The sequence below is a fragment of the Odocoileus virginianus genome, chromosome 30 (genome assembly GCF_023699985.2).
Source record: "Odocoileus virginianus isolate 20LAN1187 ecotype Illinois chromosome 30, Ovbor_1.2, whole genome shotgun sequence".
Classification (NCBI taxonomy): domain Eukaryota; kingdom Metazoa; phylum Chordata; class Mammalia; order Artiodactyla; family Cervidae; genus Odocoileus; species Odocoileus virginianus.
This window is the reverse complement of record NC_069703.1, coordinates 11,758,224-11,902,402: the sequence shown is the minus strand read 5'-3', so window position 1 is coordinate 11,902,402 and position 144,179 is coordinate 11,758,224. Positions and strand designations below refer to the sequence as shown.

At 41.5% G+C, this 144,179-nt stretch overlaps 1 protein-coding gene and 1 long non-coding RNA gene across 7 annotated transcripts; one reads left to right on the top strand and one right to left on the bottom strand.

The window, feature by feature from the left end:
* The first annotated feature begins 35,439 nt into the window (after positions 1-35,439).
* On the top strand, positions 35,440-136,582 carry KLF7 (KLF transcription factor 7). Of its 6 annotated transcripts, none has more exons than XM_020913891.2 (5): positions 35,440-35,481; positions 36,624-36,863; positions 76,991-77,624; positions 122,386-122,509; positions 130,365-136,582. In XM_020913891.2, the coding sequence occupies exons 2-5, from the start codon at positions 36,762-36,764 to the stop codon at positions 130,414-130,416; spliced, it is 912 nt and encodes a 303-aa protein (XP_020769550.1). In that variant the 5' UTR covers positions 35,440-35,481; positions 36,624-36,761; the 3' UTR covers positions 130,417-136,582. The 6 variants fall into 6 exon arrangements, with proteins under 6 accessions (XP_020769550.1, XP_020769553.1, XP_020769549.1 ...); XM_020913890.2 differs by lacking the exon at positions 35,440-35,481 and adding an exon at positions 36,282-36,411; XM_020913895.2 differs by lacking the exon at positions 35,440-35,481 and having other exon boundaries at positions 36,282-36,863; positions 76,991-77,419.
* Positions 54,286-56,228, bottom strand: LOC139032133 (uncharacterized). Its single transcript, XR_011484657.1, has 2 exons — positions 56,047-56,228; positions 54,286-55,716 (listed from the first exon to the last, which is right to left on the bottom strand). It is a non-coding gene; the product is annotated as an uncharacterized lncRNA (long non-coding RNA).
* Positions 136,583-144,179: the final 7,597 nt, after the last annotated feature.

Here is a 144,179-nt window from a genome sequence, read left to right as displayed (position 1 = left end):
TGGTGTTAGCCTTGACATTATTTCTGCAGGGCTGGGATGGAGGAGGATACTTGCCTCAGGGAAGACCAAAAGCTGAAAACTGTGAGCAGGAAACAATTTAAGCTAAAACAATATGAGGAAACTCCACTTAAAGCTCTGTGGTGACCTGAATTGGAAGGAAGTCCAGAGAGGAGGGGCTATATGTCTATGTATGACTGATTCATTTGGCTATACAGTAGAAACCAATACAACATTATAAAGCAACTATTTGTTGTTATTTAGTGACTAAGTCGTGTCTGATTCTTTTGCGACCCTATGGACTGTGACCCGCCAGGCTCCTCTGTACATGGGATTTCCCAGGCCAGAATAGTAGAGTGGGTTGCCATTTCCTTCTCCGGGGATCTTCCTGACTCTGGAATCGAACCCTGCATTGACAGGCGGATTCTTTACCACTGAAACACCAGGAAAACCCAAAGCAACTATACTTGAATAAAAATTAATTTTTAAAAAAGGTACAGGAAAAACTTATGCTCAAGTCCCAGAATCACCATATCCCAACAACCAGTTCTGAGGTCAGAGAGCCAGGGTAACACATCTGAGAGCTGCGAGGCAAAAGTCAGTCAGCAGCAAAGAGTCCCTGGGAGCTGCTGGCTCTTTCAGTGGTGGTGATGGGGCGAGGGTGGCAGGTGTGTGGTGTGGGAGAGTCCCCTTGCCCTTCCCAAGGGCAGTGAGAGGGACCACAATGATGGGAGGTTCTCTTCACTCCCTTGGCCTCTGGGGAGCGACTGCTCCCTTGGCAGAGACCAACCTTTAGTTGGCTAGGTAACCACTTATGGCAGAGATTGCTACATCTACCTTATAAGGAGCTTAGCTCTATGAGAGCAAGGGCCAGATCTGTCTTGTTCACCACCATGGCCCCAGAGTCTAGCAGGCTGCCTGGTACCATTTCTAGTCAATTTGTTGCTGTTGAGTAGGCAAGGTTTATGCATCTTCAGAATTCATGTGTTGAAATTCTAATTCCCAATGTGATGGCATTTGAAGATGGAGCCTTTGGGAGCTGATTAGGTTTGGTTAAGGTCATGGGAGTGGAGTTTCCATGATGGAACTTGTAAGGGGAAGGGGACCAGATGTCTGTCAATCTGTCTCTCCTTGCTGTGTGAGGGTACAGTAAGAGTGCAGCTGTCTTCAAACCAGGATTCGGGCTCTCACCAGATAGCAGATCTGCTGGTAGCTTGATCTTGAACTTCTGAGCCTCTAGAACATGAGAAAGAAGTGTTTGTTCTTCGAGCAACTCAGTCCATAGTATTTTTATTACAGCAATGTAAACTGACTAAGAACAAAGGGTTTAGTTGAAAGAGAATCACTTATATTGAAAGGTTAGTTTAATGATACTAATTAGTGAACAGATCTAGCTTGAAATCTCACATCCATATCTCAACAATGGGTCATATTTTTGCTATAATGTGATGTACATATTCCTAGAGAAGAACTTGTGTTCTGCAAAAGCTTGTGCCAAAAATAGAACCCCTTTTGGGAAAAACTAAGATGAGGCAGACCAACTAACACTGAGGCAAAATTGTAAACAAAATACCAATAAAACAGTAATTTCAATTAGATTCTAGTATTTTATAAATCAGAGTCATACCAGTTTCTTAATAAATATACTAGCTCAGTGGTAAAGAATGCATCTGCCACTGCAGGAGACACAGGTTCAATCCCTGGGTTTGGAAGATCCCCTGGAGCAGAAAATGGCATCTCACTTCAGTATTCTTGCCTGGGAAATCCCATGGGCAGAGAAGCCTGGTGGGCCACAGCCCAAGGGTTGCAAAGAGTCAGATACAACTTAGCGACTAAACAACAACAACAGCACATATGAGACTTTAAAAACGAAGGTGGCTTGATAAAAGAGATGTTCAAAGAAGTATTGAGCCTGCAGAGAATGGTACAAGGCCAAAATACAAAAAAGATTGGGGAAAGCTGTAAATAACCATTTCTATGACAAAACAGGGTGAATGAAGCAATACCCTATTCCTCTGTGACTTACTGCATTGAGCTAGGCTAATGTACTTTGCATCCAGCTGCCGTTACTGTGTGATGCAAGACATTAATGTGCTGGCAGAAAACACTGAAAAACTGGTGTGTCGGTTATGTTCTATGACCATCATCCCCTTATTTACCACTCACAGAGCAGCTCTTTTACATTCTGGAAGCATGTTTAGAGGCACAGACTAGATTTACACATTTTCAATAACAGTGGACTGGAGAATTCTTTCTCTTAAACATCATGAGTTTTACATTGAAGAAGGTTCATAATGGTTTACAGAAATCTTCTGTGTGAACTACAAAGTATTTTTTAAAGTTTTGAATTGGTGTGTGTCCAATATTCAAACACTCAGGGATTTTATATACAGAAGTGGATTTGCTGCCCCATATACGGCAATAATTCGGTGGCCTGGACGGAGGCTGCTTCCACTTACAGAGTGGCTCTAGGACTTCCTCGGTGGCTCAGTGGTAAAGAATTTGGCTGCCGGTGGACACGGGTTTGATACCTGGCCTGGAAAGATTCCATATGCTGTGGAGCAGCTGAGGCTGTTGCCACAACTTCTGAGCCTGTGCTCTAGAGCCCAGGACTACATGGACTGAGCCTGTGCATTGCAACTACTGAGCCCAAGTGCCCAGAGCCTGTGCTCCGCAACTACTGAGCCCAAGTGCCCAGAGCCTGTGCTCCGCAACGACAGAAGTCGCTGCAATGAGAGGCCTGTGTACCACAATGAAGAGTAGCTCCCACTTGCCGCAACTAGAGAAAGCCCACGTGCAGGAACAAAGACCCAGCACAGCCAAAAACAGTGGCTCTGTTCATGTGTATTTTACCTACCTGATGCTGTAGGCATTGGGTGTGTGTGTACTAGTTGCTCAGCTGTGTCCGAATCTACGACCCCATGGACTTTGTAGCCCGCCAGGCTCCTCTGTCCTTGGAATTCTCCAGAAAAGAATATTGGAGTGGGTTGCCATTTCCTACTCCAGGGGATCTTCCCAACCCAGGGATCGAACAAGGGGCTCCCTCATCGCAGGCCTGTTCTTTACTATCTATGCCACCAGGGATGCTGTAAGCATTGGGGTTGGCAAAACTGGTTATACTTTTTATTCTCCAGGCCTTTGTTCACATGGATGTGTGTTCATAGCTAGATATTTGTAATTTAGGAAATGCCTGCATTTTATTTATATCCACAGTCCTTTTGTGGCATTTTCATTACCCTAGGACGTATATTCTTTAATTTAAAAGTGACCCAGATCCATACTAAACAGGTCACAAGTAAGTGAGATAAATGAATCCCAGAAATAGAAAAAGAAATAATGAGTTTTATGGGCAAATCAAGCATTATCTTCCTAATTATCACAGTTAGATGCTTAAGAAAGAACTGTTGATCACCTTTGAGCAGTGAGTATTTTAGTGTATTCTTTTAAATTTAATTTGACTTGATTGCTGTGATTCTTATGGAAAGACAAGTATATATAATGTCAATGTAATTTTATTAGTTGCCTCCCACACAATTGCTCTAAAATAAGCTAATTCTTCATTGCTAAACCTTGAAGTTCTATTATTATTATTATAAACACAAACAGCATAAAACCTTTAATTTTGTGTGATGACTAATTATTATTTTTACTGTTGATCTTGTTATTGAGATGAAATCAATATACATTTACATAATAAGTTTTTATTTTTCAGACAAGATGATGAACACTTCTTTATGTGAATCTAGAAAATAAAAACTGGTACTAGGATACTTCTTAATACAATTCTTAGGTTTAAAAGTTTTGCTTTGGAATTGACATTTCTTTATATCTGATTCCTATGGTATGTAAACTATCCCCCTCCCCAAATAGAGTGAATAATCAAGAGCCCTGTTTCTGTGTTTGACCATGGAAGGTTTTGTATTATGTTTAAGCCTTATTTAAAATAGTTCATACTCTTTGACTTGAATTTAATGGCTATGTGTTCACTGCATTAATTTCACCTTGTTCTATTCCAATAATGATTGACAACTCTGGTTTAAGATCAGTTAAGTTAAAGACAGGTTGTTCAAGGATGGCCACTATGTCCTGTAAAGATGTCAGTGGTCTATAGAAGATACACAGTCCATAACTTTGGTTATAGCTTTTCAAACAAAGATTGGAAATAGAGCACAAAAACATAAATTTATTAAAATGCTAATGTAATAGGTTCTTCTTTCCTTCTTATTTTCTTTGGTTAAAAGATTACTGACAATAATTTGAGCAACCATCTAGCATGAGATAATTAAGTGGATTATAACTGAATTTTTACAAGTCATTATTAATACCTTACCAGACCTGGAAACTCAACTTACTGTTCCTTTCAGTGTCATTGCTAATCAGTTGTGTTTTCAGGGTCAGATATAGTCAATGCACTTTTTTTTTCTGTCTTTCCACCACCTAAGTGTTATATAGATAAATATTTTTATATCATTTAGTTGTTGATTTCATTCAAAGACCTTATGTTTTTCCATCTTCTTGTCTTTCTGATATCATCATGTATTTCCATGAAAAGTAAAGTGATGTCAGAAAAAAAGATCAAGTCTGTTTCCGAGAAGAGAAGAGCTCTCATCTTCTAAGCAGTGTCTGCCCCTACTCCCGTCATTTTACCAAACCATCTTTACAAATGTTTCCTTTTTAGCTTCTATCTCTGAGTGCTTAAGTCAATACAAAATTATGTCATATGACTTTCCCTTCTCCCAAATAGATGCTTATTTGTTACTTTTCAAATCTCCTAATTGCCATGGTTTCTAACAAGGACTTCTTCGTTAAAATAATTTTATTGAAGCATAGTTGATTTACAATTTTGTGTTAATTTCCACTGTACAGCAAAGTGATTCAGTTATATATATATATTCTTTTTCATAATCTTTTCCACTATGGCTTATCACAGGATATTGAATATAGTTCTCTGTGATATACAGTAGGACCTTTCTGTTTATCCATTCTATACATGCTAGTTTGCATCTACTAATCCTGAACTCCCAATCCATCTCTCCTCTTCCCTCTCTGCCCCCCTTGGCAGCCACAGATCTGTTCTCTGTGTCTGTGAGTTTGTTCTAACAAGGATTTCTGCTCTCACCTTTGGTAATTTTATTTGTCATTATTAAATGAGTTTTTGAATAGATACATGAATTGCCTGTAAAACATTAAAAAATCGCTTTCAAGGAATTTCCAACTATGAAGGAAGCCTGTGTATATGTACAGTATGCTGCCCACTGCTGCAAGTCTTCATGGCCTCAGGGACACAGCAGATATTATCAGTGACCGTGCAGTAACAGTGAGCTCCAGGCTTCTGACACGCCAGCCTCTTTGGAGAGAGCACGTGTGTTGGGGGTTAGGAGAGCTGCCCTGGTATAAATAGTCAGTGGTGTAAATATTTAGTCCCCCATCGCTGACAGGTGGTTTGGGACTACTTAAAACAATATTGCAGCAATAATAAAGCCATAAATGGAAGTAATAAGTCAGAACAAATGAAAAGAAAAGAGAACTAGAAATGTGCCAGCCTAAGGTTAGCAGAGTGGCTGTTGTTGAACTTGAAGTGAGTGCAGGGTTACCATCCAGGGTCTGTCTGCATCATGGTGACCTTTGGCAAGATGCTACACCCCTCTGGTTCTGTGACCTTCTCAACTGGAAAGTATAGGGATTACATTGTTAGATGATTTCTTAAATATCAGCCAGCTTTAAACTTCAAGGTTTCTAGGATTTAGGGCTTTCGTGAGTCATTCTGCTGAATATAAAGAAAAAAATGATTTTAGGGCTGAGGGTGTATCTTCTAAGTCTAAACTGTTATCTTGCAGGTGAGGGTATTGGTGATCATGGCCACACTTTCATTTCCATGGGATAGCATGTGTAAAAAGAAAAAAAAACCCACAATGTCTTCCATTGCTCTGATCTACCAAGTCTCTTTTCAATTTTAGGCATAACTGATTTTTCAAATTTTTTATTCATTCACTTAGATATGAATATCTGACTTTTTTTAAAATGAAATTTACTTTATAGTTTTATACAAAATATATTTTTATATTATAAAAGATATTGTAAGCAATATAGAAGAGTAAAGGCAGATTGCTCAGGTAAAGCTGCTCTCAGAATAGATAAATAGAGATTTTTTATAACACTGGGTCATATTATATTTACTGTCTTAAACAGGAAGAATCCATTTTAAGTTAATTCAAATTTAATACAAATAAAAACAAACTGAAGTGAAACAAAAAGAATTATTGAACTTAAAAATGAATGCTTGCTCCCAAATATCTGTTGTGGGGAGACCTCTGCCCTAGTTTATGCCACACATTTATGTTCATTTACAAGGAGCTACTCTGGGAAACAGTGAAGGACAGGGAAGCCTGGCATGCTGCAGTCTATGGGATCTCAAGGAGTCAGAAATGACTGAGAGATTGAACAACAATAAGGACCTACAGAGACCAAAACGTTTCATGCTGACCTCATCCCCATCACTTGATTATTTTCTTCTCCTGTGATATTTAGGTGCAACATGCAACAATACTGGAGAGTGTAATTCCAGTTCAACCAGAGTGTTTGACCACTGGTACCCTTGGGAAAACTACTGCCAAGCCAAAAAGAAAGAAAGTCCATATGTTTGTGTTTAATGTCTTGTCCTCAGGGAGATACTAGTGAGATGATACCGTGACCCTGAGTATAAGCAGTGCCTGGCATGTGCTCCTTTGCACAAACAAAGTTATTTACTTTTGAAAACTGGTGAGAGGCAGAGTGATCAAATAAATATGCTGAAGGGAGCCTAAGGATCTGCCCCCTTACTCCCATACCCCACTCGATAATTCAGTGATTTCCAAAGCAGAGAGAACACATGCTAATCTGTGAGAAGAAAATGAGTGTTAAACTCATCCTTACAAAATCTCTATTTTTAGTGTATGCTTTATAATGTACATAATGTATTACAGTGAAACAAGTATATATCACTTAGAAAGAAATGAATAAAAAGATATACTTCAAGCTTAAAATTTTCTTCAATATAGGAATGCCCAGACAAGACTGCTGCATTAAATGGTGGGAGCAAGGCCAGTCTCTCTTTGAACCTCGTCTTCCTGTTTGTAAAGTGAAGCTTATCTGCTTTTTTTTCTGCCTCCTCCCTTCCAGAGAAGCTGGGATACCCAGGGAGAACATCGTTGCCCTAAAGAGCAAAAATTCCATAAACATTCTGCTATAAGTGGGATGATTTAATTCAGGTTAAAAGATTGTTTTATAGCACTTATTTTAGTTCATATGTTAATAGTCTCCATTTCTTATGTTTAATTCATGTTTGTGGGCATTATCCCAAATATATATTCTGAGTTAAATTAAGGGGCCAAAAAAAATGTCTAGGAGAGGCTTTACACTACACCCAACAGATTCATATTAAATCCTGTGTCTTAATATATGACTGAAGGGGAATAACATAAATGGACTCTGAATTTCTCCCATGTAGCTCATTTACAAGAGTACCTTGGCTTGCTAAGAATTTGCCTCTTGTTGGCCATTAGAACACTTACTAGAATATTTATTGGTTATTAACACAAGAAAGTGTTCGTATGTGTGTGCACGTGTGTGCACATGCTGAGAGAGACATAGCTCTCTAGCTACTTATTGTTGGGGCTAGCTCAGATTGTAATGTGTAATGGGTGAATTAAAATAGATAAATTTAAGAGTGAATTGATGTGAGAGTCAGGAATAGAGCTGATTGGTTGACCAATGGGGGCAAAGCAGAGAGAACCAGTGTGCCTAACGTACCTTGTGTTTCTGGAATTCAGAGATGCAATCCTCCAGAACTATTTATTTATTTATTTAAAATTATTTACTCATTTATTTTTGGCTCTGGTGGGTCTTTGTAGCTGTGTGCAGGCTTTCGCTAGTTGCAGCGAGTAGGGGCTACCCTCTAGTTGCGGTGCACAGGTTTTGCATTGCGGTGGCTTCTCTTGTTTCGGAGCACAGCTTCTAGGGAGCGGGGCCTTCGGTAGTTGCAGCACATGGGCTTATTAGCTGTGGGCCCGTGGGCTCTAGAGTGCAGAGTCCACAGTTGTGGCACATGGGCTTAGTTGTCCCACGCACATGAAAACTTCCCAGACCACAGATCGAACCTGTGTCCCCTGCAGGTGAATTCTTAATTCACTGGACCATGAGGGAAGTCCTGCAGAACTATTTATGTCTGACACTGTGGCTGTGTCAGTCTGCTAGGGCCCCATACAATGCACCACACACTGGGTGGTTCAAACAACAGAAACCATTTTTTCCACAGTTCTGGAGGCTGGAGGTCTGTGATCAAGTTGTTGATAAGTTACTTTTTTCTGATGTCTCTCTCTTGGCTTATAGATGACTACTTTCTTTCTGAGTTTTCACGTGATCTTGTCCTCTGAGTGTGTCTATGTCCTAGCCTCCTCTTCTTTTAAGGGCATATTACATTATAAGGACATATACCATATAAGGACATACAAGTCATATGGGAGTAGGATCTATCTTAGTGCCTTAATTTCAACTCTCAATTTACCTCTTTAAAGACCCTATCTCAAAACATAGTAATTCTGAGACCCTGGAAGCTAGGTATCAATATATAAATTTTGGGAGGAACACAATTCAATTCATAAATAGTGGCCAAGGTCAACCCAACAGCATTCCAGCTATAGCTAAGTTATTCCAGCTATAGCTAAGTTATTCCAGCTATAGCTAAGTTATAGCTATATTCACACTGGACAAAAGCATTTTTGGCCTGGACTATCTTTGTACATTATTGTGAAATGCTTTATTGTATAGCTGTTAAAGTTTGTTGCTTTCCATTTCAGAAGAAGCCATACTCCAGAAATGAATGAAAAGATATGGAGAGAAAAAAAAATTAGGGGCAGTTCTGTCAGTTACTGTTATAAGGTATTTAGGAGTGGAAGTTTTATTTGTAGGCTTCATTTACATGGAAAGAATTTTGATTTCTACATTAACATAAATTTTATTTTCCTCTTGAACTCAAACTCTTTAGAGTATAGAGAAGAGGGTCAAAATGCAATTTGGTTGGCTAAGCTATCACACAAGATTCTCCTGCTAACATTGGTAGTATTTTCCTTGGCTGACCAAGCACTTTTCTCTCTGGAAAGTAAACAGCGAACAACTACCTATGAAATGGACCAGAGCAAATATATTTGGTCAGGTGCAGGATAAATAGATCATAGATTGACTAAAATAGTCTTAAATAAAACACAACAAATCTCTAAACAACACACATCCAATCTGAAGACTTTCAAAGGCAAAAATCTCCCCAAAATATCTAGTATATTCACAACTAGTTCATATTTCTATTAAAGATAAGTTTCTTAAAGTTTTTTTTTTCCACCAACAGTTAGAACTGAACATGAAACAATGAACTGGTTTAAAATTGGGAAAGGAGTACATCAAGGCTATATACTGTCACCCTGCTTATTTAACTTATATGCAGAGTATATCATGCAAAATGCCAGGTTGGATGATGCTCAAGCTGGAATTAAGATTACTAGGAGAAATATCAGTAACCTCAGATATGCAGATGGCACCACCCTTATGGCAGAAAGCAAAGAAGAACTAAAGAGCTTCTTGATGAAAGTGAAAGAGGAGAGTGGAAAAGTTGGCTTAAAATTCAACATTCACAAAACTAAGGCCATAGCATCCAGTCCCATCACTTCATGGAAAATAGATGGGGAAACAACAGAAACAGTGAAAGACTTTATTTTGGGGAGCTCCAAAATCACTGCAGATGGTGACTGAAGCCATGAAATTAAAAGACACTTGCTCCTTAGAAGAAAAGCTATGAAAAACCTATACAGCATATTCAAAGCAGAGACATCACTTTGCTGACAAATGTCCATATAGTCAAACGTATGATTTTTTCAGTAGTCAGGTATGGAGGTGAGAGTTGGGCCATAAAGAAGGTTGAGTGCTGAAGAATTGATGCTTTCAAACTGTGGTGCTGGAGAAGACTCTTGAGAGTCCCTTGGGCAGTAAGGAGATCAAACCAGTCAGTCCTAAAGAAAATCAACCCTGAATATTCTTTGGTTGGACTAATGCTGAAGCTGCAAAGAGCTGACTCAATGGAAAAGCCCCAGATGCTGGGGAAGATTGAAGTCAGGAGGAGAAGGGGGCAACAGAGGATGAGATGGTTGGATGCCATCATTGACTCAATGGACATGAGTTTGAGCAAACTCTGGGATATAGTGGACAGGGAAGCCTGGCATGCTGCAGTCCACAGGGTTGCAAAGAGTTGGACATGACTGAGCAACTGAACAAATTGATAACCAGAGAACCAACCAACCAACCCCAAACTGTGATCCTGACAGAATTCTTACAAACTTTAATATCCCATGATGTCACAGACCAGAGATGTGGTCTGGAGATTTTAGAAACCTCAAAAATCACAAAGAACATAATTAAATGATTGCTGACTCAAGAGACAGGAGAATAGGAGCGGTTGATAACCAAGTCTTGTGTTTCAGATAATGATGAGTGTTCTTTTAATAAGCAGGAAAGAATTTGAGAAAACATATGGACAGAATGTGTAGAGAAAGAAAATATTCAACCAGCTCCACCAAAGATGAAACAAAATTATTCTTTGTTTTGTGCTGGCAAAGACAATTAGACATTAAACGAAACTGTAAGTTATAGACTTCCAAAAACCTTTGAACTTTTCCCTTCCTTATCAGTCTCTTAGCAAAACCTGATATCATCACAACTGTCAACTGGGACCATAGAATTCTAGAGTTCAGTGGGAAGTAAGAAATTATACTTTCTTGAAAGTTCCTTGGCCTTGATGGCATTGGTCTATCTTGGCTTTTCATCCACCTTTCTAGTTGAGTTTTTCTCAGTCTTCTGAGTTTTTTCTCAGCCCCTTCCTTCCCTGTCCATCCTCAGGTATCAGCGTTTCTATCCTTCATGTTCTTCTCACTGTCTCTGGGTGATCTTACTCACGCTCATGTCTTCTGCTGTCATCATTTTGCTGGTGACTCACTGTGCACATCTCTCTTCTGATTGACAATCCAGAAGTCCAGCTCTCTCCTGCTCATTCCCACCTCAATACTGCTTGGTAAGTACTTCCTGTTCAAAACTGAACATTGCAGACTGAAGTTTTCACTAGTAGCCCAGCCACAGGCTGACACCCCCATGACCCCACCTGTTTTTATATGCACTCATACCCCTTCCCACACTGGATAGGGCTGACCAGTGTAACCAAAAGAACATGCAGAGATAATGAAGAGTGCCTTCTGAGGCTTTGACATAAAAGACACTGCGGTTTCTTTCTTGCTCACTCTTGATCATGTGCTCTAGAGGGAGCTTGCTACTATTTCAATGAGGACACTCAACATCCCTATGGAGAGGACTGTGCGGCATGGAAGATGCTCCCTACCCCCAAAGAGCACTAACTTGCCAGACATGTGAGGGAGCCAAGTTGGAAGCAGAGCCTGAGCTCTAGCCAAGTCCTCAGATAACTGCAGCCCCAACCAACATTATGACTGTAATCTCTTACCCTGAATCAGAACCATCTAGCTAAGCCACCCTCAAACCTTGTGTCACAGAAACTGTGTGAAATAATACATGTTTATTGTTGTTTGGAGACACTAAGTCTGGGACCATGCAGCAAATATATAACCAATATATTAAAACTCTTTAAAACTCTTCCTGTGTTGCCTTCCTCAGACATGTACAATACAATGTACATGTCTAATTTCAACAATTCATGTAAGACATAATGAAGACTCTGTTTAATATAGTGGCAATAGATGTGGCAGAGATGAATGGACTAAATAGACATTAAGGAAGTATTTGACAGAGTTGGTGATGGGAGAAGAGTTAAAGAGTGACAGGATTTAGCGTTAGAGACTTGTTGATCAGTTTGTGTTATACTGCACTCAGTTCCAAAAAGAGTGAAAGAAAAATCCAGCCAAATAACTTTTAATGAGCTAGATCTTCATATATCAGTTTGCACAATTTCTTCACAGGAATCAAGCTTTAAATATCATGATTGAAGAGGGAAAATAGGAAGCGAGGGTTACTTGATAGGGTAGATCAAGAATAATGTTTCATGCTTTCATAATTCTGTTTATACTCTTGAAGTATCCCTTCTATGCATTATCTCGTTTTTACATTTTACAATGTTTACAACAGTATTGTGTATTAGTTCAATCAGTTTTTAAGCAAAATAATATTGTGACAGACAACCCAGTTCAAATTGTCTTAAGCTGAAAAGGAATTTTATTACTGACAGTGTAAGAATACGTAGAGCGTTGGGTCGCTATGATTCAGTCCTCAACAAACCTGCCATGAGAACCCTTGACTCTGTGTCCTGGATTCCTCTGGGCTAGCTCACTGTTGGCCTCTATGTGATGTGGCTCAGCTATTTTAGGTTCCTAGCATGACAACACCCAGCGCACGGATTGATCAAGCTAGAGCAATCCTCTACAGGCAGCTTCTAGAGAGGTTTGAGACTTATTCCACATAGTCCAGGGAAATATGAATTCTGAGGGGCCAGGCTCAATTTGCATGCTGTAGCCCTGGATGTGCAGCCCTTTGGCTATAGCCAAAGATGGAGAAACTCCCTACAGTCAGCAAAAACAAGACCGGGAGCTGACTGTGGCTCAGATCATGAACTCCTTATTGCCAAATTCAGACTTAGATGGAAGAAAGTAGGGAAAACCACTAGACCATTCAGGTATAACATAAATCAGATCCTTTATGATTATACAGTGGAAGTGACAAATAGATTCAACGGTTAGATCTGACAGAGTGCCTGAAGAACTATGGATGGGGGTTCGTGACATTGTACAGGACGCAGTGATCAAGACCATCCCCAAGAAAAAGAAATGCAAAAAGGCAAAATCATTGTCTGGGAGGCCTTAAATAGCTATGAAAAGAAGAGAAGCGAAAGGCAAAGAAGAAAAGGAAAAATACACCCATTTGAATGCAGAGTTCCAAAGAATAGAAGGAGAGAAAGAAAGCCTTCCTCAGTGATCAGTGCAAAGAAATAGAGGAAAACAATAGAATGGGGAAGACTAGAGATCTCTTCAAGAAAATTAGAGAAACCAAGGGCACATTTCATGCAAAGCTGGGCTCAAATTAAGGGCAGAGATGGTATGGACCTAAGAGAAGCAGAGGATATTAAGAAGAGGTGGCAAGAATACCAGAAGAACTATACAAACAAGATCTTCACAACCCAGATAATCATGATGGTGTGATCACTAACCTCGATCCAGACATCCTGGAATGTGAAGTCAAGTGGGCCTTAGGAAGCATCACTGCAAACAAAGCTAGTGGAGGTGATGGAATTCCAGTTGAGCTTTTTCAAATCCTAAAGGATGAGCTGTGAAAGCGCTGCACTCAATATGCCAGCAAATTTGGAAAACCTAGCAGTGGCCACAGGACTGGAAAAGGTCCGTTTTCATTCCAGTCCCAAAGAAAAGCAATGCCAAAGAATGCTCAAACTACTGCACAATTGCACTCATCTCACATGCTAGCAAAATGATGCTCAAAATTCTATAAGCCAAGTATCAACAGTACATGAACCATGAACTTCCAGATGTTCAAGTTGGATTTAGAAAAGGCAGAGGAACCAGAGATCAAATTGCCAATATCTGTTGGATCATTGAAAAAGCAAGAGAGTTCCAGAAAAACATCTATTTCTGCTTTATTGACTATGCCAAAGTCTTTGACTGTGTGGATCACAATAAACTATGGAAAATTCTGAAACAGATAGGAATACCCGACCACCTGACTTGCCTCTTGAGAAATCTGTATGCAGGTCAGGAAGCAACAGTTAGAACTGAACATGGAACAACAGTCTGGTTCCAAATAGTGAAAGGAGTACTTCAAAGCTATATGTTGTTACCCTGCTTATTTAACTTATGTGCAGAGTACATCACAAGAAATTCTGGGCTAGGTGAAGCACAAGCTGGAATCAAGATTGCCAGGAGAAATATGAATAACCTCAGATATGCAGATGACATCACCCTTATGGCAGAAAGGAAAGAAAAACTAAAGAGCCTCTTGATGAAAGTGAAAGAGGAGAGTAAAAAAGTTGGCTTAAATCTCAACATTCAGAAAACTAAGATCATGGCACCTGGTCCCATCACTTCGTGGCAAATAGATGGGGAAACACTGGAAACAGTGAGAGACTTAATTTTTTGGGCTCCAAAATCACTGCAGATGATGACTGCAGCCATGAGATTAAAAGACCCTTGCTCTTTGGGAGAAAAATTATGTCCAACCTAGACAGCATAGTAAAAAGCAGAGACATTACTTTGCCAACAAAGGTCCATCTAGTCAGAGCTATGGTTCTTCCAGTTGTCATGTATGTATGTGAGAGCTGGACTATAAACAAAGCTGAGCACTGAAAAATTGGTACTTTTGAACTGTTTTGTTGGAGAAGACTTTTGAGGGTCCCTTGGACTGCAAGGAGATCCAACCAGTCCATCCTAAGGGAAATCAGTCCTGAATGTTCATTGAAAGGACTGATGCTGAAGCTGAAACTCCAATACGTTGGCTACCTGATGCGAAGAACTGACTCATTAGAAAAGACCCTGATGCTGGGAAAGATTGAAGGCAGGAGGAGAAGGGGACGACAGAGGATAAGATGGTTGGATGGCATCACTGACTCAATGGACATGAGTTTGAGTAAACTCCATCAGTTGGTGATGGACAGGGAGGCCTGGCGTGCTGCAGCCCATGGGGTCACAGAGAGTTGGACACGACTGAGTGACTGAACTGAACTGACTGACAGCCCTGGAGTTGAGAGTGAGAAGTTTACCCTGAAGCTCATGGGCTGAGAAGGGAAAAGAGGTAGTTCTCAGAGGAAAATCAGAGTGGGGTTATCAATGGGGATAATTCAGGATACTAGAGGACCAAAAATCAATAGCTATCCACTAGAACTATTTATGTAAAAGCATTGAACATATACTCAAGGCACAGTTGTTTTCAAGAAAAGATGTTGTTAGGTCTAAATGTGAAAACAGCAGCAAAGAAAACACCTAAGCTAGAGTTAAAACGCAGAGAGCCTGCATGTTAGATTGATTCGTGCAGTTTCTACCCTGCCCTTGCTAAGGTGGGAGGTTAACAATCTCATCGGTTGCAGAGTGAATGGTTGCCCTCCCATCTCCACTCTCATCCACCTTCTTGTTTCATGGCTGGGCTGAATCATCCTGCATGCTAAACGCTGACAGTGGAAGTCATGGCCATACCCATATACTTCTGTCTCTGAGCTTCCTGTGACTGCAAAGATCCATGAGATTTGCAGAATAGAAATGAAGTTGAAGGTGGGGAGTTGGCTCCAATGAATCAGGGAGCAACCTGGAGAGAAGAGATACCCCTACCCAAACAAATGGCTAATCAATGGACATGTTGTATATCCTTCATTAGTGCTGAGACCACTTCTAGCTTTAAGTCTCATGGACAGGAAACTTTCCTCTAATCCCAGCGTCAAGCAGGGAGACCACCCTGGAGTAAGGCAAAAACTCTAAAGTAGTGTGGAAGAGTATGTTTCCAAGGAGGGGCCAAAGTGATTCTTCATAAGCAGAGTTCTGGGAAAATATGAGTAAGAGGTGGATGAAGCAGGCAAGGCACGATCACTTAGTCATAGCATCACAAGAATTCTTACTCAGAGTCCTTTCAAGGTTGTCCAGGAAATGTGCTGGCTCAGGTGGGTCAGCTTTGGAAACATCCAAAATCCCTAGTCTTCTGTGCTATGTTTAAAGGAATTTGGAAAGGAAGATCCCCAACTTGGAAATGTGTTCTAAGGCTGAAGCACTCTTTCAATGAAAAATTCTTCCTTACATATTACTCTGCTCCATTTTCTGTCTTTAAAGAGAGCTAAATAATTCAAATATAGGAAGTGTATTGAAGGACCAATTTTTCATGACAGTTTGACCTCACATTTCATCACCTAGCTTTTCAGGTAACTGACTTTTACATCTATAAATCAGAAATGATGTCACCTCCTTTATGGGGAGATAATGAGAAGACAATATGATAAAAATACATTAAGCCAAAAAGGCAAAAAGTACTGTTTAAACAAATGTACTATTATAATCTGCCTTATTACCAATAATCACAGTGGTAGTAATATGCCTATATGCCTGATGAAGAGAATAATTTCCAGTTTGGGTAAAAATGTACATACACACTAATTAAAAATAGATGAGCAGTAACTTAGCTGTCACTTGATTTTGCATTTGTTATAAGGAAACAATGGAAAATTTCTATCTTTGGGAATGTGAATTTGTGTGTGTGTGTGTGTGTGTGTGTGTGTGTGTGTGTGTGTGAAACTGTACAAAGAATTTGAAAAAGAATAGATACATGTACGTGGATAACTGAATCACTTTGCTGTACACCTAAAACTATCACAACCTTGTTAACCAACTATTTGTTGTTGTTGTTATTTAGTTGCTAAGTCGTAACCAGCTCTGTGACCCCATGGACCACAGTCCACCAGGCTCCTCTGTCCATGGGATTTCTCAAGCAAGAATGCTGAGTGGGTTGCCATTTCCTACTCCAGGGGATCTTCCTGATCCATGGATTGAACCCGGGTCTCCTGAACTGGAAGGCAGATACTTTACTGCTGAGCCACCAGGGAAGACCTGACCAACTATACTTCAACATAATATAAAAAGTTTTGTTTTTTTTTTAAGTGAAAGTGAAATTCCCTCAGTTGTGTCCAACTTTTGGGACCCCATTCCAGGCCAGAATACTGGAGTGGGTAGCCATTCCCTTCTCTAGGGGATCTTCCCAACCTAGGGCTCAAACCCAGGTCTCCCACATTGCAGGTGGATTCTTTATTCTCTTTAAAAAAGAATAAGCAATATATTGTATTCAAGTCAAAGCTGGAAATTGGGGTAACTTCAAGTTTTTTCCATTAATTTTTATACCTTTCTAACAATAGCCCCAGGTTATTAAAGATATGTTCAAACTAATCTTTTACTGTCTAGTTTAGTATTTTCTGGCGAGGATGAACATAAATCTCTCAAAAAGAGTACTGCTCACTTCTTTTAAGAATTATTGTCCTAGGAGTCCTAGGTGGGACCAGATAGTCACGCATCACACCCATGAGCATTGGGTTTTTTCTCAGCAGACATGCTCAATAAAAGTCTGGCAACTTTTGTAGTTACCAGAAATTTCATGGTTACGTCTGAAGCAGAAAGGGCATATCATCAAATTCTTCCTTCTAATGCAACCTTGTCTTCCTGGAATTTGTAATATTTTTCTAATATGGATAGGGAATATTTTTTTGAGAGTGCACAGTCATGTTAAAGTAAATACCCTGGAGAAATGCTTCCAATTAAAATTCAGAAGGTTTAAAAATCCAGCCTAGAAAGGATTTCCCTGACCTACAAAGCCTAATAAGATTTTGCCTTTCCATTTCTCCCTCCTCATCCCCTCTATGTGTGTGGAGTTGTCCTGCTTTCTTACCTAGTGGCCCCATTTAGCTCTGCCCTCTAGACATTTAAGTTAAAAACTGGCTTAAAGAATGTTTTGAGAAAACTTGACATACTGATCTACTCTGAAACTCAATGAAAATTTTTTTTAAAGCTGGAAAACAGCAAGAAACCACAATAGCAAAGCAATAGTAAAATCTTTTAGTCAAGAAAGAAAAACCTGATCAGGAGACGAAGAGGTAGAATTTGTGGTGATTATGGGAATTAAAGCAAGAAAAGCTTAGAAAGCAGGGATTTCAAGGCCTGACGAGAGTGTAGGAAGCGAGTGCAGCCAGGATGCTGTTGGAGTGGCCCTGTCTTCTCTGGGGCTGTGAAGGCCAGTCATTTATTCTCTCTGGGACTCATCTATGGACTTTCCAGGTGGCTCCATTGTAAAGTATCTGCCTGCCAGTGCAGGAGAGAGGAGACGAGGGTCCCTGGATCGGGAAGATCCCCTGGAGGAGGAAATGGCAACCCATTCCAGTATTCTTGCCTGGGAAATCCCATGGGCAGAGAGCCTGGCAGGCTACAGTCCATGGGGTTGCATAGAGTCAGACACGATCGAATGACTGAGCACACTAGCTAAGCATGGACTCATCTACCAAGTGGGTTGTGGATGCCTAGACTGCAGAAATTCTCAGTGTCTGTTATATATAATATATGTAAAATAGCTATATAGTTTGGTCACACACTTATTTGGAGTTATTGTAAAAAATTAAATGCTTGGGTAGAAAGAAAATATCTTTATCTGTGATTGTGTCCTTATCAGGATTATGATGAAAAGTATAACTAGTCAACTGAAATTAATAAAAACGTATAGGTTAGAAGCAAAAAGCAGATGTGTAGGAACTGAAATGAATGCAAGGGGAAAACAGCGTCCATTAGAGATCATTCTTACTGATAGGCAGGGCTTGGACGAGGGTAAGGCAGGAGGAACGCCCAGGGCAAACGCGAAGACGTGCTGATCCTATGCTGCCCCATGCTGCGCAGGAGTGCCTCCTTCAATTTTTCTCCCAAGCTTCCCCTCCTGCCTTTTAGTGCCTGTTCCCCTTCAGAGACATCCTTCCTGCCTTGGTAACTGCACCTTGCTCTCGCCCCAGTGTTTTCTTTCACACTTAAGAGTATCTGGACACATGACAGGCACTGCTATCAGACCTCTTTAACTTCCCCAAGAATTCCAAAAGAGATCACTACCAGATGCCCGCCCGTGAAAGGGGACAGAGGTGCATTTAAGACTACATTTTAACTGCAGAGGTGATCTCGTGTTCAGTCATCAAAGAAGTACAAGGAGGGACTTGCTGAAACTTCCACTGTTGAGGGTTACAAGTCGTGACCTCGTTTTCTCACACTGCAGCCTTCGTATCAACGCAAGAATAGCAAGCAGGATCTTTTTTATTGGCTTGTCAAGAACACCAGGAAGACCCCAGTTACCTTCAAGAACTAGCAACAAAAGCCAGTTGGCTGGCAGTGGGTGGACAGCCTCCAACATACATATTTTTCTTAAACATTGTTTTCTAGAATGTCTGCAGAGGTGCGGTACTTTCATTATTCAATTCAGTCCATCTCATTTTCAATCTAAATCATTTGTACACATAGCTTGATAATAACTAGCACTTTTACTCTGGATTAATTGGTATTATTTGATAAAATCACGTAAAGCTAGTTCTTTGAGAGTGTGATATATTAGGATGTGTTTGGCTATAAATAACAGAAAACCTGCTACAAGGACTTTTAGCATAGGGGTTAATTTGTCTCTTAGCCTGTTAAAAGATGAAGAGTCAGGAATTTCCTAATGTTGGTTCAACTCCTTAGTTCTCCTGGCTTTTCCCTGTTTATCCCAATCAGACTGCGCAGCTCCAGCTGCTGAGACTGTATACAAGGCAGAAGGATGGCACACCGTGGCTGTCTTGTTTTATGAGGAAAGCAGTCTCCCCCAGAAGCCCATGGTCGCCCATGGTAGGGTTGAATTGCACACCCCGAAAAGGGTATGTTGGATTTGTTGTTGCTCAGTCGCTAAGTCATGTCTGACTCTTTGCAGCCCCATGGACTGCATCATGCCAGGTTTCTCCGTCTTCCACTATCTTCCGGACTTTGCTCAAATTCATGTCCATTGATTCAGTGATGCTATCTAAACATCTCAACCTCTGCCACCCTCTTCTCCTTTTGCCTTCAATCTTTCCCAGAATCAGGGTCTTTTCTAACACCCCAGAATGTTTCCTGAATATCTCAGAATGTGACCTGATTTGGAGAGGGTCTTTACAGAGGTAATCAAATTAAAATGGGGTCATTAGGGTGGGCCCTAACCCAATGTGACTGATGTCTTTATGAACAGAGCACATTGGGATACCAAGATGTACATACAGGGAGAACACCATGGGAACAGGAAGGCAGCCAGCTCCAAACTGAGGAGAGAAACCTGGAACAGATCCTTCCCTCATAGCCCGTGGAAGGCACCAACCTTGCCAACACCTTCATTTCAGACTTCCAACCTCCAAAGCAGTGAGATGATACACTCCTGTTGTTTGAGCACCCAGTGGGTAGTGCTTTGTTATGGCAGCCCCAGCATACTAATCCATTCCACATGACTTCTGTTTACATCTTCTTGGCCAGAAGAGTATCCCTGGCCACCCCTAACTTCAAGGGAGGCTGGGTAAGTATGTACATGGCTGAACATACTCCACCTGAAGCATTAGGATTCTGGGGGCAAATTTTCAAAGGAAGTTGAGCATTGGGTAGCTAAGCCAGAGCACTTTTCATAGGGGAGAGTGTTCTCTTGGTAGGTGATGCTGGGGTGGGTAGTTCTCCCTCCACCACAGCTAAGAGATATGAGTGAATACTTTGGAGATCTGATTAAGTAGTGGCAAGAATAGAAGGGGTCCACATACTGGCAGTGATGTTGCTGCTACTCACTGTAGGTTTCACACAAGTTGCTTTACCATCTAAGCTTCAGCTCTTTTATCTGACAAATGGGAATAGTAATTTATGCTCTGAGCATTTTAATTTTAGTTACATCATAGAGCAGTTGTGAGGTCCAAATAAAATAGCAGATATGAAAGTGTCTTTGAATGAACATATAGTACATCGTAAATTGTTTGTTCAATATAAAAGGATAATTAAGGAGGAGATATTTCAGCTTCTGTGTCTTGGAAATAAAGGAAAGTTGGAGCAAAAACAGACTTTTCTTAGAAGTTAGAGGACGGGAAAGGGGAATGGCAGTCTCTCTAAATCTCATTCTTACCGAAAAGAAGGCACCATCAGATGAAGTGACACCGCAGGAAACAACCGGATTATCTCAGGGTTAATAGAAGTCAGGCAGGTGGGTACAGCCAGACAGAACCAGCTGTAGCATTCAGGCAGCCATTTTTAACAAGTGCAGAAAAAGGGACGTCAAGAGTCTTTGATGTATAACAGTGCTTCTCAGACTTTACATGCACACAAGTCATCCAGGGATTTGGTTAAAAACCAGGCTGCAAATTTAGTAGGTCTAGGGTGTGGGTTGCCATTCTGCAAGTCTCAGATGCTGTCAGTGCTACTGGTCTAAGGATCACACTTTGAACAGCAATATCTATATCACTTAAAGGAAGGCTGAACCTGAAAGGGAAAGGAATTTTTCAGAACTGAAATTCTGACAACATATTGATGAATGGGCTTCTCAGGTGGCGCAGTTGATAAAGAATCCGATTGCCAGTGCAGGAGACTCAAGGGACGTGGGTTCAATCCCTGGGTTGGGAAGTTCCCTTTGAGTAGGAAATGGCAACCCACTGCATTATTCTTGTCTAGAAAATTGCATGGACAGAGGAGCCTGGCATGCCACAGTCCATGGGGTCACATGACTCCACCAAGGAAAAAACTGTAAGGAATCTAAAGATACTGCTTTGACTGTCCTAGCATAGCTTCAATAAGTTCAGCTTCTAAAAGCAATGTGTAAAAGTTGGAAGAAGCAGCATATAATCAAGGACAATTATAAGCAAATGGTATAGACTTGTCTAGATGGCATTAGGACAGAGTGAACTATTATTTAAAAGTTATTTTAATGTTATTTAAAAATTAGTTAAAATTTACAAAGCAATGTTAGTGTACCCAGGAGCCAAGAATCCTGTTTCCCTTAATACAATGTGTGTCCTGATAACAATCTATTTGGGGGTTTACCAACTCCCCTCCTGGGTCAGACTGTATTTTAAATCTTGACACCATTTCTAAGCAAAATTCTAGAATTAATTATTAAACCAAAAATTTGTGTGGACCCAAAAAGAGAAGCCACAATCCCCAGAATCCAGCATCTATGCCCCAACATGGAGTCAGGCCAAACAGTCCAATGTCCTCATTTAAGTGATGACCTAGCCAGAGGCAGAGGGACTGCAGACATTTATGCAAAGCAGCCAATGAAATTGTTCATGGTATCCTCATGGACAAGATGAGAGGTGTGTGTGATAACCAGTCTACTGACATTATAGGTCCCCTAAGTGGGCTTAACTTAGAGGGTAGTCTTTAAATTGTTCAGCATTCTAATCTTGTCTGTTTTAAATTGCTCTGGGATTTAAAGGGGCAAACCATAGAGTCATGACTAAGCATGCAGACTTTGGGTTCAGATTTGGCCTATCAGTTAGGAGCTGTGTGGCCCAGAGTTCCCTACTTAATCTCCCCGAGCCTCAGTTTTTGTGTGTGTGTGTTTTTTTTTTTTTTGTATAATGGATATACAATTAGTACCTAATTCAGGGTATTATTATGAGGATGAAATAATACAAGTAAAGCACCCAGAACAGTGCTGAGCATAAGGGAAGCTTCATATATGTTAGCTGTTATTATTGGGCCTAACCAATTTGTAGGTGACATGGAATTGAGAGGGACAGCAAATGTGTTAGATTACAAAATCAAGAACATTTTAGATTTAGATTTTTGGATAGAAAGGAAAGTTGAGCTGAATACAACAAAAGTTCCAGTGAGTATTCCATCATTACCATTTTGCTGTATTTGTTTTGTTACATATATATCTAAATATCATCTTTAAGTAGCTCAAGGTACATTAAAATTTTATTGTGATATAGTCTTTAACCTACAGGATGTTTAGTAGCTTATTTCTTAATTTCCAAACACACGGGGTCTTTCAGTTATCTTTAGCTATTGATTTCTGGCTTAATTCCAACTATGGTAAAATACTCTATTCTGCATAGTTTCACTCTTTGGAGTTTGCTGAGATTTGTGTATGGCACAACATATGGCCCATTTTGGTAAATGTTCCACATGCACTTGAAAATATGTTTTCTATAGGCATTAAGTGCCATACTCTCTATTTGACAATTAGGTAGACATCTTGTTGATAAAATTCTTTCTCTCTTTACTTTTTTTTGTCTGTTTGTTCTATCAGTTACCAAACAAAATTAAACTCAAAAATAAAAAAAATTTAAAAATTAAACTCAGTATGATTACAAAATTTTCTACTTTTATTCTTCTATTTTAATTTATCATTTTGAGGCAAAATTAATAGTTTTAGAAGTGTTCTCTCTTTTTGGTGGACTCATAAGCTACCCTTTTTATGTCTAATTTATTAACTTAGAGTCTAATTTGTCTAATAATCTTAGGACTGATTTGTTTTGGTTACATATGTGAGATTCATCATTTTTCTTTCTTTCACACTCAACCTTTCTTTTTCCTTTAAGTATCTCTTTAAGCAGCATATAATTCTGGTTGAAGAATTTCAAATGGTCAATATTATACCACTTCTGATCTACAAAAATAAAAATTTCATCGTACTTGAGTTTTGCTTTTTGTTTGACACTGCCTTTTAATTGGGCATTTTAGCTGTTTTCAGTTACTGAAATAAACTGATGTACTTGGGCCTAAAGTATACTGATATACTTGGGCCTAAAGCTACCATCTTACTATTTGCTTTCTATTTGTACCAACTATTCTATTTTTTTCTCTCCTTTCCTAGATTAATAATTTTACCCTCCTCCTTTATTAGCTTGTTATCTGATATCCTTAAATTACTCTTTTGGCGGTTACCTTAGAAATTACAACATTTCTCTTTGATTTGTTAAAGTCTGATATAATTTGAACTTTTTACATGTCCTGGGACCATGCAAAGATATGAGAATATTTTAACTCTACTTATTTCCCTACTTTTGTGCTATTTTAATTCCACATAATTTAAAATCTCATAGACCTTATTATTATTGTTTTACAGGGTCACTCACCTACAGCCAGACATCCTGGAGTGTGAAGTTAAGTGGGCCTTAGGAAGCATTACTATGAACAAAACTAGTGGAGGTGATGCAATTTCAGCTGAGCTATTTCAAATCCTAAAAGATAATGCTGTGAAAGTGCTGCACTCAATATGCCAGTAAATTTGGAAAACTCAGCAGTGGTCACAGGACTGGAAAAGGTGTTTTCATTTCAATCCCAAAGAAAGGCAATGCCAAAGAATATTCAAATTACCATACAATTGCACTCATTTCACATGCTAGCAAGATTACACTCAAAATCCTTCAAGCTAAGTTTCAGCAGTCTGTGAACCGAGAACTTCCAGATGTTCAAGCTGGATTGAGAAAAGGCAGAGGAACCAGAGATCAACTTGCCAACATGCACTGGATCATAGCAAAAGCAAGGAAATTCCAGAAAAGCATCTACTTCTGCTTCATTGACTATGCTAAAGCCTTTGACTGTGTGGATCACAACAAACTGTGGAAAATTCTTAAAGAGATGGGAATACCAGACCACCTTACCTACCTCCTGAGAAACCTGTATGCAGGGCAAAATGCAACAGTTAGAAGCAGACATGGAACAATGAACTGGTTCCAAATTGGGAAAGGAGTATGTCAAGGCTGCATATTGTCACCCTGCTTGTTTAACTTATATGCAGAAGTACATCATGCAAAATGCCAGGATGGATGAATCACAAGCTGGAATCAAGATTTCCAGGAGAAATATCAACAACCTCAGATATGCAGATGATATCACTTTAATGGCAGAAAGTGAAGAGGAACTAAAGAGCCTCTTGATGAAGGTGAAAGAGGAGAGTGAAAAAGCTGACTTAAAACTCAACATTCAAAAAACAAAGATCAAGGCATCTGGTCCCATTACTTCTTGGCAAATAGATGGGGGGAAAGTGGAAACAGTGACAGATTTTATTTTCTTGGGCTCCAAAATCACTGTGGACAGTGACTGCAGCCATGAAATTAAAAAACGCTTGCTCCTTGGAAGAAAAGCGATGACAAACCTAGACAGCATATTCAAAAGCAGAGACATCACTTTGCTGACAAAGGTTCATATAGTCAAAGCTACAGTTTTTCCAACAGTCATGTATGGATGTGAGAGTTGGACCATAAATAAGGCTGAGTGCTGAAGAACTGATGCGTCCAACCTGTGGTGTTGAAGACTCTTGAGAGTCCCTTGGACAGCAAGGATATAAAACCAGTCAATCCTAAAAGACTGACTAATAGTTGTTGGAAAGACTGATAATGAAGCTAAAGTGTCAATACTTTGGCCACCAGATGTGAAAAGCTGACTCACTGGAAAAGACCCTGATGCTGGGAAAGATCAAAGGCCAGAGGAGAAGGGCACGACAGAGAATGAGATGGATGGATGGATGGCATTGCCGGTCATGAGTTTGAGAAAGCTCCGTGAAATGGTTAAGAACAGGAAAGCTTGGTGTGCTGCAGTTTATTGCAAACAGTCAGACACAACTGAGCAACTGAACAACAACAACAACAATATATGTGTGTGTGTGTGTACATCTTGTCATTTAATTTCTTGATTATATTAATGATAGTTATTTTAAGGTCAAGGGAACTATGAACAAAATGAAAATACAACCCACAGAATGGGAGAAAATATTTGCAACATAAGTGACCAAAAAGGGATTAATCTCTAAAATCTACAAACAACTCAAGCCGCTCTTTGTCAAAAAATAAAAATAAAAAATGAGCAGAAGATCTAAACAGACATTTTCCCAAAGAAGACAGATAGACAGCTAACAGGCAAGTGAAAAGATCCTCAGTATCACTAATTATCAAAGAAATGCAAATCAAAACTACAGTGAGGCATCACCTCATATCAGTCACAATGTCCATCATCAAAAAGTCTACAAATAATAAAAGGTGGAGAGGGTGTGGAGAAAAGGGAACTCTCCTACACTGTTTGTGAGAATGTAAATTGGCCAACCACTATGGAAAACAGCATAGAGGTTCCTTAAAAAACTTCAAATAGAACTACAGCAACCCCAGTCCTGGGCATATATCTGGAGAAAACTACAATTCAAAAAGATACATGCATCCCAATGTTCATTGCAGCACTATTTACAATAGCCAAGACACGGAAGAAACCTAAATGCTCATTGACAGAGGAATAGATAAAGATGATGTGGCACATACATACAATGGAATATTCCTCAGCCATAAAAAGAAAGAAATAATGCCATTTGCAGCAATATGGATGGACTTAGAAATTATCATATTAAGTGAAATAAGTCAGAGAAAGACAAATATATGATATCACTCATAGGTGGGATCTAATGTTAAAAATGAGACAAATGAAGTTATTTACAAAATAGAAACAGACTCACAGGTTTTGAAAATAAACCTAAGGGGAAGTATGGGGTGAAAGGGATAAATTAGGAGCTTTGAATTAACATACACATGCTACTATAAATAAAACAGACAATCAACTAGGACCGACTGTATAGCCCAAGGAGAGCTACTCAATATTCTGTAATAATCTATATGGGTGAAGAATCTGAAAAAGGATGTATACATGTATATGTATAGCTGAACCACTTTACTGTACACCTAACACAGTATTGTAACACAATACTGTCACTCAACTATACTCCAATATAATTAAAAAAATAAAGTGTATGTCTGATAACGATAATGTCTGGATCTCTCATGGGTCTATTTCTACTATCCAATTTTTAAAATCCTGGCTTCAGGGAAATTTTACCTTTTTATACCTCTTTGTTTTTAAATGCTTGCACGTGTGCGTTCTCAGTGGCTAAGTCATGTCCAACTCTTTTGGGATCCCATGTACTATGGCCTGCCAGGCTCCTCTGTCTGGGATTCTCCAAGCAAGAATATTAGAGTGGGTTTCCATTCCTCCTCTAGGGGATCTTCCCAACCCAGGGATCGAAATTGGATGTCCTGTATCTCCTACATTGGCAGGTGGATTCTTTACCACTGAGCCACGTGGGAAGCTGGATATTAAACTTTTTTTTTTTCATGTAGATTGGTTCAAGGTTTTGGATTATCTTTTTGGCAGAGAGGATTTCCTCTTTTCTTCTGAAGGCAGCTTGACTAGGGGCAGACTACTTTACTCCAATCAAATATTGTGATATATCAAAGCCAGACTTCAGTCCTGGTAAAGTATTGTCTTTTTCTGCCCTCTACATCTTCCCCCCCTTAACCTCCTAGTAAACTCTGAACTGTAATATTCATCCTCCCAGCCTTTGGAATTTACTGAATCCTCTGTTCACCTTCCTTTTCAGTTGTGTTTTCTGCTAGCTTCAGAGTCTCTCAGCTTTCTCTCTGGTAATTACTTCCACTGGGATAAAACCATGCTGATTTTTTGGTCTATTGCTTTTTGTTTCCTTTCTCTCCAGGATCTAGGCGTGGTGAGTTATTGCTGCACTGTTACTTCATCATGTAATTTTTACCTTTTGTCTAGATTTTCTAGTTGTTCTCGGGATAGAGAAGGGCTGGGAGATACCAGCTAGTTGACCTTTGCTGGAAACACACATGACAATTTTTAAGCTCTTGCTAATATACAGCCAGTGCTGAGACGACTGAGTTTAGCAGGGCTCACTGCCAACAGCGATGTTGAATCCCACTTTTGGTTAGATTTTAGCTCAATAATTCCTTATTATCTTGTCAGCTCATCAAGACTTATATCCTAGTATTTTGGTTGTTTTTACGTAAAAGGAGTCTGGTCCAATAATCTAGTCTGCCATATTACTCATGTTACTTTTTATTTAAATCTCTTTTCACTTAACATCCTAGTTCCATAAGGATAAGAATCATGTTTCACTTAACCTTTTAGTCCCTTTCCCCAGCCAGTGCTTGACAAAATAGGTGCTCAATAATTGTTGAGTAAATGAAATGATGAAGCTTTAAATGAGACCCTCTGGGCACATCTTAGTGGGTCCACCAGAAGTGAAACATATGAAGTTCAGTTTTGCCAGCTTAAAAACAAAATGACTATGTTCACAGAGACAAGATTCTGTGCATTAGTTCACACTACGCAAATTTATAAGGAACTAGTTTATAAATAAATCTTGATCACCACTTAATAGGAGCTACAGCTGGATTGATAATGAAGTGAAGTGAGGTGAAAGTCGCTCAATCGTTCCTGACTCTTTGTGACCCTATGGACTATATAGTCCATGGAATTCTCCAGGCCAGAATACTGGAGTGGGCAGCCTTTCCCTTCTCCAGGGGGTCCTCCCAACCCAGGGATCAAACCCAGGTCTCCCGCATTGAAGGCAGATTCTTTACCAACTGAGCTATCTCCTTCTTTCCTGATACTTTGGTACTTAACTTCTGTCTTTTCTTTAATTCTAATAGTTTTCTGTATTATGTTTCCTGTGTTTTAATATCTTTATTCATACTTCCCCTCTGGAAGTAGAGGAAATAATAAAAGTAGGTAAATAAATAACATTGATACCACATGTTTACTAAGGGCAATCTTATATAAGTTAGTCCACTCAGAAGACCAAATTACAGATCACAAGGTTGCCACGGTAAAGACAAGTCAGAAAGGGGAAATTCAAGGTTGACAAATCACTTACTTTCAAGCTGCTAAAGTAGATCTCTTTCTATTCTAAGTGATCTTTAAAGGTCATTTAGCATCAAGGCATCCTCTACCCCAGGTCAGTATACAAAAAGCTCAAATTTAACAAATTCCTATTCTCCAGCTTTCTTTGTGCTAACGCTGTTACTAGTTCCCAGAAAAGTCTGTTATTACATCACTTTGTGAAATGTTACAATAGTCAAGATTACAGTCTCTCTTAAAATGTAACAAATGTAACAGTGGCTGTTTCCTGATAGACCAGGTAGCACTTTGTTTTAAAATATACTTTATCTCTGTATACCATATTTTTTTTCTCTTTCTGAGTTACTTCACTCTATATATTAACGTGTATATATGGAATCTAGAAAAATGGTATTGATGAACCTATTTGCAGAGAAAGAATGGAGATGCAGAGGTAGGGAATGGACTTCTGGACACAGCTGGGGAGGGAGAGAGTGGGACAAATGGAGAACACAGCATCAAATATATATACGATCACGTGCAAAGTGGATAGCTAGTGAGAAGTTACTGTATATCACAGGGAGCTCAGCCTGGTACTCTGTGATGACCAAGAGGGGTGGGGTGGGGTGGGGAGAAGGGGAGGGAGGCTCAGGAGGGAGAGGATACATATATAATTACAGCTGATTGGAGTTGTTGTACAGTAGAAACCAACACAAACTGTAAAAATTAAAAAGAAAAAAGTTAAAGGAAACTAGATACCCATCAAAAAATACATTATCTCTGAATCACCCTGTAAAGTGGGTTCTTTGACAACGCATCTCATACACTTTATGCAGATTTTGGTATTTTAATTAGAGAATTTTGCGAGGAGCCTGAGATCTTCCTTTCTCTTTCAACCACATTTGACATCATTTGAGATAATGCCATTTTCTTCTGCTTAGGCCAACCTAACAGAAGCCAGTGCAAACAATACAATGCCCTAAACAATACTGGGGAAAGAGTAATATTGTTCTTAAATTTTACTAAAAGTATTTTGCATGATCTTTTAAAAGTTAGCTTTTTTTTTTTAAAGCTTGTGTTTATTGTAACAGATATTTGATTCTCTATAGGGAGATCAGACAAATGTTCCCTAGGAATTTATAATCTCAAAAGGGTAATAATGCCCATGAACATGGGGAAAGGACAATAACCTTTGAGAGGCGTTTAACATGGACTCCATCAAAGATCAAGAATGGATGCTGCAGAAAAGCAAAGGACACGATAACGCACGGCACAAAGGCGCCAAGATGAATCTCACATTTTAGGCAAATTGGGTGGAGCGAGAGAGTCTCTCTCAATTATACTGAATTTTGGTCTTCATCAAATGGGATTTCCCTAGTTTCCCAGCAAAAAGGAAGAACATGTCATATATGGGACTAGCTTGAGTGAAACCAAAATGTGGTGACCCTGATGACTGCTTAGAAAAATCTTCGAGCACTGCAAAGCCGTAGGGGGAGATGATGAGAGCTGGGAGATGGTTTGTGAAGTGTCCTGAAATGGACACTGAGGTGTTTCCTACACATACCTCCCCCATTCTGGGCTGCATAAATGGATGGTTAGGGTATCTGCCTTCTTGTTGTTCAGTCAACAACAACAGTTGTTGTTGCTAAGTCGGGTCCGACTCTTTGCAAGCCCATGAACTGCAGCATGCCAGGCTTCTCTGTCCATCACTATCTCCTTGAGTTTGCTCAAACTCATGTCCATTGAGTCAGTGGACATGACTTGCTTACTCCTGAGAAAAGCAGTAACCAGTATTAAAAACTGTGACTCAGCTGGTTCTCCTAACCATTCAAATAAGCATCCTTCTGGTAAAGAAAATTCAGTGAAATTCAAATGAGCAACCAGTCAGCAAGAAACTGCTGCTGACATTATTAATCTTCCAAACTACTCAGATCTATCATCCACATAAAAACTCATCATTGGGCACTTGTGGAATAGGTATCCCTCACTTAAAGGAATGGGCATTGTCAGCAAAGTTTGTGGTCCAGACTTTCTATCAAATCAATCTTATTCTCCCATTGATTTCCGTTACTAAATCTGAGATGCATTCTGCTGTTAAATCCCATTAAGTGTATACCAAACCCTTTGGAAATGGCATGTTTAAAAGAAAAATGATAATATCCTGAAAAACACTGACAGTGATATTTATATATTAATAGTAATGCTGGGCTGTATTCACCATGTCACAATAGAAATTGTTCAGGATGAAACATGACACAATCCTATAAATTGCCTCACATACTGCAAAGGGCAATAATCCCTAAAACATGAGCAACTTAATTTTTCACTAGCTTCACAACTGCCTTGGCATTTCTATCATTACATAGCCAAAGAAATCCTTCTTTTCATTATTTAAAATCTTTCCTCATTTTCTATTGGCCTCTTTTCCAAAATCATTGTCCAGAAACCCCTGAATAGCTTGTGACTCTATTCTCAGATGGGGAAAATTAGCCAGACTCGATCGTAGTGGTTTGCCTGCTGGGATTTACCCATCACTGGAGCATCTCCTGGAAGGAATGTTGTTGAGGGAAGTGGTAGCTCTGTGAGAGCAGGACTAGAGACTTCAAATGCTTTTTTCTCATGTCTGAGATACAGTTTAACTATCTGACACTGGTAAAGTATATGTGCTTACCATTCTATTTTCAACCCATGCACTTTGTATAATATATGTTAAATAACCAAATGTTTTACATAAGATATGCTGAACGACTGAATGTTTTGCATAATACATGTTTAACGACTGATTGAATTTAGATGATGATTTTGCTTTTCATTAGAAAATATTGACACTTCTGAGTGCTGGTAGCTCAGGCTGGAAAAGTGGCTGTAGACATTAATCTTCATAGGCATTACGTAGCAAAGGTCATAATGGCATTACATGTCCAACAGTCTAAGGTCTGGACAGGACATTCCTGACGGTGATTTCTTGCTGAATTCTTGAATTCCCTACCTATATCATTATGGTAAGTCAATTTTTATTAAGCAATAAATTGACTACTTGAATCAGAGCAACATGCCCATCACTGGTGATGTACCTCAGGTGTCCCCTTTAATTCCTTTAGTATAATTCTCTGCAGTGCAGATTCAACATTCAGGGCCGACTTTAACATCTGATTAAAAAAAAGAAATGCTTTTATTAAACTATGGCATACCCACAGAATTCTGAAAAGTCAATGGCAAGAGGCTACATGTTAATTTACCAAGAATTTTTTTGTTTGTTTCTGTTGTTTGTTTTTTTACTCATCATATCCAGAAACCTCAACATGTAAGAGTGTCAAAACTGGATACACCCAGGGAATCAGACCCATACTAACTAAACTCACAAAGAACACATGTACAACTAAAAGGACTGTGTGTGGACAAAAACAACCAGAACTGTCACAGTGACCACCAGACTCTTGTGGTTGTAACCAGCACATTCTTTCCCTGGAGGCAGAACAAGTAGGAAGCCAAATTATGAGCTGAGAGTAAGTAAAGAATGAAAACAAGAAGAGATGTGTATTCTCAAGGAATATTTTGTCCAGAACATGAGAGGCCTGATGAAGCTGCCATTTCTTTTTTCAATCATGAAATAACTCTCTGGTTGTATGTATGTATGTCACTGTGTGCATGGCCACATACATTTTCTTTCAGATTCAAACTGCCTCTCACAGAGTCTCTTTGGCACTCTTTGGCATCTCTATTTCTATCTCCTTGGCACTCTTGTTTTCTCTGATACAAGCAAGGCATGCTTCCTAAGTTCACATTTTCTTCCATTATAGTAAGACTGTAAAGAGAAGCAAAAGTCAATACTATATGAAAGTATTATTAATGATACGGCCACTTATACATTACTGCCCCCTTCAAACATCTCTTTTAAACTCCACACTCCTCGCCCCTCCCCCCCTGATGGTAAACATTTATAGTACAATGCAAATACACTCAATTCTATTACAAGTGAAGGGGCAAATCTTGCAAAAGGTACAAGATCAATAAAAGTGAGACCGGTAAAGCTGGCTCATGAGGATTTACAGAGTTAAACAAACAAATGAAGGTAAAATCAACTGGGATGACTACATGGGTGCTTCAGAAGAGAACAGCCTGAATATCAAAGGATTAACTGAGACCCTTGGGAAAACTGAAGAAGCTCTCATACATTTTTACAAATGTTTCTGATTATCCTATTTCTGATTATTCTCTAAAAGTCAAACATGAAATAAAGCATATTGTTAGGTGCTTCATATTGTCCAGGAAAAATTAAGCCAACAATACTCATCTTGATGTACTATTTATTCATTTCACAATTTGCATATAGTTGTACTTATAAATTTTGTCCAATATAGGCTAGAATGTGTTTTAAAAATGTTGAGTTTTATTTTCAAAAAAAGTCTTGGCAAACCTTTTTTCACTAATTGCTCTGAAATTTGGTCTCTGTTTTAAGTAGACTTAAAGGAAGCTTTCTCAGTGCTAATCACACTAGGATAATAAGCACTTCCTGTACTTATGGCACAGAACTTTTCTGGTAGTAACAGTCCAATGTCTTGATTGTTTCTATTTACATATAAAATTTTTACTATTTTGGTCATAAATATCCTCATAATAAAATAAACTTATTATTTACTCTTAGGTGTTTCCTATACGATGATTTTCAAAGGGTGATATTTTTAAAAGTATCATCAGTGTCTTCTAAGGCAACACATGTGGGGGACATAGATTTTGGAGTAAATTTGGAGTCAGACATATTTGAATCAGCTTTTGCCACTGAGACATGTGACAATGGGCAAATTATGTGAACCCTCTGAATACCCTTTGGTATTTTCATCTGTGAAAATGGAGCAATAATAACTCCCTCAAAAGACTGTGGTGAATATCAGACTTGAACACGTTTAAAATGCCAGGTATAGAGAAAGCATTCAGTATGCAATAGTTATAGCAGTGCTACTTATTTTTGTTTTAACACTGCAAAAGTTCCCTTGTGATCTTAATTTGTTGATTATTGTGTACCTTCCGATCCTTTGCATGTGCTTTGCAATGTGAACCAAGTGTCTCTAAGCTATTAAAGTTAGCTAAACATGACTAATTTTGAAAACGTCCCTTTAGGAGAGCCTTGTTGGAAAAAATCTCTTAGAATGAATTCTAGAAACTTTGAAAAAAGTCATAATGAGGGTCTTAGGATTTACACTAAAATTTTGGTTGAATTCTTCTATTAGTATGACAATTTACATGAGAAACACTTCAATGGAAGCCTCCCTTTTCCACACTGAAGAAGTTTTTTATAAACAAATCTTGACTTAAAACCAAGAAACCCAGTCTTTTACCTTGCAGAAAGCCCCATTCAGAACACAATCTTGGAAGTCAGGTGCTCCTAGGTTTGAGCCCCTGTTTGGTCGCTTCCTGGTTGTGTAACCTTGAGCAACTGAGAATTTCCAAGCTTGGGTATCTTCATCCATAAAGTTAGGGATAATAAAAACACTCACCTTGGGATTGTCATGAAGATGAAAGGTGGAATTGCATATAAAATGTTTATGTGCCCATACACATCATGCTTAATAAATATTATTTGCAAAATCTTTGGACTCCTAAATTAACAGGTATGTCATATTTTATTCAAAATGGTAATAGCATAATACAAAAACAAAAATATTTCACTTGAGTTTCCAACATCAAACATTAGGTTCTTTGGTCTTCCCTTGTCTTTTGCCTCCTGAGTTTCCTATATTTGGCTTCCTTTTCTTCCCCTATAACTTTTGAACATATCTTCTGCCCCAGTATTTCTGGGTGGTCTCCTCCCTATCCCCACCCAGTCAGAAGAGCAAGTGGGGGTGGGGGGAGACAGTATTCCAAATAGGCAAGAGGTTTCTATCTTCCTCCTTCCCTAAGACTCTGGTATATCCTCCCATGGAGCCTGATTAGTTCAGATTTATGTACTCAGCTAAAGCCAGGAGATAATAACCGCTAACATTTAGTATTCACCTAATAGCATCAGATACAGTATGTCAGGTGTGTTACAAACATTATTTTAGGACATCTTAACTGTTCATAAGGATCAGGCAAGTAGGTACCACTATTCCTGTTTCTGAGAAAGGTAGCCAGAGGGTCTGAGCCAGTAATTGGCTCAAAGACACACCGTTAGTAAATGGCACTATCAATGGTCATAAGGATCCAATTAATGCATTAATTGGGGTGTGATGGCTCTAAGTGGGTTTCTGCTTACAGGAAAGGCCCACATAGCCTTGCATACTGGCACTTATATGTGCGCTATCATAATATCACCTTATTCATGTAGGACTTTTAACCTTTCTATACCATTTATCTCCAAGCACCACGAATGTGTATACATAACACTAAATGCACCAAGATCCTTGTGCATTTCTTGTGCATACACTTGCAGTAAGTGCACCAATTTTATACACATACACTGGATGCTGTAGATTTGACCAAGAGAATGCAGGACATCAAAAAGTAAATAAACTTTCCTCAACTCAATAATTCCTGTTTAATTTCCTCTCGCAAATATTGAATTTCAAATTGTGTTCGTCCTATAAAGTAGAATCTTTCAAATATTATGATATGGAGTTCCACATTGTCAGAAGGAGACAGTTGAGAAGGGCGATTAAGACGGATGTGTTTCTTCCATTATGAGCTGATTTAAGCTTCTCATTTCTAAGTACCAAATTCTGCAATCATTCCAAAAGTGGAAGTTCAGCTCACAGAGCATTTTGGGGAAGCTTCAGCCACACTAACCATTTAAGGTCAAGCAAATAACTGGTCAACCCTAGCAACTGGCATAGTGTAGGGCTTTCAGCTAAGAGATAATAGGGTCTAGATCTATACATCTCTATATACGTTAGCTGTATCAAAAACACAATCTGGGTTCTCTTCTCACCACCGCAGCTTGGCTGACTGACATTTTCTCTCCAAGTCACAAGGCGGGGGGGGCCTCACGTTTAAGACCCCAAACAAGCTGCCTGCTCCTGCCAGCACCTCACGTCTACCCGGACTCCCTCTCTTGTCTTTAACACACACTTCTTGTACTATGTCCCCTTCCAGTCAACTCTAACTGGGACTCCGACCCTCGCCGGGTCCCCAGCGCGGGGGCTGGGCAGGGGGTGGGGGCGCGGCGGCGCGCTCCGGGGCGCCGGCGGGCTGGGGGCGGGGCCTGACGGGGGGCGGGCCCCGGGCCGCTGTCTGCGCGCCGCTCCCCTTTGTTCTGTTCCATTGTGTGGCACTTCCTCCTCCGGCGCTTCTTCTCTGCACCCCGGTAACTGGTGGGGAATTCGTGAAGGGGTTTTTGGTGACTTTCCCCCACCGCCCCGCTCCGGTTTATTTTTTAGGAACTGTGGAACTCTTCTGCGCTGCCCCTCCCCCGCGGTTCCCCGCCCCCGGGCCTGGGAGGGAGGCGGAGTGGGACGTGGCTGGCCCTCGTCCCCACGCCGGCTTCCTCGTCCTCCCTCCCTGCTCTTCCTCCAGGAGGCATCCTAACCCCGCATTCTGGACTTTCACCTCCTGACCGGCCGCGTCCACGCCAGAATGGCGATACGCGACCCTCTCCCTTCTGAGGGGCGCCGGCTCCGGCCGCCCGGGGCTCCATCTGGCACCAAAGCGGAGGTCGAAGGCCGGCGTGCGGCCCGAACCCAGCCGCCTCGGCGTCCCGGGAGCCGGCGCGAGTGTCGCCGCGACCCTCCCCGTCCCTCGCGCTCACGCTACCAGGCCGCTGTGCGGCCGCCTCAACCCCCTTATATAGCCCTCTAAAAATAGCTCGCCTCGCACCGCCTTGTAAGGCAGCGGGGAGATTCGCAGCTCGCCAATCGGCGCCCGCCGCCAGGGCCGAGCCCCGCCCCAGGTCCCGCTCCGCGCTCCCCATTGGTCCTGAGTGACTTCATGAGCCCCCTGTTTACCTTACATGGTCACACGCGGCCTACTGGACGCCCTCCTCCGAGATCCCACGGCTGCGCGGAGAGCGGGGCGGAGGGAGGGAGTTTGGGGAGGGGGGAAGAGCAGGAGGAGGAGAAAAGGAGGAGGAGGGGGAGAGACTACAAACTAGCAAGGATGGGGTGGGGGGTGGGGAGGGAAGGAGAGCGGGGGGGAGAGAAGCGATCGCGAGAAAAAAAAATGCAACCTCCCAAAATAAAGAGCAAAGATTGCATTAGGAGCGAACAGCGCTGCAGAAATAGATGGCAGCTTCGTATCAGTGAGTTTGCATCCCCCTTCCTGATCCACGAGCTGGAGTGATTAGAGCCCTGGAAGGGAATTGTTACTCCCGTGGAGAAGTCCCCTTTTCCTGGCAGCCGTCTGCACTGTACACGCTGGATGCTTCTCTCCATCCACCCCACTCAGTCTCTCCTCTCTCACCTCCTCTCTCCCTCTCTCCTGCATTGATTTTTTTTTTTTTTTCCTTTTTAGTTGACTGAAACAAAACAAAACAAAAGGGCCACTGGATGTCTGCCTTCTTGGGGGGTGAGCCAGACAGACTGACAAACAAACAGACCCAACTGTGTTCGGGGGAGGGTTTCTCCTCCCGTTTTGCCCGGCAGCAGCAACATGGACGTGTTGGCTAGTTATAGTATATTCCAGGAGCTACAACTTGTCCACGACACCGGCTACTTCTCAGCTTTGCCATCCCTGGAGGAGACCTGGCAGCAGGTGAATGATTTAAATTACTTGTGTAAATCGTGTGGTGGCGGCGGACTCGCAGGGGCTGCGTTGGTGTGGGCTTGGGGGTGAATTTTTTTGTTTGTTTGTTTAATTTTTTACCCCCTTTTTGGCTGTCTGTTGTTGAAAATGTTTTCGGAAACAGTCATATGCTTACCTCTCCACCCACCCCCTAACCTCGTATAGTGTGCCGAGCTGAGCAGCCGGTCCGAGCTGCCTGCGTTTCAGTCACCAACACACATCCTTGTGCACATTTTGTTGGGCTCACTGTCCCCCCAACAGAGACCTGCCTAACTTCTGGGGTTCGGAGGAGCCGGGTGGGAAGGTGGTTTGGGGCTTAACGAGCCATCGCAGACAGTTACCGCGTCCCTACATGCTCTAGCTGTACCTACTTGGTACCTTAAATCAGGTTCATCTCTCTCAACTGGTGCTGACGGCCGTCAGATGCGGGGGGGGGTGGGGGGGGGCGGTAAGAGCGAAGCGGGGTGTTTTCCTAGTAATTAGCGAGTGTCAATAAAGAATAGGAACTTGATTTTGAGATTAGAAGGTGGGCAGGAGGACGAGGAATCCAGTTATAAAAGGTACTCAAGGATATCTTGGAGGAGGACGGGAAGATATATCTATCTAGTGCTGACCATGCATTGTAGGTTTCCCCAGTGCAAGATCCACGGAAAGAGATCACTCTCTGCGTGTGTCCTTGCTTCCCTCTCTCGGTTGGTGTCCCTCTCCACTTAGCACAACCTCCGACAAAGGGTGGTGTGTGCTTCCATGCCTCTGACTTTGTCTTAGAGGACTAGTTAAGAAACTCCTAAGATGCTGAAGGGCACCAATGCCAAGTTAGCTAGATGTCCCAAGGAGGGGGAAGTGGGGCTGGTGACAAGTTCACTGGGCTTTGTGAAGTGGAATAATGAAAGTGCTGGTCAGTGGAAAGTGCTAGATCTGCTGCAGAAACAGTGGTTTTTCTCAGTAAGGATTGGGAGCTGCTGAGGGGACATTCTTCAGGAAAGATGGTGGATGGGGGGAAAGGTGGAGGGACACGAGTATGCTTTAGTATTCTTTCAAAATTCTACAATGTGTATCATGGAAAGTCCAAGAAGACAATTCAAATTTGCACGGTGGAAGTGTGAGTGTTCACAGTCCGTCTTGGAGAAACGTGCTTGCCCTTGGGGAGGGCTGCGAGAGGCTTGATGTGTGGCTGCTCATGTAACTTCTCTGCTTCGTGACAGCAGCTTGTTAAGGCTAATGAACGGCTGGATTTCCTCTGCCAGCATCCAAAGCGGGGTTTGCCGGCTTGAGTCTAAGGATGTAATAGTCGCTGCTTTATCGAGTGAGGTTTGGCTTTCGGTGTAAGGAGGTGATCCTCTGTACCATTGTTACTAATTGCTGTTACTCCCCTGATTCTTCCAGGCTGGAGTTTCTCCGGATACTGGTCTCTGGTGTCTGTGGGTCCACACATGCATTCCTGCCTGAGGATGCTGGCAGATGTGTTTGACTTTGTCTTTCTCTAAAGGCACACACAGCGCACACTTTTTTTTAGCATAAGGCATTTCTCCAGTGCATCCTTTTCCTCCATCCTTGATGAGACTGCCTCATGAAGGGTCTCACTGGAGCTTTTTCCTCCTTTTATTTCACATGCTAATTAAACCAAAAGGTTGCCAGAATTTCATTTTCAGAAATAGTCTTCGTTTCACACTGTCAGCCCACTGGTGTTGAATTGGTTGCCTATTAACAACTGTCTAGACTGGTTAGGGAAGAGAATCTGTTGACTTAGGCAGCCCCTGTTTGTGACTAACTGTTAAGTAGGGTTGGAGGAAAGAAAGTTGGCTTTATTTGTTACAACGTTCCCTCCTGATGAATCACCCAACTTTGTTTTTGTTCAAGTTTTCACAGTAGTAAAGCCTGCTTTTTGGGGAAGGCCTCTCCAGAGGAAACCTGCCTTTCTAGATCTGGTTAGACCATCCATGAGAACATCTAGATCTATGAGGAAACATCTTTGGTTTGATAATTAGAGGATGTATCAGATCTATTGTTTCCTCAGACGCCTTCTCTGCTTTTCTCTCCACCTCCCAACCTCGCTCCTCCTCACTTCATCTCACCGTCTTCAAGGAACCTCTAGCTTAGTTTCTATCTGTAGGCAAAGGAATTTCAGCCCACTGCACCTCCTTCCCTATTTCTTGCCTTAATCCTGTCCTACTGCCTGTTACCCTCACCTTCAGATCGCTTACCATGCTCTTTCAGAAGCATGCTCATCGTCTATACTGAAATGTAACTTGTGAGAACACAGTCCTAAGTGAGCTGTCACTCCAAGGAGCTTGCTTCTCTGGACTCCTTAATCAGAAATGCTTTCTGTAAAGGTGACTGGGACTCCCAAGTTCATACTGCTGACATACCTCCAACTTCTATCTCTTCCTCTCTCCCTACACCCTCCCCTCTGCCGCTTCTGAGTATAAAGGAGGGGAATATGGTTACATGCAACTGTTGGTTCCAAATCAACCATCAGATGGTGAAATTGTAAGTCTCCTTTGCTCAAATCAGCTCAGGAAGGTTGCTGCAAAGAACCCCAGGCCCGAGGAAGTTTCCTGATGCTCTGGGGTAATCAGATTTTAGAGGTCAAATGAGGAGCAATTATTAGATGTACTTCTGAAAGTGAACAGTGTACCTTGAGGAGATGAGCGAAATGCAGAGATTCCAATAATCTGATTTGGTTCGTAAGAAAGACTGGCTTGGATGATAAACCCAAGAACATCTGTGCATTTGAAAATTAAGGATGGAGGTTTTATTTTAAACTCTTGCCTGAGATAATTGTCCTGCTTAACAGTCAGTGAGCTTGTCATAGATCTCCTGTCACAGGGATCATCATTTTGACATTGGGTTTTGGGACAGTCATGTCTTAGCCACATCCAGTGCCAACTCTGAAAATTGTTGCCGGTATAATTTTTAAATCCAGATGGACATCCTACATTAACAGCTCTCCATTCCTGGGCTCTGACTGCATACTTAAGCACTTGGCTCAAGTAACATCATCCCTGCCTGTCATATAACTGTAAATTACGCTGTGCTTATGTGGTCTATTATTTTATGGAATTCAGCTGACGCACAACTCCTAAGGCCACCAGCCTTAAGCCCTTCGGAAACTTGCAGGAAATTTTCCAAGAGCTGTCTGAGCAAAAGTAAAAAAAAGTCAAAGGTAGGACAGAAGCTAGCGTAGTGTATAGGGTCCCACTTGATGATGGATAATGGGGGACCCATTCATGAGTTCTGTCGCCATCAGAAATCATGATTTTTCTGGATGCGCTGATTTGGAAGATGAAGAAGGATTTAATACAATATTGATGGTTATTTTTCTTTGGGAAGCTACAAACACTTTTAGAATTTGGATATATTCTTCACACCTAGACTGCTATTTCATGAGTGCAGGTCAAGTAATGATGTTCTAAGTCTTATTTACATTTAGCCTTGCTTCATGCCATTGAGGAGCATGGTGTGTTTACTGGAAAACTCTTATGGAATTATGTTTGTTGTTAATGCTGATTCATAATTGGCAGATGGGGTCAGTTTCAGGCCTCCCTTGTGCTCAGAGAAAATTTTCCACTGCTACTGGAAACAAATAAATAAATCATAGAACGTTCCTCCCTCCTCCCCCACTCTCCCATTGTTTTAAACTAATGGCATACTTGGCTACTGTAAGAACTGCAGCGTCCCCATAACACTGCAATTTCATCTTGGTGACAGGCACCCTGAACCACTTTTTGCAAGGGCCTTTGGTATGAAGCATCTCTAGGGGACAACCTACAAAAATGGTTGCCTTCCAAGAACAGCCTCGTGGTGCAAGGGATAGGATTTGGTCTGTGAGCTACATTGCTTCTCCTGCACGGGGATCGTGCCTTTGCACTGCCTTCTACAGGCCCGAGCATCCAGGTGCTGGCTCAGCCAGAAAGACAAAGCAAACTGTAGGGTCCCTGCACCCGCAGGTTTGCCTCTGTCCCCAGTTTGCAGAAAACCTTGTCGTGAATTAGAATTTCTTGGCAACAGCACCACCCAGGGAAATTTGTAGACACAAAGGAGCCTTGCTAACCACACTGAAAGGATAAAATAGCTGGCTTTTTATTTATTTATTTATTGTATGTGATTTGTGCGTTCTTTAGTTACCATAAGCCTATTTTTTTAAAAATTTGAAACAGTGACTTGGCAGATGAAAAAAAAAATTGGAACTGCCCCTGTTACCCAGATTTCCTTTATAAGGATGCAGTCACTAAATAAATGTAGCTTTACAAATGAAAGCACATGTGAATGCCATCAATCACACACTTAGCCTTTCTTTAACAGATTTGTTTCCATGTTCTTCTAAATAGATACATCTCTGTGTAGATTTAGGGTCTCTCAAACATGATCATTAAGTCTACCTATTTCAGTTTGGTATTTTAAAGTGAATGAGTGTTACAATGCAGATTTTTTTTTTTTTTAACTACATCTGTCTTTAGTTGCGGGAGAGGGGGTAAAGGAAGTGCTGACTTCTTTGTTCTCCATGGAACCCCCACCCCCACTCCCTACCCTGAGGAGAATGCGATGTTGGGGTCCAGTCCACTTAAAGGGCAGAGCAGAAGATGCACTGTGACACCTCACCCTGAAATGATTTATGTATGGGTATGTCAGAGACCTTCAGTATTCAAAATGCGCTCTTCCTCCCTCTCAGCCCATTCTAAATATAAATGCCAGTGGGGGCTATTTGCCTCTCCACTTAAATGGAAATAGTTTAGAAAGGGTCCTAATGGAGCTTTTAGTTGCCATTCTCTTATAAATCTTCAGATTCTTCTCCCATCAGAGAATTCCCGCATTTTAACTTTCTGAGTAGAAGAAGGCAATGCAGAATTCTTTAATCAGCCTATGCTTATTGGGGAGGGAAGGCAGTTTCCTCCAGCCAGCCCCAAATGACTCATGTTGATAGGGTAGCTGGCCACATGGGGTGGCAGACACCCCCTATCTCTGCAGTTTGGCAGTAGCATGCCAGGAGTTTTCAGTCACCTTCACTGGCCTCCATGATTGGCAAATGCAGAGAATGCCTCTGTGATTCCGGTTCACTCAGTCTATCAGTTAGCATGTATGTTGGGACAGAGATTTGCTGAAAGTTTAGGACAGCTCCCCAGTGTAACCTGAGCAGTGCCAGAAGGGTGAGCGGTGGAGATGTATCTCTCTACAAATAAACCCTTGTTTTCCCAGATCAGTTGAGTGTTTCCTTTGCATGAACAGGTAGAAATATTTTAACCCAGGTGGCCAGATCTTACCAAGAACAGTGATTAGGAAGCTCTACAAGCACTAAAGGTGTTAAAGTCAGTGGAACAAGAAACAGCAGCTAATCATTAATGTTACATGCAACCATCTGCAAGTTAAGAAATACTCCTCTGCCTGGATACATTGTGTGCTTATTTTAGAACATCACACACCCGCAGGAGAGACTCTCCTCATTCAATTTAAGTGTTCCCCAAATCAAGCCCTGCATTACTAGAACTGGTTTTTACCTAAAATTGGTCATCATCTTGTTCCTCTCCCTTCTTGTTTCACTTTGGTTTTCTGCTGGTAATTTGGAGAATCCTTTCTCCTGCCTTGGTACCTTTTTGTTTTCCTCACTTGGTATTGTGCTGTGACCCTGAGAACTTGGTCCTGCTGAGTGTATTGTGTCTGCTGCACTCTGCGTTAGAGCAGCCTCCAGCTGTCCCCGTCCACCACGTGCGTGACATACAGAGGGACAGCTGAGGGTCAGCAGCAGCTTCGAGATCCGTCTAGGATCAGCCTGCTTGACATGGGAGTGACTTATGATTTCATAGTGATTCACACTGCTGACTGAGCTGGTCGAGGTGCTCAGTCACACCTCGTGGGCTTTTCTCTATTTATATGAAAATATGGAAAGTATTTCACAGTCAGTACTTCATTCCTTTACTTTGGTTATGTGCAAAATACTGTTTGGGTGATGTGAATTTGAATTGGCTATAATCTGCCCTGTATGAGCTTGACTCCAGTAGGGGAGAGTGAGCGTGTTCAAAATTAAGTAATGCACTATTAGAACACCATTGCCAAAAAAAGAGATTTTAAGTCTGGTGTTTGAGTACTGACCCATGCCTCTCTATATAGCCTCACCTTGTTACAATCTTGTTTATAGAACATACTTGAAATTTACTAAGTTCTGTTGTGCTTTTTTTTTTTTTTAGCTAATGGGGTAATGGGGCTGGTGGCCCTTTGAGGGCAGATGAGTAGACAGTGTGAATACACATGTCCGTAATGGCCAGGAAACAGCATCCGTGTCTGTGTCATTAGGAAATGATTATAGGTCATTAAAATAATTAATGTAGAGCCGTATGCAATATCTATTTCTGAATATGGGTTTATTGACATTTCCTAAGGGTCATATTGAAAGTCAGGCCCCGGGCCTGGTATCAAAGCTAGATGCAGATAATCTTAGAATTTCAAATCCTGAAAGGCTCTTGGTTTCTTTAAAACACTAGGCTAGGACCAAGTGATTATTGAAGCCAAATGAAACGCTGAACCTTCCAAGGTCCCCCAGCTGTTGTTAACATGGATGGCGGTCCTAGGCCCCAGACTCTTTCAGATGTCCACATGATCCATTTGTTTGCTTTTCATCATGTTGTTCTGAATATATTTTGAGTTACTTCTCATCTTTCCTCCTCTTTCCTTCCCTGTCTCCCCTTAAAAGGAGGCAAGAAAATCCCATTTTTACTTTGAACAGTACTTGTACATGGAATTTGGGGATTGTCTGGGCCCTAAACCAAGCTATTGAATATCTTGGAGACAGCTTACGTGTGTCATTTTATCTCTTTTCCACTTTTAATAATGTGTGGTAACCTGGAAAATGTACACTGTATTAAAAAGACAAAACAAAAGCCCCCAATTACAACTCCAGCCCTATGACAAAAAGTGCTGTCACTTAAATGATAACAAATGGAGTGAGAGTAAGGAGGTGCATTGAGATGGATGTGGTAGGGAGCTGGATGGATGGTGGAACTGGGGTTTTATGTGGAAAGCGTCAAGTGCAAAATGGTGAAATGCTTTGTCTCTGAGAACTTGCCAACTAAGAGACTGCGTGAAACTGTAGCAGTTATCATGTGCCAATTCAGGAAAAGCTTTTCTGAAGTGTTTTAAGATTTCTTGAGAGGGTTGGATGGGCAGTGAAGTTGTAATGTTTTACAAATTTAAACAAAAAAATATTGCACATTGTGATAGCAGTTGGGAAGAGAGTCAACTTCTTTGTGTTTTTAAAAAAGTCCTGTGGGGCTGGAAGGATGAAGCTGGCCTGATTTTCAGTGACTCTAGTGAGGAAAGGAAACTCGGGGTGCTCTTCACTCTACTTCCCTGCAACTTTTGGCCCTTCTCCACCCAATCTCTGGTAGTGATGATGGTGAAAATTCTCTGTTGGAACTTGTCTCACAGACTGGCTTCACCTCTAAGATCTTAGAAACTGAAGTTTGCTTCCCAAATGGACACTTCTTTATTTCGTCAAAGCTGTAATCTACATGTCCAACTCCGGTTATCTTCCTGAGTTCAGGCTCAGAGTTTGGAATTGGAAACATGGGGCTGACACTAAACACTTTTGGGATTGTCCCATGATGACCTCAGCTGAATATATTCCCAAAGTGTGAGCTCATCCAGTCTGTCCTCCTTTTCCTGGCTTCCCTGTTTCTTTTACTAATCTCCTCTCTTCTGGGATCCAGGTTTGAAGGTTCTGTCGTCTTTGGCTCCTCTCTTTGCCTTGACTGTAATTGCTTGAAAAATCCCCTTGATTTGGTTCTCACAGTACTGCACCCAGTCTCCTTTCTTCTTGCTCTGCCATTGCCCCAGGGCAGCCTGGCCACCTCGCCTGGATTGACTTTGGACCTCAATCACCATGTTTGAAATTGTCAGTGTTTCCCTGTTTTGCGTATGATGAAGCCAAGCTCTCAGAGTCACAATAGTCCTAGACTGAGTCTAGGTAGTAGTCACAAGTCTCCCCCTGTTACCATGTGCGCTGCCATACAAATTGGATGATTGTACTTCTCCTGCTTCTGTCTTCATTTATGTCATTTCCTCCAGCCTTTTCCCTTCGTTTTCCTTTTCCCCCGTGAGTCTCTTTGTCCAAATTCTACTCATCCTTTGACTTTCAGATGGTTGCCACATTGTCCAGGAAACTCCCTCCCTTTCCCTTTGCCAACAGTAATTGCTACTGTTTCTACACTCTTGTGTAGAACTTTCTACTTCCTCATGATGCTTTTCAGTTTTGTCCTGTAATATAGTTTTTCTTTTTTCCCCATTGCCCTGTTTTTCCAGTTAGATTGTATGATTTGGAGCAAAGTCCATGCCTTGGTTATAATTCTGAGAATAAACTTTTAATACATAACCCTTCAGGTTCTTAGAAAGCCATGCACATGGTAGATATTCAGTGGATATTTAGGACTTAAGATATGACTGTGACTTAAGATTTGACTATGTGTGCAGTAATGATTCACAACTGTGGTTGTACCCCAGAATACCAATTATATCAGTAGTCCTTTGGGTGGAACCCAGGCATCCATTTTTTTTGTTTTTTTTTATAATCTTCTGGGTGATTCCAATATGCAGCCAAGGCTTTGAGCTATTAATCTATGGAAGGTTGATATCAGATATATCAGAGTTGTAGTTGGCTACTCCTTATACGGAAATATTTTTTTTTCTTGTATAACTTGGAAGCTACGTGTAAAAGAGGTTTATAATAAAGCAGGGTAGTGGTGGGTATACTTCATCCAGCTCCTTGGTTAATAGCAACTGTCCAAGTGTTGTTTGATCTTTCTTGTTTTGCTTTCCCTTACCCTAAAGTGTTGAGTACAGTCTCATTTAGCTTACATTTCCTCTGACCCACTAGAGGTTTGCTTAACCTGGTCAAATTCCACTTCTGGTACCTTTGTGGTGGTGGGCACTAAAATCCAGCCGTGCCGTGCTTCAAATAATTCATTCTCGGCAGGCTCTCGACCATGATTTTCCACTTACCTCAGCCCGCTCTGTGGTTTTGAAGGGATGGATGCATGCATGAACATCTGTTGGATGATGCCAGATAGGTATTAGGTAGCAGTTCAACAGATTTCTTCCTGACTTTACTGTTTGCAAGTCGACTCTGTTTATAAAGAATTTCAAAGGACCTATGTTTCTAGTAAGAGGAGCAAAAATAAACTGTAGGAGAATTGCCATGAGGACATTCAGGCAAGGAGGCCGCCTCCTCGTCCATAGAAGGCTTTAGCTCTTGCGGTAATGACTGTGGGCATGTGGTGATGTTCACAAAGAAACCTTAGAAAGGCCTCGATTTCAAACTGTGATGTTTGCAAAAATGTATGTACTGTAGCTGCATCCTTTCATCTATAAACTGTCTTTGATGGGGGTATGGTTGGCAAGAGAGAACATCAGGAGAGGAGCGCAGAGCTCAGGGTTGAAGGATATCTTTTGGAAAGCTCAACCCAGCTGTGAAAACGGCAATTAGCCGTGGAGCAATCGCTCGGCAAGGGAGTGCCTGCCTGCTCCTGACCCTGCGTTCATGCTCACCTTCCAGAGCTCAGGTTGCGGGAATTCAATGGACTGGTCACAGTGCTGGCTGTTATTTTTGGAGAGGTGGCAGATTTGCTTGGCATACAAAGGAGTGGAAATAGATGGCCCCATCCCTCCCTTTGAGCTCTTAGTGTTTGTTCCTAGGGCCGCTGCAGACCCTGTTCAGAGAGCACAGCTCCTGTCTAAGGGGTGAAGGGTGTCTTCTGCGAGGAGCCCCCTCTGCAGAGCTGATTCTCCCGTGAGCTCCCTCAGACGCAGCTCGCTCAGTGTCACACTGAGTCTTTGGCTTTGCCTTCTGCTTTCCAAGATGACCCGGCCCTCCCCTGTGCATTTACCTCCCTGTGTTAAGTTTCTTTCTTTCTTTAACATGGACCAAGAGATGGTTTCCTCTGTGATGGGGTTGTTCATGTTGGCTTGTAAGAGCCTAACAGACATCTGTATTGAGCTTTTGCTCTCAAGGACTCAGGGTGTTTTGATCAGGATCTCTTGTCACTGGCACCTTCTTTCTGTAACTAAGGAACAGGCAGATATTACAGAATTTCCCATTCAGAGGTGAGAAAAACAGGGCAGAGGAAGATGAAGCAAGTTGTCTTCGTGTGACTGCAAAGCAGATGAGTTGCAAAACCCGTGGTGGAACATTCTTTCCTCTTCCTTCTTTCAACTTGGCCATTCTATCTATCACCATAGCAAGCATCATAATAATACCTGTGCTAAGTTGCTTCACTCGTGTCTGACTCTTTGTGACCCTGTGGACTGTAGCCCACCAGCCTCCTCTACCCATGGGATTCTCCAGGCAAGAGTACTGGAGAGGGCTGCCATGCCCTCCTCCAGGAATAATATCAAATAGGTATCAGATACTTCCTAGAGATGATCTCATCTGAGCACATTATATACATCATTTCATTTAACCCTCACATCAACCCGGTGAGATACATGTTCTGCTTAATCCTCCTTTTACAGATGGATACATTGAGGTGAGAGTTATTAAATGACTTGCCAAAAGTCACACAACTTGGAAGACTGGCTGAGCCAGATTGGGCTCAGAATGAGCCCAGGCAGTATGCTCAGGACTCTTGAATTTCTACATTTATACTAACTCCTTCTTAGGAAAGAGACACCAAGGCAGAAGCCAAAGGTCATGGCTTGGGACTCAATGGAACTCTATGGATTTGGAAGCTTTCTGGCCTGTCTTCTTTCTGGGACTTGATTTTCTCATCTGAAAAAGAACTGGATCGATCTGGGGCTCCTTAAGGGCTCAGATGGTAAAGAATCTACCTGCAGTGCAGGAGATCCAGGTTTGATCCCTGGATCAGAAAGATCCGTCGTAGAAGGGGATGGCAACCCACGCCAGTGTTCTTGCCTGGAGAATCCCAGGGACAGAGGAACCTGGTGGGCCACAGTCCATGGAGTCGCAAAGAGTCGGACATGACTGAGTGACTAACCCTTGTGCTAGGGTTTCTTAAAGTCTTAGTGTTTGTATTAGTCAAATTACATGAGGTGTTGAAATCAGGCAGAGTTGGAGCCTTGAGAAAGTCACCCAACACCTCTGAGTCTATACTGTCGTGGGTGGAATGGAGACAGTAATGCCTAAGTAAGGGCAGACATGTTGGCTCTCTGGCCCAGTGTCTGGCACATAGGATCCACTCAACAAATTTTTTTCCCATTTTCAACCATCCTTCTTCCATTGAAAACAGTGCAGAGTATCACAATGCTCTTTTTCTAAATAGTATCAGTGGTTTCTCTAATGCCCTAGTCATCTCGAGTGTCTAAGAGAAGGTGAATGATGGAAAGGCATGGTATTTTCTTTATCCATCCCACTAGAGCAGCTTTCATGAAATCATTCGCGCTTACTAGTGGGGAAATACAATATCCATTGCCCCCCAAAACTCAGCCTCCTTTGATACCCTTGGAATTTGCTTGCCTTGCTCACGCACATGTCCAACTCATTCCCTTTCTTTCCAGTCTTACTTATGACTTTTCCTAAGTTTTTCCAGCATATGGATATTTTTCTTTGTGAGCCAGAATTAGGCACATATACTGTAATACAGTGCCGGTTACTACACCTGCCTTTTCTACCTTACCTGATGACTGAGCTTACAGCAGCTTATGAGAGTGAATCAGGTTTTATGAGATCTATAAATATCTCCGATAGGATTTTTATTTCATTTTCCCCCTTCAAATAAGACATAATGGAAGCACTCACATACACAAGGAATATTCTTTCTGTGATAAAGTGGGTGTTTTTGAATTGGCCTCTGAAAAGCAATAATTTGATGTGGTTGTTCATGTTGGGAGTTTTATGGGGGAGGGGGAAGAATCATGCATATGCTGCTATAAAACTCAAAGATTATTTCCTCATATTGAAGGTTTAGCCCAGTACCTATGGAGAGATTTATGTCAGAGATGCCAGCTGTGTGTGCCGACTGCATCTCCTCTTTCTGAGGAGTGTCTGTGTGTTTCTTAGACGCAGAAACCAGGGAAGGAAAGTCCCATTGGCTGGCAGAAGGGGGGCTCCCAGAAAGAAGATTTCCAGTTCTTTGTCTCATCTGCTTCTAGCTGCCCCACGGGAGGATCTCGTCATCCTTCTCTGGACTTCATGGATTTCCTGGGGAGATTTCACACCACTTAATATATCTCAATGAAATTTTTTCCTTTGGAATTTCACTTTTTTTTTTTTTAAAGAGTCTTAAGCTTACCCAATTTTTTAAAAAATGTACATTCCCCAATACCAAGAATGGAAAGGATTTTTCTTACCTTGGTTTTTGAGGAGTATCTAGAAGGAACCTTGAGCAGTAACTTTAAAGAATCCTTTAAAAATAAAACCGTGCGGGTTCTATGTCCCTCGTTTTTACTGCCTGGAAGATAGAAGCCAGGAACTCCACCTGCCATCTTTCTCAGGACTGTTGTGACAAAGATAATTATGGACTTAACACTGGGTTTTGAAAAACTGAATATCTGACTCTGACTACTTAGGATTTTTCTTTTGTTTTTTTGTACAACCTCTCCTTGTGTGCATCCTCCGCCAGTTCTCAGTAGCTTTATGTTTTAACTAAATGATAATATAATTTGGCCTCTGAAAAAATAAACCATGTGAACTTAGTACACCTGACCTAAAGGCATGCAGGATTTTTGACTTAATGTCATTTTCATTTTTTTCCATTTAACATCATCTTGGTGTGTAATATAATCCTAGCATTTTGGCTCTGCTACATGCAAACACTATTACATGCTTATCATCAAATGATATGACTTCTCTGGTCCTCAGTTTCCTCATGTGTAGACAGTAGGATAGAGTGAGGAGCAGTCAGATGATCAGATACAAACAGGAAGCTCCTAGGCTAAACTGGCTTCGAGAGCTGTTTTATTTGGCCAGCGTACCTATTTCAGTTTTCTTTTTAATTGGAATGCTTTCAGACACATCATGCACTCTTCAGTTAACCTTGTCTCCACTATTTCTACCTTGCTTTGTTTCTGATCTCTAGCCAGGTGAGCGTGCATTTGAGTTTGTGACCCCCAGACTGTCAGCTCTCTAAGTCACCTTCCCCTCCAAAAATGCTGTGATTTGGGGGACAGACTTTATTTCTTCATGAGTCTCAAGCTGGCTTGATTTCTGTTCTTACCCGGAATCCATTTTCATTCCTTTTTAGACTTCTCTGCCTTGTTGCACGTCTTTGTTTGGGATTCTATTTTATAAAGCAGATTCCAAGTTGCATCTCAATTCCTCCAAGTCATCCAGGTTCTGTTGTAGATCATCGAAATCTGGGTTGGGAGGACCATCTGGTGTACCCCTCTCCCCGCCTGGGCTGAGCAGTTGCTTCCTAGCATGTTTATTCCTTATTGGTATTTGCAACATTTTCCAATTTGGAAACTGACTCTAAGTTTCCTGAACTTGCAGCCTCTTCTTGGTGGAAATGGGAGTGAAATGAGACAATACCAAAAAAGAAAAAAAGTTCTTCTGGTCAGATAGCCCTCATTAACAAATGACTGCCATTGTCTGGGTTTCTTTTGTCACTCAAGAGACACAACTGATCAGTGGTGGGGAGAAGTCCTTTCTGTGGAAGAAAAACGTGCATCCATTGTTGAGGTTTCACAGTCTTGATATAGAAGCATATTGTATAGAACCCCATTATCTGCTTTAACTGCTAATTTTTTGTGGAAGTGGATTTTATATGACTTGTTTCACTGAGGAAGTGATGCTTTTTGTGTGAAGAACTCTGGGGCATTATAATAAAGTACTTTCCTGAGAATCAAGTAATTGGCTTTTTTTTGCCCTTGGCACTCAAATACTGCCAGCAAGGCACTTGGCCTTCATTTTTCTAATGCTTTCAGGATGCTATTCTACATTTGGGGTGTTTAAAAAATTTTATTCTTTTGTATTGGCTCCCTGATATTACTAAAGATATCATTTAGGTTGACCGGCTGGCGATTTTCAAGTCATTCTTTTCCTGTTAAAAAAGCCAGTCATTCCATTGAATTAGTTGATGCTGGGCATACCTTCTTTGCTACAATCTCCAATTGCGTTTTCTTTTTAAAAAACTCTGTGTGTTAAGTAAAGGTCCAGCGTCATTATGTTGTTAGCATATATATTAATTATTAATTTTTAAAAACTTAATTGTTGTTTATCTTACTATATGAATTGACAGCTATTAAAATATTTCCGAAAAAAAAAAATTTCTGGAAAGTATCTTTAGAAAGGAAGAAAGGTAGAAAATAAAAGAAAGAAGAAAAAAGCAGGCAGACTTTATGTGGCCCTCAAATGTCCTTGCACAGTTCTTCTGTGAAAGAGAAACAGAATGCAGATCATTTGTCTTCATACCCAAGGTGTGTCTTTTCTTCTTGTTTCTGCATTCATGATCTCTTTTTTTCTGCGCCCTGTTCCTAGAGTTTAAGATTTTGCAGATATTAGAATCTGAGGATTATTAGCCATCTCATCGCAATCTCTTTTCTTTCTCCTCGATTTGCAGATAACCTGCCTGGGCTCTGCTGTAGTTTTCAGTTGCGACCCCGTGAACTGCAGCACCCCAGGCTTCCCTGTCCTCCACTCCCTCCTGGAGTTTGCTGGAAAGCCTGAGCTTTAGAGAGTACTATTTAAGTCCAAGCCAGTATTGGACCTTCAAGTAATTCGCTTTACTTGAAACACTTTGTTTTAAATTTTTATTGTAATATAGTGGATTTGCAGTGTGGTGTTGGTTTCAGATGTGCAGCAAAGTGGTTCAGATATATATACACACACATACACACATATACATTTTTAGACCCTTTTCCATTATAGATTGTTATACGATACTGAGTATAGTTTCCTGTGCTATGCAGTAGGTCCTTGTTGGTTATCTGTTTTATATATAGTAGTTTGTATATATTAACCCCAAACTCCTAATTTATCCCATTTCAATATCTCAGATGTCTTCCCATGGTAACATAATGCATGGTGAAGCATGGCTCAAGGCAGGGCTTCTCAAAGGGTGAGCTACCCTCTGTGGGCTCTGGAGCACAACATTAAATAACAACAGAATCACCTTGGGAGGCCTTATTATTATTCCCCTTTCAGTTTTCTTTCAGTCCTTCTGACTATCTAGGAGGAAGTCTCAGCTTTGTGTCCTTAAGGCTTGATAATCTTTTCCTTCTCTTCCCTCTTCTTCTCTGTCCTGTCCTCCACCCCTCCCTCTCTTTATTCCTTCCTCTTTTTCATTTTTCTTCCTTTCTTTTTAATGAAGAGAAAAGAGAAACCAAACCCAGAGTGTTTGACAGTCAAACATCCAGCTAAAAGTTAATATTTATCATTTTGGTTATATTGTTTTTAATTTTATGATTGATTTGTATTGATGATCATTTATAGGAAAAGTATTTTAAAATGTATGCAGCCTTAAATATTTACTATAGTATAGCTGGTTTACAGTGTGGTGTTAGTTTCAGGTATATAGCAAAGTGGTTCAGATATATATACACACATACACACACATATACTTTTTCAGACACTTTTCTATTATAGATTGTTATAAGATGCAATGCCTTCATGGGGCATTGTAAATAATAGGGAAATGATTATACAGATGGAATGCTGATTTGGTCAAAATGTATGAAAGTGGGATGAAATGAAGTATGAAGAATACTGATGTGGTAGAGAATTCAAGGGACTTGGGAGTCAGTAAACTGGAATTTAGTCCTGACTTTGTAAATATAAATCAGGGCAAATCGCTAAACTGCATTTTCCCATCTGCAGTGTGGGGTTTATAATAACAGGATTATTTTAATCAAATGATATATGACTGTGAAAGTGCTTTGTAAACTGTCATATGCTACATAATGTTATTGTTTTCTGTTCTGTGGTAGCGGAGGCTTTAGTTTCAGACTTAAACTAGCGCTCTCTGTTGACTTTCTTCTTCCTTATGATTTCTATTCAGTGCTCTGAGCACAGATATAGTAGCTTCTTGTTCAAGTGGGGCTCTTGTCCGTTACTTACAGCACTTTGAAAAATCTTCCTACTGGTTTTCTGACAGTGGGGACATAATTTCTAATTTCTTTGTGTGTGTGTGTTAGCTTTTAAATAAATTTTGAGAAAGTAAATTTAGTAAATAGTTTATAGTATGTCAAAGCTTCTAGATTAAGATAATACATTTGGCTTGATTGATTCTTTTCAGATAAATTTTTTAAACAAAATATTTTGTCACACTCATGAAAGAATTGTGTGTGTGTGTGTGTGATGTGTGTGTGTGTGTGTGTGTCTGTGTGTGTTGATGCCCAGAGATGAAGGAAGTTTGGGTTTTGTGTAGAAAGGAGAACCCTGGGGGCAGTTTGCTCCTGAAAGTAGAAGTCTGTGTGGCTAAAATGACTCATTAATGTCTGTCACATGTGGTTCGATGGTAAGACAGGGAGTTGGCCTGGTTAGGAAGTCCTGGACTTACCAGGACCATTCAGCTGACTTCCAGCAAAGGCTGGCTTATGCTTCACGGGGATTGAGGTGACAGAGCAGCACTCAAGTCTCAGGGACGTGGACTTTGATCCCGCCCAAGGCAGCCCTGGTCAGAGATAACTGTAGGTGAGAAGGGAGGTTGATCTCTCTGACATGAGGACCACACTGACTGTGTTGGTCAAGCTCCACGAACTCTTCAACTCGGGATGCCCAGGTCTCCATGCTGCTTCAGATGGGTGCCACATTGACAAGAGTTTGGGAGCTCAGAGTGTGAGGTCCAAAGGCCCTCTCTCATACTGCCTCATCCGGAGCACTGGTGGAAATGAGGGAGTATCTGCATCCCTGTCTAGGCGAGGGCCTCTAGGGTTTTAGCCCATCCCTGTTGTAGGGGATTGAGTAGCTCTGTCCTTGTTCAAAGACATCCATTCAAAGCGAAGGCTTGCAGGAGCAGCCCATGTGGTGGCTGGGCACAGGCCTCTCTTACTCTCTCTCATCAGGGTTGGATGGCACACATGGCCCTCCTCTCACCCTTGATAGAGTTAAGGGGCTCCTTAAAACTCACAGCTCCCAGTTTGCCCTTCTTCAGACTTTTAAGTGGAAATGGAGATGGAGAGGGACAGGACTCTACTTCTGTAGGGATTTGTCAGGACATACCTTTGGCTCAACCTCCCACGTGAGAAGTTTGATTCTGGGGTCAGGAATGTGACAAAACACTTGAGTATGCAGCTGGATTTTTGCCATCAATATGATTTGCAGGGAAGTGTGGCCATAAAATGCTTGAGATCATGAATTGGATGGACTCCCCATCTGGAGAGCCATACCTTTCTCTGCAAACTTAAATATTTATGTACTTTTAAAGTTTAGTTCTGATTTTTTAAAAGAGGGTAGAGACTTACTCAGCTATGAGGAAAAAAACAAACATAAATTGCTTCAGATCTACTGGTAACATTTTCAAGTTTGCAACAAACAGTTTTATTGGAAAACAATGTTTTGCTCTTTAAAGAAAATCAAACCTGTCCTAAGACATTGCGAGAACTGGCCGATGCTACAACCCTAGCCAGTGAACATGGCGGAAAGAAGCAACAGACGCTGGGGCTGATGTTGGCACATTGTATTTTCAGGTTCTTCCGCTGTGGTTTTCCCTGTCAACTGCTAACTTATTTTATTTTAAAAACGCTTTTTATTTTGAAATAATTACAGACTCACAGTAAGAAATAATACAGAGTCCTCTGTTCCCTACAATGAGGGCATCTTACTCCATTGCTATCAGATGACTTAGTTCTTTTTGAGGGACTTGCTGTGAGGCAGTGGGGTGGGAGTGGTAAGTGGGGATACCTTGGAATACAGGGACGATGTTCTTATGGGGCAAAAGGGGCTATGGGCAGAAGGCAGGGGGAACTGAGAAGGAATCCAGGTCATATCTCCCCAGCTTGTTTGTAGCTGGGGCCTCTCAGCTGTTAAAAAGTCAATTAGCTTTTGTGTAAATGAGAAAAAAGAAGAAATAAAATTGTCTATATATATACATTCAAATAAAAGGATATACTTATTGACAGTTTGAGGGAGAAGGAGGAGAGGGTGTTGGGAATTAGAAAGGGAGATTTTATTTTTTAAACCTTTTCTGTTCTGTTTAAATGTTTTTGACCTTCACATGTGTTCATTACTTTCAATTTTTTAAAGAGCAATCCGGTGATGAAGTGATGGGCCACTTGCATTTTCTTTGTGTTTTTTTTTCTTTCAGTCTTATGTTCTTTTAAAAGAATACCCAGCCTCTTGAGAGGATCAATAATTTGGACTGCTGACAATTGTCTGTAATTATAGCATGATTGCTCTTCTTTTAGTGGGGCCAATAAATTAACTCCACATCTCCCCTCCCCAACCCATTTGAGAAAATAGATACAGGAACCAGGCAGATTAGAGGTTAAATATCAGGTTTCAAGTGGATTAAACTGGATTGGGACCCAGCCGTCTCATTCTGGCATCCCAGTAGCTGCTGCGGTATCCTCTCCCCACCCCCACCCCACGGCTTGTAGGCTGCTCATCCAGGGGAAGGAAATGTGTGTCTAACTGAGCTTTAGGTCGCCAGCACCACACCGCCTACCTGGCCCCTCCGGGCTTCCTCCACAGCAGGGGGCAAAGCTTTCCAGGAGGGGGTTTAGGATGACAAGAGAGGAGCCTGGGCTATAGTGTTCTTTTCTTTAATCTCTTCTCTTACAGTATCTTTCTTGGGCCGGAGTAAGGGACAGTGATAAAAAGAAGTTTGGAAGCTTTGCTTATAGGACATCCTGGGAGATACTTGGAAGAGGGAGCCCCCGTGCCTCCGAGGAGTTCCAGCGGAGGAAGGGAGGAGTCCAGTACAGCACGGGGACAGGCTCCAGCCTAGAAGGAAGACAGGAGGCAGCGATGATGGTTTTATCTTGGTCTGACCCAGGGGAAGGGGCTCAAGGGACCGTGTGGTCCTAGGCCTTGCTCCTTGAGGAACACCGGCCAGAAAGGGACTGGGAGCAGCTAGGGAAGAGGAGTGACCCAGGGTGTGTTCAGTTCTAATCTGTCCTGAATTCCCCAACCTCACCCTGCAAGTAAAAATGGAGAGAATTTGAGGACTGCAGGCAGGTAGCCTCAAGGAAGAGTTGGTGGGGGTAGAGAGATGAAAGCAGAAGAATCCCGTGTCTCCAAAAATGCTGGTGTGGAGACCGCTTTGTCCCTTACCTGTCCACCTGTCCACTGCCTCTTCTTGGCCACTTCACATCAGAATAGAACTCATCCTAGTCCCTGAAGTCAGCTGGCTCTTGCTGATCAGAGTCTGTCGTCCACCAACAAGGGGTGAAGGAGTCGGAACAGTCATACTCCTCCATAATTAACCATTGGGATGCTTGAGAAGAAAGTAGGGAATGCTGTGTTTGTAGTTACACTTCATTTTTCTTCTGTGATTTTCGTTTGGTTCTCTTTCTTTGTGATTGACTCAGTTTCTATCTGATTTCTCAGATATCAACTATTATCTCATGAATAGTTGATAGTTGCTCTTCTTGTGAAGCCAGGAACCACCTATGTTGCTATCCTGGTGACATCACTCTCTTGGTTCCTTTTCTTTAACTGATTAATTTAATTCATCCCTCTCTCCTTCTCTTCCTTCCTCTCTTCCTCTCCTGAAGGCTTTTGATATGCCAAGCATTGTACTCGGTGCTGAGAATGTATTAATGACCCAAACAGATACTGTCCTTGCTAGAGTCTAGAGGTGGACCCACAAGCTAAATAAATGTGGATGTATGCATTGTGATTGGCGTATAAGGAAAAGAACAGAGTGTCAGAGAGAATATTTCTTCAGTGACTTTCCCAGTCACATCTAAAGTAGTTAAGGAATTTTCTTGCTCATCTCATAGCTTTTTTATATACTCCCCAAAATGTTCTTCTCAAAACTTTTTCCTGGAAGTGTGTAGTTGACACTCAAAAAAGAAATCTAAAATGGAACAAACATTTTGGGTTTAGTATACTTATGATCTTTATTTCATTTATTGCATGTATTTCATTTATCATGAGTCTCCTCTTGAGTGTGTAAATTCTCTTCTCTGTGTGTAGCTGGAATTTTAATCTTGCTAAACAAAAAAGCTGTCACACTTCATAAACTATATGTATTGTCAGTGTTTGAGTAAGTGTATTATCTTCCAAAGGTTTTTTTTTTAAACCTCATCTTCTTTTCCAATAGATTTATTTTATTCCTTTCATAGGAAAAAGTGAGGAAAGTAAAGAAAAGGAAAAGCTAATGGTCTTTTCATGTCACATAGCAAATCATGGCAGGCCGGAGATTCTGACTAAGCATGTCAGGTAAAGCTTTAATGGTATGTTACTATGCAGCACTTCCTTATAAAACCTGTATACGTAAAAGCAGCAGGTAATTTATGGTCATCAGTGGTGGCAGTGTTAAAAAATATAGATATGATAAGCATTCTGTTCCTTAAGTTCTGCCCCGGGACTGATTGGTGAGTTGCCCTTGTGTCCTGTTGAGTGATGTGAATAATACCGATGAATGTATCAGGTGATATTTGTTTGATTCTAGCTAAAGAAAAGAAACCTTTCTGGAAAGAGTGATGCTTCTTTAACAGCAAATGGATTGAATTGATGTAAGTATGGTTTGCAACAAGGGATATTTAACCTTCTATCTAGAATCAAATGCCAGAGTCAGAGACGCTGACGATAACTGTTACTTTACAGAGAAGACTTGCTTAATCTGCATGATTGGAGGAAGGCTTTGGGGATAAAGACGTATCTGAAAACACTTTGCTTACCTTTGTGCTGTGTGCTTAGTCGCTCAGTCATGTCCAGCTCTTTGCCACCCCATGGACCATAGCCCACCAGGCTCCTGTGTCCATGGGGATTCTCCAGGCAAGAATACTGGAGTGGTTTGCCATGTCCTCTTCCAGGGGATCGTCCCAACCCAGGGATCAAACCCAGGTCTCCCACATTGCAGGCGGATTGTTTACCATCTGAGCCACTTTTCAGCCTTGTAGTGACAGTTACAGTCATACCTGAGGGATGGTGGCAGGATACTATAGAGACCAAGATACAGCCTCACATGAAGAGAAGGATGAAATGCACCCTGTTCCACAGGCGTGCATGAAATGTGCTGGTGACGCTGACTTGGTGATAGAGGCAGTTGAATTGGGTCATGTGACCTATGCAAGGGAAGCCGTGACCCAGCTGGTTGGGAGTCCTAAGCAAATCAGAAGGGACACAAGGATGGGGCTGGTGGTTTTATTTCCATGCAGGTATAACAGAGGCTCTGTGTTCTCTTCTGCTGACATTTGAAAATGTTCATTTTGGTGTTTGTCCGTGACCCAGGAAAACAAGGTGAAAAATTAGCAACAGTGGGATGCTATAAAGCTTGTGACTGAACATTTCTATGATGTTTTTGAAACTTGCCTTGGGTTAGCCCCTTGGCATGACTTTTTGGAAGTCTAAACCAAACAATAAGTCCTTGTCATTCAGACCTAACTTGTCTCCCTCTGTGACTTCTCCTTGACCAAGGGCATGATTTTTATGGGAGTGGAGGAGGTGCTGTATCAATACTGGGTTCATCTGTAGAGCTTAGATGAATTTGCCTCCCGAGAGTTCAGACTTTAATGAAGCATCCTTTCCCTTGGAGCCAGCCTGCCTTTCTGCTGTCTTCACTCTCCACTAAGGCAGAGAGCAGAGCCTTCTCTTATGATATTGCAGAGTTAATAATGCTGCTCTATTGATTTTGTGAGCTGCTCAGTCACAGGGGGATGTGGGGGTGGGGATGGGTCCAGCGCTCGTAGTACGCTTCCAGTACGCTTCCTCCAGCTCTCTTTCCAGCCTGGAGCTGTTGTTTTGAATCTGGAAGCTTCTCACCAGGGCTGGATTTCCAAAGGTCAAATGTGCCTGCACATTTTGTCCTTAATGAGTTAGCTCTGCCCTGGAGCCCTCCCCAAACTTGCCAGCGTTCAACCTGAGCGGTAGCAACAGCAACTTCATAACCAGGTCCAATTGCTTGACGCTCCACCCTTGAGAGGTGCCAAAAGGAGCCGCTCAGTGTTATTGGCCAGGAGAATGTGGTCATAAATGCATGTCTACAGGAATGGGTGAGGTTTCCTCTTTGCTTAGAAAGCCAGAAAAACATCAACAGAAAGGGGCTACAAAGGAGAAAAACACATCCAGGCGCTGAACCTTTGGTCCCCTCACCAACAAAACATTTGATGGTTTTAATGAGGAAATTCCACTTTTTTTTTTGCCCTTAAAAAAAGGGGGTGGGGGGAGATATACTTTTTAATCATCTCCTTTTTTTCCCTCTTGTTTCTCTTTTATTCCATATTTTGTCTTCTTCCAGCTCTTGCTTTAAACCTGGTGTACACAGATCTTCCGAGGAACTGATGTTTCTTTTTCTTGATGACGAGTGGTTCTTAACTTACTGTTGATCTTTTTGCCTTGGCTACCAGGAAACTCAGGGCTGAATTTCATTGTGTGCTTGATATAATTGCATTTTTTAAGCTAAGATTTCTTTTAATAATATTTATCTCTTCTTTCCTTCTCGTTTGAAGGCTTATTATATGTGTGTCTTAAACTAGGAGTATAAATCTGAAATGGAAAATGCCTCAGATGACTTTGTAAAACATTGGGTTCAGAAGTATTACTTGGTAGCATTAATATGACCATTGGGCCTCACTAGTATTTTTTGAGCTCTTTGTCTTTCCCTGAATTATCCCGGATGCTCTAAAGAAACAGCCATGGCTGTTTAGTAAATTACACTGGTAAAACTCAGCCCAGAGCAAGCAAGCGACGTCATTTTCAGCCAAAGACTGTGTTTTCTAGGCCCTGGAGTTGCGTTTGTTGCCGCTCCTTCATAGCTGCCCCGTGTATCAGAAACATCAATCTGCTGATCCTTTTCCAGGTACACAGCCGGGCTTTCGTGTGTCTGCCTGCCCTTTCTAGAATGCTATTACTCCCTTTCTCCACTTAACAGAAGCTCACTCATTTTTCAAGGTCTGGCTCAAATGTGACTTTTTCACATGGCCTTTACCGACCTCTCCAGGAAAGGTTCTTTTGCTGTGATGCCATAATACACCGTTTGTCCTAATTATCAGTTACACACATACTCTCTTTAGTTGGACATATTTCTAACCCTCTGTCCCTGCTATACCATGGGTGTCTTGTAGGCAGATATTGAGCCCTAGGACTCCCTGAAATCTCCAGCAAAGTGTCTGATGTAAAGCAGAGATTCAGTAAATAATTGTTCAATTAATTTAAAAGAAGGACAAGACACAGTACCTGCTCCTGAAAAGCCGACAGAGTTCAAATGGGTGGTACCTGCATATGCCAGCAAAGTTCTTTCTCCCTGGCTGTTAGCCTGCTTGACAAAGCTACCAGTTTGATCTGGTTGCTTCTGAGAAGAGCACAGAATGATAAGTAATAGTGGCTCCTAATCAAGATTTTTTTTTTTAATTCATTTAAGAAGAATTTACTGAGAAACTACTGCTGATACCTAGCACTGTGCTTAGCCCGAGGGAGGTTTAAAACTTGGTGCCTGGCCTCCAGGCTTCTGTGGATTTGTCCGCGCTCACCCTCTCCTGCTTGACATTTCATGGCGACATCTCTGCACATTTCCCTTTCTTGTGTCAAGATTCTTCTCGAGAGCAGGGATTCCAGCTGTGTGGTGCTGGGCAAGGGTAGCTGAGCAGAAGATGAATGAAAGTGCTGCTCATTTGTGATTTCCTCCAGATGGGTCTCTCCTCAAGTAAGCAATTTCATAGAAAAACTCGGTGGAAGGTTTACTGCAGTTCCCACCCATCTCTGTTGTCATAGTCTTTACACTAAATCCTGGCCCCTGTAGGTGCTTGAGTGTGTGAATCCTGACCTAGATTTATCAGGAAGGGCACTGATACCTACTCAAAGCATGTGTGTGTGTGTGTGTGTGCACGCTCAGTCGTTCAGTCATGTCCGATTCTCTGATCGTATGGACTTTAGCCCATCAGGCTCCTCTGTCCATGGGATTTCCCAGGCAAAAATACTGGAGTAAGTAGCCGTGTTCATCCTCTAGGGCATCTTCCTGACCCAGGGATCAAACCTGGTTCTCCTGTGGCTCCTGTATTGGCAGGCGGATTCTTAACCACTGAGTCACCTGGGGATCCTTAAAAACAACACCTGTCTACTCCAGCACCTCAAGGAGAACTATGCAGCCTTGTTTCCTGGGATTTCACCTGGGAGATTGGGCAGAAACTGAGGTCTACAATCTGAAATGGAGATACCTGAAGACTCCTATAAGTGGAGGGATCAGAATAGTAAAATTTCATCTTCCGCATGCTTTGCTTCCTTTAGACAAGCAAAGATTTGGTCATGAGAACCCAGAGACCAAACAGGAGGTGACTTGAAGAAGGCCACAAAGTTAATTACATAGGAGGAGCTGGTTAAAGTCCTCCTGATTTCAGTCTGTGTTCTCTCTGTGACCCCACATTGCCTTTGATATCTGTAAAAAGTCCCAAAGTGGAAAGGTTTTGATATCCAAGATTGATGAGGTACTCCATCCCAATAAGATGCTTAATTACTTGATTTTTTAATAAAGATGGTCTTCCATGACCACACCTTTCTGAATCACAATAATGTTGCAGCCATCTTTCTTCTTAGCTGACTACCAAATGATTATAGACAAAACCACTTTAAAATTAAGGTTTAGTTTCCATGTAGGGAGCAGGGCCAAGTGTCTGTTTTACCCTTGAGTTGATTTGCTGCCCAAAGTTTGATAGATCTCCTTGGTTAGAGGTGTGTCACCTGAGAAGAGGTATTGGCATCCAGGATTTTTACACAGGAATGAAATGCTTGCTGTTCATCTGTTTTGCATGCTGCTATTTTTCCTCCTCTTCTTGCTGCTTCTATTCCTTCTGTGTCCTTTTTCAAGCTGCATGTTTTATTTGAATCTTATACAAAAGAAATGAGTGATTGATAGTACTGGTGTTGAAAATAGCTTAAGATTGAGTATTCTGAAGGGCACTGGTTGAGAGGGATGTTGAATCTGGTTTAGTCAAATATCCATTTTTATGTTTATTAAAACTAGGAAAATTTTTTTTTAAATGTTGAATGGTAGGTTCAATTACCCCTTTTAAAAAATGTATCACTTAGAGTTTCCATACATTTGTCATTAATCCAATAAAAAAAATAATGTTAGGTTCTTAGTAAACCATAGTTATAAATTTTCTTAGTTCAGATCTTAATGATGCTGATTCCATTTCTTTCTGTCTCATTGATGACACTTGATGTTGACAGATTGGAATGACTAAAATTCTAATTACTTTTAACAATCCAACCAAGGTTTGGAACAGCCAGAGAAAACTCAGAAATTTCCTGATAAAGGATATTGTCAAAACTAAGACCTCTTGTTTCCTTCTTACCAGGAGAAATTACACAGAAATTACACAAATAGTTGAAAAGCTTGTGGAATGAAATTCGGGTATTGTGCTTACAATTTGGGAAGATCCTGAACCTTTGTCAGGAATCCTATTCCTTCAAGCGTACTGCAGATGGTTTGTTGAACTTTCTATGTTTTGAGATCATGATAGAGGGTTCAGAGTTGGACCAGAAAAAGAGCCTTAAGGGAAAAGCCAAAGAATCCTTTGGTTCTGTTTCTGGTTTTGTTGGTAGTATGGCTATAGAAGTATGGAAAACCCAGTTTTCTTTACCAGAAAGGCTTCGCCATTAATAGGAAGGGGATTTTAATCCTTGTTGTCCTCATAGGAGGACTTTAAGGTGACATGAAAACATTGACAACCATTTTCAGAAGCTTTGCACAAGCAGTTCTCTATAAAAAAGTTATATGTCATTTCATGTGGATTGGATTGGAAAAGTCCCAGTTTCACCTGGCTGCTGTCTTTATGATTTGTTCCTGATTCTGTCAGCTTGTTTTCTAGAGAAAATGGAGGGTTTCTATGGATCTCTGATTCCGTGAATAGTGGGTTCAGAGCTCAGAGTGTGTTTTCAAGAATGACATAGATAATACATCCCTGCCTCAACAAAAGTAATCCTTTCCTTCATATAGTTGTTTGCAAATCCTGATGATGTGGATGTCATTTTTATTTTCTTTTTCCAAAAAGCACATTCAAGAACTCAATTTGTTGAAGAGCAAGCCAAATATGACCAAATTTTATGACAATTGCAAATATAGACACAACATCAGAATATCTCCTTAATTAAGGCTGTGGCTCTGCTGGGGCCCACATTCCAGGATTCTCAGTTGAGAAAACATGTTTTCTTTATAGGGGAGTTTTATTAGCAGCAATGTTCCGGTATGTGGTTCAGGTTAATTAATGATGTAGTCACACTGGTGTCTTGCCATAAGTTTTATCCCAGTAAGCAGGGCACTAGGAAATCTCATTGGCATATCCTGTCGTGCCAAAATGGAATCCTTAATTTGAAGCATTAAAATACATCACAGTGAGGTCTGTCAACAAGGTAGTTTAAGAATTTTTAATGTGGATACCACCTTACACTGAGATTTCATCCGCCGTAAACTATTAAAAAGTATGTGCATTGATGTCAGTGAATATATGCCATTTTGAAATATTTTGTTGGCTGATATGATTGAGATCTCATAGACCGAGACCACCCACAAGCTCTGGTGGAGTTGACCTTCAATTGTGTAAGGAGATTTGTACCAAAAACCACCTTTTCCCCATGAGAGTTTTTATTAATTTTAAATCACGGTGGCGTTTTAAAACTTAATTTATGTTGTGCATATGTAGCAACCTTCCTTGGAGGTTGAAACAACAAAGCAACTGGATTGGAAATTAGATTTTCCCCCTTATGCTGCTAATGTAGTTCTTGTTCCATTGGGACTTCCCCTTTGCATGGGCTGATGATTTCTTTGAAACTGTATGGAAATTGGTTCAGACAGGAACAAAGAGGAGAGGGGATGGCAGTGATGATTCAAATTAGTGTCTCTTCTTCAATGAGAAGAATGTGCGCCTGAAAGTCCATGTCATGCCGCACCAGGCAAGCCACCTAGTGTTAAATGAGATGCCAGAGCTACTGGAAACCAAACTTCAGGGCCTCAACACTTGATTCTTCCCTGTCAAGTTGGGTTGAATTGTTAATTTGAAGTCTGCAACATTGGATTGTGGTTCAGAAATGGGCCGGGCAGTTTTTCTTTTCCTTACATGATGGAAAACCATTCTTTCTCCCTCATCTGTTCCCAGCCATCGTTGAAAGCTTCCTATTGCCTAACAATAAACAAGAAAGAGAATGTCTCTGGGACTCTGGAAAAAATGATGAGTTTAGGGAAAAGCATCTGAAAGACATGAAAAAGAATTACATTTCATTGTCAGTGACATGTGCACATGCTCACATACACAGGGACCCTGTACAACTTATATGCAATATTTTCACCCTTAGCTCTTGCCTAGTTCAAACACCATACCCTCTTAATTGGATTTTGGCTTACTTCCAGGTTCAGTGTTTGAGGGCTCTGTATCTCTGAGATGATGATCCTGAAATAGATAGCATCTCTCAGTAGAGATATCTTTTTATGTAAAATTCTTGAAGGGAACGGAGAGGAACGAAATGTTTTGTGTTTAGGAATTTAGGGGAAAGTCACCAGAAGGGGCCAAAACAGGAATTTCCCAGGACCTCACATATGTAAGTGGAGTGTGAGGCTATTTAAGATGGCAGAAAACAGGATCCTCGCTGCCTGTGAAATTGGAATGCACTCTTTCATGGAAAGACCAGTGAATATAGGGAGACTCATGTTGGGGACCAAATGGATGTGACCCTCAAGGCTGCCGAGACCAGTGGCCAGAGTTGCCTTTCCCAGGGAGCCCCTTTTGGGTGTAGAAATGGGAATAGATGATAGAAGATGCTTGAGCCTCGCCCCTCAGGGCACCAGTTAATGAGCACCTGTTGCGGAAGCCAGGAGAGGAGGGTGGGTTTGTTCATCTGAGTGACACTCTGAACACATGATGCAATACCGACTTCTGAGGAGAAATGCCCTCCTTGCATCTGTTTGAAATGGGCAAGTGTGAGGACCCAAGACTGATCCCTTTGTCTTGAGCAGAGACTCTATTCTGCTCAGTCTGATGAGAATGAATCACCAGCACGTGCTTTCCCAGTGCTAACGTGTGAACGGGGGAGAAATGTTGATGGAGCCCTTTGACCTCGTGAGGTAGACTTTTTAGAATAGATTTCTTGGCTAGAGAGACCAGCTATCATTCTCCGTGGAATTCGGCATTGACTAATGGCTTCATTGATTCCTTTATCCATTAAACTAGTATGTATAGATGGCTTTTCCAGGCCCTGTGCTGAGTGTGGAGATTCACTGGCACATAAGCTGGAGGTCCCTACTCTGCTGGAACTTCCTTAATAGTAGGGAAGAAAGACAGTAAACATGAAAACAAATACTTTGGATCTTTTCAGGGCTTGGCAAGTAACTGAAAAGCAAATAAAACAGGGTAGTCTGATAGAGAATGAATAGGATGTTTGAGTGATTTAGGCAAATCAAAGGACTCTGAATAGGTGGCAGTTAAACCAGAACATCATAGGTTAAAAGAGGGCAGGTAATAGCAGGCACTGTGGCTCTGAGCTTGGTCTGTTTGTGTGCATGGGAGAAGGGTGAGAGGTGAGGAAGGCAAGACAAGTTCACGTAGGATCTGATTGGCCATGGCACGTAAGTAAGTGTGACGGCAGGCAACTGAAGGATTGTCAGCAAGAATTGGAGCTGGAAGGAGTCTTTGCGAGGATGGTTCACTCATTTTGCGGAGAAGGAAGTGAACTCTCTGCTCAGGGTTAGTAGTTTAGTGGGAAGGGGAGAGGCAGCATCAGAAAGGGAGACATTGAACCTGATTCCCAGACCAGGCTCTTTTACCAGCAAAAAATGAGAATTGAACATAGCAGCTTGTCCACTTGTGTTTTTCTGGCGTCTCTTCCTGGTGGTTTCCAGAGGCCAGAGGAGAAAAGATGAAGTGGCCAGAGGAAGAGGAACATTCTTTGAGATGAGGAAATGACTTTTACTTCCTACACAGGGCTGCCCTATGGCCTTTTAGGAATCTAAATATGCCTCTCATTTAGGAACGCTGGGTGTATCCCAGACAGTAAGCATTTAAAACTTTATTTTTTTAATGAAAAACATTGAAGAGACAATATCACCTTTAATTATTAAAATACTGTGGAATCCTACAAGGACTGTTGTTGATTATATATACATACATCTTGTTTCTGATGTTCTTTTGGTGAAGGAGGGAGAATTTTTGGCTTTTATCATACTCTTGGACCCCTGCCTGACCAGAATTATGCTCAAATATGTTGACATTTTGATGGAATTGTTTTGAGTTGCTTCATTCACTTATTCATTGCCTCATTCATTCATTCAACAAGACAAACGGACCATGAGACAAACACAAGTCCAGGTGTCTTTGAGGAATCCACATTCTAGTGAAGATTAAATGCTAGTGAGGCCGATACCCATGGTGAACCAGAGGATTAGTTTCACAGTATCTGGAAACATGGGTTAGTGAGTGTCATCAGCTTCATGAGTCCCCTGTGAAGAGGCCAAAGACCAGCTTTTCTCTGGGTTCTCAGCCTCCTTCCTTTCACCAGCCACTTGGGCAGCAGAGCCACATGTCTGTTCCTTTGAAGCTGTTCTCAATGAGCCGTTCCCACCTTTCATCACTTTTACCCTTTCACCACTGTTTCATGGCATCCTGGACCCTCCAGACGAGCGGTTCCTAAGACCCCGCATCCATTCACCTGGTAGGTGAGAAAACAGCCCCATGAGGTAGGTCACTGAATCTTTTCTGCTCGACAGCGTTGCTTTCCCTTGATTATTTGCTGTTTTTATTTTTCCTTTCCGTGCCCTCCATGTTCTTAGACATGCAATAAAAAGAACACATTATACTGGCTGCAGCATCCAGAGAGAGTGTTTCAGGCCCTGTCCTAGGCACTTGGCACTTGAGAGTGTTGTAGGTTTTTTACAGATGAGGAAACTGAGGCAGAGTGGTGCGTAACTTGCCCAGCAATGAGTTGAGCTAGTAAGTAGCGCAGCCTGATATTGGACATTGGCAGTCTGTCTCCAGGGCCAACTCTTAACCCCTTCTCTTCTGCCTTTCAGAGCACTCAGGGCCAGTTTCTTTAACTGGGGTGAGCAGCCCAGTGGCACACTCATGCTGCCACCTGAAATATTTTGAGAAGTGGATTCCAAGTACCTCAATTTAAGTAAATGTACAACCTTGTATGTCAGGAAAAGCCGCTCAGGGCTTGGTTTTCATTCTGGTTTTGGTTGTCATTTTTGCCGTCTGAGGAGCAGAACAAACATTCCTTAGTACTTCTGCCTTTAACATGCCACACTGGAAATTCTTGAAAACTCTCTTGGTTTCGAAAATATCCTCTGTGATCACCAATCACTAAATTGCATCTGCCACTGAGGGCCCTGATGAGAATTGAACCTGTTGTTCTTGGGAAATTCAAGCTTTGTCTGGGTATGTGTATGTCTGTACATTGTACACATAGGCAATTGTGCTTCAGGGTAAAAAGAAGCAATCATATATGTATATGTAATTTTTATGGGAGGTAGAAAAAGGATATATTTAATTTACCCAACTGAGAAGGATATAACAATTGACCAGAAGGGAGTCCATAAAATGAGTTTGCTTTAAAGAAAAAAAAAAAGTCCCAGTAGCCTGAGTCAGCCTGTGCAAGTGATTTGGGAGAGGAAGGGGAGATGATGTCATGGGTTCGGCATGTTCCCATCTTGGCCACTCAGTGTTGAGGGGCCCGGGGAGTTTGGGGAGGGTGTGTGCATGTGTGTGCAGAGTTCACGGGAGCGGGTGGGGGAGTGAGTAAGAGCGCGTTGTGAAACAGCATTAATAACCCCTTGTCAGACCTTTCTCTGTTCCTGTGTTTTTCAGCAATTTTGGTTTGAATGAAGGCTCTCTAGCCAATTAATGTTTATTTGTTTCCTTTGGCAAGAGCCGTTGGGGGAAGGGATAAGATTGGGGAGTCGAAACATTTTTGTTTTGTTTTTGCATTTTGGAAGAAGAGGCAAGTAATGTGAGTCTGGGTTTTCAATGAAGGCTCCCCTGCCCACCCCGCCCCTCAGCCCCAACCCACCCCTTTAAGAGGCAGGAGGCAAGACATGGCCAGCTGGTGCCTGGAACTGACACAGGTGCAGAGGCTGTGGGGGGTGGGGAGCCAAGAATAATTACAGGTTTTTGAAGCATCAGGCCCCTCCTGACACAAGCGCTCGTTGCAAAAACTGCTCTTTATGGAAAATTAATGGTGAAGCTGAGCAACTGTCAGGATCACTGTTGTTCCCAGGGAGCATCACTCCTTGGAGGGCATGCCTTCTCCCAGGTCCGTGAACTCTTGAGAGTCGCTGGGACAGGACTTAAAGCAAGGACTGTTGGCACTCCCCAACATGGGGACGGGCTTTTCCTTTCGGGGTATCTCTTCTGCAGTTTTGTCTTTCTTAATCCACACTCTCAACCCAGAGCCAGGTCTTTGCTCTAATGGAGGATGATTTTTAATTGACTATTATTAAGGCATGAATTTTATTTTGTCCATGAAAGTGTGATGACTGAAGCAGAGACATCTAATGAAATTTCTTTTCAAGCTGTAAAGTAACACATGGAATTTCCTCCAGCGTGTGTCAAGCTAAATTGAGGCTTCGTTGGAAAGTATGTTGATAGCGGACCCAAGCATCTTCAGTGTTCTAGCTGCAATGAGCAGTGGTGTCTCTCTACCACTTGTAAGTTGAATTTAGTTTTAGTTCAGTGGCCAAGTAATAGCGAGTGACTCTCCTAAAGGGCTGATGGAGGGTAGTTGCAGCAATTGTGGACAGAAGCCAGAGTGATAGACTTCTAATTGGTGTGTTCTGAAAAGTAACATGTGGAAAAATAACCCTGAGCCAAGATAGGAAGACCTCTTATGCATGGGCCTCCTTATCCCTAGTGGACACTTAATTTTAAGGATTACAGACACTGTGAAGGAAGAAAGTGCTATTCTAAGTTGTTGGAGGTTTGAGGAGCCTTCCTTCAAGGAGCATAAGACCTGGATCCCAACTCTGCTTAGGTTATGTGGCTTTAAAACTCGCCTTAACACTTAATTTGGATTTGTGTTGTTTGTTCTTTTTTTTTTTTTTAACTGTACCACAACTTAAGACATCCTTGGGAGATGAAACGGGTATTTGAGGCTGTTTATTTCAAAGACATTACCCTCTCCCCAAGCCTTTAATCTGGTCTCCTTTCTCCCCAGCCTCCCCATGGAAGTATATACAACACATACTTTTTTTTGTATGTTGAAAATAGTTTGGGGAGTAGAAACACTGAAGAGGTTTTGGTAGAAATTTCCCAACTTTCATGATTGTTTAGAATTCAATTAATTTTCGTAGTAGTGTCTCTCAGAATTTACAAATTACTAGAGGGAAATATTTAATTTGGTTTCAGCACCAGCAACCAGTTGATGTGAGAAACAGTGGAAAGGAATGTGATGTTACAGTGATTTCAGCACTGTGGTTATTTCGTGGAGTTAGCAGTTCTGGTAGTGATGTGTAATTCTGTTGTACCTCTGGAGTGTGCTATTGATGTGGGTTTGTTTTTTTTTTTAACCTAATAACTGAAAAATGCAGTAAGAGATTTTCACTTACGCCATATACTTGCTTACCCACAATATCTAGATAGAATTTATTCTCTCCTAACCTTCTATCCTAATGTTTTCCCACAATGGAAGTCAAGAAAAAGTGTATGTTGGTTTAAAATCATCAGAGAAATCACTTTCTAGATCTTACAAGGTTAATTCTTGTCACTGGTTCACACATCCTGCCTGCTGTGAGTTAGGTTCAGCGTTACCTTCTCCTCCTCAAACCTGCTTTGAAATGTTGAAACCCAGGAAGATGGGCAAAGAGTTGAGGTGCTTGTTATGTAAGGTTCTCCCATATGCTTACTGAGCTTGTCAAGGTGCTTCCTTTCCCTCTTCTAGTTCCTGAGAAAAATGGTAACAGAACTCTCTGGTCGTGCTTTCCACTTCCTTTTCTAAACTCTGACCTAATTTTAAAAGACTAGAAATATGACAGAACCATTACATCATATCATCCTTTGAAGGGAAAAAAAGAAATCACAAAGTTCCCATAAATATCAACTTTGCAATCCTATAGAGTTTTCAAGTTGGCTGTAGGAGTTAGAATAATAAAGATCTTGCTAAAAAGTATAAAGTGTGAGCATAGTGAAGAGTATGTAGAAAGACTGCATATTGTAGAAGATTGCTTTACAGAAGAAGGCCAGATTGCCCTACTACAAGTAGCTTGTCTTGTGTCACTTTGAATTTCCATTCTGGGATGTGTGTGACGATTTCAAATCACAGAAAAGTAATTAAGCTTTGGGATACTCCCAGGAGAAAGGTAAGAAGTTCTTCTCCCTGTTTCTATACTTCAGACTCTTTGGGGACTGTGGCACCATGGTTAATAGCACGTGACAAAACCACACATAATAAATGTCACAGGGAGGGGCTCCCACGGGCAGCCATGTACACGTCACCTGTGTGTGCAGTTACCTGGGTGAGCATTCTTTCTGGGAACCAAAGTTCACCCCTTTCTTTCTAGAAGCATCGTCATCATCATAACCATCAACATCAGCAGGTCAAGGTCTGATCTCAGAAGAAGCATGATTTTGCAGGTTTCCGCAAAGGAGAATGCTGTGTCTCCCCATATTTTTGCATCTATCTTCTTTCCTCAGATTGTTTTATCTGTTTCTATTTTTAACTCTTACATTTTTTAGAGGAATGAAGTATGTGGGATACTTGGAATGAAGGGCAGATGGCTAACGGGAACACAAATGACTGATGATTGATTATAAACATAAGTAGTAGTAGGTGGCATTTTATTTTGATGACTGTATGTTTCCAGAAAGAAATCATTAGCAAAATGCAATTTCTTTTATTTCTTTTTTACTCACTAAATCAAGTATATGTGGATCCAAAGACTACAAATAACTATTCCTAATGACACAGCTATTGAGCGGTGCCAAGAATATTGGACCACTGACTTTGTCTTATGTTCTAATTAAAAGATACAGAAATATTTACAGTGGTGGTGATGGATGGTGTTTGTGAGGTCAGCTTAATTTTTAGAAAGTTCTTAACAACTCCACACCACTTCAAATACTTAGATATATCTCCCATCTGAGATAACAAAGGTAGAATTGAGCTCTAAAAGATTATTTTTATTGTTTGAGGCTTAAGTGATTTAAACAATATGATTATTGCTTTTAAGGAGATCATAAATCTTAATAAACCAGACATGTCACCAATTTATGGCCCCTTAGATTCATTTTGGAGATACTGTTTAATTGTCCAGGATTGAAGAGGAATGTTTTCCAACACTTGGCAGCCAGCATATTTTCTTAACTGTATTTCCTAGACCAGGCTCCTTAAAGAGATAGACTTGATGTTGAACTTTGAATGAAAGGATAATTAGTGGGGGAGAAAATAAAAGATTGTGTCAAGTATATGGGCATGAGGGAAAGTTACGGAGAGGAAAAATAGATGAGGGAAGCCCTTTAGGAGAGATGGCAGAAGTGCCTGGAGATGTTTGTGGTCTTCCCTGGCAAGTTTCGTGTAAATTATGGTGAGATAAGGACTGGTTGAAAAAGAGCCATTTGGTAACCTTGGCATCATCATGCCCACATGTGACATGTTTCTTGCATACTTCTTGATCCTATGAAAGTAACTACCTCTTGATCCTCTGGAAGTAACTACAGCAGGGAGATTTTGGTGAACTGAATTTGTGCTGCAAGACTTGGATTAGCTTTTTTCTATCAACTTCTGCCTTTGGATCCTATCATAGAAGTTGCAGATATGGCAGTAATAGATTTGAATTTTTTTTCTTTTTTAGAGACTAGGCCTCGGATTGGAGCTTCCTTGGTGGCTCAGATGTAAAGAATCCACCTGCAATGCAGGTGACCCAGGTTCGACCCAGTATTCTTGCCTGGGAAAGTCCATGGACAGAGGAGCGTGGCCAGCTACAGTCTTTGGGGCCACAAAGAGTCAGACACGACTGAGCGAATAACATTTAAAAACACTGGGTCTTGGATGATGGTTTTTAATAAGCATGTTTCAACAAGAGGACTCTGAAGAGAATGGAGAGAGCATGTTAAAATATTTCAGAGTGATCAGTTCAAAACCAAATTCAGGTTATATTTGTTAGAAAACTCAAAGAAGCCATGCATTTTGAAATCAAGATATTAGAGAGCCTTCACAAAACTCATCTGTGACTCATAAATAATAAGAAAGTCACTTTTCACTTGGGCATCTTTCCTTCTCACTGCTGACTGTAGTAGATTTTTGAGATGGTGGAGGCTGATACAGTGTCTCAAGCTTTAAGCTGTACTGTTAGCTCAGGCTGAGCAAGGCTCATTTCTTCAAAGTGAGGTACCAGACAGCCATGATTTATGTCATTAAATTGACATCTGCTGACTCTAGTTTGGAGTTTGCTGGCTAGAGTGTCTTTGGGACAGAGTAAATCTCTGTTTCTGGTAGAAAACCAAATATTCGAACTCTTATCAAAATTGACAATCTGGGGATGCTTCTAGTTTGCTGATGGGTATTTCTTTTTTCTTTCTTTCTCATTTGAAATTATTTAGAGTTAACAAAAGTTGAAAAAAGTGTACATAGAATTCCTATATACATATTTCCAATTTACTTTAATATTACATAACTATAGTACAGGTCCCCTGGAGGCAGGCTTTGCAGCCCACTCCAGTTCTTGTCTGGAGAGTCCCATGGACAGAGGACCTTGATGGACTATGGTCCTCAGGGTTTCAAAGAGTTGAACACTACTGAAGCAACTTAGCACACATGCATGCAAATCTCTGGTTCTGGTAGAAAAATAGACATTCGAACTCTGTATCAAAATTTGCAATCTGGAGACACTCTGGTTTGCCAGTCAGTATTTGTTTTTTCTCTCTCATTTGAAATTATTTACATTTACAGAAGTTGCAAAAATTGTACATAGAGTTCCTGTATATATTTTCCTAGCTTACCCTAATATTACATAACCATAGTACAGATATCAAAATAAGAAATTAACATTGATAAAAATACCATGAACTAAATCTATACACTTTCTTTGAATTACATTGTTTTCCCCACCCCTGTTCTTTTTCTCATCCAGGATCCAGACAGGGATCTATTGCATTTAGTTGTCTTGTCTTAGTTTCCTTCAGTCTGTGACAGCTTCTCAATCTTCCTTTGTTCCTTATGACCTTGGTACTTTTAAAGAATACTGGCTAGTTATTTTGTAGAATGGCCCTCAGTTTGTATTGGTCTGATGTTTTCTCATGATTAGATTGAGGTTATTGAACTTTTGGCAGGAGAGGCATAGAGTAATGTTGTGCCCTTTTCAGCCTATCATACCACTGGAATATGATATCAATACACTGCTAAATTTCATCATATGGTTAAGATGGTGCATGCCAGGTTTCTCTGCTATAAAATTATTATGTTTCATCTTTATAATTAATAAATGTCTTATTGGGAGGGGATACTTTGAGACTAGACAAATATCTTGTTTCTCATTATACCTTCATCTATTGATATTAACATCCATTGGTGATTCTTGCTGGAAGTCATTATTTCTTTGTTATTTGACTAGCAGCAATCTTCTATTTCTATCAATACTTCTGTGTTTATTAAATGTCATTTTACTATAAGGAGGAGCTGATCTGTCTCTTCCATTTTCTTATTCAACCATTTTTTTATATCACTGTGGATTTGTGAATATTAGTTTTATTCCATGGGTTAGAATCTGTTATTATCATTATTCATTTTTATTGCTCAAATTCCCTAGATTTGGACTTTGAGAACCCCTTCAGGTTGGCTCATGTGTCTTTTTGACATACACCCATCACTTTATGAGCACTTTTTACCTTTTGGTACAACAAGATACTCCAGACTCATCTTTATTTTCTTTGCCTCAGGCCTTTCAATCAACTTTCCCTCCCGGGTTCTCTTTATTGGATAATGATATTTAGAAACCAAGCTCTTGATGCCAAGTGTGCTCACTACTATTGGGGTGTCTTTGCTTGTGGATTCTTCTGATTGACAGAGCCAGGAAATACATACATGTATACACATACATGCAAACACACCTTTATTACTATGTGTATCTCTCTGTGAATATGTATTGAAATCTCTGAATAAATATTGAAACCACAAATTCCAATTAAACATCATAGGTGTTTCTTAAGGGACTTCTTGTAATTATTTTTTTAAAATATGAGAGATAAACTATCTCTTTTGCTTGGAAATAATCTAACAATGAAATAAATACTCCTCATCCTTAATATTTTATTCTCCAGCACTCTTGATGAGCTTCTGATTGACAAAATCTTCTTTTCTCTCTAAGCCTCATCACCAGCAGATATTACAAGAAGTAGATTTCTCAAGACAACAATATCCCATAATAATTTCAGAGGACTATCCAGCATATTTTGATCGGTTCTCATGCTTCTGTAGCTCTCAGATGGAATAGAATGCCTTGTATTAGGATTGCAAGAGATAGCCTCTTAGTGATCCAGATTTTCCCATATTTAAGTGATGAGAAGTATCTCCATCCTTAGGTGATTAGTATGATCTGTGTGTTCTGGGATTCAAACTATGGCATACTGGGAAGGTTAATTTTTATCCTCCCTGAAGAGTGTGTAAATGCATTTATAGGATCTCAGTTCCTCAGAACTCTGAATATGAAGAGATCTGAGCCTCCTATTAGTAACAATCATAATTTCTTAGTGACTTTTGAACCTTTGAGCTAAAAACTATACAAGAGTATATGACATCCAAAAGCCCTATCCATAGACACTGGTGACTGTGAGATAGTTCCTGTGTGTGAGGACCTGTCTCAAGGACCTCTTCTAACCCATGATTCAGCTGACTTCCCCCTGGAACATATTTGTGCCTCAAAAGTCTGGTTCTACTCTTTGAACAAAGCTAAAGGAGCATTGTGTTCTAGAAGACATGTATTAGTGGTCATATCTAGCTTCAGCGTAGTCCAGATTAAGGTCAGCAGGTAGCTTTTCTACAGTGGAGTGGAATAGAATGATTAAAAATAATAGTATAAAGTTGATTTATCTTTGGTTGATAGACATTATGTACCTGATGGGTGCCAGACACTGTTCTTGGTACGTGATGGTTTAAAAAGGGAAGGGAAGGTTAAAGGGAGGTTTTTTGGGGGGGTAATATAATTCGGAAGTGAACTGACTGGGGCTGAGACTGGGGGTTTTAATATTGGAAAGAAGTAAATGATAATTTTTAGCAATGAGATGGAAAAAGGAAAGGAAAAAATCTTTGAAACATAGAATTCAAAAAAGGGACACGTAAGGATAAGAGAAATTTCTAGACCTGAGAAGGTGGTAGTATTGGTTTTAGATATAAAGTGGTGGGAAGCTACTCAGCAAGAGCTATTACTTAATCAATACGCAAAATAGAATCAAGCTTAGTTTTCCAATAAGCTTTCCTTGATTAACACCTCCATAACAGAGAGTACAGAATTCATTGTCCACTCATCCCTTAAGAACTTGTCAGCATACTTTATTGTTATGTTATTTGTTATCACTTTGCTTGTAAATTCATGTAAATTTTAGCTTGTAATTGTTTATTCTGTGTGTACGTCACATGAATCTGTTACTATGTCACATGAATCTGTTACTATGTCATCCTCGAACACAGAAAGCCTTGCACCTTGCTGTGAACACAGTAGTTGAATGAACACTTGTGACATGAGTATTGAATGAAGATTGGAACCATTCATTAGTTTATACTATTAAAAATCAGCAGTGAGACCCAAAGGTGATTCATCATTAAAAATCTGCTTTTCTTATTCAGTAATGCAGTTTTACCAGAAGGCTGATTAAAAACCAATCTTTTGAAATGTCACCAAAATAAAATCATTGACAGATACAACACAACCAGGTATATCATTAAAATATATTCTTAACAGAATAAAAGCCTAGAATCACAACACTGGTTGGAAACATAGAAGTGCTAGAGAGCCAGAGAATTAGGAGCTAGTCAGATTTTAAATTAGCCAGCAGTGTTTCTTTGTTGAAGCCCCAGAAGTTAGAACAAATTGAACTGATGGCTTATGTTAGGACTGGGCTTCCCAGGTGGCACTATTGGTAAAGAACCTGCCAGCCAGTGCAGGAGACATAAGAGACACGGGTTCAATCCCTGGGTCAGGAAGATCTCCTAGAGGGGGGCATGACCCCTGACTCCAGTATTCTGGCCTGGAGAATCCCATGGACAGAGGAGCCTGGCAGGCTACAGTCCATAGGGTCACAAAGAGTCAGACACACCTGAAGTAACTCAGCACACATAAGTTAGGACTATGGTTTTCTACCAGATTCTGAAAGAGCAGGGTTAAGTGAGGAGAGCTTTCAGATTATAAACTTAAATATTCATTTTTGCCGTAAAACACTTCTACCATCTTACAAAGACTTAACGAGCACCATGGATGAAGATTTGTTGAAACTCTGAACTTTTCTGATTTTATTTTTCTTGCCTCACTTCTTTACCAGGTGAAAACCTTAAATTGAAATAGTGTCTTTTTCTTTAACAATTCAAATAGCTGTGTTTGAACTTATTTTTATCACATAGACAGAGATGTCAAACTATTCTAATGAGACGCAGGCTTCTTGCCACACAATACGTAGCGATTGTGCTTTGTGATTTGCCAAAGTCTGTTTGAAAGATGAAGTTGGACTGTGGGGAGTCTTACCTTGCTATGAAAACCTCATCTGAGTTTGTTTGCTTCTTGCTTGCATAAGGGCTCGTAGGGAGGCTTAGAGCATCTCACCTACCGAATTGGGTTGTGGGATGTGAGGTCATTTTAACATTGAATGTTCTCAGGGAACTTGATGGTGTGAGATAGCCCTTCTGGGTTCCTAGTTCCCCATTAACTGTAGTAGTTGAGCTCATATGATGTGACCCTTGTGAACCCTTCAGAAGTGTCCAGGGAGAAAAATAACAAGGTCAGACCTTTCACCAAGGAAATTTCAGGTTCGGGCCAGGAAGCATCCTCTGTTCCTTCCTGTAGATTCCTCCTCAGCCTGTCAACATGTGGTCCCCTGGTGTTCTTTGCTTCTGATGGCTGTTTCTCTCCCTCCCTCCTTGCCTTCTGCAGACATGCCTTGAATTGGAACGCTACCTGCAGACAGAGCCCAGGAGGATCTCGGAGACCTTCGGTGAGGACTTGGACTGTTTCCTCCGCGCTTCTCCTCCCCCATGCATCGAGGAGAGCTTCCGGCGCTTAGACCCCCTGCTGCTCCCCGTGGAAGCGACCATCTGCGAGAAGAGCTCGGCCGTGGACATTCTGCTCTCTCGGGACAAGTTGCTATCTGAGACCTGCCTCAGCCTCCAGCCAACCAGCTCTTCTCTAGACAGCTACACAGCCGTCAACCAGGCCCAGCTCAACGCAGTGACCTCATTAACGCCCCCATCGTCCCCTGAGCTCAGCCGCCATCTGGTGAAAACCTCACAGACTCTGTCAGCCGTGGATGGCACAGTGACGTTGAAACTGGTGGCCAAGAAGGCTGCGCTCGGCTCCGTCAAGGTGGGAGGGGTGGCAACGGCGGCGGCAGCCGTGGCGGCAGCTGGGACAGTTAAGAGTGGACAGAGCGAGAGTGATCAAGGAGGGGTAGGGGCCGAGGCGTGCCCCGAAAACAAGAAGAGGGTTCATCGCTGTCAGTTTAACGGGTGCCGGAAGGTTTATACAAAAAGCTCCCACTTAAAGGCCCACCAGAGGACTCACACAGGTAGTGGTACAAGTTGGCCGCACGTGGTTTCTTCTTCTTCCTCCTTTAGCCTCGTGGGGGGACGGGCTGCTCTCTGTTCCGAGAAGTGGCATCCATGCCAGCTAGGAGGTGTAGAGAGGCAGGCGGGCCTGGGAGGGAAGCCATGTGACTCACCTGTTAACCTTAGGATCTCCAGGTGTCCCCGGCACTAGACGTGGGTTTGTCCCTCGCTGGCTCAGAGATCCTTTCAGAGGGCAATGCCAGCCTCGGTGTGGTATCAGACACTGCTGAGGATGTCCGAACAGGGGTTCTGGTTGTGTGACTCACAGCCGTGCATGATGTATGCACCTGGCACTTCCCTGACACTTTTCGTTGTTTGATCGGGGTGATTCTGCAGTTTTGATCAACACTGAAATCTGAGAAGTTACCTTGGAGAGAATTCGCAATTGAACAAGGTAGCCAGGGTGTCCCTATTTACTCTTTTTCCAGCATCCCTGATTTTTCATCAAAGTCACCAACAGCAGGAGGGTTTCAGAGTTCATTAGATGTGATCATTCTATAATTAATTGGCATCTCCTCTTTTGCATTGTTCTCTGGCGCGTGCTTTATGGAGAGATGGCAGAATTGCTTTTTAATGAGCTTGTTACTGTGAAGTTGCTAAAGTGATTACACTGCTATGTGTGTGGTAAGGGCGGTGGGGACCGGCAGGGGCTGTACAGTTTACTCAGGACTTCTGTGGTAACTCCCCGGACTCATACTTATCTTGGGAGCGATGGGATAATTTAGAAGAGTGGGGTTTGTGAAGAAAAGAATGAGATTAGCATTTTTCTTGAATCTGGTCTTTGTCCTCTACTTTGAGGTAGAAACTTAGGGCTGGTGTCTCTTCTTGGGGTTAGCATTGTAGGAGCAATTATTGTCATTAGTGGTTTTTAAATGAGTCCCTGAAAGGATATTGCCAGTATGTTTTTTTCAAACTGCGTGCACAATACCAGCTGAGCTGGGAAGAGCTCCGAAAGTGTAAGTAGCAGAATCAGAGTGTTGCTGGGAGGAAATGGGTGATTAGATCCAGGCTGGGAGATGTGTCTGGAGAGAGTTCTTCTTCTTGGGCTTGCGGCTTGCCTTCCGGGCGCTCTGTGGTGACTTGCAGAGTGTGTTACCAGAGAGGTGTGCGGTGCATGGATCATTGGTTGGAAAATGGGGAAACCTAGGTTCTAGTCCTGGTGCTGTCGCTGACTAGCTTTGTCACCTTGGGCACAGCCCTTTACCTCACTGGTGGCCTCATTTTCTACAGCTGCCAAACAATTTGGCTTTTGAGGCCCCTTTCAGCTCTAATGTTCTTGGGGGAGGCGGTTTGGGGAAATGTCTTTGTGTAGAACAGAGGCGCTTCCCTGAGGTAGGAGTGTATAATGTGTGTCTTGAAACCATCACCACCTTGAATTTCAAGGTCATTCCCATGGGAGGATGATAGCGGACAGTGTTTGCTCACAGCGTAAGACTTAAGCATGTTTTCCTCTCATTTCAAACTGACTTTTGCTTGTGGTCCTTGCTTGGTTCATGGGAAGTTATCCTAAGGTTACTTTTGAACCCGTGGCTTAGGTTCAAGTCCCACTCATGGTTCCTTTTGAGTTTGAGTTCGAGTCCTCCAGTCCACATACTTCAAGGCAAAAGCTTCCTGCTGCTGTCAACTTTTTCTTTTTTTCACCTGTCTGGTATTGTTCTGGAGGTTAGTTTTATTTATTTGTCTTTCTCAAATCAGTGAGTAAAGTAACTAGAAGACATTGCAGTGCTCCCAGGATTCAGCTGTGACTCATCTCCTCTTCCCCCCAGGAAACCAGAGAAGGCAGGATGAGGTGAGAAGGTTGAGCTTTGTTGGGGGTATGGAATTCATGGTTATGAGCACATTTTTCAAATTATTGACATGAAGACAGGCTATGTCCTGCCTAGTTTGGAGGCTGGGCATCTCTGGGGAAGCAGAGATTCTTTTTGCGGGGGTGGGTGGGGGGGGGTGGGGTGAGTCCAGAGCATTTGCTTCTTTTTCCTGTCCCCTCTTTCTAATGGATGTGTTAGAAGGATAACTCTGAGAAGTGATGCATCTTCTGTGCTTTGTTTTTTGGGCATTGTCTACTCAGAGTGATTATCAAGGTGGAACTCATTATGTTTCCCAGCACCTGCAACCACTTGCCCTATAGTGGATTAAAGTGGAAAGAATCCTCCCTGTGGGGAATTTATCCACGAAGGCACCTTGCATTACTGGAAAGGCAGTACTGCAGAGCAGTTAAAAGCAGGGCTTTGCAGTCAAGGAGATTCAGGTTTGAATTCTGGCTCTACAGCTTTCTAGATTTATGACCTGGATACCTGAGGCATCTTCCCTGAGTCTCAGTTTCCTCTCTGTAAAACAGGGATAATTTACCTCCTAGATTGTTTTGAAAATTAAATGAGTAAATATATGTAAAGTGAAAGTCGCTCAGTTGCGTCCGACTCTTTGGGATCCCATGGACTGTAGCCTGCTAGGCTCCTCTGTTCATGGAATTCTCTATGCAGGAGTACTGGAATGGGTTGCCATTTCTTCCTCCAGGGGATCTTCCCAACCCAGGGATTGGAGAAACTGCAGAAAATTGGAGGAATTGCAAGAAACCAGGTCTTTTGCATTGCAGGCGGATTCTTTACCTTGAGCCACCAGGGAAGCCCAAATATATGTAAACTACTTGGCAGATGGTAAGAGCTCATTAAAGACAGTAATAGGGTTGGTTGTAGTCCTGATTATTGCTGATGATATTGATTAATGATGATTTTGTGGAAAAAAAGAAAAACAGCTTTATGTAAACTAGAAATAAACCACTTAAAGTTAAATGACACTAAAAAGCAAGAAGCTTTTCCTTCCTCACTTCCGTAATTTCAGTGTCCGGGTGGTGATGCACGGCCACTCGTCATAGAGGATGCAATTGGACATGCAGACATTGACCCATTGAAGTTGGCAGTAATGTAGAACACAGCTTTCCTAAAACAACACAGGAAGCAATGACCTTGCACCCTCCAGAAGCATTTTGCCAGTAAAACCTTCTGCAGAGACAAACATGGAGGGGAAAGCAGGTGCTGTAAGAAAGACAGACAGACAGGAGGGGAGGCAGAGGTGGAGATGGGCGATGAGGAGAGGGAATCTGAATTAATTTGGATTAAATAGATGAGAATCAGTATTTATTTGGAATTGGTGTGAAGGGGGCACACGGGAACTGAAAACAAAAGTGATAATTTATGTGGTGTGGATGAGCTAAGAATAATGAAAAAAGCATGAAGGATGGAATCAAATTAAGTGCAAACATATCAAGGAAGTGGACTAGCAAAACCTTGGGGGCAAAGGTATGTGATGATGAGAATTTAGGTTGGAGTCGAGGCCACTGATAGAAAGAAATGAAAAAGGGAGGGCTGCTGACCAAGTGTTGAAATGAAGCTCTGGTTGGATTCAGAGCTCTGGATTCAGGCAAGCTGTTTTAACACAGGGCTCACTTTAATTCAATGAAAATATTTTCTTATCTTTCAGCTGGGGAAGTGTTTTGGGACATAAAAAGAGAGAGAGCGAAAAAAAAAAAAACATGCAAGAGAAAGAGAGGAAATACTGGCATTTTGTTCTCTGGAGTTATATATATGCTCTATCTCTTCTATATGGTAATATGTTGAAAAAGAGACACACTTGCAAAAATGAAATAAACTGTGTGGGTCTCAGTCTATGCATAAAGAAAGACAATGCGTTGTTGGTAACATGGATTTCCTTGCAATGAATAATTTTTAAAAGTGTTATTCATTTCATCTTTATATAGATAGATTTTACTGAGCTGGAAAAGATCTGCTGCTGCTGCTGCTTTTTTTGTCCTTCTGTGGCTGTTTTTTTTTGAGGATGCTGAATCCTTCAAACTTTTTGCCCTGGAGGATGTTAGGCAATGAGGTGATTTTTCTTTTTTTTCAGGTAGCAGATGTTCAAATTGGTAGCTAGGGCACAAATACTGGTTGCCCAAGGAGCTGAAGTGAGGGATGCGGGGAGCCAGGCTGGGGGTGGCTGAAGATGAGGCAGGGGCTGGGACAAAGGGAATATTGTGAAGTAGCAGAATCTAAGAGAAAGGAAGCATATAAAAATGGACATATGGTTTATTCATTGGGAAGAGCACTTAGTGCTGGCATGAGAGTAAAAATGTCCTTTAGCAGCCAAGCCATTACAGACCTTTCTCTTCCACTCTGTTTTCTGGTCTTTGTATAATATATTTTTCTTTCTCAATAAGTCAACCATTATGTTCACAGTTTTATTCGTCTTCTTGGAAACAGCTAAATAATCCTAAAATTTTGTTGCAGGGAAATCCCTCACTTTCCGTTTTTAAAATACTACTTTATTATGTTTATTTTCAGCAAAAATCAATTTGTTAAAATGTTGGTAGTTTCTATTCAAAAAAACAAAGAATCATTTTCCACATTTCTTCTTGATCATTTCTGAGAAGGAAAAAAGCCTGTGATTGAAATGGAGCTTTATGTTAAGTGAGCAGACGTCTCTAATATGAAAATTCATATAAAATCATGTTCACATTTACACTGTTAAGATGAGTCATGTTGGTAAAGTCAGGACAAAGGCCAGCAGAAAAATCTTTGATTATTGGTCATAGAGAAGGGAGCAAAGAGGCCATGTGCTGTCTTCTGCTACTTGGACAAGGGCTCTCCATAGACTGGAGTTGCTTTCACCTAATCCATGGGTGGTGATAGAATAGTCTAGGTTTTGCATTGAAAGATATAAAGGTATGCTTTTTAGGCGAAAAGATAAAATGACTGCAATTTACTTAGCATTTGATACCTGCTTTGAGGCAGGTCATAATGAATCATAATGTGGCACAATCTCTAAGTTTAATTAGGATTTAGGGAAATAGTTTGTTTTTAAATGGAAAGGTGGCTAAAAACATTATGAACAAAAAGATGGGTATCAGTTCAGTTCAGTTGCTCAGTCGTGTCCAATTCTTTGCGACCCCATGGACTGCAGCACACCAGGCCTCCCTGTCCATCGCCAACTCTTGGAGTTTACTCAAACTCATGTCCATTGACTCCGTGATTCCTTCCAACCATCTCATCATGTGTCATCCCCTTCTCCTCCTGCCTTCAATCTTTCCCAGCATCAGGGTCTTTTCAAATGAGTCAGTTCTTCGCGTTAGGTAACCAAAGTATTGGAGTTTCAGCTTCTGCATCAGTCCTTCCAATGAATGTTCAGGACCGATTTCCTTTAGGATGGACTGGTTTGATCTCCTTGCAGTCCAAGGGACTCTCAAGAGTCTTCTCCAACACCACAGTTCAAAAGCATCAATTCTTCTGGGCTCAGCTTTCTTTATAGTCCAACTCTCACATCCATACATGACTACTGGAAAAACAATAGCTTTGACTAGATGGACCTTTGTTGGTAAAGTAACATCTCTGCTTTTTAATATGCTGTCTAGGTTGGTCATAACTTTTCTTCCAAGGAGCAAGCATCTTTTAATTTCATGGCTGCAGTCACCATCTGCAGTGATTTTGGAGCCCCCCAAAATAAAGTCTCTCACTGTTTCCCCATCCACTTGCCATGAAGTGATGGGACCAGATGCCATGATCTTAGTTTTCTGAATGTTGAGCTTTAAGCCACCTTTTTCACTCTCCTCTTTCAGTTTCATCAAGAGGCTCTTTTTCTTCTTCACTTTCTCCCATAAGGGTGGTATCATCTACATATCTGAGGTTATTGATATTTCTCCTGGCAATCTTGATTCCAGCTTGTGCTTCATCCAGCCCAGCATTTTGCATGATGTACTCTGCATATAAGTTAAATAGGCAGGGTAACAATATACAGCCTTGACATACTCCTTTTCCTATTTGGAACCAGTCTGTTGTTCCATGTCCAGTGCTAACTGTTGCTTCCTGACCTGCATACAGATTTCTCAAGAGGTGGGTCAGGTGGTCTGGTATTCCCATCTCTTTGAGAATTTTCCACAGCTTGTTGTGATCCACACAGTCAAAGGCTTTGGCGTAGTCAGTAAAGCAGAAGTAGATGTTTTTCTGGAGCTCTCTTGCTTTTGTGATGCTCCAACGGATATTGGCAATTTTATCTCTGGTTCCTCTGCCTTTTGAAATTCAGCTTGAACATCTGAAAGTTTACGGTTCAACGTACTACTGAAGCCTGGCTTGGAGAATTTTGATCATTACTTTGCTAGCATGTGAGATGAGTGCAATTGTGTGGTAGTTTGAGCATTCTTTGGGATTGGGATGGAAACTGACCTTTTCCAGTCCTGTGGCCACTGTTGAGTTTTCCAAACTTGCTGGCATATTGAGGGCAGCACTTTAACAGCATCATTTTTAGGATTTGAAATAGATCAACTGGAATTCCATCACTTCCACTAGCTTTGTTCATGGTGATGCTTCCTAAGGCCCACTTGCCTTTGCATTCCAGGATGTCTGGCTCTAGGTGAGTGATCACACCATCATGATTATCTGGGTCATGAAGATCTAGTTTGTACAGTTCTTCTGTGCATTCTTGCCACCTCTTCTTAATATCTTATGCTTCTTTTAGGTCCATACCATTTCTGTCCTTTATTGTGCCCATCTTTGCATGAAATGTTCCCTTGGTATCTCTAATTTTCTTGAAGAGATCTCTAGGCTTTCCCATTCTATTGTTTTCCTCTATTTCTTTGCACTGATCACTAGGAAGGTTTTCTTATCTGTCCTTGCTATTCTTTGGAACTCTGCATTCAAATAGGTATATTTTTCCTTTTCTTCTTTGCCTTTCATTTCTCTTCTTTTCACAGCTATTTGTAAGGCCTCCTCAGACAACCATTTTGCCTTTTTGCATTTCTTTTTCTTGGGGATGGTCTTGATCCCTGCCTCTTGTACAGTGTCAGGATGGGTATAGTGTTTAAGAGATAAACAAAAGTGCTTTAATGAAATATTGAAATATAATTTATTTATTCAGCAAACACTTATAAAAACTTATTATATATCAGATAATGTTTCAGAGTATTAAGAAAGAAAATTCAACTGAGTAAATTTTAAAGATCTCACTGGTTTTATTCAGTGATTCATGAATTGGGCAGCATCTCATCTAGCATTTATAGGAAGGAGCTCTGAAATGCTATAAGGGACTTCCCCAGTGGTTCAGCTGGTAAAAGCGTCTTCCTACAATGCAGGAGACCTGGGTTCGATTCCTGGTTTGGGAAGATCCCTTGGAGAAAGAAATGGCAACCCACTCCAGTTCTCTTGCCTGAAAAATCCCATGGATGGACGAGCCTGATAGGCTACAGTCCATGGGGTTGCAAAGTCGGACACGACTGAGCGACTTCACTTTCTTTCGGATATGCTATACAAAGTGAAAGACTTTTATAGGGGCAACCTGGGCAAGGAAGTTATACCAGCAAAGAGCTGATGGTTTGTGACAGGGTCACCTTCCTTTAGGGAATGGTAGAGGTCTGTGAGTCAGATAACCTCACTAATTCTGACCTGGCCATTCCAGATTGCCTGGTGTAAGATTCTATTCCTGGGAGAGGGTGAATCTATATTAAATTTATAAGTTTCAGCTTGGTGAAGTAGGGCTTAGCACAAGTGACTCCATTTTGGGCCAGTTGTGTGTTTTTTAACAATTCTCCTATTTTGATCAGACTTAGCTTGAGAGATGTGATAAAAATGTAAGGCACCACATGCCACTCCAAGCTACTGCTCTGAAGATCTCCCAGTTTTTGCTGATTCTCTGTGTGCTATTCACAGATGATGACTTCAGGTTCACATGTTTTAAGTTGGTCATTCTCTTCATCCGTTTTCTGACATTTCAGTCGTAGGGTATCGTTTGGTGGTCAGTGGCTGCAAACAGGCACTTAAACATGCATTTAAAGTGCACCGGGAAGACTGTTAGGATTATTATAAGCAAGACAATTCCCAGTGTCTGGAGTGCACTTCAGAGCCATGGTCCCCAGGACCCAAACCAATCAAAATTAAATATGTCAGAGAAAGGTCTTATTAAAGCAATCACTTTTTAAAGCTGAGTAGCTTATTCAGTGATTTTATGAAGCTGAGTTTCAGCTTCCCCAGAAGGGTTAACGCAGGTGCAGCAAGTGGTGTTGGATGCAGCACAGACACCTTCTTGTTAAGCTACGAGGTAATCAACGGCTATCCCATCCTTAAGAGCAACCTTGGTCAGAAAGTCTAAGGATTTTTCTTGGGCAGCCTCAGCAGTGGATTCTGCAGTACTTTCAAAAGTTAATGATGGTTTCTGATCATTTGTACTCACTCCTAACCGGGGAAATAGGGTTTGATCTGTGAGTTGGTAAGATTCCCTGGAGGAGGGCATGGCAACTGACTCCAGCATTCTTGCCTAGAAAATTTCATGAGCCTAGCAGGCTATAGTCCATAGGGCTGCAAGGAGTCGGACATGACTGAAGCAATTGAGCGTACACACACATGGGCATAGAGAGACAACCTAAGAGGCATTGCCTGGTTACACACCAGCCATCAAGGCATGCATAAGCTCCAGGAGAATGATTATCAACACAGACAAAGATTAATCATGTTGGGGCACAAACCATTCCTACTAATGGATTCATTTGCAGGAATTTGTTACATTTGCCCATTCAAACCAAGGGTCAGTTAGGTTTTGAGTGCATTTGGAAAGTAAATCTCCTAGCTCAAAATAGAACGTTGTTCTAAATTTCTGGCAAAGATGGGTGCTGCTGGTAAGATCTTTTCATGACTGGGGAAGAATCACAGATAATCATAAGAATATGGGAGTGCAGATATACTGCGATTTCTCTAGGTATTATGTCTAGTTGTGTCTAGTGCACCTATAATAAGAGAAAAGTAAAAACAAGGCACTAGTTGTTCTGGCCATAAAAATCAGACCCTCTAAATGATTTCTAAGGGAGTTTCAGTTGTAGTTTACAGGACATTCGGAATAGATGAAAAAGTGGTCATAGGGAAAACCAGTGGTTCTCTAGCATTATGGATAAATTGGTATTTTTAATGGCAGAGCCAGTAGTCTAAAAGCTTATCCACCTTCGTAATGTCCTGGGAGATATGGATGATAGTGTTGTCTTTTTAGGACAATGCCAAAGTAAAAGAAAGAAAAGAAGAAAAGGTTTTTATTGTTTAGTTAAAGGATGAAGTCTTGATCCAGCATCTTGGGTGGAGGCAGTTTACATTGATTTCAGCTATCTCTCTCCCTAGTCAGTTTTATTTGCAGGTCTCCAGAGTTTGCCCAATTCTAGACGTCATGTGGAGCTTTCTTCAGCTGAAAGATACGTACTCAAGGTTTATTACTTTCTAGTTTTGTAGCAGTGTCAGTGGTCAGGAGCGCTTGTCAAAGTCCTTTCCATGAGTCTCATTTTTGCAAAAATATTAGAGTAAAACAGTAGCTGTCTGTAAGTTACAAAAGACTTTAAAATGCCCATTGTTGCAGATCTGATGCCAACTAATTTGCTAAGGAAGTATATTTATTTCTGTGATATATAGCATTTTAAGATAGTAACTAAAATTGTGACTGATAATATTTTGCCAGAACATATAAGAGTTCCAGGAATGTTATACAGTTTATAACTGTTATACAGTTATATACTTGTAACATATACCTATACAAGTACAAAATAAAGAAGACTTAATATTACTTATTTGACAGCACTTCTTGGTTAATTTAGCATAGTAAATAAGCCTATTTAGTTTAGCATCTTTTTTTTTTTATAAAGAGAGCAAATGTCTTGAGATGTTCCAGAGGCCTTCTAGAAAATTCCAAAAAAGTTTGAAGTCAAAAAACTTCATTTAGAATTTGGTTTGGGGGAAGTTTGTCAAAAATATCCATTTAATAAAATGATAGTAGATATTGTTAAAGGCAAAACAGAAAGTTACATAATTGTGAGCAAATCTTAAGCTCTTTAATTTTGAGAAGATTGGGTTTTCTTAAGTAAAAGACCTGATGAAGACAGTGTGAAGCACAGAAAGTTATTTTGGTATGACATAAAATCTTCACTGTTCAGGCAGATTACTTAAAAATGAAAGAAAATTTCACAATCTGTTATCAAAAGTAGACCAAAAGTCCAACAAAACCTTAGTAATTTTAACAGAGAAAATAAAATTCTAATTTTGCACCAGTGTACTTTTGATAGTAAAACTCATTTTTAAACAATTAAATAAATTTATTTTAATCCTAGCCATCCTGACTACACATAAAACCAAGGTTCCTCTTACACAAACTGTCTACAATTTTGTTCTATTTTTTGTCTTTCTTATTCTAAAACAATGAGTCATTTTACTTTCCTTACCTACTTTTCATACACAGTTATTTCCCTTCACGTTTATTTTTCTAAGTAGTTCTAACTACATACATGATTAGAATGTCTCTTAGAATGGTTAATTCATAGTGAAAACTGAGATGTAGAAAGCTGTGGACTATCTCTTACATGGGCATGCTGTGGATTGGCAAATTTAGAAATACACATCATAATTTCTAGAAATACACGTCATAATTTCTAGAAATACATGTCATAATTTCTAGAAATACATTCTTCCTTATAATAAATTTTCCAATGTGGTAAACGAAAAAAAAGTTTACTAATAAACTCAAATATCTTAAGTTTCTCAGTAACAGGAAGCCAAAAGTAGATAAACCTACATTCAGGATTAATGTTCTAATATTTATTGGGAAACAATCTAGGTATTCAATTAAATATTCATCATTTAAATTAACAGAAAAACTCTAAGATTTCAAGTTACCGAAAAAATTGGGGGAATATATTTAAATAAACATACCATAAACTATAGTTATTACTGGAAAGTGAAAATACTTACCACACTTACATCTATTCAAATCACTTGTTCTTAGTAGTTATGTTTAGATTACTCATGAAAATTTTAGTATACCAAGTTATTTTTCTTGGTGAAAAATTCTGTAATAGAGATAACCCAGGTAGAATAAAAATGGTATGGCTGCATTATTTTTCACTGTTGATAACTTTATAGACATGTCTATTTTAATTAAACCAACAAACTTAAACTAGTCTTTATTTAGTGGAGATAATCCTAGGTCTTGTGAACTTGAAACATTTAGGATAGTTTTTTTTATTTCTGAGACTATGCTTCATTTATGTAGCATTTGTTTGTTTTAAAAGCAATTGAATAAAGCCCTTTACAAATTAATTTTAGCCTTACTATCCAAAGGTAGTATGTACTATACTGCACATCTATAACACATATACAGTTGACCTTTGAATAATGTGGGGTTAAGGAGAGCTGACCCTCTGCATAGTCTAAAATCTGTGTATAACTTATAGTCTGCCCTCTCTCCATGGTTCCAGTATATCGCAGATTCAGCTAAGTGCAGATCATGTAATACTGTAATACCAACTATTGGAAAAAACCTACACATAAGTGGATCCACACTGTTCAAATCTGTGTTGTTCAAGTGTCATCTGTGTGTGATCAGTACAGTTCAGATGCTCAGTCGTGTCCTCCTCTTTGTGACCCCATGGACTGCAGCACGCCAGGCCTCCCTGTCCTTCACCAACTCCCGGAGTTTACTCAAACTCATGTCCATTAAGTTGGTGATGCCATCCAGCCATCTCATCCTCTGTTGTCCCCTTCTCTTCCTGCCTTCAGTCCTTCCTAACATCAGGGTCTGGCTTCCATTCTTAAATTTTAGCCACAAATCAAGTACAAAAATATAAAACTCACTAGTTATATAAAATAAGTTGGATCCAAATTGTATATTTGCCAGGTAAAATAAATTACAGCTCAAGTGGCTAAAGCTTTTTACTAATATTGGTGGGGAAGACAATTAAGGTTTTTCATTTGTCTAAGTTCCAAATAACTACATACCCCTCCCCGCTTTTTTTCCTTTAATAGGAATTACCTCCCTGGAGTTTTCATTTAAGAGATGGCCTAGATAAGATTTCCTAGGGATGACCTGGTAGAACTTTTACATCTCAAAGCCCAGGGAAAGAATGCAAGTTCCTCCGAGAAGGACTCTTGTTTCCTAAGGCCAGGATCGCAGAACCTGCAAGTCTTTTGAGATGAATAAGAGTGGTTTGGAGATTGGACTTCATATTGTTTCTAGAGCTGCATTTCTGGTTTTGCAAAAATTTGTAAGATGTAGACAGTTGCTTTTAATTTCTATTTCTCTAAAGAAGTTATAGCCTAAATGATTTTATTAAGGGGTTGATTTGCTTATCCAACCACATTATCTTCAATTTACTTTTTTTATATTGGGGAGAAGATTTCCAACTAAGATGGAAATGAAAATCTTTGGAACATTTTAGTAAATCCTTCCATAAAACCATCAGAATTTTGTTTTTTTAATTTTTTTCCTCCTTCTGGGTACATGGCTTCATTTTATCTTAGGGGAGAAGGTTTAAAATTTTTTTTCCATCAGGCTCTGAATATCAGCTTCTAGTTTGGCCAACATCTGATCACAGAGCTACTTAAAAAATGCTTTCAAATATCTTGTCAATTTTCAGCTGAAACAAACAATAAATATAAATAAATAAATACTGGCAGTATTGAATAATCCTATGGACTCAAGAGGTGTCCCCAAAGAGAGTGCAAAAGATATACCCTCCCAAGATCCAGAGCCAAAGATAGCCAAAGGAAAAAAAGGAAGGGAAAAAAAAAAAAATACAATTCCCCTGAGGACTGGCCATATACTGGAACTGCAGATGAAGTTCAACCATATTTCTGTCCAACCATATCTAACTGCAAATGGGGATATAACCTACATTTTCTGCCCAGTCATATTTTGTGGCACCCAAATTCCATGGTAGATCAGTCGGTAAAAATCTGCTTGCAGTGCAGGAGACCCGGGTTCCATCTCTGAGTCAGGAAGATTCCCCTGGAGAAGGAAATGGCAACCCACTCCAGTATTCTTGCGTAGAAAATCCTGTGGACAGAGGAGCCTGGCAGATTCCTGGCAGGCAGTCTGTGGGGTCGCAAGAGTAGGATACAACCTAGTGACTAAAGGGAAAGTTGTTCAGTCGTGTCCGATTCTTTGTGACTCCACGAACTATACAGTCCATGGAATTCTCCAGGCCAGAATACTGGAGCGGGTAGCCTTTCCCTTCTCCAGGGGATCTTCTGGAGTGGGTAGCCTATCCCTTCTCCAGCAGATCTTCCGGACCCAGGAATCAAACTGGGGTCTCCTGCATTGCAGGTGGATTCTTTACCAACGGAGCTACCTGGGAAGGCTAAACCACCACCAAATTGACAAACCAAGCTCTCAGGATGTAAAACAAGACAAACAAGAAGTTAACAGCTGCCCTTAAGAGAGAAAGAATCAATAACCAGTGTATCTGGATTTAGAAAGGAAAGGACCAGGTGAAATTTCAGTTTCCTTTTTCATCTGGACATAACAGGCATTCAGGAGGGCTGATTCTGTTAAGAATTCTCACCCTTTGCTGGTCTCCCAGTTTTCCCATAAACCCATCTGCAGGCTTTGCTGGTGGCTCAGATAGTAAAGAATCTGTCTGCAATGCATAAGATGCTGATTCGATCCCTGGGTTGGGAAGATCCCTTGGAGAAGAGAATGGCTACCCACTACAGTATTCTTGACTGGAGAATTCCATGGGTAGAGGAGCCTGGCAGCCATTGTTGTAAGATATTCATAGCTTCTGGAACCACAGTTCTTAGACATAAAATAAGCAGGTGTGCCAGAATGTAGTGTACTCAATTCTTTGGACCTTAAGGATCTCAGTTTTTTTTAGCTAAGCTGTGGGTCTCTTGGAGCCAAAATTAATACCTGAGAGGAATGTGGCTCTAGATTGGGGACTGTGTGGTATTTTACAGCCTACCTTGTTGTATGAAAATTTCCTTGGAATTGGCAGGTGACCTGGTATCAGCCTAACCTGTTTTGTGACCGGTTTGTCCTAACACAAGAGTCTTTTGAGGTAGGTGACAGGTGCTCTAACAGCTTTTAAGTGCTTGACCATACCCATCAATTTTGTGACTTTGGTCTTCTGAGATTCCCATTAGCAATAGTCTTTCAGTTCAGTCACTCAGTCATGTCCTACTCTTTGTGACCCCATGAACTGCAGCACGCCAGGCCTCCCTGTCCATCACCAACTCATGGAGTCCACTCAAACCCATGTCCACTGAGTCAGTGATGCCATCCAACCATCTCATCTTCTGTCGTCCCCTTCTCCTCCTGCCCTCAATCTTTCCCAGCATTAGGGTCTTTTCCAGTGAGTCAGCTCTTCACATCAGGTGGCCAAAATATTGGAGTTTCAGCTTCAACATCAGTCCTTCCAATGAACACCCAGGGCTGATCTCCTTTAGGATGGACTGGTTGGATCTCCTTGCAGTCCAAGGGACTCTCAAGAGTCTTCTCCAGCACCACAGTTCAAAAGCATCAATTCTTCTGGGCTCAGCTTTCTTTATAGTCCAACTCTCACATCCCTACATGACCACTGGAAAAACCATAGCCTTGACTAGATGGACCTTTGTTGGCAAAGTAATGTCTCTGCTTTTTAATATGCTGTCTAGGTTGGTCATAATTTTCCTTCCAAGGAGTAAGGCTGACTTTATTGTTTGGGGCTCCAAAATCACTGCAGATAGTGATTGCAGCCATGAAATTAAAAGATGCTTACTCCTTGGAAGGAAAGTTATGACCAACCTAGACAGCAATAGTCTTGACATGCACATTAACATACCAGCAGTAACCAAATTGATGGTACAGCAAGCTGGCCAAGAGAAAGCTTTAGGTGCACACCTCCAGCTATTCCCGATGAGGAACTACAGGCTAAACTAACAGACCCTAACAAATGGGGACTGTGGACTAGCCAAGGGCTAGGGGCTTGAGTGACTCACCGAGGCCTGGCCTGGGACCGTGGACTAACCAAGGGCTGAGGACTGACGCCCTGTTAGAGTCTCCTGTCAGTCTCCAGGGCATCTTCCCCACCCAGGGATCGAACCCAGGCTTTCCGCATTGCAGGTGGATTCTTTACTAGCTGGCTTCCCTGGTGGCTCAGCTGGTAAAGAATCCGCCACATTATGGGAGACCTGGGTTCAACCCCTGGGTCAGAAAGATGCCCTGAAGAAGGGAATGGCTACCCACTCCAGTATTCTGGCCTGGAGAATTCCATGGACTGTATCGTCCCTGGGATCACAAAGAGCTGGACATGACTGAGCGACTTTCACTTCACTTCTTTACCAGCTGAACCACCAGGGAAGCCCCCTGTCAGTCTAGACTGGCCCATTAACCCTAGTGTGGAAAGCGAATTAGATCAGGAGTTCAATGCAAAGAGAGTGGACCTTAGAGCCCAGAGGAACTTAGCCACAGACACAGAAATGATAAGAAAGATAAAAAACTCAAAGTTTACAGGTACCAGCACCTGTGTTTCTCGTTCTCTGAAACTGGGTGAAGTTTCCGCTGAACCCCACCACTGCCCCAAGTTTGTTTTTTTTAAAAATTCGACTGAGTAAATTTACAATCTTACTGGCTTCATTCAATGATTCATGAATTGAGTGGCATCCCATCTAGCAAATAGAAAGGAGCTCTGAAGAGCTGAGGTAAATGTGAGATTTTTATAGGCAGAAGATAGCTGGACCAGGAAGTTATACCAGCAAAGAGCTGATTGTTTATGGCAAGATCATCTTCCTTGCAGAAGATGGCTGGGATCTATCAGGCGGATGACTTCGCTAGTGCTCACCAGGTAATTCCAGATTGACTGGTTTGAGATTTCATTCTCTAAGGAGGATGAAACTGTATTTTGTTGTTATTGTAAGTCGCTTAGTTGTGTCCAACTCTTTGCGACCCCACTGACTGCAGCATGCCAGGCTTCCCTATCCTTCACTGTCTCCTGGAGTTTGCTCAAACTCATGTCCATTGAGCTGATGATGGCATCCAGCCATCTCATTCTGTCTCATTCATCTCATTCTCTTCTCCTGCTGCCCTCAATCTTTCCCAGCTTCATGGTCTTCCCTCAGGAGGCCCAAGCATTAGAGCTTCAGCATCAGTCCTTCCAATGAATATTCAGGGCTGATTCCCTTTAGGAAACTGTACTTAAGTTAGGTATTAAGTCTTGGTTTGATGATACGGGGCTTAGCACAAATCACTCCATTTTGGCTTGCTGTCTTTTTTCTAAATAGAAGTTTTTTTTTTTTACAAATATAACCCTTTAAGCCATGTTAATCTATTGACACTGGTACTATTCTCATTTCACAGGAGAGAAAAATGAGACCAGGAGAGGTCAAGTAACTTACCCAATATCACACAACTCCTAGGTGGTTGGGCCAGGCTTTGAATCAGATCCTGTTTGATTTTGTTTTTCCACCTTGAGCTTTTAACTTCTTTGCTAAGTCATAAGGGGAAATGCTATCAGTTAGATATTTTTCTTAATAACCCATTATTTAGAGGAAATGAGAAACTTATAGTTTAAATACAAATTGACAGTGAAACTACTTTAAGTATCTTCTAAACAGATAAGAACTGGGAGGATCCTTAAACATATTGCCTCATCAAGTGACTAAGAACCAGAACAAGGAAATTACTAAGGAATGATCTTCCGTTTCCAGTCCCATTATTGTTACTGCAATAGTTACTATTATTATGGTCATTACTGTGAAACCATTTTTTTTACTTTAGTGTTAAAGAGACTCTTATTCTCAATTCACTCATTAAAATGATAAATGTTAGTATTCTGTTCATATGAAATAATATAAACAAGTATTATCACCTATAGGGAAAACTAAGGACCAAAATTATGTAAATACCTTAACCCAGGCTATACAACCTGCCACTGAATTAAAATTTGTCCCATGTCCCTTAAGCTCACATTCTGTTTAGTATTAATATAGTTTTGTAGTATTCTTACTTTGTTGACTCAGCCATCTTACAGTCAGGTATTAAGTGCCCATAGATTTCAGGTGCTGGGCCATGGAATAACCAGCAGTTAAGATAGGAAGGGCCGTTCAGATAAGGAAGGCTAAAGAAAGACAGGGCATTAAATGAGATTAGGGCTTCTGTCAGTGGTCAGAAGCAGCATGGATGATTCTGAGATACAAAGTCACTTTTCTCCTCTGGAAAGAGTGTTTTTTATTGATGCTGTTCATCTTTTAAAATTATGCCAATGTGATAATACACTAATTTATATAAATAGAAGCTCTAATTCAAGGTCAGGCATATCAGCAGGATAAAATTAAATACCTCAGTCTGGAACTGTAGGGGGCCCATCGACCACTTTCAACCTCCTCAGCGCTATAGATAAGAATTCTTTGAATTTATACAATAGCAACTGAAATAGGGCAATTTTAAGACATTAAAGGGCCTTTAATATGCTGAGACACATGGCTGCTAATGAAGTTTATCCATGTGTTGAGGCAGAAACTCATTAAACCCCTATTATGGGATGGAAACTAGCATAAGGGTTAACTGTTCAGTTCACAAGGTGGAGAGAGTTTAATAGGAGGGTTTGATAGTTTGGATTTAGCATATTCAGGGGCTTAGAAGAAAGAGTTTGGAAGAAGGGGTGCGAATGAGGTGGTGGAAAACAATTGATGGGAGAATCTTAAGAGTTTCACCATATGATGATTTAGCAATATGCCAGCTCTTACTATTTATGAAGATAAAATTTAGGTAAATGTATATTGAGTCAAATGGCTTAAACTCAGCATATACACAACAAACACTTTTATTTTATTATTATAGTAGGCTCTGTAGGATGCCTATTCCAGATGTCCTTTTAATGGATAATTGGTAGTCACAAAGTAAATAAACATGTTAAAATGAGAATTGAAGAGAAAAGAAAAACTGTGAAATAAATACTGCACCATAGACAGTATTTATGGAACACTCACTGTACTAGACACTATTCCTTCCCCATCTCTGAGAACCTCATTTTTTGATGCAAAAGCCTGAAATATGGTTTCATAAAGTCTAAATATAATATTTAGAACCTGATTTCAAAAGAGAGCATGGATTGGGGTTGGGAGGTATGAAAAGGGAAAAGAAGGAACCTCATTTTAGAAAAGGCTGTGGAAGTAATGGAATGTTATAAATTCTAAGATTTGAAAGTTAGGCCAATTCTGTTTGCTTGAGAAGAGGAAAAGAGGGTCATGAGAAGTCTGTGCCAGTGAGTGCTTGCCACTGGGGAGACCAACTTAGAGTGTTCCCTTTAATAAATAAATAATGTATAGAAGTTGTTTCTAATATAATAAGAGTATTAATCACCATGATCATCAGGGTTATCCTGTATATATTATAGTGAGAGTTTGGGAGAAAGTTAAACGGAGCCTTTGTAAAGACTGCAGGTGAAGAGAATATTGTTAAAATCAATTGGTGGTAGGCAGTACTTCTGTCTCCTGAAGCTGAAACAGTAGTGGATTGATTCTATTTGAATCAGGAAACCAGGGGGACTTTAAGAAAGTCATGTGTAATAAAACCAAAACCCTTTTTTCCTTTAAACTTTGGAATAATCCTTTTGAAAAAAAATTAGTTGAAATACAAGGACAGATGAAAAAATATTTGTTAAATGATGTGTCTTTCTTTGAAAAATCTACATTTTCAATTCTGTAGAAATTATAGTTGAAGCCCCATAAATAGATCATGAGGAAACAAGCTTTTCATATAAAGAAGCTGACACTGGGCAGCAAATGGAGCTCTGGGAGTCCAGGCTACTTTGGTTATATGTGTGGTGGGACTCAAAGTCAGATTCCTCAGGTACCTAATGAAAAGGGTCTGGCCATTTCCAACAAGGCAGTTTCAGTTTATCCCCACATTAATGGAGGTGAACTCACTGGCCTTGTCAAACCTGTTTCCTAACAATTTCAGTTCCTTCCTTCTTCATGGCCCACCCAAGAATCTTATACTTGATGCTTTCCTGTACTGAGTCACTTCCTGCCTTTTTGACCTTCCTTTGACCTCTTTGGGGCTTCGAGGGGGCTCAGTGATAAAGAATCCCACCTGCCAATGCAGGAGACTCAAGAGACTAGGGTTCAATCCCTGGGTCAGGAAGATCCCCTGGAGGACAAAATGACAACTCACTCCAGTATTCTTGCCTGGAAAATCCCATGGACAGAGGAGCCTGGAAGGGCTGCAGTCCACGGGGTCACAAGGAGTGGGACACGGCTGAGCACAGCAACACCCTCCTTTACATCAGAAAGGATTTTGTGCACGATTGATTGATGGATTATGTATCCATTAACCAGTATTTTATAAAATAAAAATGAGAAATCTTTTACTACTTTTTTATTCTTCAATTCTAGGAGCCTCTTCATGGAATTTCAGGAATCTACAGGCAAGTAGGCAGACAAGATGGGGGAGCTGTTAGAAGCTGGAGCAGCATTCTCCACTTCCCACTCATTCCCTTCCCCCTGCTACCAGATTTTCTACATTTTCTAAGAGTAACCTATTTTCAGCCATTTTAAAAAGTAATATATTGAGTGTTAATAGAAGCAAGACCATTCAGAATAATCAAAAGGTAGTGACTTTTTAACGTGCTGGCTATTTGGGCCACCGGTGACAGTCACTCCCCATTTCTGCAGTGTCCCCATATTTGGTTGCCAGTATAAGGACCTGACTAGCTTATGTAATGGAGGTCAGCCCATTTAAATTATTTAAGGGTGTCTGCAGAGAGAATATGCTTTCCGCAGTCTGTCCCATATTTCTCTTCACTTTGTCTCCTCCTTTACCATCTATGCTTATTGAGGTAGGTGAGTCGGGCACAGATGCAGGATTGGACCCAGTAAGGTTTTAGAGGTAGAAGACTAGGGCACCCCATTACTAGTTCCTTATGGAGCCTAGGTCTGGCTTTGTCTTAAACCAGGCCTGCTTGGCAGACTTTCTTCCTTTTTGGGCCTTGGGTCTTTTCCTTTCTTCCCTTCAAGTTATCTGCATTCAGGCTATCCTTTTATTTTATTTGCAAAATAAATAGAACTTACAATTTAAAATTCATGTTCTGTAAGTCACTCATCTGGTTTTAGCAGACATATACTTTAGGCTTCTTTTGTTGTTTCTGTCTTTAGAGTGTATCTTCTCTCCAATACTGTAATTGACATTTAATCTATGGAATTCGGTAAAGTGAAAATTCCCTGTTTTAGGAAACAGGTTTGACATTTAATTTGTGGAGGTCAGCTTTATGCATACTGTTGTCAAACAAACAAGGTAAAATTTTTAAAAATCCCAAATTTATTGGGATAGAATACTTTCAACTATTTCACTAGTGAGCTAGAACTGACAAAAGCCATCAATCCTTTGGTGGTGGGCAGGAAGCCAAACACTGTCCTCAGTGGGGAAGGTTCTTTTCCTTCATGGGAGAGCATGGCCCAGTTAAGTGTGTTACAGTGTCTAACATCTTCTTCTGGAGCCTTTGTGGTGTTCATAACAGGAGAATTTTGTAAGAAGGATGATAGCTTGTTCTAAGAAGACATTGTTATGTGAGAGAGGGTCTAGGAGTCTAATGGATGCCTTAAATAAAATGTAGACTTACATAAACTGTGCCCTGATGACTAAAACCCAGGAAAATGGTTGATGCCACTACATGTCCTAGTTTATAAGAAGCGCAGCATGCAGTAGAAAATATTTTAGAATAGTGGTGCAGTAGGCATGTTTAAACATTTTCTGTCTTCATTTTGTATGTTCATGTGGTTTAACATCACCTCACTGGAATTCATTAGTGTGATTATGAACCTACACATGGTGTTTGAATCCCTTTACTGCGGTATACACACTCTTCATCTGTACTCCACTTCTGTTGTAGCAAGGAAAGAATGATTCCACATGTCGAATTCTCAATTGGTCATGAGCTTATTGAAACCAGTATCGGTATTTTAAAAAGAGCAACAAAAGATACATCTCCCTTCTCTGATATAGGTAATAAGACATTTTATGTTCCTCATGCTCAGGAGAGAGTGTCAGAAAATCAATATGAATGAATTCCAAGTACACAGAGGATTCAACCTATTTGAAAATGTAGTGTGTGGCAGAATGATGGTATGCATTATTAAATGTTTTTTGCTTCACTCACATGTAAATATTAGCATGAAGAAAAGGTACTATAGGTTACTTAAGAGTTTAGGCAGAAGGCGATTTGTTGGCTTTTTTTTTTTCGTTCTTTGTTGTTGTTGTTTAGTGTCTCAAGGCTTACAGCTAATCTGAATTTGAAACTAAATACTGTCATTACAGAAGATTTTTTTCTGAGTTCTTCCAATTTCTCTAGGGACAAAATAATGGCTGCTTGAAGCAGTGGAGAAACAGTAATTAGGGCAAATAGTAATACTGTGCATGATTGAGGAAAATGTGAGGAAAGGAGGGAGAAAATGCAACAGACAGACTTGTACAGCCTGTTACTAGGAAACCACATCAGCATTAAATACAGTGTGCTAATTGGCTATCCTTTTTCTGCCTGGGTACCAGCCTGGGCCTGCTACACAGCTGTTTCTGCTCCTTCTGGTTGCTAGGTAACTGCATCAATTTTTTTCTCCCTCTTTGTATTCTGGAGGCTAATTGGCTACTTCTGCTCCTGGTGTTGCTGCTGGGTACCAGTCTGGGCCTGCTGCTCTGCTGTTTTCCAAAGGGATTTAATGGGGGGAAGGGAGGAAAAAGGGAAAGAAAGATATGCTGGCAATTAATGAAGCATAAGTGCAAATTCTACACAGTGTCTGGCACCTGCGTCCCCTCAGCCTGCTTTCTCAACTAAATCCTTTTGCTGTGAAAACACATTAGAATCTTGAAGTCTTTCTTCTGCTTACCTTTTGAATATCGTTTAAAAGAAACAAGACATTTGAAGACTTATTACTTCAATGATGGATTTGATCTTCTTAAGAAAGAACTGGCAAGTCATTACACATCTATAGTTGATAGGGGCACTAATAGAATTTGTGCAAACATGAACTTTCCTAACTTAGTAACAAAGCTGCATCTTTAACACCTTAAGGAGAGTGCCATTTTCTCTCTTAAATGGACCAAATTTTTTATAGCCATTCTTCTTGATATCACACAGAGTATAAAGTAAGAAATCAAATGGACTGAAAGCAAGTATAGGATTTTCCCAACTGTTTTATTCATGAAGAAGGAGTAGAGAGAAAGTTCTAGACCCATGACTTTTCCATTATGGATATCATTTGTCTGATGTGTGCAGCACATGTTCTAAGTGCTTTTTGCTGATACATTACATCTACATAGAAATAAATATGTTTGCATACCTTATTTTTCTTTCCTTATAGGAAACAAACAAATGTGCTGCAAAGTAAACCTAGAGTCAGTTTTGTGATTTTTTTTTAAAGTGTAATTACTTTCCATATCATTGCATTTCCTAGCTAAGTAGAGGTTTCTATTTCATCATTATTGAAATTCTCCCTGAAAGTGTGGGAAGGAAGATTCTTCAGAAGTGAAGCGATGCTTCAAGGAGGTTTCACTTTAAATGGTTGAGAAAGTGTATGTAAATTGAGGCCCCTTGAAGAGGCAACTTTGTCCCCCTGGGAAGGAGCTGTTTTATTGAGAAAACTCAGAGCATGTTGTGTGACTGTGCACAGAAATAGTTAGCAAAGGCAACTCTTACTCGGCGCTAATGGCTGGTACTGGCTTCCCATACTAATGAGATCTACCCTCCACTGTTGAGAGTGAAGCAGGAGAAGCTCTGTTCTGAGCAGCAACCCTGTCACTAGTAGATCATACAAGACTCTATGGAATCATTTCTGCTCAAATTATCCTTAAAATAGGTAGAAGGCCTCACACAAGGATGATGGAGAGGAGAGTGCAGTGTTCATAGTTCTTAGGCCTTCCCCCATGGCTCAGCGGGTAAAGAATCTACCTCCAGTGCAGCAGATACAGGAGATGTGGGTTCGATCCGTAGGTCAGGAGGATCCCTGGAGGAGGGCATGGCAACCCACTCCAGTATTCTTGCCTGAAGAATCCTATAGACAGAGAAGCCTGGAGGGCTGCAGTCCATGGGGTCGCACAGAGTTGGACATGACTGAAGCGACTTGGCACAGACACAAACACATGCCAACACACATAAGCATGCTTTGGGGGTTGAGGGAAGGAGATATTCCACAAAGCTATTTCAAACTTTGCATTCTCCTCAATCACAAAACACCGCTGCTTTGCTAATTCTCATCTGCATACAATATTACTGCTTCCTGTATGAGGTGCATCAGTTGATGGACCTGGAGAAGAGGAATCCGATGGCTGCTAGCCACCCAGCAGGGCTGCTGCTGTCCCAGATCTTGCTTTTGTGTGAATCAGAAAAAGGTGTCCTTCCATGGAGCAGGTGCAACCTGTACTTGGGTGGCAGAGCTGGCGTCAGCTCCCCTCCACCCTTCAGCTGGACATCCGATGCCCACTACCTCACATGGCTGCCTCCTCACCACAGGAGCTGATCCACTTGGCTGGCCTTCCCTAACCCTCCATGAACCTGAGAAGCTAATGAGGTTCCAGCAGGAACAAGAAAGTCCCATGACTGTTCAAGGGTGGATATTGGGACCTTCTCTTCAGTGGTTTGCTTCCAAGGTGGTGCAGTGTGGCAAAGGATTTGCCCACAGTGAAGGAGACTCAAGAGAGGCAGGTTCCATTGCTGGGTCGGGAAGATCCCCTGAAGTAGAAAATGGCAACCCACTCCAGTAGTCTTTGCCTGAGCCTGGTGGGCTGCAGTCCAAGGGACTCAAAGAGTCAGACGCAGCTGAGCACGTAGGAAACTCTAAAAGTGGCCGGCCATTGTGTGTGAGAACAAACCTTTCAGCCCAGCCACTGTCCCCAAATATGAGATCATTAGTTGCCTAATGCTGTGATTCTCAACTTGGGCCCATTTCCCCACTCTGGGGACATTGGACGATGTCTGGAGATACTTTGGGTTTTCACATCTTCGTGGAGGAGGGGGTTGCTACTGGCTTCTGGTAAGTGGAGGGCAGGAATGCTGGTCAGTCCACTACACAGTGCAGTTCCATACACAGGACAGTTTCCACCGCGGACCCTCACTGGGCCCCAAATGTCCGCAGGACTGAGATTGAGAAATCCTGGCCTCATGCAACGTTAGCTGGCCTTCGCTTCTTCTCTTTGGACTCCTCTGCACCACTTGCAAAATATTTCTTCATCCTTTTAAGATTACTGACCGGGTCTTGCCTTCCCTTTTGTGCTTTTTTTTTTTTTAATGTGGACCATTTTTTAAAGTCTTGGTTGAATTTGTTAAAATATTGCTTCTGTTTTGTGTTTTGGTTTTTCGGCCGAGAGGCATGTGCAATCTTAGCTCCCCAGCCAGGGATCGAATTTGCACCCCCTGCATTGGAAGGTGAAGCCCCGACCACTGGTCTGTTAGGAAAGTCCCCCTTTTGTACTCTTTTAAAAATTGACTAAATATGACTATTGTATAATTATTTCTTTTGGGTCTTAGAAAATGTGCTGTCGCCCCTCCCCCCTTATGCTATGAGGGAAGTCTTTCCACCTCTACCCAGTGCTTAACTTCCTTAAATTAACATTCATTATTGTAGCTGCTCACAGGCAACATCCCCTCCCTCCTTGCTGAAGGCTTCTGACCTGTAATAATTTGAGATTTTGCTGAGGCAGGGATTTAAATCACATGGGCTGCCAGGCTGGTAGGTGGTAGAGAGGCTTTTAGCCAGGAAATGGGTCCATCTGAGTAGGCACTAACTATGGTTCTCTACCCGTCCTCTCATGTACAGCAGTCTCGCCAAATTGTAACAATTGCTTCCTTATTGTCAAAGAGAAGGTTGATTGTTAGGGCAGAAATAAGGCTGAGAATAAATATTTTTAGTCAGAAAATAGACCAGAATTTTACTGGGAAAACTGTATTGCACTGGTGTGTGCTATCTCAGTGCATTTCTTATCATTCACTGTTAGGTTCACACCAGTACCGTGAGGAAAGTACCGTGAGGCATTTTGAGTTCTCAGGGAGAAAGGTGCTACCTGAGGTAAAAGGATTTTAAGTGGCATTATCTAATGGACACATACTTCAGGCTTGCATTTTGTCAGGAGACGTGAATTATGCATTGGCCCTTTCAGCTGCATTCACATGCATAGAAAATAACATTGTCAGACGTGTCATCCCCAGATACAATGGACAATATGCTATTATAATTGTGTGGCATTGTCCTTGCTGTTTGGAGATAATACTGCTGACATTATTCCTCTCATACATGTGAATGTGGCTGTAGGGAAGACGTGACATCTGTGTCTTTCACACAGATTAGCTTGTCCCTTGCCACTTGGAGAGATTGCGATTAGTGAGCTAGCCTCCTGGGGTCATGGTGAGTGCCATGTTTTGGATCACAGTTGTTATCGGACCTTAGTTTTAGGTTCAGTAGGGAATTAGTAAGATTTATCTTGATGACCCGAAGAGGCAGTGGTTATTTAGTCAGCTCCCCAGAGCAGATGTGCTAAAGAAAGGGTAGGCTGAGACATTCCTACTCAGATTGGAAATGATGGAGGCAGGTGGGGACCAAGCCTGGGAATGGTTGCCTGCACTTGACTGCTTTATCCAAGGAAGTGAGCAGTAAGATAGCGCTTACACTGATCACTGTAGCTCACCAAGCGCTCTCACTTACCTCAGTTTACTTAACCCTCATTCACCTGTGAGGTGTCCTCATTCCCGTTTTATAGATGAGGAAACTGTGGCTCTGAGAATGATTGTTCAAAGATGTCTGTGATGAAGCCTAGTGCATACCCCATTCTATTTGTCCTTTGGAAATCAAGTTTTTTGTGGGGCTAGAGGGAAGGGACTAAATTCATACAAAATATAAATAAGTTTAGTTGTTCAGCAAAGTAAACGGCTTAATACTTAACCGTCCTTGTCTCACACATATGCTTAGTAACTGATGAGTTGTTATCTTGGATCCTATATGACAAGTTTAGAATAGTTAAGAAAACTGAATGATTGCCTTATCTAGTGAATTGCCTATATCTACCAAGTATAGGTAGTTGGTCTTGATTGAACTTAACGATCTTTGATCTTGGTTTTTGGTTTGGTTTTTTTTTTTTTCTATTTTAAGAAATAAAGCTAGTTTTGAAGAACCCAACAAATGCAAGGCATTGATTCTCGAGATGATAGCTCAGTACTAATACACTTGCATATTTAAGAAAATTTGAGGAGAGAAGTAAATCATAAATAGGAACTTCTCTCTAATCCCTTAAAAGAATGCACTTTAGCAGTCCTCTTTCCTTACTAAACTGGAAAATCCAAGTGGAGGTGCCTTAGAGAAGAGGTGGGAAAAGCTATGGATGGATAGGTCTTGGTGTGTAGGTTGCACGTTGCTGTCTTAGGCGTATCAGGGCTTTGCTTGGGGAGTTTGAACAAATAATTTGTGCTCTCATTTTTATTTGTATGATCCTCGTAGAGTTAAAAATAATTTTGTTTATCTCTTTTTTTTTTGGCCACACTTTTTGGAGGATGTTTATGGATGTGTAAAATATTTAAGGAGAAAAACACGTGGTTGATACAGGAATTAGAAATCCCCTAGTCAGCAGAGATCCCAACACAGGTGAAGATTCTGCTGCTGTGTGCAACGATCTTCCCTCTGTATTCAGGAAAGCACGTGGTGGAGAAGAATAGCTGCTTTCTAGCATTCTGCCTTAAGGATCTACAGGAACCTCCAAGTGACAGGCACTTGCATTGTCTTCCGGAGATCTGAAGAATGAAATGGTTTCAACACTGAAAGACAAATTCCTAGAAGGTGGCGGGAACAACACACGCGACCCCGGAGGGAACAACACGCGTGACCCCGGAGGGCTCTGCTTTTAGCAGATTGTTTGGCTGTCCGTTTTCCTTTGTCTGATCCTGGGTTCCTGAGCATCTTTATATTTTCAGATTTACTTCCCCCTTCTATTTATTCTACCTGCCAAAGAATTAAGCTAATAAATCATTAGAACTGGCAGGGCCCTCATCCTCACTTAATATGCAACTCTTGCTTACTTAGAATTTGCCGCTAAGCATTAGCATGCTTTCTAACTCATGTGTGTTTTTCCACTCCCCCACAATCAGATGTTGAATTTTTTTTGTGATTTTCCTTGGTGTCCATCTTCTCCACAAAGAATGGTAAATAAGCAGTGACAGGGACTGGAAATAATCCTTTCAACTAAGGAAAACCTTTCATGCCTCCTTCCCACTGCTGTTGTTGGACGCATTAGGAGAGCCGTAGGCACCAAGTTTGCAGGATCAGTTACAACGAGCTCACTGTTAAACATTTTTTTTTTTAAATCTGTTGTGAGAAGAATAAAGCAATAATTAAAATTAACTGAACAGCTTTTGCTCTATTGAGGCGTTAAACCTTTGTGTAAACACAATCATATTGTGCAAACACGGGTCTTTTCACTTGGCTGATTTAGACAGTGAAACCACTGAAGTTTTGAGGTCTCTGGGTCAAGGGCCCGTTTTGACACGGTTTGAAAGGTCACCTGCTCATTTGTGTCTCCGCTGTGCTGCACACAGGGCCGGGAGCGGGTCTGATTCCTTTCCCCCCGCGACACAAAGAGGAGCCGGCTGGCATTTGGCAGATTGTGGGTCTGAGACCAGCACACAAAGCCGGAACGCTTCCCACGGGGCGTGGGGGTGTGTGTGGGGGGGAGACAGTGGGGCTTGCCGGCCCCTGGAGCCCAGGCAGTGAACTGGTTCGAGCGTGGAGAAAATAGCAGTTATAAAATATAAATGTGTTTATTATTACACTGGGCCCCATGCTATATAATTTTACACATACTCATATCAGTGATTTATGGCTGCAGCTCTGTATGGAGGCGAAGCTTGCTAATTCACCCAAATTGATAGGGAGGACTCTGAAGATGATCAAACTGGAAGGAGCAGTAACTGAGAAAAAATGGTCTCCTAAAACAACCAAAAAAAAAAAAAAAAGTGGCTGCTATGTCAGAGGCATCCTTTGTTCATTTATTTTGATAAGCAGAGCTTCGCCTTAATTATTCTCGCTGATGCTTGCTCTGAGAGGAGTGTCCCGCACGTGTCCTGGCAGCCTGGCTCAGTGCTGGGCGCTTGGGGAGATTAATGCCAAAACACCCAGCCCAGCTTTTCTTCAGCTTTTCTTGAGATGGTGTCGTGCTTTCATTTGTGAGAGGTGAAGACAGGTCTGGGGATGGTGAGTGTTGAGCGTGTTGGAGGAGAGGAAAAAAGAGGGGAGGTCCCAGCCCCAGTTCGGGGCACTCCTGTGCAAATCGAATCACCCTGAACCTTCCCACGGTGGGTGGTGATTTTCCCATAGAAGGGATGAGAAACAAGCCTGGGAGAGCCCAGGGGTACCCAACTAGTGAGGGGCTGAGCTGACTTCTGAGTCAGAGTCTGACTCCGGAGCCCATTCTCCTGCAATATTCTGCAGGGTTTTCTAGGAAAGAAGCCAGGAAGGGGCAGAGGAGCAAACCGATGCCCACCCCCCACCCCCCTCCACTGCAGTCCATCCCATTTGCTCTGCATCCAGGCCATTTCCTGATCTTAGCAGCAATTATCATCATTTTCTATAGCTTTCCCAAGTGATTCTTGTCTTGGCAGAATCTTGAGTTACTTCTGGGAGCTCTTCAGAAGGAAAGCACTTTGGAACAGCATGCGCTAGTTCCCAAGTACTCAGAGCATCCATGATTCATGCCTCCTGCAGAGGAAACTTCATGCAGACAGAACGCTGAGGCCCTGGGATGACTGGATGGGCCATTTTTTCTTGGATGTATAATTACTAGAGGGTGGTACTAAATGGCCCACCCACTCTATTCATAGCAGAGCCTTGGGAAGCATCCCTGTACACAACCTTTTGTTTCCCCCTTATTCAGTCGTTTTCTATAGCTTGTTGGCACTACTTTCTAACTATGTTTTTTATTTGTTCAGCTCTCTGCCTCTCTGCTCCTAGGAGTAGTGCCATCCATGTTCCAGCCACCATCTTTCTCCCCAGATGGTTGTAGAACATCCAAGAGGGTCTCTCTCATCATCTCATTTCCCTCTGCAGCCCAGTCTCCATTTTGTAGCCAGGGTGATATTTTAAAGATTCAAATCTGATTGTGCTCTATGCCTCTGCTTAGCAGCTCACCAGGGCTGCTATTGTTTTCAGGATCCTGTCCAGATTCTCAAACGTGGTGTATGAGACCACTGTCCGCTAGAAATATGTAATACAAGCCACGTGTACTTTATTTAAAAAGTAATTAACTATACTAATTAATTTTAGGACTAGACTTTAATTTCCACATGTCATCAGTATTAACATTTGTTAATGAACACTTTACATTTCTTTCCATAGTAAGTCTTTGATAGCCAGCATGTATATTACATTTAGAGCGATCTTTATTCAGATTGCTCACATTTCAGATGCTCAGGAGCCAGATGGGGTAAGTGGCATCCAAATTGGACCAAGCGGTCTGGCCGCTGCCTGATCCTTTCTCCCCATTGTGTCGCCCTCTGCCTGCTGGACTCACACTCCAGATACCTGTCTTTGGCTTTCCAGGCTAGATGTGGGAGATGTGCCAGAAGGTAAGCGTTTGGGGAACTGGCCCAACATGGAGTCTTCAGTCTATCTTTGAACCTGCAGGGTCTTCAGAAAGTCAGAGGTGTGGGTTAAGAATGAAGTCCTCCCTTGTCATTGGCCTTGGGGTTTTCCATTTTGGTTTATCTAGGGCTAAACTGATGCTTTTTTGGGAAAGTGAAGGGAATGAAATGGAAAACCATTGGTACAGTTGACATGTGGTATCAGCTTTGATTGCCTGCCCCACACAGAGGTCCTGCAGTGAGTAGTAGCGTTATATGAGCTAAAGATGAGGCCATGGGACCTGACAGGAGTGAGCGAGGGGTAGTTCACACCTCTGGCTTCTAGTTTCAATAGATAATATTCCTTCATTTATTCATTTAAAAATAGCTAGAACAGCTATTGTGTGGGTGCCTCTAAAGATTTGTGACATTCTTTCCAGTTGAAAGATTTATTTTATCAGAAAATATTTCCAAAAGGAATATGAACATTTATTTTTATTGTTGACATTTAAATAAGAGGCAGAGTGAGATAGAAGCTATCATGTGGACTCTGAAGGTGAGATTGCCTGGCTTTAAATCTGTGCCACTTTTAAGCTGGTGAACTTGGGCTTAATTTCTTAGACTCTCAGTTTCTCATCTATAAAATGGGGGAGGATAATGGCCTGTATCTCATAGGGCTGTTGAGAGGATTAAAGGAGAGAATAGCCCTTAGTGCCTAGAAGTGACAACACCTAATGAGTGCTCAGTAAATATTAGCCAATAGCCTATTTCCCCAGGATTTTTAAACCATCATCATCAATTGAGGATTGATAGAATTGGGCCACAAGTCTTGGCTTAGGATGATCATTGAAGATGTTTTCTCAGGGAAGATGCATTTATTGTCTGTTTGTATATACAAACGTTTTGTGTTTTTCTTCTCTCTTACTTGGTTCCCTACTATATATATATGTATATATATATGAGGAAGGGAAATAGAGACATGTCATCAGGGTTTGATTCTGCCATGCACGTATCCAATAGAAAACATCGAACATATTTCAGTGGATGAGATGTGAGACATGGTGAAATATATACCATGTATTAGTGGTATATGGACTATGAGCTATTTTTCTATTAAAAAAGTTTTGCTCTTTGGTCCAAACACTTTGTCTTTCTAATCAATGACCTAGTACCAGTGGAGAAGTGGGGGCTTCGGGTGATATCTCTGATCATTAAAAGAAAGACTAGCCCTAGGAGGTGGTCTGCTTGTAATACTGTAACACTGAACTCTAACCATCTTAGGTAGAAACTGGTGATTGCTGGCCTTTTACTTACCAGGATGGTATGTCTGGGCACTCAGCATTGGTATGAACCACCTTGCATAAAGAAGGAAGTTTATTTAGGAATATTTTAATAATAACTTTGTTTCCATGGTGTTTTATAGTATACAAAGCACTTGCCCAGACGTCATCTGTCTCAGACTTCATAGTAATCCTGTGAGGCCAACACCAAAGAAATTAGCCCCATTTGGCAGAGGAAGAAAGTGAGAGTGTGTAACTTTCTAAGATGAAAGAGTAAGTGGGAAGAGTCTGATTAGAACCCAGGTCTCCTGATCACAAGTCATGTATGTGTGTGTAAGTGTGTTATGTGTGTATTTTACACTAAATTGTACTTGCAAGCATGATACTCAATTTTCAGAAGTTCTGAATTAAACAAAAAAAAAACTTTTCTGAATTAAAAAAAAAGCGAGATTGAGATGTAAAATAAGGTTTGTACTGCAGGTTTTCCATTTGGGCATGTATCGTTTTCATTCATTGGTTTCTGTTACCCTTTGAATGAATAAGAACATAAATGAAGCTCTCTGTGACAGAGACCCAAGCTAACAGAGATTTAAAGAAGATGGAAGATTTTTTTCTCTTTCACATAAGAGTCCAGGCTCCCAGACAGGTGTTTTTGGAGAAGCAGTCAAAAGCCCAGATTCCTTCTGTCCTCTCGGTCCCCACCCCTGGGGTTTCTGCCCTCGAGGAATAGCTGATATCCATGCAATTCAAGATGGCTATTCCCAGGCCTGCTATCCAGGCATCTAGTTTTCTTTTTTTTTGTTGGGGGTGGGCATCTAGTTTTCATGCAACTATTTGGAAAGTGGGAAGGGGAAAGGATGTCCCAACCTTTAAAGTACAACATGGGGTGGCACTTGTCACTTCCACTCACATCTCACCAGCCAGAACTTAGTTATACGTCAACGTGCAACTCAAAGAAGTTGGGAAATGGAATCCTCATTCTAGGTGGCAAGGAGCCCAGCTAAAATCTGGGGAGTCTCTTATGATAAAAAAGGGGAGAATGAATATAAAAGGACAGCTGTCTATTGCCATTCTGCCCTTAGTCTTAAGAATATCTCTTTTAAAGATATTTAAGTATGAAGCACTTGAGTTCAGAAATTCTAAATGTATAATAGGGTAAGAAAAAAAAATCCTAGTGCATTTTAGTTTGTGGCACATTGCACAATCCAAATAACTGCAGGAAAACTAGGTTCCTGTGATATGCCAGAAGTTTTGAATGGAAATTTAATTTACATTTTGCATTTTATGAGAATATTGCATTATTGGCATAATATGAAGTGACTGGGAAATGAATAACTTTGAGATAGTAAGCCTGTAGGGTCAAATTAACCTCATTTTAATATTCTTGCACATTTTTCCTTTCCAAAGTATAAAGTCACATTGCATTGACATTTTTGTCCCAGGTTGAAAAGTTAGTAGGAGAATGAAAAGTATTTTGTAGCTATGGGTTTAGCACAGACAAAATTAAGACTGTTTGAGGTTAGAGGTATATAGGCTGACAGATTGTGTGGGGGTGTTTTTACATATGTGGGTGTCAATATGTTTGTGCTGAATTGTTTGCAGATTTGAGGGGAGGTGGTTTTGTGTGTGTGTGTGTGTGTGTGTGTTAATATAGACTCCACGGGTAGCTTCAATCATTGTGTTTTCTTCCTAATTCCTACTACAGAGCAACAGAAAGAGAGTGTAGGAAGATCTAGGTTACAGAGTTTTGAAGGAAGGTTTGAATAAGGACTAGTCATAGGATGCATGTTTGTTCAATCGAATTCATCAAGAGTGTGTGGAATGTCTCCAGTATTCTAAGTCTTGGAAATACTAAGGTGAATAAACCCAGCCTTTGCCCTTGAAGAGACCAGTCTGTGAAGCTGCAGCATGTAAACAAATCACTCAAGTAGTAAAATAAGACTCTTCTAAAAGAAGTTACAGGAGCAGAGAGGAAGGGGTGCCCACCTCTATCAGAGCTGGCCTAGAATCACTTCCCAGAGAAGGTGCTTTGTGAGGTCCTTGTGCCGCACGTTAGAGGAGGCTCTGTCCGCAAGGCAGCCAGCCTCCTGAGAGGGGGTGGTGGTGTGTCATCAAGGCCCCAAAGGGCGTGGTTCTTACCTCTGCTCCAGGCCATTCTTGCAATTCTCCATATCCTCATCCTTCACCTCAGCTGTGACAACCTTCTGTTCCTCGTCTCTGGCCCTTTGTACCTCCTGTTCCTGCTCCCTGAAGTGCCCACTGCCCTTGTCTCTGACATCCTTCAAGTTTCAGTGAGACGTCTCTTTTTCTGGGAAGCCTTCCCCAGTGGTTCTGCAGAGTCTTGGGGCTGAGCTTTCCCACACATCCACGCGCTGTTCAGACACATCGGACCTTGTGTCACTTGTGTGCACTTGTAGGGCTTCCCCACCTGGGAACTCTTCTGACTCAGAGACCCTTGCTGCTTTAATCTCCAGAACTTTCATTGCTCAGTGCATATTAAAATCAAGAATTGATATTGGTTAGACCCATGTTGTCCCACTGAAGAGGCCAATGGTATTTTTCACCATCAGTGAGTTAGACCAGAAGTCTCGCTATTTAACTCTGCCTGCTCACCTGCAAACAGAGATGAGGTGTGTTGGAAACAATGCATATTAGGGTTTGTTCATCTGGAAGACAGTATGTTACTGTTGATTTCTGGCTGATCACTGACCCATTCATTATCAGGTGTCATATTGAGTGCATATCAAGTGCCTGAGCTGGTGCTGGACAGTGGGTGATGACGAAGAGGCAAGTGAGAAAGCATCCAGCCCTGTACCCAGACACACATCGGATACTCAGTTGAATTTATTGAGTTGGAGGTTGCTGCTTTAAAAGCAATTTCCATGTAATGTGGGTAGGGAAAAGTAGGGCAAATGATCAAGGCATAAAAAGATAAATATCTACAGGAAATATCAAAAAGTGGCCAGAGAATGAAAACTCAGACAAAGCTATAGGTTTCTGAGGGCGAGAAATGCTTGAGCTGGGGTGATGTGTAGAAGACAGACACATCCTGAGTAGAAGGCATCCCAGTAAGCAGGATGGGCTGGGGAGGGCTGCTTGGGGATGTTGGAGAGTGAGGGGTTTGTGGAAAGAGTAGTGGATAGATGAGGGTAGAAAAGGAAGTCAGACGGTTTTGTGGACATTTCTTCTTAAATCCAGGCAGTGGTATTTGAAGAGCATCTTATTTAGGTTATCAGTTGTCAAAATAAGAAACTAATATTTTCCTTTTGTGTTAGTCTTTTCTTAAACTTCATACCTGGATAAGGTGTATATTTGGGATGCCTTATCTAGTGGGAAAATTCAGTCTCTGAAAAAAAAAAAAAACTTGGGGTTAATCTTGGAAGGGAGTTAAGTTATATAGACAAATTGATGTTTTAAATCTTGACTCAAAATCTCTAGGGAATTGGATTCATATCTATTCAGCTTGAATGGTAACTGGTCCAGGGGAGGACCCATATCTCCATCATCTGTATGTAAATGATCAAATTTGGGCTTTTTGAGGATTGATAAAGTTACCTTTTTGTTTATTGATTTAAGGCAAATTACCTTATCAAATATTGATTTGCTTAGACCACTTCTCTACCATCTCTACCGTCTACATTAGGGAATAACAATTAATGATTGTATTAGCTTAATCAGAACAAATTCAAGATGCTAACACTAGTCATTAGATAATTACCAAAGTCGGATCTAACATGGTTTTTGGATTATCCACTTTTACGGGTTTTCTATACCGCTGGTTCCTCTCTCTTCATGTATACCACCTGTGTAGCAGAAAATTAATTCTGTACTCTAATAGTAAGTGTTTTGAGCTTATATTATCCAATTTTTCATTAGGAAAAATAGAAAATTACAGTTTTTCTAAGACAGTGTGACTGCCATGTGCCTTGGATCTGGTCAGATGTGTTTTAGCCTCCCCTCCCTACACACTGGTACTGGACCTCCATATCTCTAATTTTGCCATGACTCCCAGATACACAGTCCTCTCCCACTGTCCTCAGGCTCCCCCAAATCCTCCCCAATATCAGGTCTACTCTCCTTCAAAACTCTGTGCTCCACGGTACTCTTTTTCTTACTGCTTCCCTCCATGCAAGAAGAATAAATTCCTGCCGATTTTCACGTGAAGTTTTACACCTGAGTTCCCAGCCTCTGAAACATACTGGATCTTTGCAGGGAAGGGGTCCTGTTCTATGTTGGTTTGCTTCTGAAGGGCACACTCTTGTATTAGAGATATTGTTAACTCTTACAGTGGCTTGGTGATACTTTTCATGTCAGTTAAGCTTGGAACACGTTGTTTGTGGCTAAAGTTACACTGTTTTCCTTGTCATTTTTAAAATTAAATTTTTTTAAATGATTCAAAAATGAATAGCCATGGCTGTAGTAATAGACTGTTCCTGCATGTGTCATTTGCAATCATGCTATCTTTATATTTGAATGCAAAAATTGAAGATTGGCCATGAGTTTGAAATTCATAGGTCTTAATCAAATTCCTAGCTAAATATCACATTGAATTGTGGGAACTTGATTTACAGAGTAATATCTTTATTGCTAAATGGAAGAAATGTCCTATGAATTAGTTTCAAATAATTCACACGGTGTAGTTATGGTGACATAGAAAGAGACAAATGTTTTAACAACTTTTCAAATCTAATTTCTATCTAGCTTTTAACTTTGTTGTAACTTAGGTAATCACTAAAATGTACTTCAATTTCCAAATTGGTATTAAACTTTCTTTGAATTAATCGTTAAAAAGCTGACAACACTATTTTTTAAAATTAATATTGGGCAATAACAACCAAATTAAACCAGTGAGAATCAAAGCAAAATAAGAAAAAAATACAGAAAGCATTAACCATGTTGCCAGGAAATAGTTTAGATCCCCACGAGTAAGATATGAGAAACGACTTGTTTTAAAGCTTGAGCACATATAATTTAAGGTATGAGTGTTGAGGTCTAAATTTTTAAGTGAGTTTATAATCGTATGAGAATTATTTTCTTAAGAGTTGTAGGAGTTTGTTTTTGTTTTGTTGGGGGAACGGAATTAATTGTACCTCACTGAAAATATTAGAATACGATACACATTTTGATGAAATTTTAAAAACTCAATTTGATTGAGAATATTATGATATCCCTAGCCTTAGGGGAAAGTGAAAGTGGCTCAGTCATGTCTGACTCTTTGTGACCCCATGGACTATACAGTCCATGGGATTCTCCAGGCCAAAATACTGGAGTGGGTAGCCTTTCCCTTCTCCAGGGGATCTTCCCAGCCCAGGGATCGAACCCAAGTCTACCCACATTGCAGGCAGATTCTTTACCAGCTGAGCCACAAGGGAAGCCCAAGAATACTGGAGCAGTTACCCTATCCCTTCTCCAGCAGATCTTCCTGTCCCAGGAATTAAACCAAGGTCTCCTGCATTGCAGGCGGATTCTTTACCAACTGAGCTATGGGAAACACGCTGCAGTATCTAAAAATACTTATATTGGAGTCACAGGTTGCACACTTGGAAAAATTCTAATTGCTGAGAGCTGTACTTACTCCAGCATCTGTGATGGTTGCCAGTTTCATGACCAATTCACTCTTCCTTCAGCATTTCAAACAAATTCACCAAGAATCTAACAGTTCACCTCCAAAAGGAATGTTTTGGAAAAAGTGTGTTAGTTGCTTATTTGTATCTGACCCTTTGTGGACCCCATGGACTGTAGCCCACCAGGCTCCTCTGTCCATGGAATTCTTCAGGCAAGAATATTTGGAATGGGTCACCATTCACTTTTCCAGGGGATCTTCTCCACCCAGAGACTGAACCCGAGTCTCTTATGTCTCCTGCATTGGCAGGTGATCCTTTACCACCAGCACCACCTGGGAAGAAGTTAACATTTATTAAAACGGAATCTGTCCCCAGAGATCTGTTTCCTCCTGTGTATTTTCTGGCTGTGTTTCACAAAGCTTGGTGGGTCTGAGGAGTGGTTCAGTGTGGTGCTTGGGATCCAGTGTAGGTCTCGTGGAGGAGCCCTTGTGACCCCTGCCTTGCACAGAGGTGACAGTGGTCTCTGTCCCATGGCCTTCCCTGGCCTCCTGCACATCTGTGAATTCCCTTTTGATATCGCCATTATCATCAAAATCTTTTATCCATCTGGGACTTGGTAATTGACCAATCACTTCTATGTACTGGATTCCACTGAATCTTCATAATGACAAGGGAAGCAGGACAGATCTTGTAAAATATCTTTTCCACACAGTTGAGGACAGTAAGTCGGGATGAAGAAGTTAACTGACTCTACAGGCCATATTGCTGATATGTAGCAAAGCCAGAATTAGAAGAATCTGTTTTTGGATGCCTAGTCCATTTTTCTCCACCAAACCAGTGATTCAGGTTTCACTGAGACATCGAGGGATGCCTACCCTGATGGTCCTAGAGAGTCTTAGGGATGGTCTCCTCCACACATCCACACACAGGCGTTTATCAGACACATTGGGTTTGTATTATTTGTGTGTACACATGGGGTTTCCCAACCTGGGACCTCCTTTAATGCTGAGACTTTTTCACTTTAATCTCCAACACTGTCATTGTTTGGTGCATCTTATTAATAGAATCAACAATTAAGGTTGGTTGCATCCAGATTGTCTCACCGAAGAGGTTGATGGTATTTTCACCATCAGTGAGTTAGATCAGAAGTTTCATTATTTAACTTGACCTGCTCACACGTGAACAGAGATGAAGTGTTTTGGAGATGATGCATGTTAGGGTTTGTGAATCTGGAAAGCAGGGTAGTAACGTAGCTTTGGGGCTGGGCATTGGAAAGAGTTTAGAAAGGATGAGCCCTTACACTTGAATTAATGGTGGGAATTCCACATGGAAGATATATTTTAACCTGTACTGTCCAAAATAGAAATATATGTAAGCTATGTATGTGATTTAAATTTTTCTAGTAATCACATTTTTAAGAAGTAAATAGAAATACTGATAATAATTTTAATAATATACATTAACCAGAAGTGTAAAATATTCTTTACACTTTTTCAGTTTTTAAATTTTAATTAAAATTAAGTTAAATTAAAAGTTCAGTTCTTTAGTTGCATTAGGCTCACTTTAAGTGCTCACAGCCAGATGTGATTCGTAACTACTACACTGGATACCACAGTTGTCAACAGTTGTGAGATTAAGTCAAAAGCCTTTCTCACCTCTCTCCGCATTCTAAAATAGGAGCTATACCTACTTAAGGACATAAAGTTTAAATTCTAGATTATAGATTTTTAAACAACCATTTTAAGGTGGTGATCCAGGCAATGAAGGGGCTTCCCAGATGGCACTAAAGATAAAGAACCCACCTGCCAATGCAGGAGACATGAGTTGCAGGTTCGATCCCTGGGTTGGGAAGATCCCCTTGGGGGAGGGCATGGCAGCCCACTCCAGTATTCTTGTCTGGAGAATCCCTTGGACAGAGGAGCCTGATGGGCTACAGTCTAAGGGGTTGCAAAAAGTCAGACACAACAGAAGCAACTAAGGACACATGCACGCCAAGCGATGAGGAGTTAACATAACCTAGGCCAGTTTTTATTTTATTAGTTGTTTCAAAAATTAAAAAAATAGAGTAAATGTTTGCATGCTCTGTAAAGTGACTAGTGCTTTTTGTAAATTCAGTAACTCGGGTCATAGCATCTATTTGGCCTTTTGGATGAGCAAGTGATTAATGAATGAAAAGAATCAACATATAGCATAAATAAAAGAATATGTGTTTTATTTTATGTAGTCATTATAAATGGTTTTCAAATTATGGAAAATAAAGTCCTTGTCTCATTTTTCCATCAGTCACCTAAAGAAAGTATTTAAGATTCATTTGGAATCTAAGAGGATCTCTGAGACAATTTTCCAAAGCAGAGTTAAGAACTTGGAGTATTTTCTTGTTGTAGCAGATACCGCCTGAGAAGGAATTGCCAAGCTGTGGAGTGATGTTTACTGGTTACTCTTTTTCCAATGTTAAGAAAGCGTAGTGACATTTTCTCTCTCAATGTCTGTATTCCCCAGGTAGCTTAAATTCTCTAGTGCTGCTGAGTGTGATGTGAAAGCAGTTGATAGGTCTTTGCTGGTTCCCTCTAGATGTACTCAGTAGCAATATAAACCCATTACAGGGTATTCTTCCTGCTTTCCATTTTGCTTTTCTATTTCCTGATCTGCAGAATTACAAATTCCTAATCCAAGTCCTAAGGGGACTAGGACCCTAACATGCCCAGACAACAGAAATCTAGTAGCTACATTTTTTTAAAAAAGAAAAGTAAATAGATGAAATTAGTTTTAACTGAAACCTGGGTACATCAAGGTCCTAGTGTCCTCAGGAATTGGATTAGGAACTTGAAATTTTTCAGATCAGGAAATGAATGCAGAAAATTTGCATTAGCAATGTTTATTTTCAAGAGACTTTTAATGCAAGATTCTGACACCTGTTCATACTTCATGCTACAGTCTTTGTCTTAAAGGCAAATGTATAGTGCAATACATTTGACATATCACTTATACTCTCCCAAACTCGTCTTCAGTGAGAACCTTTACAAATGAATTCTGTAAAATGACGCACGTGGTTTCCCAGAGGAGATGTTGCTCAGGAGACCGATCCCAGGCGTGTGTTGAAGGTTACAGGAAGATTTTCAGGATACTCCTTTTTTAGGCTCAGGTGGCTAGGGAAGAAGTGGGAAGTGATCTATGATGGTGAAGGAATACTTAATCCATTGTAGAGTTTCACACTGTGGTCCCTGACACAGAGGTATGGCTGGGTTTAAACAAGCCAGCAATCATTTTCTGCTCTTAAGTCAGGTCAGAACGTAGAGAGAGACTGAGATCGCTTAGACTATCCTGCTCCTCTGTGTGGACTTGGGTCTTTGTTGCAAATCAGAAAGGATGCTTCATTCATGCAGTGTGTTCTACAGGGTTGAGCCAGGCCCCTCTTTGGTACTATTGGTATCACAGCGAACCAAAGAGATGCCTGCGTGAAGCTTATACTCTCCTAGGGGAAGCAGACAGTACTGCACACAAACAGTATGCAATCTCATTTCAAAGTGATGCAGTTCAGTTCAGTCGCTCAGTCGTGTCCAACCCTTTGCGGCCCCAGGGACCACAGCACACGAAGCCTCCCTGTCCATCGTCAACTCCTGGAGTTTACTCAAACTCATGTCCATTGAGTCGGTGAAACCATCCAACCATCTCATCCTCTGTCATCCCCTTCTCCTCCCACCTTCAATCTTTGCCAGCATCAGGGTCTTTTCAGATGAGTCAATTCTTCGCATCAGGTGGCCAAAGTATTGGAGTTTCACCTTCAGCATCAGTCCTTCCAATGAATGTTCAGGACTGATTTCTTTTAGGATGGACTGGTTGGATCTCCTTGCTGTCCAAGGGACTCTCAAGAGTCTTCTCCAACACCACAATTCAAAAGCATCAATTCTTCAGTACTCAGTTTTCTTTATAGTCCAACTCTCACATCCATACATGACTACTGGAAAAACCATAGCTTTGACTCAACAGACCTTTGTTGGCAGAGTAATGTCTCTGCTTTTTAATGTGCTGTCTAGGTTGGTCATAACTTTTCTTCCAAGGAGCAAGCGTCTTTTATTTCATGGCTGCAGTCACCATCTGCAGTGATTTTGGAGCCCCCCAAAATAAAGTCTGTCGCGACTGAGTGGTCCCAGCAGATGACAGAATCTGCTGCTGCTCAACAGAGAATGCCGAGGGTAGATCTCTCTGAAGTGGAGACAGTTGAGCATTGACCTGACGGCAGTGAGGGGGCAGGAGCATCCCGGGCAGAGCAGGGAGCAAGTGCCAAAGCCCCGAGGTGGGAGCAGTCAGGTAGGCCTGAGTAATCGAGTTGGCCAGGGCAGATCGTGGGCATTCTATACAACAGGACCTTACAAGCTTTTGACTTCTATCCTAAGAGCAGTAGGAAACCACTGGAACATTTACATTTTAATTTCTTCTTAACCTTTTTTGGGTCATGAACTTCTTTAGCAGTCTGGTGAAGCCTGTGGAACCCTCTGCAGAATAATGTTTTTCAGTGCATAAAATAAAATCCCAGAGGGTGTTAAAATAATTATATGGAAATAGAAAGATTAAAGTCTCCTGTAAGGGACATGCATGTTCCAGTTTATATTTTCAAAGGGTTCTTCTGGCTGCTGCAGGGAGAATAGACTGTAGGGACCAAGGCTGGAAGCACAGACACCAGTGAGTGTGGAGGTAAGATCTTCTCATTTCCCCTGTAGGGCCGTGGCCTCACAGTTGTGCAACACTGTGATTTTGAATGCAGGAAGAAACTTTGATAACTTCTGTTTATATCTGTGTGTGGGGCAGGGGGTTAGTTGCTCAGTCGTGTCCAGCTCCTTGTGACCCCATGGACTGTAACCTACCATGTTCCTCCATCCATGGAATTCTCCAGGTGAGTTTCTAGAGTAGGTTGCCATTTCCTTCTCCAGGGAATCTTCCCAACCCAGGGATTGAACCTGCATCTCCTTCATTACAGGCAGATTCTTTACTGCCGTGCCACTGGGGAAGCCCCTGTTTATATTTAAATGACCCTAATTCTTTTAAATTTCTATATCGCATGTATGTTTTATAACATGAGTTGGTGATGGACAGGGAAGCCTGGCGTGTTGCGGTTCATGGGATCTCAAAGAGTCGGACACGACTGAGTGACTGAACTGAACTGAATGTGTTAGGACGTTAGTACATTTATATAATTTGTGGATTAGTCTACATGTATTGGAGGTACATGTTCAGAAGGCAATGGTGACAGTATTTTTTGATCAACCAAATGTGATGATCATGATGTAGGGAGAGTTACTCTGTAAAAAACTGAATAAAAGGCCACTCTGCTTTGGACCACATTGCATTTCAGAGGCCATTTTGTGGGAAAGCATGAATTCATGCCCTGCAGCATTAGTGAGCTTTAAACGTGAAATTGTATTCCCCATTCTATTTTTCCTGTCCCTCTGATTTCTGAACTCCCCCTCTTTCAGGCAATACTCCTTCATTTGGTTGAGTTCTTTCCTGGTTATTTTAAATTTTTTATGACCATTTGCAGAAATGGCAACTTGTGGGTTCATTAATCAGACGTTGGAAAAATAGCTTGACGAATCACTATAGCATAACTTGGCTAAACTGGCAGGGCAGAGGGGCTGTCCTCAGTGTTGTTCTGTGTAGCGCCTGCTGAAGCAGGAGACAATGTTAGGTGACACAATTCAGAGCCAAGTCCGGCTGCGTGTCGTTTCTGTCTTTGCAGCTGCAACAGGGACGCAGCCACTGGAAGAATGCTGTGAAATAGCTACTGGGGAGAGGGCGCTTGGTTTGTGCCAGGAATTAACAGAGCATCCACATTATTTTCTGGGAAATAACTAAATCCTTGACATTACTTGTCAGCATAAAACAGAACGAAACTAGTTTTAAAAAATTCAGCAAGGGAAAAAGCAAACACTTGGAAATTAAAAAAAAAAGAAAAAACCCAAAGACATCCACTTTAATCTCCATTTTGTCCCTGTCCTTCCTGTGTCCTTCAGAGTGTGGTTGCCTATGATGGACGGGCCTGTTCGATTGTGGGATTGATTTTGGGGACTGGATGTCTCTGCTTGTTGCTGCAGAATGTCGTGGCATCTCTAGAGGCCTCGTTGTTGCTTTTGAGGTGTGTTAGGTCCCCAAGGTTCCAGGACCCTCCGGTGTTACTTGTACGTGAAGGCCTTTTGGGAGTAAGGGGCACTTGGAATTCTGAAGCCTTTGGTGCTTCAGTCTCCATTTCTTGTTGCTGTGTTTGCCAGATTGCCCTGCAGTCACAGAGGCTCAAGGGTGATCAATAGCATTAAGTAAATGATGCCAACAGGCCTCTGGTACTCTCTCTCCAACTGGGGTCTCTTAGTTCCCCTCTAAGATCCCACTCATTCAGAGCAGATCTAAAGGACATGGTCTTTCTGGTCCATTCTCCATCAGTATACTGAGGTAACACTTCAGACTTAAAAGAATCTCCCATTTTTCAATATTTAGGTTGACCAGAGTGATTCCAGGCTCAGCAGGCTGGAGCCTGAGTCCTGGAAGTTTGTATTGACCACCATTTAGACCTGTCTCTTCAGCCGCCTCTGAGAATACAGGCGAATGGGGAGGGATGGGCATTCAGATTAACTAACCATTTACCTTGGGCCAGGCTCCAGAAATGCCTGATACACAACACCTTACGTCAGCCTCACCATAGACACAGGAATCTCACCCCCCATTTGACAGACGGGGACCCTGAGGCCTGGCGCCTGTAACGAACAGAATAAGATCCCAGCTGTGCTAACTCCGACGCTGACCTGACCCCATCACGCTTCACCTTCTCTCTCTGCAGCAGGCACACTTTTCTAAAATTGTGGCTGTAAGGATCCAGAAGGTGAACTTTTAACACCGCTTAGTGATTTTTTTTTTTTTCCTGGTTTCCAAAACTGAATGGGTTTCCTCCTGTGCCTCTAGCCTTCCTTCATGTCCTCGTGGTTCAGTTGAAAAGAGATACCTGTATTTCTCATTCCTCTTCTCCATGGGTCTTACAGAGCAGCGGCTCACTAGGGCACCGATTTAATGAAATAAAATTTTCAATCCTGTTTGGTTCCATTCTAGGTGATACAAATAAAGAATTGTGAACACTTTGTAGTTAGGTTTAAAGGGAAGGAGAAAGGTGGAAAGAAGAAAGTGGGTCAAGTATAGTATTTGGGCAAGGTCTCCTAACTGCTGCCTAGTGAAGGTTGAGCTATTAAAAATGGAGAAATAGTGGGGCCTCCGTACTACTTTGGCACTTGTGTATCTGGAGATTTCGGGTTTGGCAGTTTATACGATTTACCAGTTAGGTTAATCATATCTATGCCAGGCGTTGTTCTGATAAATACTTAGTGCATGTGTCCATTAATTTATCCTCTCCCTTTGAGGCACATACTACTATTATCTGTAAAAGAAGACAGAGGCACAGAGAGGTTTATCATCTTTCCCAAGGATAGATTGTTAAGGGCAGACCCAAAAGTTGAGCCTAGGAAAGTTGGCTTCAGAGAACTGTCGACCTCTATGCTAACCAGCCTGTCAGTGACAGGACTCGGTAACTCATTATTTCCAAGATCAGTTTTCTTCTTATTAGAACCAGCCCACCATACAGTTGGAAGGGTAAATATTTGTCATGTTTGGCGACAGACGTTGATGGGTTAAAAAAAAAAGGTCTTAGGAAAAGTCATGTACTTTCTCTCCCATATTCCTCCATCTGTATTTACTGAGCAAAAAGGTCACTTGAGCACAGAGCTTGGATTTCATGCTTCTAAGCAGCTTCAACGTGGCTGAAACCTTGCTCTACAAATTGACTTTAAAAATATTTTGTAATAGTGTGTATCGGTCTCGAATATGAATGCGCTGGAGTCGTTAAGTGATGATCTTCTTAAATGGGACTTTTGTGACTATATTTTACATAAATACCAGGAATCGTTAAGTGATTTTTTTTTGTTTGTTTTACACTCAAATTGTAGCCTTTCCTCATCACTGTCTTTCCACTCACATTTACTGGAAGGAACTGAGGTTCTGGGAGCCCTGAGCTCTTTGCCTTGTCAGTCAGCTACCTGGCTACACTTTGTGGTAGGAGGGAAGAGAGGGGAGAAGCCTCAGAAGGCTGAAATGGTAAATTACTCTAGGTTCTGGAGAAAAATAGAATTAGAAGCATTTGTGGTTCTGATGAAAATAGCACATTTCCTTTCTGCTTGGAGTGTGTGGGGGGTCAGAGTGCTCCAGAGGATAGAAAATAAATAAAAATTGATCCCTCTCTAGTCAAAGGAGATGCTTTGACTCTGGGAACTGAAATGACAGCTCTAGATTTGAAGATCTCCTGAAACCACTTTTGAAGGTTAAAAAAAAATAACAGCAACAAAAGCACTAAGAGGCTTTAAAAAAAAAAAGTGACATACTATGTTAGGAAATTTAGCCTTTCAGGGATGATTTTATAGCCCTTTTCCAAGACTGAAGAGTAGGTAACAGACCCGGATCATTTTGCTCCTGTTACTGACCATGGTCATTCCATCTCTCCTTGCAGGTGAGAAGCCTTATAAGTGCTCGTGGGAAGGGTGTGAGTGGCGTTTTGCACGAAGCGATGAACTTACGAGGCACTACAGGAAACACACAGGTGCAAAGCCCTTTAAATGCAACCACTGCGACAGGTAAAGAAACTCAGCAGCTGGCGGGTTGGGAAGGGGAGATGGTGAAGTGGGTCGGAGGGCGGGGTGGTCGTGTGCTCCTGGCTTCCTCACAAGCCTCTCGAAGAGACACAGGCCTGGGGATGCCTCTTACTCCTCCATGGAGAAAACCAATGAGATAAGGGTGCCTCCTTGCATACAGTCAAGAGATGATACGGACTCTCGGGTCAGTTACATGAGTATTTCATGAACACCAGCATTGTGATGGTCTCTAGATATTAGTGAGACCTAACTCCTACCCTCGAGGGGATGATGTGACAGATCATTTTAGTATAATAAGAAAATTAATAGGCTACAGAATGGTCACCAGTAGTTTCTGATCTTTTTATTAATATCAATCGATTTTTCTCAATGTGAGAAGTAGAAAGCCTGCATGAAGGAGGGGAAATTAGTTATAAGACTTTCCTTTGAAGCATTGTTAGAAGTGAATTTACTGAAGAGAGTTCCCATTCTTTTGGGGGGCCAGAGCCATCCTTTCTTCTTTGAAAGTAGGTACAAGGGTCAAGATGGGGAGGCTTTGAGAACTCATCCTATAATTCAATTTCAAACTTTCAGCATTTGAGAGTGGAAGAAAGAGCACGTAGCAACAGACACTACACAAGTAATAGTATCTGACAGCCCTGGCATTATCAACCAATAAACCCCAAAATGGAGACTCTGCAGGCCAAGGTGAAGGCAGGATTAGGTTTAGACGTAATCAAATAATGGGCTTGCATCTGAGCGTGTTATCCTTCTAATCCTATTTCTGTGTTTAAAAGGAAGCTTAAGAAAATTAACCATCTTTTTAATGCAATATTAAAGGTCTCGGTTATGATGAGAAAAATGCTTCTAATACGATAAAAGCCCTGAAAGCCTCAGGGTTCCCCGGCTCAGCCCCTCGCTTGCAGGGTGGCAGGAGGAGTGTGCAGGATGTCCGCAGAGGCCTGGCTCTCTGGTGGAGGAAATGCGATCGCTTTTGCATCCTGCCTCCCCCAGCCCCCTCACCAGACCTTCCTCTGGTGCAGAGCAGGACAGGAGTGGCCACGTTTCATGGGTGGCCAGTTGCCTTGGTGCTCCTTTAAGATGCTTATAAAGAAGCATTCACGTTGTTCCTCCCTTTTTTTCCCCCCTTTTTCCTGAAGAGCCTATTTTCCTCTTATCTTCATTCTTGAAGAACTAAATAAAGCCCCCATGCCTTCTGGAGCCCAAAGATAACCTCCCACCCCAAGGCTGAGGAAGTACACTCCGTGAAGCTATTGTCTGCTTGTCCCTTAGAGCTCTCTTCTGTTACCCCCAAATACAACCTGTTTGTCATTTCTGTCCCATTCACCTCAGAGTCCCCCTGAATTTATAGAAATCAGCAGCTATTCTCCTATAGATTATATTTCAGTGATGTTGCTCCTTATTTGAAACTTTCTCTTGATGCCCGTCTCTAACCCTGGTTACTAATTAAAGAAGCTATATAGGTGGTGGCTCTTTGACCACAGTCCTTTGAGGAAGGGCATTATATCAGTGGGGATGAAGATATATCTATCCTTTGTGAGTTATCAGAGTGTGGTGGTAGTAGGTACACATGAGTTGTCCTTCCCTGAAAGATGGTGAGGCTATTACTTTGAAATCATGCTTTATGGATAGCCATAAGCCTTGGAAACAGGCAAAGAATTCTTATAGGGAAACTGCCAGACTTAGTATTCCTCTTAAGTCAACTGAGTTATTAAGCAGTATGCAACTGTCCATTCTGGAGAAGGGGATGACAGAGAATGAGATGGTTGGATAGCATCACCACCTCAATGGACATGAACTTGAGCAAGCTGCAGGAGATAGTGAAGGACAGGGAAACCTGGCATGTTACAGTCCATGGAGTCACAGAGAGTCAGACACAACTGAGCGACCGAACAACAATGTGTCTGTCCAGCACTTGACTTATTAGGATTAAACCTGACTGATGTGTATGGAGAAATAATTTCAAACTGACCAGGTATTTCAGTGTAGGAGATGTCAGGGATGGGTAGTTCAGTTAGTCTTTTGCTTAATTTTCCTCATCAAAATACACTCTGGCTTCTGGAGCTAGAAGTTTGCTGAGCAGATGGTACAAACTGTGACATGGTATTTGGGGCAGCTGGCAAGTAGCTCAAACTTCTGTGGCAGGAGAGTCGGTGCCTTTCACCAGTGTCAGAAACCAGGGGGTGGAGCCTCGTTAGTGTCTCCTGACAGGCAGCACCTTGTACTTCAGCTGCAGGAACTGTGCTAAAAATAGAGCAGGTCTGGGAGGTGGCTGGGGAGTTGGAGTGGTCCCAAAGTGATGGAAGAAAAGCCTGGAGTGACCGCGGACTTGGCATTCCCTAGAAGACTTTTAACTTCAAAAAAAGAGTACATTTATAGCCTTTAGCAGAGCACTGGATCCTGTTGGTGCCTCAATATGTATGAGCCTGAGAAATCTATCTCTTGCCTCATATAATTGAATAATCAGGCTACCCTGTGGGCACGCGTGCTAAGTCACTTCAGTCGTGTCCGACGCTTTGCAATCCCACGGACCATATAGCCCACCAGGCTCCTCTGTCCATGGGATTTTCCAGACAAGATTACTGGAGCAGATTGCCATTTCCTCCTCCAGGGATCTTCCTGAACCAGGGGTCAAACCTGTATCTCTTAGGGGTCTCCTGCATTGAAAAGTGGGTTCTTTACCACTAGTGCCACCTGGAAGCCCTCAGACTGTGCTACTTAGAGACTGAACTAAGTAAGACTGGGGTTTCTTGACCTTAAAGCAGGTACCAAGTCTAACTTGTACTTTTATTTTGCCTATAGGGTAAATTAAAAAATACATGAGTTTCTTGTTTGTTTTGCTAACATTTCAAATTGCTTAATGTCACAAAAATCTCTGTTCCTGGCTTTGAAAAATTGGAAGATCAGGTAACAGTGAACTCACATTCCCAGGTGGCCATAATTTTCTGGAGCTGACTGGCCATCACTGCCTTTGGTGATGGTCCTGTGATTACTTATTTCTCTCTGTTCCCCCTCCCTCACCACGGTCTCCCCAGTACGAAGGCAGAACATCAGTTGTCGTGTAGCATGTCCAGATTATCTCCTCTTAATGAAGAGCAACATTTCTTTATATTCCAAGGTAGAATCAGATGGTTTTGAAATGCTGTGTGTTTCTTACTCTTGACCCATTGCACCCATTTACTTTATCTGCCTGGCCTTAAAGACATTAAGTTTTGTGACTTCAGGTCTGGGGAGGAAGCAGTGAGGTGTTTCTGCTGTCTTACCATCAAACTACGCAGTACAGCCCACTCAGTGATCAGCTGCTTAAAGGGATGATTGTTGTTTCTCAGCCCACAGAGCAAGAGGCTGCTGATGGTAGTAAGCAGGGCTATTTCCCCAAGTAGCCACATGCAGCTATAACCCAAGGAGCCTGCTCCCAGCGTAGTACCTCCAAGACCCTAGGAAGTTTAGAGGAGGTGTTTTGATCTTTGATCTCTTGGTCAGCCCACTTATAGGTGGTGAGAAACATCAGCCTGTATCTAACCCTTTGGTGCCTGGTGCATTGCTGTTGGCCTAATGCCCATGTGACTTCAGGGGGCCTTTTTCATCAGCGAGAGAAATGACAATAAGGGTTTGACTAGTTCTCTGCAGTAAACAAATTTTAGTCATTAAGAACTTTCTTATTTAAGGTCACCTGACTGCTGTACAGTCCTAAATACCCTCTGGGGATATATTACCCTTAGAATTACTCAATTCTGCATTTCTAGATGCAGAGTTTATCTATTACTTTTTACTTTACTGTTCCTATGTGGAACTCAGTAAGTATAATTTAATAAATATAAATTAATCATGACTAAGTATCCTACTGGTATATTGGATTTAAATAAGACCTCAACGGTGAGGGACCCAGTCTCATTCTAAATCCATGCACTTTCTAGAACTTTAACAAATAATGATGCTAGTTTGATTCAGGAGGGGTGCAATCATATTTTATACCATTTTAAAGAATTGGTTGGTTTTCTACTTTTTTTTTTCTGAAAGAATTTAAAGAGTAAAGATAAATGCTTGTACAGATTGCTAGATACCCAGCACAGGTTAAGCAGTTGGTTAAAGGAGAATGGAAGTATGGAACACATACATACTGAGTGGTTATTTCAAATGAAGTCCTATATCCAGAATGCTGTTGTCCCATGTGACTTCCCTGGTGATCCAATGGTTAAGAATCCACCTGCCAATGCAGGAAACATGGGTTCAATCCCTGGTCTGGAAAGATTTCCACATGCCATGAAGCAACTCCTGAGCCCCATGAGACCTAATGCTCGTCTCTGCAAAAAGAGAAGCTACCACAGTAAGAAACCTGCATACCTCAACTGGAGAGTAGCTCCCATCTGCTGCAACTAGAGAAAGCCCATGTGCTGCAACAAATACCCAGCACAGCCAAAAATTAATTGATTAATTAATTAAAAAAATACTGCTGGTCCCGTATGTTCTCAGGATGTGGAAAAGAAAAGAGAAAGGTTTTGTACTAGTAGCAAAGACTTCTGCTTTGCTCCTTACCATCTCGAATCCCCACATGCCTCTTTTGGACACAGGGTTCTTGGTACGTGCTCTGTGGCTTTTTCACAGGGCCTTGCTGCTCAGGCTTGACCAGATTAACTTCTGGATTCATTTTCTAGACAGTGTTTCCAGTTGTCACAAGTTTAGTATCACCCTTATTTACCTTTACAGATTTATCATATTACGGTTCCTTGGGTTATAAGTCCAACACAGATCTCCCTGGGGGTAAAATCAAGATGTGGATTGCTCTCCATTCCCTTCCTGAGGCTCCCATTTCCTTGCCTTTTCCAGCTTTCAGCTTTGTCCATGTTCCTTGGCTCCTGACCCCATTTCTTCATCATCAAAGCTATCGAGTCCTTTTCACGCTTCCATCTCTCTAGTTTTCTCTTTTAATTCCCTTTTCCATTTTTAAAGACCCTTGCAGTGACATTGGGTCTACCCAGATAATCCAGAGGAAGCTTCCTATTTGAAAGTCAGCTGACCAGCAAATTAATTCCACCCACAATCTTAATTCCCCTTTGCCTTTGAACCTGACATATTCACAAGTTCTGGGGATGAGGTGCAGGTGTTTGGGGAAGACCATCCATCAATTCTGCCTACTACCAATTCTTTAAACAGACCGTTCAGCTTGACCTTCTGCTCAGCCTGAGAACTAGGCATGGCTGAAAGCATGGGCTCTGGAGTCAAGGCTGTTGGGCTTCAGATTTTGGCTTTGCTTCTTTTTGATGAATATCTCATCTGGTAATGGGGCTAAGAATGGTACCTTCTTTATAGAGTTCTTGTAAGAATGTTAACTTTAGAAAGGAAATACCTACAAAAACAGCTTCCCGACTTAGATCTTCTTTCTCTATGCCGTTGAGATGAAGGAAGGAGAGAAGGAAGCAAGGAGGAGGGGAATGAGGAAGGGAAAGGAAGAGAAGAGGCAGTGGATAGAACTAAGTGTGCCCTCGGCCCAGGACAGTCAAATGCTAAATTCCCTGAAGGCTGTACTGCTTTTTCTTACACCGGTGACACCAAGTACTTGCTTTTAAAGAAAATTTATCACTGTTTTATAGTAAATCAAATCCCCTTTAGATGCTATGCCAAGGGATTATTCAAGTATCTTGCTTATACCAAATCAGAGCCCGAAATAAGCACTTATGGTTAGAATTACTGTTATTCAATATGTTACTGGATTAGATCACTTTCTACTCATTATGATAATTTTTTTTTTTCATTTTACTTTGTTCTGTTTCGCTTCATTTTCTTGAGATTCTATCCAGCATGTGTGTCTGAGAAATGAACACAAACATGTGTGGAGAGTGTTGGGGTCAGCAGATAGGGGCAGGAGTTTTCTCTTTCTTTGTTTTAAGAATGAACAAATACAGGGAAATTCTGCCCTGAACAGGAACCCTTGCTGACCTGAGCAGGACAGCTTGCTAATACACCAACTAGAGTTCTGAACTGGAAGGATGTCTCAGGGGACCTCAAGAACTTTCTCCCAGGTAGGACAGAGACCAGTTTCTAGGGCTGGATCTGAGGGAGAACTCACACCCAGAACTCAGAATGACTGCTGTCCAATGCACTGACTTCCCTGGGATTCCAGCCCAGGAAGCTGAGACTGTATGTAAGCCTCAGAGATGCAGAAATGGCCACTCTATTAGTTATAAGTAGAGAACCCTGACTCAGTCTTGAGTTAGCTTCCAGGGGTTTTTATTATCTCCTATAACTAAGAAGAACAGAATTCGATTTGTCTTCACGCTTGGCTGAGTCCAGGTGCTTAGATGTTGTCCTCAGTACTAGAAACTCTCTTTTCCTCCCTAACCCTTCACCTGTTTTTTTCTGTTGACTTCATTCTCAAATAGGCTCTTTCCCCCGTGGCTTCATGGATACCCGCAGCTCCTATCTTAGTGTCTCCGCCCCAAAAAGAGCATCTCTCTTCCAATAGTTTTAGCAAATGTCCCAGAACTTGCTCTCGTTGACCTTTGTGGATCACTTGACTGTCCCTCAGCAGATCACCATGACCATCATTTCAGCCTTAGGAGGCGGGTTAGCCACACACAACTGAGAATGTGGGAGAGTTACTACCCAGGGCAAAATCAAGTGGGTGATATTAAAAGAAAGGGGAAGGAGTGAAAACAGCCACTGCTTTCACTCTGAGGCCGCCAAAGGGATTCAGTAGTCGACCTTGGGTACCAGACTGTTCAAAGAGTGGGTTTACACTGTCTGGGTTCTCACCCCATGACTGCCACACACTGGCTGTGTGACCCGGCCTCAGGGGCCCTACCCCATGCATGCCCATGAAAAGAGTGTGAAGATTGACCATGGAAGGTTGCTGAGGATGTTTTCTTGTTTCTGTTCAGTCTCTAAGTTGTGTTTGGCTCTTTGTGACCCCATAGACTGCAGCATGCCAGGCTTCCCAGCCCTTCACTCTCTCCCGGAGTTTGCGTAAACTTATGTCCATTGAGTCTAGGGTAGTACTGGAGAAACACCACGCACATGCCCGCATATGACACCATTATCAATAAACATGAGCTTTTCCTCCCTTTGAATGTGGGGTGCCTATATAGACCTGAAGATATCACAGGCAGCATTTCTGGGCTTCCATTGTAAAACTTAAGACTGAAATCTGGGTGTTGAAGTGCTAAGAGTGTCATCATTTGATAGTACAGGCTAATCGTTCCTTTGTAGTGTATGAGCATGGCGCATATTAGTTCCAAAACACTTCTACATTTGTTTCTTCTTTAATAATGACCATCACAATAATAATAGTTAATATTAATCAAGATTTTACCATGTGCTGGGCAATTTTCTAAGCAATTTACATAGATCATCTTACTTAATCCTCACTACCCATCTATGAAGTAAGTGCTCTCATTTTCCCCATTTTATTGAGGAGGAATTAAGACACCAGGCTTCCCCGATGTCTCAGATGGTAATCTGCCTACCATGCAGGAGATCTGGGTTGGATCACTGCATCAGGAAGACCCCCTGGGGAAGGGAATGGCTACCTACTCCAGTGTTCTTCCATGGACAGAGGAGCCTGATGAGCTACAGTCTGTGGAGTCGCAAAGAGTTGGACAGAACTGAGCGACTAAGACTTAAGACCCTGAGAGGTTAAGGTGTTCAGTCACACAGCTGTTGGAGGAGGTGAACCCAAGCAGTTTGACTGCTGAGCTCACCTGCCCGATAAACCTTGTTTCTCAATATACACACACTGCCTCTCTCTCTCTTTTAGGGCTGATCATTTTCTGAGGGGTGATGGAAGTTGAGTTCTTGATGCAGATCTCTCTAATATCCTTGTTTTTCTTATCTTCCCTAGGTGTTTTTCCAGGTCTGACCATCTTGCCCTCCATATGAAGAGACATATCTAAAAAACCTGAAGGCCAGAGTTGCCATGGCGTCGGCCGGCCGTTGTCTGAAGGAAATGCCATGAGGCGGGGGCTGGACTTCAGGCGGGGATCCATTGCCTCGCAGAAGAAAGTTCTCACTTATTAAACCTCTGTGTACACACACCACACACACACACAGACACACACACACACACGCACTCACACATAGACACACACACACACAGTCATGCACTCAGCTATATTTAAAATATATACGTCTATCTTTATGCCTTGCCCTAGCCAGATGGTAGAAGAAGAAGAAGAAGAAGAAGAAGAAAGAAACCAGGTGAACTCAGCAAGGCAGTCTGGCTGCTTACTTCAGCACTATTGGAATTATTTCCCGCTGTTGCCAATGGAAATCAAAAAAAATGGATGTGACGTCTCTACAGGTGGACGGCAGTAAGAGGGGCTTATTTAACTTGCTTCTCAGTGCAACTTGATAGGAGAATACAACGTCTTAAAGTTGCATATGTGTAGCACTAATGTTTCTTTTTCAATAGTTGGGGGAAAATGACCTAGCAAACCAAATTGCAGTTTGGTAGCCAAAATTAACTCTCGGTTTATTTGTCCTTTGTGTGTGAAAAGTCCTACTATTCCGTGCGTCCGACTTCCTCACAGAACTGTTGATCAGTTTTGGTTCTTAGTACTATTGAGATCTTTCCAGTCGATACCAACGGCCTTAGCGGCGGCAGACTCCGGAATAACACCTTACACCTTTCTGGCCTGCATTTCTCTAGACTTCACTCTCCAGGTCTCCAGGGAAGAGTGTTCTTTTCTTACTTTTTGACTCTTGCACACCATATGCACTAGGGATTCTGGAAACTTCTAGCATGACTGCAAAGTGGCCAAGAGAATAAAGTCCTTGATGATCAATCACAGTGTATCCCTTGAGCCTCACCTTATTGCCAGTGCTAGATTTTTTCTTTTTAATCTCTCTGTTTTTTGCTAACGAAAACTTGAAAAGCTTATTTGGAAGCTTAAATGTTTTATCTTTTCTCCATGGACTAAACCTCTCCAGGACTCTCTCTCGTCACCTGGATGTCCAGCTCTCGAAGCAGCCAATCAGATGGGACATCACACTCTTTTCATCCCCCTTGAGGCATCCTGACCTCAGCTCATAGTGATCAACCCCTGCTGTGTGTCACTGCTACCCTAACAACCAGTTTCAGCATAGATGTCGCTAGTCTCAAAGGGCAGCTGCATATTGAACGTAACTCTGGGTTATGACCTGACAAAAAAGCCAAAAATATCCCTCTTTCCAGGAATGGGGAGAACGGAGGATGCCTCCCAAGTCTAGTGGCTTCAGAAACCATCACCCTCTCTTCCTGTCTCATACCCACTGAGTCATGTCACCCCACTTGTTAAAATACACAATTCAAAATGCTGTTGTGGGAATAAAGGGTGGACATTTAAGGAAAGGGTTGAGATATTTCTCTCATGGTCTATCTAAAAGGAGAGACATATTTCTGATTTTTTAATTTTTTTGGCTAGGCCCACCATGACTTGTGCCCTAGAGCACCTGGGATCAACAGAGGCCTCACTTTTACTCTGCAAGCTGACTCCGAGGGGGTTCCATGCCTCACTTTCCATCCCCCACACACATCCAATATCGGTCTCCATCATCTACCCGCATTCTTAGCTAGCTGGCACTGGCCTCAACTCCAAAGACTGCCTTTAGGACCATTAAATGGCCTATGCAAGCAAGCGGGGTGGTTATTAGGGCAGATTGTATATTTTGTATATTCTGGGACCATCCCTTCAAGACACGTCTAAAAAAACAAAAATGGCATTTGGTCCGCCCATGGTTGCTGCTCCTTCATACCAGCTGGCTCCTCTCCTGCCCTCCTTTGACTGTTTGACTCATTGACTGTTAAAATGCTACCCCATACCTATTTGGGATGCAAAACTGAAGTCTTTGAAAGGAAATATAAGAAACACAGATTCATTTATGACAGCAAACTTCAAGATCCTTGGCATTTGGTTTCTCAGCTTTCTGCAAACTTTGATTTCACTGAAATGTTGAAACTACTCGTCTGAGGGCAGAGGAGCCTCCTTATCACAAATGCTGTAGCTGCCAATTGGACACTTGGGGCATTCTGAGGTCTGGCCCTTCAAGTTTTCTTTCTCTTTTTTCCTTTTTTTCAATTTAGACCAAAAACAAAAAAGAAAAAAAAGAAAAAACCACCCTAAACACACACACAAAATCTGCCCATTTGCCAGAGGCAATTATGTATATGTTAGTCAGAGGGTATTTAAAAAAATCAGTTTTATTCCAAAGATTTAAAACTAGACATGACTTAGAAACATTTCTGGAGCACTGCTTGCTGACAATCTCGTAGTTTTCTCGACTGCATTCGAGTGCGTTTGTAGCCAGTCCATCAGGGCGGACCATGGGATTATATTTGAATGTGTGGCTCATCCTTTCTGGATGAAGGATGTGTGAGGGACCTTGAACCTCAGCTGTATTAAACTGTAGCGCCTCCAGTCAGTGCACTAGATGAAACTTTAGACAGCCCAGATTTTGTTGGTTCGTTGATTTCCCTTTCTAGAGCAGCCTCCAGCATGACTGCACGCACAGTCCCAGTGATGGCATTAGCCGTGGCTGCCACGATTTACAAATGTTCTCTCCCCCGCTGGAGCTGCTCTTGCCTCTCGAAATGCTATTATTAAGGGTTTATAATACTTAATTTAATTTTTGAACTGACCAATGCAAGGCTCTATTAAAAAGAAAGTTTAAAAAAATGCAAAAGAGTAATCATTGCTTGTTCGCTCCCCGTTGTCATCTGTGGTCTTGAAAAGATCTCATTTGAATGTGACAGAACAAAGGCCCTTGGGTCTTCATCAGTGTCTGAAATATTGGGCAATTCCTCTCTCTTTTATATCAGTGAGGTCCTTTGTAATCTGCTCCTGACCTTTCTCCAAGCAGGGTGCACTGAACCTCGATGGTGGGGCTTGCTAGCTCCAGGCATTTGTTGACCGAGAATTGGCCTGAGAATTTGGTGGGTGCTAAGCGTATGGCTTTGAAACTGTTCTTCTGTAGCTCGATTGACACCTCTGAATGATAACCAGTCCTGTCTGTTGTGGGGTGGGGAGAGTGGTAGCCCCAGTTATTTGGGCATGTTATCAAGTATCCATCCTCTCTGAAATGGCAGAGATGGTTGGAAGGAGCCTGCTGGAGTGAACAGGCTTTCTGAGAAATAACCTGAAGCTAGTTTGCTTCCAAGAGGACAGGTTATTCAAAGCAGTGCTTTAGTGGACAGTTGAAACACATTAAACTATTTTCTCGTTTAAATGGTTAACTCCCAGCATTCCAGGAGATCTCCAATTTGAAAGGAAAAACCTGTCATGGTGTTTCTTGTAGTTGTCCTCCGAAGCACGCTTTATCCAGGGTTCAGAGTGTAATGTATAGAAAAAGAGTGTTTCGAAGCCATTGACAGTTTTCTTTATTTCAATTTGTGCTTCTTTCTCCTACCACATGACTGTAAGTCAAAGATGTGGAAACCTGAAATTATAATATTGCTCCTCGCTACTGGCCTCCTGCCCCACTGATGGTTCATTGGCCCAGCTTAATGCCTGGTGGTGATGAGTATTATGTCCAGAAAAAGAGATGTTTGGATTCCATGACAAAGCTGCGTTTTATAAATATATCGGAGACCCCCCCCCAAAATGAACCTTCATGCTGACCATTTCCTTCTCCTCTCTGTGCTCTCCCTTGCAAAGCCCTTCAAGTATCCCCTGTCCACCCATTCTGCACCTCTTGTGCCCTCTTTACATCTTTGATTGCCTGACGATAACAGGGTAAAAAAGACAGCCAACCTCGCGCATGATTAGTAGAACTGATTCCTATGTTTTAAAAAAATCTTCTTTGAATCTAGAAGCCAGAGAAGATTTTTTTTTAAGGACTTCAGTTTGGGATAAGCTTCCAGATTAGCCATGTCTATTTGCATCAAAGGGGAAATAAATGGGACTTGCAGGGCGGCTCACCCAGTGCATTCAGGACGTCTGCCTGTAGCCCCAACTCCTGAACTCTATGGCAAAGTCAAAAGACATGAACTCAAATGGCAAGAACAACAGAACTTAGTGATTAATGTTACTGGTTCATAATGGTTTCCTGTATGGAAGTCACTTCATAAAATATAAAATAGAGTGCAAAGTGAAAAATTGCTTCTCTTTTGCATGAGTTGGTTTTAGGAGAAGGAAGAAGGTTGGGAAAGGCGGAGATGCAACATATGTAACTACAAAAACCAGGTTCATTGTTCCTTTTTTTTTTTTTTAAATCTTATGAGGTCCAGCATTTCTGGCCACAGTTTTGCACCCAGATCTTTGCCAAAGTGAAAATTCATTAAGTAGAACCTGGTTGACATCTACCTGGGGACGCTTTCCCTGGCATCTTCCGGAAGTGGCCACTGCCAAGTCGGGGGTGGAGGCAGGAGGAGAGAATTTGCATTCCAGCTCTGGGTTGTGTTTCGGTAAACATGGTGATATCTCAGTTTGAAAACTGGAGGGGCTGTTCTGAGTGTACATCAATGCCTCTTTGATGGTCTACTTTCCTCAGTGAGGATCTTTGGGAATACTTGAGATGGAACAACGAAAATGTGTCAAAGGAAGCAAAAACTCCTTGTAAATGTGAGATCCCATGACTAACTGCCTGAGGCTTCAGGGTTTTCTCTTGCTTTTAACACTCGCTTAAATCTCCTCTGTTGGTTCCTAATGGATCCCGGTAAAGGGAAAAATAAAGCTGCAATTGAACTTTCTTACGTGCACCCTTCCAAGGTAGTACTGTATTCTTCAGGTCTTTTGCATTTACGTGTAAGTGCTCGGGAAACAGGTATCAAAAATGGAGAGAGAAATCCCAGGCCGTCACTTCACAAATATCCCAGACGAGATACTCTTTTTCAAACAGGGCTCCCTCTCAGCAGTCACGAGGGGACATTGATGCGTTCTTTGTTGGGGACTGTTTATACAATTTTTTTTTTCAACTGTGAGCTTTGGAATCGTAAACTGCTTTGACTCCAGCTTCTGTCTACTGCCATAAAAAAGGACCCCACATCAGAATAATGAGGGTGGTATGTGTGCACGCAGCTAGACTCGTGTGCGCATGTACCTAATGTACCTTCGCAGAAGGAAAACAGTTAGGCTACTGACGTTTACGGGGAGTAGCCACCAGTGCCTAATATCTTTTGGGGGGATGGATGCTTATAATCGCCAGTATATTGAAAACACACTGGGAGTTCCACATAGACGGGAGGGGCTGAGGGTGGGGAGAGGGGACATTTTAACCCCAGGCCTTTGGGCTCCAGGCAGGATGATTTCTGCAGATCTCGGTCCTGAAAGGCTTTGGGGCTCATTGGCTGGTCCTCAAGCTTTTTATTTTTGTTTTTCTCAGCATGCATTTCTGATCTGAACCCAGACTTAGTTGAATTTCTTTATCTTTCACTTCTGCTTCATTCCAGGGAGGAAAAATACACCTGTTATGGCCAAGATCTCCTTGATAACACAGAGGCAAAAATAAATGTTTAATGTTTTGAAGCCTCCCCGTTCCTTTCCATAAATTTCCCCAAACTCCTTCTCTCTCGCACCCTCTCCCTCCTCCCACCACATGGCTTCCTAGCCACTACCGCTTTTCTTTCAAGTCTCTCGTATCCTCTTAACAGTTGCTTGAAGAACTTTGATTTTGCACTATACATTTTCTTTTTGCCAGATGTGTCTAACAAGTGTGTTTGGAGAGACCTACTCCCAGCCCCACCCCTCCCCCACCTCCCTCGGTCACATGCTCTCAGGCCTTCTCTGGTATTTATAATATATCACAGAAGTACCCAGTCTTATAGCCCTCGGTTATGCCTTTTTTTGACATTTTATTTTTTTTAAGCTTTTTATATATATATATATAAATATATTACTTTGTCAAGTTTTTTTGCTGTACAAAAGTCTTAAGATTTAAAACTATTATTTGTATTATATGATGGTGGTATGTTAATGTTACAAAATTATTAATGAAGAAAAAATTTATTTTTGTTACTGGTCTGTTTCATAATTCTTTTTTAAATTGGTATATTGTAAGATATCTATGCAAAAAATGTTATGTGACGCATTTTTATTTAAGAATGTAATATGTGTAATAAACAGTAGAATGTGTTTGGCCTTGGAATGCCTTACTGTATTTCTCCTTAGCTTATTTCATTGGAGAGGGGAAAAAAAAAATCCTCAAAGAGACTAAAATGGGCCCTTATATGCCTCATGAGAGTTTTCTTTCTCAGAGAGAGAAAAGGAAGGCGAAAGATTGTATTAGGTCATGTTTCTTCGTTTTGGGAGGCTGTTGGGTATGTATGTGTGTACCCGCATGTGTGTGTGTATTTTATGATTTCAGTGAGGTAGCTCAGAGCCCAAATAAGAAGGAACACTGAAGGCAGTTTATTTCTTCAAGGAGAGGAAGACAGCAAATGGTTGGAAGTTATGAAAAGCAATATTTTAGAACGAAGTGGATTGTGGGATGTTATTTGTTTTGGGGGTTAGGAGCAACTTATTGAAAGCAGTTTATTTGGTGAGAGAAGGGGAAAGATTGTTATGGGATGGCATTAAATACAGCAGCTATGGAAACGATAGCTTGAAGCAGTTGGTGGAGGAGAGAAGAAGAACAGAGGTGAGTGAGAAGGAATAATTGAGGTAAGGGGTCGGAGAGTCAATTTATAGGGGAAGATCAGTGGCAAAGTGGGGACGAGATGGCTCACCAGAGACAGAGCCATGTATGTGGCCAGGCATAGTACAAGAAGGTAGGTGCAAACATAAGCAGCCTCGAACACTGAAGAGGAGCTGGAGAGCCTGGGAAAGATTCTCAGAACAGAAAACAATACTTACTAAAATTTTTCTTCCATACACTTCCAGGAAAGAACATCCACATTAGCATGAAGGCAGAGAACCTAGTTGATGCTAGAATCGTGGGACCCCTCACAGAGCGAATCTCTGAAAAAGTGCTACCATTAACGGAGCAGCAATGAAGTCCTCACTCACCCCCTACCCAGGACACAGGGCTCTCAAGCTTTCTTTTCACACTTTGGGTTTACAGAAACAGTTACAATGGCGAATCACGTCTGTCTCTCCTCAGATGAATCTGATGAGAGAATTTTCTATTTTCCCATTGAAGATCGTGACTGTAGTGACTGAACTTGCTGCGTGGGGCACAGGCATGTCTCTGAACAGGAACACGGGTGTGAGGAGTTTTGCAGTGAGCTGGGAAGGGAAACAGTGATTGTGGCCTCACCCTAATAAAACTGAAGGGAAAAGAACAGTAGATGCTTCAGGGGTCAGGAAAATGGTTGTGACAGTTGTAAACATCTGCGCCCACATCTTTCAAGTAGGCAGGTGAGCTGGGCAACAAGGCAACCAGACAACTCAAAGCCGCCTGGCAAAAAAACTACAGGCTCCGGTGGGAAAAAAAAACACTGGCCCCAGAGTCCATGGCCCTATCTCTTGGTCCTTGGTCATTTAGTAGATCCATGATTTGTGAAGTCATTCAACCGTCTCATACCCAAAGTCATTGGCTTAGAAATCAGTTTGTTCAAGGAAGGATAGGATAACATTGCTGTATTATTTAGAACAAGGCTTATTTTTCTGTAAGAATGAGCCTGACATCAAAGCATATCAAATTGAACATTTCAAGTGGGGGACAACATACACTGTGCTGAGATTATAAGAGGGGAAGCTGGTAAGTCTAATCTTTTTGCCATAATGAAAGGAGATGGTTTACATAATTGAATATTCTAGGTTCAGTTCAGTTACTCAGTCATATCTGACTCTTTGTGACCCCATGGAATGCAGCACACCAGGCCTGCCTGTTCAGCACCAACTCTCAGAGTTTGCTCAAACTCATGTCCATTGAGTCAGTGATGCTGTTCAACTATCTTATCCTCTGTCATCCCCTTCTCCTCCTGCCTTTAATCTTCCCAGCATCAGGGTCTTTTCAAATGAGTCAGTTCTTCGCATTAGGTGGCCAAAGTATTGGAGTTTCAGCTTCAGCATCAGTCCTTCCAATGAATGTTCAAGACTGGTTTCCCTTAGGATGGACTGGTTGGATCTCCTTGCTGTCCAAGGGACTCTCAAGAGTCTTCTTTAACACTACAGTTCAAAAGCGTCAATCATTCAGTGTTCAGCTTTCTTTATGGTCCAACTCTCATATGCATACATGACTACTGGAAAAACCATAGCTTTGACTAGACAGACCTTTGTTGGCAAAGTAATGTCTCTGCTTTTTAATATGCTATCTAAATTGGTCATACTTTTCTTCCGAGGAGCAAGTGTCTTTAATTTCGTGGCTGCAATCACCATCTGCAGTGATTTTGGAGCCCTCCCCCATAATAATAATTGCATTGTTTCCCTATTTGCCATGAAGTGATGAGACCAGATGCCATGATCTTGATTTTCTGAATGTTGGACTTTAAGCCACCTTTTTCACTCTCCTCTTTCACTTTCATCAAGAGGCTCTTGAGTTCTTCGCTTTCTGTCATAAGGGTGGTGTCATCTGCATATCTGAGGTTATTGATATTTCTCCCAGCAAATTTGATTCCAGTTTGTGCTTCATCCAGGCCAGTGTTTCTCATGATGTACTCTGCATATAAGTTAAATAAGCAGGGTGACACTATACAGCCTTGATGTACTCCTTTCCCTATTTGGAACCAATCTGTTCTATGTGCAGTTCTAATTGTTGCTTCTTGACCTGCATACAGATTTCTTAAGAGGCAGGTCAGGTGATCTGGTATTCCCATCTCTTTAAGAATTTTCCACAATTTGTCGTGATCCACACAGTCAAAGGCTTTGGCATCATCAATAATGCAGAAGTAGATGTGTTTCTGGAACTCTCTTGCTTTTTCAATGATCCAACAGATGTTGACAATTTGATCCCTGGTTCCTCTGCCTTTTCTAAATCCAGGTTGAACATCTGGAGTTTCACGGTTCACATACTGTTGAAGCCTGCCTTGGAGAATTTTGAGCATTACTTTGCTAGCATGTGAGATGAGTGAAATTGTGCAGTAGTTTGAACATTCTTTGGCATTGCCTTTCTTTGGGATTGGGCTTCCCTGGTGGCTCAGAGGTTAAAGTGTCTGCCTGCAATGTGGGAGACCTGGGTTCGATCCCTGGGTCGGGAAGATCCCCTGGAGAAGGAAATGGCAACCCATTCCAGTATACTTGACTGGAGAATCCCATGGACGGAGGAGCCTGGCAGGCTACAATCCATGGGTCACAAGAGTCAGACATGACTTAGCGACTAAACCACCACCACCAGTATTATGAGTCTTTCTGAGTCTGAATATTCTAGATGACTGAATTTTCCATATTTAGAGATATAACTTTTGTTTAAAATATGTCTAAAAATACATTACCCACTTCACAACCCTTCAAGCATCTGTTTTTGTCATATAACATAAATTCAGGTATGACTACAGATGGTCAGGTTGTCTGACCCAACACTAAATGACTCCAGTCTTAACAATGAGTGATTCTACTTCTTCTGTTACATCCTCCCTATTTGTAAGTTACAAGTTCTTTGTGTTTCCCTCTAGCAATGTTTATCTTCTAGCTTGGTAACTTAGTAAGTGCAAAAAATAACTATAATTCTAGTTTCACAGGCAACAGTCACTAAGTGTACCCTGGGTAACCTGGGGAGTAAAGCGAATAGGTTTTGTGACGGCTCTAATCTGAGGTTACATATTTGATTGGAAATTCTGTGCTTATAGAAAGGAACCTTGTAAAAAGCAAAGCTCAGTGGAACGGATAAATAATTTAGTATAGTTGGCTCATCTTCAATTTAGGATTATAGGTTTAGAAGAGAAAATGTCTAAAACTTTTAATTGAAAGAGAATTTTGAGGTGACTGGTGAATGATGATGGTTTGGGGGGTTACCCATTATGAACCAATTGGTGATTCCTTCTTCAACATTAAACTTTTTATCCCTGCTGTTCAAAACTATTGATATTGACTCACTTGAATGTAACCTATTGTTTTCTTAAAAATTCAGCTTAACCATCATATGATTAGATACCACCCCAGTATACTTAAAAATACTGAAGCAACAAAGAGCTACAAGAGGTAGTGGAGAACAAGATTTATATTTGATTAGAACTTTCCCTTCACATACACTGCATTTGAGCCACGCAATAAGACTGCGTGATAACGGCATAGGTATCATTCACTACCATGGCCCTTTGCCTTCACAGATAGAGACACTGGACTCAATAGATAGAGGGCATGTGACTTTGTGAAGGTCCACGGGACAGCGTTGGCACATAAGCCTTCTCACTCTGGATTTTCCTCTACCCCTTACTCTTCTTTGGTGACCCAGGAACCAAATTGCTGCTTCTGCATGTCTAGCCATGTCATCCCCATTGACAACAATGACTTAATTTCCCAATTTCCCTCCCTTTAGTCACAGATGGTAACCTATGCTGCTGCTGCTGCTGCTAAGTCTGACTCTTGCAGTGTCTGACTTTGTGTGACCCCATAGACGGCAGCCCACCAAGCTCCCCCGTCGCTGGGATTCTCCAGGCAAGAACACCGGAGTGGGTTGCCATTTCCTTCTCCAATGCTTGAAAGTGAAAAGTGAAAGTGAAGTCGCTCAGTCGTGTCTAAATCATCACTTGCTAGAATTGGAACAGATCTTGGTGATCTCTTTTAATGCCACCATTGTATTTGAGTATACTGGTGCTCCTAGAGGAGGAAATGGCAACCCACTCCAGTGTTCTTGCCTGGAGAATCCTATGAACAGAGAAACCTGGAAGGCTGCAGTCCATGGCATTGCAAAGAGCAACTTGGCAGGCATGCATGAACATACTGGTGCTCAGAGAGGTTTTTTATCCTCCCAGTGTCATCCAGCACACCCTTTGCAGAACAGGAGGCAACCCAGGGTTGTTGATATGCAGTAATGATCAACTAGCCTTGGCCATGCTTCTTAAACTTTAGTCGCTTGAATATGGCCTTTGAGATTCTTGTGATATCCTTGCACAAATACTTCCTTAATATTTTTCTTCAAGTCAACCCCATTTTTAAAATCTTAAACATCTATTTTAGCTTTTAGCAAAAATTTCCTTTGTCTAAGTAAAAACACTGATTTGACTGTTTCCCCTTTAAATATAATTGACAATAAATGTATAACTCAAAAAATTCACATAATTGTGTTACAATTGTAAGACTCAATTACTACTGGCAGTATTGGAGAGGCATCATTCTGTGCCATTCTCTAAAATCTATTCTGTGCCATTTCTCTTTAGCTAATTATTTAGTCCATATGATGCTCCTTGGAGCACATTTCAAATTGAATCTAAGACTAAGTGCATGTGAAAATTTAATAAAGACTGATTTGATGACTGGGAAGTTACTTAAGGACCCAGAGGTCTCTTAGGAGGAAGAAGATAATGCAGCCGTGAGTGGAGTGAGAGTGTTTTCTCTGCCTTGCTTTCCCATCCTTGGAACACCCATCTTCCCTCATTGAAAGGCGCTTTCAGTGGACGGGCTCATGGCCAGGTCATGCCATTATTCTGGGAATGGAGCCCTGAACATCATGTGTTGACCGCATCAAGGAAATCACCCTTTCCTTGTGTCCCCCAATGTCAACAATCAATGCCTAGAAACAAATGCATGCCATGAAATATGGCATCAAAGATGCGTTTAACTTCACGGCATGTTTCCTGGGATTCCCTGCCCACCACATGTATAGGCACATATACCCATGATTCAGCCCCCAAAATATTCTTCCAAGCAGCTTTCGGGAGCCTGGTATTCTACTATTAAAATCTTTTTATTTGCCCAAACACTTCTTTATTTTAAAATTTCAGCCAGCCAGGAAGAGGTAACTCTATCCATGATCTGTACTTTAATGTGAATAAGTGCATTCTGTCATTTCACAAGAAAAGACTTCAAGTGCAAAGAAGATGAGTGACATGGGGACCATGGATAGGAGAGTAGGTGGCTAACCTCAGGACTCAAGAGTGGGGAGGCGGGAAGCAGTCAGTCAGGCAGTTCTCTGTCCATCACTGCAGAGCTACAGGGTAGGCAAATGACTTCACAAAGAGAAGGAAGCAATTATTTTGTTGCCAGCAAAGTCTCCTATGTGATCAAAATGAGAGTTTACAGGAAATTGGGTCTGCAGAACTAAACACAGGAAACAGCTACCAGCAAATTTGTGGCCTCTCATTAAATACAACAGCAATAAGAGATTCCTGGTTGCTGGGCTTGATTCTGCTCCTTGAAGCAACTACTTCTGGAGGCCTGGTCTTGTAAGCAGAAAGTCAAGGTCCCTTCATGAAGAAGGAATGTACTTGAGTCTCTGTGGAAATAGTTTTTAAAAAATCGTCATTAACAGACACTAAGAGACAAAGCAATGATAATATATTTTCTGCATTTCTACACCATACTATGTTCTTAAGGTTAAGCTTGCAGACAGTTCTGAGAAGTACACGGTGATGGGATTACCTTTCAAAGAGCCCAGGCTGTAAGAAATAAGCACCTAATCATACATGCTCTGGTGAGCTCATGGAAACAAAGAAAGATTTGCCACTGGAAATCTTAAATGAGTTGACTCAGTGTCACATCCATACAAAGTCATTTTCTATTCCTGCTTAGAAATATCTAATCACACTCTATTTCTCATGTTAATATGACTATATTAATGAATGGCCAAAATTTGAATATTGTCTTTGGTTCACGGAACTTTTAATATCTTTCTGTCTCCAATCTTTATGTTTTTCTTTTCATTTTTGTTCCTATTTATTCTTTTTTCCTCTTTTCTTTCTCCCTCCTCTCTGCCTCCTAGTATCTGGTATTAGAAAGTAGCTCCCAAGCCCATATTGGACTTCTCTCTGGTGCTGTCCCAAACACCTGGCTCATCATCCTGTAAGTTCCTCTTTCCTCCTCCCCTCCTCCTACATACCTTTGTACTGTCACTATATCCCAGTTGGATGGGGTCCATTTTCAGCATAATTTAAGATGGCGCTACTAAGAGAATGGTTGCGGTTGTTTTCCTGGTTTCCTTGATACAGTTAGAAAAAGAAAACTGTAGGATGACATGGAAACTTCCAGAACATCCTCATTTGTTAAACACTGTGATTTGCCAGGCAGTAGGTCAGTGACTGGTATCTGTGTATTGTGTAAGATCTGTCAGCCATATACACACCCACTTGAATGTTTCTAAGACACATGTGCAATAATAAAGTAATAATAAAATAACTACTTGACGAATCTTAGACTGTCAGGATTGTAGAATACCAAATATAAATTTTTCCCACTACAATATAAGTGGGTTTTGATTATGCAATATAATTATCCCTCCCCCAGCCCTAATAGAAGTGTTAATCACTCAGTCATGACCCCATGGACTGTAGCCTGCCAGGCTCCTCTGTCCATGGGATTCTTCAGGTAAGAATACTGGCATGGATAGCCATTCCCTTCCCCAGGGAAATCTTCCTGACCCAGGGCCCCACAGTAGAAATTGACTCTTAAATGTACACAGAAGCTGTGTGTGGTGTTACTCAGGGTGCAAACCAATGACCACCTACATCAGAATGACCAAGTGTGCTTCTTAAAAAGACACTTTTCTGAATCTCCTCCCAAACTTGAATCACATTCTTTGGGGGTAAGCCTGGACATCTGCGGTTTGAGAGGTTTTCTTAAGGTCATTTTCAGAGCATCTCAGAGTCTGAGAAACATACGAAGCAAAGCCGCGTTTAAAAGTAGATGATTTGCCATTATGTTCTTAGTTT

Coding starts and splice junctions, on each gene's coding strand:
- KLF7 (XM_020913891.2), top strand. CDS start 36,762: ATGGACGTGTTGGCTAGTTATAGTATATTCCAGGAGCTACAACTTGTC. Junction 77,625..122,385: donor CCAGAGGACTCACACAGGTA/GTGGTACAAGTT, acceptor CTCTCCTTGCAG/GTGAGAAGCCTTATAAGTGC. Junction 122,510..130,364: donor AAATGCAACCACTGCGACAG/GTAAAGAAACTC, acceptor TATCTTCCCTAG/GTGTTTTTCCAGGTCTGACC.